Source organism: Dendropsophus ebraccatus, chromosome 3 (assembly GCF_027789765.1).
Source record: "Dendropsophus ebraccatus isolate aDenEbr1 chromosome 3, aDenEbr1.pat, whole genome shotgun sequence".
Classification (NCBI taxonomy): Eukaryota; Metazoa; Chordata; class Amphibia; order Anura; family Hylidae; genus Dendropsophus; species Dendropsophus ebraccatus.
The window spans coordinates 121,831,913-121,976,091 of NC_091456.1; the positions used below are offsets into that span (position 1 = coordinate 121,831,913).

Consider the following 144,179-nt stretch of genomic DNA (forward strand, 5'->3'; position numbering starts at 1 on the left):
AATGATAAATTCAAGGCTAAACCAACATTATAGTGTAAAAAATGTAATATTTCATTTTCACGCCACATTGTTCCACATTTGTGTCCGTCACCAGTGGGGTCCATATGCTCACTACACCCCTTGTTACATTCCTTGAGGGGTGTAGTTTCCATAATGGGGTCACTTGTGGGGGGTTTCAACTGTCTTGGCAACACAGAGGCCTTTTGAATGCAACATGGCCCCACAAAATCCATTCCATCCAAATCCAGCCTTCAAAAACGAAATGGTGCTCCTTCCCTTCGGAGGCTTACCCTGCACCCGCATGGCGCTTTATGTCCACATGTGGGGTATTTACGGACTCGGGGGAAATTGCGCTACACATTAAATGTTTTTTTTTATCTTTTAACCCCTTGTGAAAATAAAAAACCATGACAAGATTAATGATTTAGAGTAAAAATTTTACAAAAATTACACTAAATGTTGGTCTAGCCTTGATTTTTTTCCATTTCCACAAGGGGTTAAAAAAGAAAATGAACACAAAACGTGTAGGGTAGTGTCCCCTGAGTACGAAAATACCCCACATGTGGACATAATGTGCCATATGGGCACAGGGCAAGTCACCAAAGGGACAGAGCGCCATTTAGAGGCTGGAATGGAGGATGGAGGCCATGTCGCAATTACAAAGCTCCTGTGCTGCCAGGACAGTAGAAACCCCCGACAAGTGACCCCATTCTGGAAACTACACCCCATAAGGAATCTAACAAGGGGTGCAGTGAGCATATGGACCCCACTGGTGACGGGCACTTACGTAGAACATGTGCCGAGAAAATAAAAAATACAATTTTTTTCATTTTCACGTCCCAAATGTGGCCGTCACCAGGGGGCCATATCCCCGCTGCCCCCCTTCTTAGATTCCTTATGGGGTGTAGTTTCCAGAATGGGGTCACTTGTGGGGGGTTTCTACTGTCCTGGCCGCACAGAGGCTTTGTAATTGCGACATGGCATCCTCTAATGGAAATGGCGGCCATACCTACTTAGCTGGGGAAAAGGGACAATTCTAATTTATTTGGGGGTATTAGGCCAATTATTAGTTTATAAGGTTGGAAATGACAGGTGTCCATCAAATTCAACCTGTGTTGATCCAGAGGAAGGCAAAAAACCCTCTTAAGGCAGACGACAGTAGCCTCATCACAGGGGAAAAATTCCTTCCTGACTCCATAATGGCGATCAGAATAATCCCTGGATCAACGTGACCCCTGAAATAGGAATAAGGGACAGAATTTAGATAATGTAGAACCCCAATGACGTGTAGTACGCCTTGAAGCGATCCAGTATGCAGAGGCCGGGGTGATCAGGACAGGTGTCACACTGGAAAATTGTGTCCTTCCTGATCCCCCTGTTACGCCACACTCTGCACTTCTTCTGGGGTCTCCCGTTCTCCTGTGTGGGGGACGTCACCTGGAAAATGTTGCCCTGGTGCGATACGGGGTCCTTCATATCCAGAAGCGCTGGGTCCGCTCCATGGCTGCTAAATATTAGGGCGCTATTACTGCTTCTGATATGTTCGGATCGTGCCGCAAGCTACAGGGCAGCGAGAGACCAGAGGAGGGGGCGCTGGTATAAAAGTTATCCCCGTACAGGTGGTGACCTTTATCCAGCAGTGGGAAGATCAGTTCCCGGACGATCTCCCCACTAACTCCGAGGATGGGGGGGGAGGGGGCATCTGGGGGCATCTGGGGGCTGGATTCGGGTGTCCCTTCCTACATACACTCTAAGGGTACATGCACACTGCGGAATCGCGACAGATAACCCTTCGTGCATTCCACAGCTGGCACCCACCGGCGGACTGATGCAGGCGCGCGTCTCCACACGTGTCATAGATTCCATTCTATGCACGGGCGGATTCCGCTCTCCGTCCAACGTGTTCATTCTTTGGATGGACGATGGAATCCGCCCGTGCATAGAATGGATTCTATGACACGGGTGGAGACACATGCCTGCATCAGTCCTCCGGTGGGTGCCAGCTGTGGAATGCACAAAGGGTTATCCTTCGCCATTCCGCAGTGTGCACGTACCCGAAATCTGTAAGTGTACCCTAAGGCACGCTCACAGAGTTTGTAGAATTTCACACCATACCGTCATCTCTTATTGGGACGGTACTGGCGGAAAAGATGTGTCTGGGGGGCAGCGTACGCTACGCTACCCCCAGATACGTCATTGGAGGATGAGGATGATGAGGATGAATGGAGGAACGAAGGACCCCCCATTCATCCTCACTGGCTGTTTCGGTGTCGGAGGTAATAATAACGTATCCCTCTGACGCCGAAAACACCCTGGGGGCCATCTTTATACGGGGATTGGTATATGGGGTATGTAGTGGTGTAGTGTCAAACTTTATTCAATGTAGTGTGGTGTAATGTAGTGTTTTTTACGTGTTTTTTTTACAGTAAGTATAAAAAAAAAACCTACGCCAACAAAGGAGTTGCTGATAAATGCCGCACTTATGTGCGGCACTTATAAGCAGACCGTGGCAGTAGAATATAGAAAAAAAACACCCTACGCCAAAAAGGAGGAGTTGCTGATTAGCAGCGCACTTTCGTGCGATGCTGATCAACACTCAGCGGCGATAGGGTGCGGAAAATAGAAAAAAAAATTTGAAAAAAAAAAAAAAAAAAATTTCTACATTTGAACATCCCTGTAGCTGCTGATAAGTGTATTACACATATCAGCCGCTAGAGGGCAGCAGAGCGCAAAATACGGAAAGAGCCGACGCTGGAGCCGAAAATAGCCGAGAGAAGCCGAACGTGACGTCACGGAAGAAGCCGAAGACCCGAACGAAGACGAGGATGCCGCGAACCCGGAAGACGCCGATCAGGAGCCCGGGACAGGTGAGTAATGTACAAATACCTGCTCTGGACCCCTCGGCTGCCTAGCTGAGGGGTCCAGGGCAGGTATTTACTATATTGTGGGACTCTGATCGCCGTGCCACCGGCCCGATCGCCGTGAATGGCCGGCCGGTACCGGCCGGCCGTTCACGGCGATCGGGCCGGTGGCACGGCGATCACCATTACTTTTTACAGTAATGGCGGTCGGTGCCGTCCTCGGACAGCACCGACCGCCATTTTTTTCCGGGTCATCGGGTCGCCGATGACCCGGAAAGGTTCCGATCGCCGCTATTGGCTGATCTGAATTGATCAGCCTATAGCGGCGATCGTAAGCACGGGGGGTGTTAACCACCCCCCGTGCCGTGAAGCTAAGATGGCCTGCTATGATTTATAGCAGGCCATCTTCCCCGACCGCTGTGTGTGAACACGCAGCGATCGGGGAAACATCGGGCGTAAATTTACGCCCTGATGCGCCAAGTACCAGGGCGCGAGGGCGTAAGTTTACGCCCGATGTCGTTAAGGGGTTAAGTCTTTTGTTATTTACTGTATATAGGTGAAGAACATTTTTTGATTTGTTATACTTTCTGTGGCAATTCTTCTTTCTGCTGCAATTTTTGCTTCTTTTATTTGTTTTTTTTACACATTTTATTCTCCTGTCTATAGTTGCTCAATGCTTCCCCACTACCTTCTTGTTTTATTAGTCTGAATGTTTGTTTCTTATTTTTATTGCACTCTTAACAGCTGTAGTTAACCACATTGGTTTTCTCCTATCTCTACTACGCTTATTCCCATATGGTATGTGTCGTTCACATCTACCCAGGATGCTCTTAAATATGTCCTGTTTCTCTTGTGTACTATTATTTCTGAAGGCATTATCCCAGTCTATGTCCCCAAGGTCCTCTCTTAGTTTTCGGAAATTAGCCTTCCTGAAATTTTATGTTTCTGTAGCCCCTCTACTAAGCATTTTATTGAAGGATAATTGAAAACTTATTATGTTGTGGTCACTATTACCTAGGTGACCCCCCCCCCTCCAGCTCTATTTTTTATATTGTCTGAATTGCGGCCGCAGAAAACTCAGTTCACACAATGAAGCGAGTGGCTCCGGACGCTTGCTTCATTGTGTGCTATGAGGAGTTCTGATGCGGGCGCAGCGGCTGGAAAGATCATCCAGCTGGTACTGCAGTACCGGCTGGGTTGATCTTTTCAGAGACCGGCCGCTCCATGGCCGGTCTCATACGCCATGTGAACATGGCCTATATTTTGGTAGTTAGAGTCCCCCATAATATTAACTTCACTATGCTTCGATGACACATCTATTTCTCTTATAAGGAGATTTTCTGCTTCTTCCACTATACTTGGAGATTTATAACTCACTCCTATAAGAATTTTATTATTCTTTGTCCCTCCCCTTATTTCTACCCAAAGAGACCACACATTATCATCACATATATCTTCCCGCAGAATGTGCTTAAAGGGGTAGTGCGGCGCTAAACATTTATTGACAAAATAACACGATTGGCTGAGCACAGTTATGCTCAGCCAATTGCGGCTTAGCAGCTGATGATGCGGCATGAGGGACGGCTGGAGCGGCCAGCCTCCCGATGATGTCGTCATTGTCCCAAGATGGTGGCCGGGGGTCGACAGCAATGCGGTGAGTATAATACACCACACTTCCAGGGGGGGCGGAAGGGGGACATTCACTTACATAACACACATTACAAAGTTGTATAACTTTGTAATGTGTTATTTTATGAATAAATGTTTAGTGCCGCACTACCCCTTTAAGGCAGGATTTAACATATAGGCAGATCCCTGCCACTTTCTTATTTTTACGGTCATTTCTGAACAGACTATAACCCTGAAGATTAACTGCCCAGTCGTAGCTCTCATCCAGCCATTGCCACTATATCGTATTTCTTCCACCATTATAATTCCTCAGCTTTATTAGTGAGGCTTCTAGCAGTTGTATACATACATTTAACACAGTTGTCCATATTTTCTTTCCTTTTAACACTAATGACTGTTCTATCCCCTCCCCCTCTGCACCCCAGTTCCATAATCTAGCCCCAGCTCTCCATCTACTATGTCTTCACTTACTGTATTGTAGTTGCCCTCCCCCCTGGTCCCTAGTTTAAACACTCCTCCAACCTCTTAGCCACCTTCTCCCCCAGTACAGCTGCACCCTCCCTATTGAGATGCAGCCCATCCCTACCGTAGAGCCTGTAACTGACAGAGAAGTCGGCCCAGTTCTCCATGAACTCAAACCCCTCTATCCTACACCACCTCTTGAGCCACTTATTTACCTCCCTAATCTCCCGCTGTCTCTCAAGTGTGGCTCGTGGTACAGGTAATATTTCAGAAAATATCACCTTGGAGATCCTAGTCTTAATCTTCCTGCCTAAGTCCCTGAAATTGTTTTTAACCCCTAGACGACCTAGGACGTACCAGTACGTCCTGGAAGTCTGTGCCCAGACGACCCTGGAAGTACTGGTACAGGCAGTACTGCAGCATATTCACAAAAATAATGCAGTAACACAATTACATGATGCTAAATGACACAGAGGATCAGAGCCAGCACTGCCAATCCCAACTGGACAAAAAACAAGCAAACAGTATATCCCATGTAAGATAATATCGGATAAAGTCCTTATTGTGGGGCTCAACTTCAAAAATAAAAGATGCTTGATCATAATATGTGCGTGGAGATGAAAAGAAAAAAAATTTAATTAAATTTAAAAAGTTCTTTACTTTATTCCAATATCAGCAATATAGATAGAAAATGCAGTGTGCTGTGTGGGTGGGAACACAATGAAATGATAAAGTACTGCTAGTAATTCAGTAAGACAATGAAACTGCAATGTGTGAACACAGCCTAGAACACAGATTTGGGTGGGCAATGGGCAGGGTGGGTGACTGTGATGAACAGCTGAGGGAAAGCAATGCATTCTGGAACCTGTAGTACTGTGTACAACTGCTCAACCAGGAAGTACAACCACAAAATACAGGACAACCCCCCTCCCAAAAATAAATAAATAAATAAATAGATTTTGGTAGTTTCAAACTGGAATAGATAGGTAAGTAATGCTATATGCTTCTGCAGAAGTTTCCTTTATTCATTTTTACCTCTACCTGTAGTTCCCCTTTAAGGACCCTCCACCTACCTCTAACTCCATCATTGGTGCCAATGTGCACCATGACTGCTGGGTCATTGCCAGACCCTCCCAGTAATCTGCCTACCCGATCCACAATGTGACGAACTCGAGCGCCAGGTAGGCAACACACTGTTCGACGAACGCGGTCTTTGTGACAGATTTCCCTGTCTGTCCCCCTAATAATTGAGTTCCCCAGGACGAGTATCTGCCCTGAACTCCTATTTCCCACCTTACTGGAGCAGACACCCCCCTGGCTTTCAGAGGCAGTGTGCTGCTGCAGCAATGCCACCCCTGAATCAACACCCCCCTCATCCGCTAATTTGGCAAACTTGTTGGGGTGTGCCAGATCAGGACTAGCCTCCCTTGCACTCTTCTCTCTACACCGTTTTCTAATTGTCACCCAACTAGCTGCCTCTTCCTCCTGGACCTCCATGCTATCACCCTGCACCTTCATGCTATCACCACAGCACAACACTCTGCACCCTGCACAGCACAACACCTTTGCTATCATTTCTGACCTCCGAATCCAGCGTTTTAGATGCCAATACAGTCTACAAACTGTTGACCTTCATGTTTCCTCTCCATGCTCACTCATCTCCCTCTCCCCTCCATAGGATATAATGGACATAGCAGAACCCAACTTCACTTTGCTTCTCTGTAATGAAGACGGATTTGCCTGATAATGAACAGATAAGAAGTGTGTGTGTGTGTGGGGGGGGGGGGAGCTGGGAAACTTCTTTTTGGGTACAGAAAGAGGCTTTTTTGCCTAATAAAAACCATTATAGAGTTGTTTCAAATCGCTTATACTACAGATTTCTGCAAAAAAGAAAAAAATATATGACAGTTACACTTTAACCTGGCCAATTAGCATTTTTGCACTTCTGTTTTTTTCCTCCTAGAAACCCACATGAGCCCTTATTTTTTGCGCCACTAATTGTACTTTGCAATGACAGGCAGGAATTCTTTCATAAAGTACACTGCATAACCAGGAAAAAATTCAATGTGTGGTGAAATAAAAAAAAAAAACAACGCATTTTATTTTTTGGGGGGGTATTTGTTTTTACAGTCGTTTGCCCTGGGATAAAACTGACTTTGGGATTTTTTTGCGCTTATGCTGTTTACCGTGCGAGATCAGGAATGTGATAAATTAATATTTTGGGCGATTGCGCACGGTGATTCAAACTTTTATTAGGGGAGGGAGCTTTTTATTAAAGGAGACCTGTCACCCCCCGTGCCGGGGTGACAGGCTCCTGACACCCCGCTACAGCCCCCTATACTCACCTGATCCCGCCGGGTCCCGCTTTTGGATCCGGTCGGGTCACGAAGATATGAGCCTCCGAAGCCAGGCGCGCGCTCACAGGAGAGTCCGACGCTCCTAGAGAATGACGGAGCATCGGACTCCCCATTCATTCTCTATGAGCGTCGGACTCTCTTGTGAGCGCGCGCGCCGGGCTTCAGGAGCTGATATCTCTGTGACCCGACCGGATCCAAAAGCGGGACCCAGCGGGATCAGGTCAGTATAGGGGGCTGTAACGGGGGGTCTGGAGCCTGTCACCCCGGCACGGGGGGTGACAGGTCCTCTTTAATAATAACACTTTATTTTTTTTTTTTCACACATATACTAGAAGCCCCCCTGGGGGACTTCTAGTATAAGTACACTGATCTCTCATTGAGATCTATGCAGTATAGGTATACCGCATAGATCAATGAGATAGGCACTGGATTGCTTTCGGCTGCTGCAGCCAAAATCGATCGAGTGCCGAGCCGGGATGAGCGCTATTACGGCGCAGACCCTGGCCGGAGCCGGATGGAAGGATTGCCCCTCCCTGACTACGTCGCGGAGGGGGGGGGGGGGCGATCTGCCCCACTTAACACCAGGGAGTCGGCTGCAGTCAGTTTTCAGATGCAGCTGTCAACTTTGACAGCTGCATCTAAAAACTTGATTAGCAGGCATGGCGATCAGACCGTGCCCGCTAATAGCCGCGGCCCCAGGCTACACGCCCACTCGGGACCACGGCGGTTCAGAGCGGGGCCCCGCTTTGAAGTTACCTAGGCGACCTTGGGACGTACAGGTACGCCTAGGGTCGCCTAGCAGTTAATGCTTCAGATCTGCATAAGAGACACAAAACAGTGGTGACACCTAGTGGGGAAAATAAGGGACTACATCTCCCACTTCGTTAACCTGACTGACTTACTAAGGTGCATAGGACTGCACCAGTGGTGGGAAACAATTCATCATCAGATAGCAGCAGCCAGCAATGCAGGTAACCGTCCAGCCCATCACACACACCAAATGTAACACAGACAACGGCCTGGCATCACACTAAATAGAAAAGATTATTTTCACCTTCTCTTCTGTCCCCTCTGCTCTTTGGCGGTCTGGCAGTGTGTGTGCCAGCAGTGTGTGTGCAGGCCTCCATGTCATTATATGAGGCTGGGAACTTAGAACTTAGCTGTCAGGTGTCTGGCAGCGGCCCTCTTTTCAGGAGATTACCAAGCAGCGCAGTGGCGGCCGTCCACTGCCCTAGTAGTTTATGTTCATACAAAATCCAAATATGCATCCCAGCGGCCTATGGGACTGGCAATTGGGGCAGTCCACCAGGCATTTGCCAGAGTTGCCCAGATTACCAGTCCTGGCCTGCCCTTGACATCGACAGACTAGGGGATAGAGATGAGCAGGGGTTGGCTGGCAAATTTTAACCTGGTGTCTACTGGGGTGGATCGCCTGTCTGTACTAGCCGGGTGTCTGCGCCGTAATAGCGCAGATCCCGGCTCGGCACTCGATTGCTTTCGGCTGCAGCAGCCAGAAGCAATAGAGTGCCTATCTCATTGATCTATGCTGTATAACTTTACTGCATAGATCTCAATGAGAGATCAGGGGGGCTTCTAGTATAAGTGTAAAAAAAAAAAAAAAGTGTTGTTAATAAAAAGCCCCCTCCCCTAATAAAAGTTTAAATCACCTCCCTTTTCACATATTAGAAATAAAAATAAATAATCATGTTTGTTATCCGCGCGTGCGTAATCGCCAGAACTATTAGTTTCATTCCAAAGTGGAAAATTACGCATTTTTTGATCGCATTAAATCCAGAAAAAAATGTAATAAAAAGCGATCAAAAAGTTGCATATGCGCAATCAAGGTACCGATAGAAAAAACACATCATGGCGCAAATGACGCCTCACACAGCCCCATGGAGCAATTTAAAGGAACATATATTTGTAATCAATGCGGTTTGGGGGGGTCAAGATGGATGATACAGGGGGTGACTGTGGGGAGATGGAGAGACACAGGAGATGGATGATACAGGGGGTGATTGTGGGGAGATGGGGAGACACAGGAGATGGATGATATAGGGGGTAATTGTGGGGGACACAGGAGATGGATGATACAGGGGGTAATTGTGGGGAGATGGGGGAACACAGGAGATGGATGATACAGGGGGTGATTGTGGGGAGATGGGGGAGACACAGGAGATGGATGATACAGGGGGTGATTGTGGGGGGATGGGGGGACACAGGAGATGGATGATACAGGGGGTGATTGTAAGGAGATGGGGTACACAGGAGATGGATGATACAGGGGGTGATTGTGGGGAGATGGGGAGACACAGGAGATGGATGATACAGGGGGTGATTGTGGGGAGACTCAGGAGATGGGTGATACAGGGGGTAATTGTGGGTAGATGGGGGGACACAGGAGATGGATGAAACAGGGGGTGATTGTGGGGAGATGAGGGGGACACAGGAGATGGATGATACAGGGGGTAATTGTGGGGAGATGGGGAGACACAGGAGGAATATGAGGGGATGGATGATACAGGGGGTGATTGTGGGGTGATGGGGGGACACAGGAGATGGATGATACAGGGGGTGATTGTGGGGAGATGGGGAGACACAGGAGATGGATGATATGGGGGGTGATTGTGGGGAGATGGGGGGGACACAGGAGATGGATGATACAGGGGGTGATTGTGGGGAGATGGGGGGACACAGGAGATGGATGATACAGGGGGTGATTGTGGGGAGATGGGGGGACACAGGAGATGGATGATACAGGGGGTGATTGTGGGGAGATGGGGAGACACAGGAGATGGATGATATAGGGGGTAATTGTGGGGGACACAGGAGATGGATGATACAGGGGGTAATTGTGGGGAGATGGGGGAACACAGGAGATGGATGATACAGGGGGTGATTGTGGGGAGATGGGGGAGACACAGGAGATGGATGATACAGGGGGTGATTGTGGGGAGATGGGGGAGACACAGGAGATGGATGATACAGGGGGTGATTGTGGGGGGATGGGGGGACACAGGAGATGGATGATACAGGGGTGATTGTAAGGAGATGGGGTACACAGGAGATGGATGATACAGGGGGTGATTGTGGGGAGATGGGGAGACACAGGAGAGGGATGATACAGGGGGTGATTGTGGGGAGACTCAGGAGATGGGTGATACAGGGGGTAATTGTGGGTAGATGGGGGGACACAGGAGATGGATGAAACAGGGGGTGATTGTGGGGAGATGAGGGGGACACAGGAGATGGATGATACAGGGGGTAATTTTGGGGAGATGGGGAGACACAGGAGGAATATGAGGGGATGGATGATACAGGGGGTGATTGTGGGGTGATGGGGGGACACAGGAGATGGATGATACAGGGGGTGATTGTGGGGAGATGGGGAGACACAGGAGATGGATGATATAGGGGGTGATTGTGGGGAGATGGGGGGGACACAGGAGATGGATGATACAGGGGGTGATTGTGGGGAGATGGGGGGACACAGGAGATGGATGATACAGGGGGTGATTGTGGGGAGATGGGGGGACACAGGAGATGGATGATACAGGGGGTGATTGTGGGGAGATGGGGAGACACAGGAGATGGATGATATAGGGGGTAATTGTGGGGGACACAGGAGATGGATGATACAGGGGGTAATTGTGGGGAGATGGGGGAACACAGGAGATGGATGATACAGGGGGTGATTGTGGGGAGATGGGGGAGACACAGGAGATGGATGATACAGGGGGTGATTGTGGGGGGATGGGGGGACACAGGAGATGGATGATACAGGGGGTGATTGTAAGGAGATGGGGTACACAGGAGATGGATGATACAGGGGGTGATTGTGGGGAGATGGGGAGACACAGGAGATGGATGATACAGGAGGTGATTGTGGGGAGACTCAGGAGATGGATGATACAGGGGGTAATTGTGGGTAGATGGGGGGACACAGGAGATGGATGAAACAGGGGGTGATTGTGGGGAGATGAGGGGGACACAGGAGATGGATGATACAGGGGGTAATTGTGGGGAGATGGGGAGACACAGGAGGAATATGAGGGGATGGATGATACAGGGGGTGATTGTGGGGTGATGGGGGGACACAGGAGATGGATGATACAGGGGGTGATTGTGGGGAGATGGGGAGACACAGGAGATGGATGATATAGGGGGGTGATTGTGGGGAGATGGGGGGGACACAGGAGATGGATGATACAGGGGGTGATTGTGGGGAGATGGGGGGACACAGGAGATGGATGATACAGGGGGTGATTGTGGGGAGATGGGGAGACACAGGAGATGGATGATACAGGGGGTGATTGTGGGGAGATGGGGGGACACAAGAGATGGATGATACAGGGGTGATTGTGGGGAGATGGGGGACACAGGAGATGGATGATATAAGGGGTAATTGTGGGGAGACACAGGAGGAATATGAGGAGATGGATGATACAGAGGGTGATTGTGGGGAGATGGGGGGACACAAGAGATGGATGATACAGGGGGTAATTGTGGGGAGATGGGGGGACACAAGAGATGGATGATACAAGGGGTAATTGTGGGGAGACACAGGAGGAATATGAGGAGATGGATGATACAGGGGGTAATTGTGGGGAGACACAGGAGGAATTTGAGGAGATGGATGATACAGGGGGTGATTGTGGGGAGATGGGGGGACACAGGAGGAATATGAGAGGATGGATGATACAGGGGTGATTGTGGGGAGACACAGGAGGAATATGAGGAGATGGATGATACATGGGGTGATTATGGGGGGACACAGGAGGAATATGAGGAGATTGATGATACAGGGGGTGATTGGTGGGAGATGGGGAGACACAGGAGGAATATGAGGAGATGGGAGGATTATGGGGGGCACAGGAGGAATATGAGGAGATGGGAGGATTATGGGGGGCACAGGAGGAATATGAGGAGATGGGAGGATTATGGGGGGCACATGAGGAATATGAGGAGATGGGGGGATTATGGGGGACACAGGAGGAATATGAGGAGATGGTGAGACACAGGTGGGGGGGGGGGGATTATGATGAGATTGGAGGATTATGAGGAGATGGGGGACATGGGGGATTATGACTACAGGAGGAGATGGGGGGATTATAACTGCCTGGGGGGATTATGACTACATGAGGAGAATGAGGTTTATAATAGTGTGGAGATGCAGAAGGGATCTTCTAAATTGTGGAGCCTAAAATGTCTGTCCAATAGATGCTGCGGGGACAAGTCATGTCTAACAGAAGTCTTCATGATAGAGTCAGATCCGAATGGAGAAGAAAAGAGAAAGTGAACAACTCTGATGAGAGAAGACGTCACCTGTGAGTCGCTGGATGTAACTGTACCCTGATCACTATACTGTCACTGTGTGGGGGTAATGCTGGACTCTATACAGTGTTTTTTATTCAGTAGCAGTACTGGTGGTATTGATCAGTCATTAAGCAGGGGTAGTGAGTTGAGGATGTGGCGGAATTTTTCCCTTGTAGTGGTAATATTGGTGATAGTATTTAGTCACTATGGAGTGGTGATATGCAGTCATTATGTGGTGGGATTATTTGGTGTTTATATGATGTTGATATGCGTTTTTTCAGTTCTCGCCTCAGGCAGCAGAAGAGCTAGAATCGGCCCTGAGTATACCAAGACCAATAATACAAGTATAAAAGAAACAAATATCACAACCCCTTCACCACCACAATTACTAAATAACATCCACTGTACAAATACCAGTATCATCTCCATACGCTGACCCATTTAGAGGTAGACACAAATAGTACACAGGCACTTCACACCATTTAAGTGATTAAAGTGCAGTTACTAATGACTCACAGGTGACGTCTTCTCTGATTTCAGTCGCTCATTTTTTGCTTTCTTCTCTATATGGCATGGCCATCTTTTCCCAGACACAACTTGTCACCACAGAATCTGTGAGACAAACATTTTAGGGTTCTCGCTCATACAGTATAGACATCTTCTGTGCCCCCATATAGTATTTAGCCCCCCCTCTATGCATCGATTTAGTAGTTGGGCCGCCTATGTGCTCCAATAGAGTTGTTCTCCTCTGTGCCCCAATAAACTAAAGCCCATCTATGTGCATCCATATAGATGTCAGGACCCTCTGTGCCCCCAACAAAGTAGCTGGGTCCCTATTGTGCCCTAGTAGACTAGTTAGGCCCCCATCTGGGCATCCACAATAGTTATTAGGCCCTTCTGTGCTCCCATTCAGTATTAGTATGTAGTGCCCCCTCTGTTTCCCCATATAGCATTTAGCTATAGAGTCCATATATTGTAGAAGGACCCTCTGTGTAACCACATGGTAATTAGGCCTCCTCCATGCATCCAAACATTCAGTAAGACCCAAGTAGGTATTAACTCCCCTGCAACCCCCAACCCCTCTGCACCTCCCCCCTCTCTTATTCTCCCCCACTCTGTAAACTGGTGAAAAGCACCACCATTAAAAGTAAGTCCCCCCCCCATAAATGTTACCCCCTGGGAACTAGTAGAAAGCCCCCACCTTTATTATCCCTCTCCAATAAATGTTACCCCCTGGGAACTAGTGGAAAGCCCCCACCATTAATATCCCCCCCCCATAAATGTTACCCCCAGGAACTGGTGTAAAGGCCCCACCATTAATAGTAACCCCCCCCCCATTAATGTTACCCCCTGGATGGTCAGCCTCCCCACCAGTGGATAAAACTATGTCACAGGCCACCGAGTTTTAACAAAAGACTGCACTTGTGTTTCATATTTAAAGAAGAACCATATCTTGAAGGATATACAGTGGACCAAACTGTTACAGACCTTAAAGAAAAAACAAAATTGTATTTAAAAAAAAAAAAGATTCAGTGGAGAATTCATCACCCTCTGACCCTTTTCAATTAGCCCAGCTGTGCTTGTTCTCATGAAGCATAGACTTCTTTTGCAATACACTTGAGAAGTCTTTGCCCCCCTCTTCCTCTCTCACTGATGATCTGACAGACAGCAGATCCTCAGTTACTGTTGTGACCCGAAAAGGGCAGTTATTAAAGTGACACTGTCACCACCTTTTGCATTATGACTTCTGTACACAGGTGTAAATGGTACATTTTGCCATTTTCATTCCTTATCTTTATATCATACGTCATGGTGCTTGTTCCAGTAAAAAGTGGTCTTTTATCAGATTGTGGTACCTGGGAGGGGGTTTACGGGCGCAGTGCCAGTAAGCCACGCCAACATCACCACCGTAGGCCACTCCCCTCTGTGACATTATTACAGCACAGGCCCTGCCCCCCTTAACAGCCATTGGAACGGGTCTAAAGGTCTCGGTCCCACCCCCTCTAGGTCGGCCCATCTCTATGGTCGCTTCAGGGTTGGGGCCTATTCGGCGATGTCATGGAGGGGCTGGGCCTACAGTGTCGGTGTGGACAGGTATAAAAATGGCAAAATTTACCCTTTACACCTGTGTAGAAAAGCCATAATGCAAAAAGGGGGTGACAGTGTCATTTTAAAGTTTTTGGTCTAACTAGCTCTCCTCGACTGCAGCACCAACCTCTCCCTACAATAACCAGAAGCAGAATGGTAGTGGGACACCCAACCAGCGTTCTTATACACCAGGGTCACGTGTTCTACCTAACCAATCCCAGCCAGGCCCTATTGCCAGGGCAACGGTGATATGCACAGGCTTGCTATTTGGCTGACCACTCAGCAGCCTATCAACAAACTTAATTGAAGAACAACAAACAGGCATGCTAACAGACACATGACTGTTCAGGTGTCCATTTTTTTTACCCAAACACGTGGATTGTGCACAATACCCTAAAATACTTAATGACTTCATGATATCTGGCATGTTGCCAAGAGTATAATGCTACGTTTACACTGAACGATAATTGGCCTGATCGTACGATTGACAATGTCGGAGTAACGATTTTTTTTTCATAACGATCAGCGTTTAGACGGTCCGATATATCATACAGAAAAATCGTTTTACGATCGCGCGCCCGCAGCCCGGCCCGCCCGCAGCCCGGCCCCCCGCTCATCCGCAGCCCGGCCCCGCGGTCAACCGCAGCCCCCTGCACCGCCCGATCGCCACCCCTGCCGCTCCGATCGCCACCCCCGCCGCCGCTCTGATCGCCACCCCCGGCTCCCCGATTGCCACCCCTGCGCCGCTCTGATCACCACCCCCCCGCTGCCGCTCCGATCGCCACCCCCCCCCGCCGCTCCGTCCGCGAGCATACGTTATCCCTGACTCCCCTCTTCAGTGCATTGATTGGCTGAAGAGGTGAGCTGGGAATTTCAAACGGCTCCTCTTCAGTCAATCAGTGCTCCTCTTCAGCACTGATTGGCTGAAGAGGTGATCCGGGAATTTCAAACGGCTCCTCTTCAGCCAATCAGTGCTCCTCTTCAGCACTGATTGGCTGAAGAGGAGCCGTTTGAAATTCCCGGCTCCCCTCTTCAGCCAATCAATGCAAGGCAGCACTGATTGGCTGAAGAGGGGAGCCGGGAATTTCAAACGGCTCCTCTTCAGCCAATCAGTGCTGAAGAGGAGCACTGATTGGCTGAAGAAGAGCCGTTTGAAATTCCCGGCTCCTCTTTTTAGCCAATCAATGCACTGAAGAGGGGAAATCGGAGCGGCAGCGGCGCGGGGGGGTTGGGGGGCGATCGGAGCGGCGGGGGTGGCGATCAGAGCGGCGGCGGGGGTGGCGATCGAGCTGGTGCAGGGGGCTGCGGATGAGCGGAGGGCCGGGCGGCGGGCGGGGCTGCGGGCGGCTGGCGGCCGGACTATCGCGCGACACCTGTTTACACGGAACAATCGGCGAATTTTTTGCGAACGACGATTTAAGAACAGGTTAAAAGATCAAAATGAACGATTTATCGATCGTTCGCCGCGTTTACGATTATCGTTCGAATTCGTTTGTTATCGTGTAAATTCGCCCGATAATCGTTCCATGTAAACGTAGCATAAGAAATAAAAATGAAACTAATATTGTTTCTTTATGCTGCATCTGCATAAATCATTCTTCTTTAGTGCATGAACCCTGGGCTTAGTGCTTTGTTTTCTGCACAGGCTCAGAAAATCAAGTAAGTAAATGTGAAAGCATTTCTTAAAATCCAACACTAGGTTGCACCAAAGCACTATTAATAATTCTGTATGCTCTCCCTGCCCCTTCTATTACACAAGCCAATAGAGCAAAGTATACGTTGAAAGCGTCAGTAGGTGGAAAAATCTGTAGGTGGCACAAAAACACTAGTAATCATCTGTGCTCTCACTGTTTCCTTTGCTACATAAGCCAACAAAACAAAGTATATTCTGAATGCATTTCTCCTATTTAAAGGAAAAACATCTCACTTGACTGAACCAAAACTTCTCACTTGACTGAAGTGTCCACCCCGGTGACAAATCGTGGGACAATACTCTTTCCCTTTGCTGCCCTTTATTCAATGCCTCTTACTGAGATGGCAGCTTGCACACATGCATGACCCCTTCAATTGCACATGTGCTACATATGGTGTGTAAAATATGTGTGGAGCGCACAGACATCCAATCTCAGTCTCCGCAGCAGTGTCTGAACCTGGCCCTGATGGTGAAGAAATGGTTCTCTGCTGTGCAAGGATTAATTGGCCAGCCTGGCCAATGCTTGTCAGCAGTGAACCTACACAGTGTTGGACCCTGGAGTATAATTTTTGATGCCCATCCTTCAGCTACCACTACCTACTTCTTCAGCTACCACTCCAGCTACTACATAGATAAGACAATTTTTCCTGTATGATAATACTGTATACTTAAAGTGAACCAATCAGCCGAATTGGGTTGATTTGGTTCCCTGCATCACTGTATAAAGCTGCTGTGCAGCTCACAGAACGTACCAGCTGGTAGTCATCTGGGCGGCTCCCCGCCTGTGTGTAGTAACCGCTCTCTGTCTGTCAGCGCATTCTAAGAGATGATTGACAGGCAGAGAGGTCTGCTCCGGTTCTGTCTCGTCCAGATCCCTGCATGCCATTCTCTCTGGAGGTAAATGCCTCTTCTGTGGAGAACGGAGCTATTCTCAGAAACAGTAGCGGATTATAATAGGGGCGTTTCGGGCGGTAGCCCGGGGCCCTGAGCTCCTGGGGGGCCCATGACCACCCAAAAAGACTTGGTGTACTGGTGTACTGGCTACACTCCCGCCATGATTTGCAAAAAATCACAGTTTTTTTTTTATGGCAATTTTGCACAAATCAGGACATCATGACATTATCTATACTGTACTATGAACGCCAGGCTAGTGCTGCCATAGTTACAGTGGGGTGGGGGGGCCCAGGCTAGGTGAACAGCCCGGGGCCTATGGTAAAGTTAATCCGCCCCTGCTCAGAAAGACTGGCATCCTGGAGTGCCAGTGGTGGTCTTTGGCACCAAGCACCCCAACATCCAGGGGGGCCCCCACGCCCCGCTCTTGTGCTTAAGACCGCTGGACAGGGCCGCTGCCCCGCTCGCTGCTGCCATCTGAACTGTACCTATGAGCACTCGTAATGAGCGCTCATAGTTACATGCAGCAGCACTGACAGGGCGGGAGACATTGGCTCCCTTCCTGTCAGTCACTCTTGTGGCCGCAGGAAGGGTTTTCCCTGCGGTCACAAGTGGCAGCTTTGTCCTTGTGGTGCCGGCGCTCCAGTGACATCACTGGAGCATCGGCACCAGGACAAGGGGAGTGCGGCCTCTTGTGATCGCAGGGAAAACCCTTCCTGCGGCCACAAGAGTGAAGAGAAGAGGAGACACCCGGACCCAGGTGAGTATAAGTGTTTGTTTTATTGTGTTATATACTATATGGGAGGGGGAGCACACAGGGGTCTGTTTAACTGGGGGAGTGCACATCTGGGGTCTATATAAATGGGGGGAGCACACAGGAGGGATATATAACAGGGGGAGCACACAGGGGGCTATAGACTACTGGGGCTTCACAGAGGGGTCTATATACTACTGGGGGCAGCACACAGGGGGTCTATATACTACTTGGGGCAGCAGAATGGGGTCTATATACAACTTGGAGAGCACACAGGAGGTCTATATCCAAGTGGGGGAGCACACAGGGGGGCTATATACTACTGGGGGAGCACACAGGGGTCTATATACTACTGGTGGGGCACACAGGGGGTCTATATACTACTGGGGGAACATACAGGGGGTCTATATACTACTTGTGAGGCACACAGGTGGTCTATATATAACTGGGGGAGCACACAGGGGTCTGTATACTACTGGGGCAGCACACAAGGGGTCTATATAATACTGGTGGGGCACACAGGGGGTATATATACTACTGGGGGAACCACACAGGGGGTTTATATACTACTGGAGGAGCACACAGGGGTCTATATCCAAGTGATGGAGCACACAGGAGGTCTATATCCAAGTGAGGGAGCACACAGGGGGCCTATATACTAGTGGGGGAGCACACAGGGGGTATATACAACTGGGGGCGGCACACAGGGGGTCTATATACAACTGGGGCAGCACACAGGAGGTCTATATACTTCTGGGGGAGCACACGGGGGGGCTATATATAACTGAGGGAACACACAGGGGTCTATATACTACTGGGGGAAGAAAACAAGGGGTATATACTACTGGGGGCAGGACACAAGGGGTATATACTATTGGGGGCAGCACACAAGGAGTATATAATACTGGCGGTAGCGCACAAGGGGTATATACTACTGGGGGCAACACACAGCGGTCTATTGTTTTGGAATGCGTGTCGAGGGGGGACCCCAGACATAACTTCGCTTGGGGCCCCAGAAATGCCAAGACCGCCCCTGTGGAGTGCTATCAACTCTTCTACCTACCAGCATCTTAATTCCAGGCAGTCCAGGTGGTTCCTTTTCTTCTCCCTGTTCAAAGTTGTCATCCATTTCTGTTCAGCGGAGATGAATGTGAAGGCCAACCTTCTCTCACGGGCATCTGACATCCTGGGCAAGAAGATGCTCCTCACCACATCATACCACTTGAACGTTTAATATCGCCACCTCTGTTCTTAGAACCTACCCCCGGAAAGACCTATGTACGTCCTGCGCTCCAAAGAGAATTCTGAGTTGGGGTCATTCTTCCTTCATTGTTGGGCATCCCGGAGCCCATTAGACCGGGCAGCTGATCTCCTGAAGAGGATTCTTGCCACATCCCTTGCCCCCTGCCCTCCAGCTGCTGATTGACAGTTGATTGCCCATAAATCATGGATAGATAACCGGCAATCACCAGCTGGTGGGCAGAGTTTTCTGTTTCTCAAGAATAATAAGGACTACTGGGCTCATGCACAAAATAGAGAGGATTACTTATTGTCCATGTTATTTAGGAGGATATATCTGGATCAGCGGCACAGAACAATATAAGTGATACATCATTCTGTTCAGTTTCTCTGTCACTAGTTTATGCTACCCTTAGGTAGGACAGTATAAACCTACTGAGAGAGTATTTAAAGTGACTCTGTACCCACAATCTGACCCCCCCAATCCACTTGAACCTTCGGATAGCTGCTTTTAATCCAAGATCTGTCCTGGGGTCCGTTTTGCAGGTGATGCAGTTATTGTTATAAAAAACAACTTTTAAACTGGCAGCCCTGTGTATTAGATTGTGTATGCATTAGGCTGGCACAACCTCTCTGTCCCTTCTCCCCACCCTCCTCATCATTAGGAATGCTCTAGGCAGATTGCCTCCTATTCCCCACCTGTTTCAGCCCGGCACATGGGCTGGATCGTTAAGAGACCTGTGCAAATGTTCAGCATAGAGAAAATGCTCCAGTGGCATTCCTAATGATGAAGAGGGTGGTGAGGAGGGACGGAGAGGTGGTGCAAGGTTAGGGCACAGATATTCCAAGCCACGCCCGTAGGGCACAGGGCTGTAGGTTTAAAAGTTGTTTTTTAAGACAATAACTGCATCACCTGCCAAACGGGACCACAGGAAAGATCTTGGATTAAAAGCAGCTATCCGAAGGTACAAGTGGTTTTTTTTTTGGGGGGGGGGGGTCAGTTTGTGGGTACAGAGTCCCTTTAAATATGTTAAAGAACTAAATAAGGTTCATGAGGGAAATGTTTTTAGGAAAAAAACTAAATTCAAAAACAAGAGGGCACAGTGAGAGGTTAGTTGGGGGGAAAAATCAGAAGCAACATGAGAAAATATTACTTTACTGAAAGAGTAGTAGATGCTTGGAACAAACTTCCAGCAGATGTGGTTGATAAATCTACAATAATAGAATTAAATCATACCTGTGCTAAACATCTATTTATCCTAAGATAATAAGAAAGTAAATACTAAAAGGGCAGACTAGATAGACCAAGTGGTTTTTTTCTGCTGAAAATCTTCTATGTTTCTATGCTTTTTTTTGGAAGAAAGCTACCATGTTTGTTTGTTGTTTTTTTTTTTGTTTTTTTTTTAATCCTGGTTAACCCCTTAAATTTTTTACATGGTTATACATGTGAAATGTAGAAAGCCTTTAACACTGTTCTCAATCCTTATTCACTATCAGTATTGTAGCAAAATATACCCTGTATCATTCGGAAAACATTGTCTGCTGTGGTTCCCTATAGGTAACATAATCGGTTGGGGGCTCACTCAGACTCACCCACCCCCTAGGCTGAACCCCTAGCTACACTTCTGGAGAGGGGTTACCCAAGGTGTTATGTGCAGGAGTTAGATTTTGTGGTACTGCTGCAGCACTTGTCACAGGGCTCAGAGTTCTCTCCCATTTAACCCCGTCCCGCATCAGCACGTAACTGTACGTCCTGTTGTGGGTGGGGGCGTTCAGAGAGGGGTCGCACGGCGACCCCGCTCTGAACCGCCACAATCCCAGGTGATATGTGTAGCCTAGGCCTAGGACGGCTATTAGCGGGTGCGCTCCAATCGCAGCGCCTGCTAATTATACATTTAAATGCAGCTGTCAAAACTGACAGCTGTATTTAATCTCTTAAGGACATATGCCATACCCGTACGGCATATGTCCGGAAGAGGAGTTCAGAGGGGGGCCGCGCTGCGCTCCCCACTGCTATCTGCAGCATGGGACCGCGGCTATTAGGGGGAGTGGACGATTGCTGCTCCCGCTAATTAACACCGTTAGATGCAGCTGTCAAACAGGACAGCTGCATCTAACAGTGTTATTTGCAGCCCATCCCTGGTGTCTAGTGTCAGGATCCCCCCGCGATGCGATTGCGGAGGTGGGATCTCTTGGTCTTACCGAGCCAGGCCCCAGCTTTTGAATGACGCTGATTCCGTAATGCAGCAGACCATAGTAATAGAGCACCGATCTCATGGATCGGTGCTGTTTTATACAGCTTCACTGATCTCTATGACAGATCAGTGTAGTTGTATAAGAAGTCCCCTAGGGGGACTTCTAATTAATGTATAAGTAAAAAAAAAGTGTCTTTATTCATAAAAAACCCTCCCCTAATAAAAGTCTGAATCACCCCCCTTTTCCCATTTTATAAATAAAAATAAATAAATAAACATATTTGGTATCGTCGAGTGCGGAATCAAGCAAACTATTAATATATTACAATCCTGATCTTGCACGGCAAACGGGGTAAGCGCAATTACATTGTAATGAAAAGCGATCAAAAAGTCGCATATATGCAATCAAGGTACCAATAGAAAGAACACATCATGGCGCAAAAAATGAAACCTCAATCAGCCCCATAGACCAACGGATAAAAGCGTTATTAGGCTGGGAATAGAGCAATTTTAAGGAACTTTTTTTTCTGTAGGTTTTATTTTTTTAAAAGCCATCAAATAATATAAAAGTTATGCAAGTTGCATATCGTTTTAATCGTACCAACTTGAGGAACATATATAACATTTAAATTTTTCCCTAGGACAAACGACGTAAAAACGAAACCCCCCAAAGAAAAAGAATTGCAGTTTTTTTTTCAATTTCACCGCGCATATAATTTTTTCTGGTTTCGCAGCATATTGTATGCAAAAATTAAGTCTGCCATTGCAAAGTACAATTAGTGACGCAAAAAATAAGGGCTGATGTTGATTTCTAGGTGAAAAAATGCAAGTGCTATGGCTTTTTAAACACAAGGAGGAAAAAACGAAAACGCAAAAACGAAAATTGGCTCCATCCTCAAGAGGTTAAATGTATTGTCTAGTGGGGGGGATCTCCTTCTCCTTACTGAGCCAGGACTCAGCATCGCACTGCCGGTGATCCTGGCTCGGCAATCCATCTATCTGGTCTGCTGCAGACCAGAGTAATTCAGCAATGATCTGATCGATCATTGCTGTATTAAGTATACTGCAATGATCTCTATGAGATACTGAAATACTGAAAGTCCCCCAGGGGAACTAAAAGTAACAGTGTACAGTAAAAAAAAAAAAGTGTTTCGCGATTCGGCCTGGACTCCTGACTCACTCAGTGAGAAGAATCCTGCCAGAGCAAAGTTTTCATCATCCCTGAGGTCAATGAAAACGCAAGTGTATGTTCGCCTGTTTATGTGTTTGACTTGTTTTAAGTGATTGTTCTTTTACAAATTGTATGAATGAGAGTGAGTTGAATAGTGTGTGCCTGTTGAGATATGCATGGTGTGGATGATGGGAGTGTGCATTGTGTGGATGATGGGAGTGTGCACTGTGTGTGGATGATAAAGTTAGAAGGTAAAGGGTCTATTACACGGGTCGTCAGAGGAGCAAACGAGCGCTCTCATCGCTCGTTTGCTCCTCGTTCCTCGCTCGCTGCCGCCGCTATTCAACGCGGCGGCAGCGAGCGGGTGAGTGCGGGAGGGGGCGGCGGGGAGCTGCGGGGGGGCTGCCCGGGTGATCGCTAGATCGTCCGGGCAGCCCATAGGATACAGCAGCGTCTGCTGCCGATGCTCCTATTCAACGGAGCGACGGCAGCAGATCGCTGGTATATCAGTCGCTTGTTTTTCAACATGTTGAAAAACAAGCGACATGAACGATCATGAACAACATGAACGATGTTGGCTGATCGTTGAACTCTATTCCACGGGACGATTATTGTCCGTAGCGGCCGATATCGGCCGAATACGGACGATAGTCGTTCTGTGGAATAGGGCCTTAAAAAGCTTGTTCATTGGGCAGAGCCTGCTAATAGTGCCTCTTTAAACAACATGATAAGAAAAAATGTGTTCGTCCGCAGCTTCATAAAATTCAATGGCTTTATTCAACGTCACAAAACATAAATAACAAGTGGTTTAAAAACATGCCGACGCGTTGCAGGGTGAGAACCCCTTAATCATGGCAATCATAGTAAGGTTACAACTGGTTTAAATATGGATCGGATGTGACGTTAGGCTGGAATGGAACGCCCATTAAAGGCTGAATACACCTGAACATCCGTCTCAGGTAAGTCACATGACTGATTTACAACATAAATAAAGTATAAGAAAGAAACTCATTAAACAACCATAAACACAAAAATGTGAACAAACAAATTAATTCAGTAAATATAATATAAGTCAGTTCTATAATTTAACCCTTTCGGGAACCTAGTGTTGAGGTTAAGGATCCATAGCGTCTCCCTTTTCCTAACCATGCGTGTCCAGTCACCCCCGCATTTGGGTCTATTGACCCTTTCAATCGCGGAAACTTTTAGGCTACTCGTATCCCCTGCATGACACTCAACAAAGTGTCTGGCAAGGCCCGAGAGTGAGCGGGTGTTGAGGGATGAAGTGGACATTTTAATATCCGATAGGTGTTCTCCAATACGGGTTTTGAGTTTCCTGATACTGGACCCCACATACTGCAAGTCACACTTCGTGCAGTGCGCAACATACACGGTAAGGAGGAATTACAGTTAAGGAAGGATCGGATCCTGAAATCGCGACCCGTACTGGATGACACCACTGACGGCTTCTCTGTTACATAGCGGCACATACCGCATCGCGGTACCGCACATGGAAAAAAGCCCGTAGTTTTAAGCCAATTTTGTATGTATGGCTGTGGACTATTTCCAATGTCGCTTGGGGACAAAAGATTACCCAAGGTTTGACCTCTCCGTGCGACATATCTCACCCTGTTGTTCAAGATCTGTTCACACTTGGAATCGCAGAAGAGCAATGGTAAATATTTTTTTATGATGTTACGTATATCATTATATTGTGGACTATAATTCGTGGAGAAGGTGATGTCACATTTATCCTTGTCATTTTTATTTTTATCAATCTCGCCCGTGTGTGGACTATCACCTCTATCTTGTAAATGGTATTCCCTGTCCCTCTGCTCTGCTATATGGCGAGCCCTTTTAATGACATAATTTTTGTATCCCCTGGCCAGGAGTCTCGATTCCAGATGTTGGGCACCTATTAGATAAACCGCACGATCTGAACAAGTGCGGATAAGTCTAATAAATTCTCCAATTGGGAGATTCCTAGTAATGTGGGGGGGATGACTGCTACGGGCGTGCAACAAACCATTGCCCGCAGTAGGCTTGCGATACAGGTCAGTGGTAATTTTTCCATCATTAAGGTGCAATTTAACATCCAGAAAGGAAATAGACTCTGGCTCAAATTGTGCCGTGAATTTTAAATTGAGAGTGTTGGCATTAAGAAAACGCACCAAATCTGTGGCTTGACTCTCTGACCCTTGCCAAACTAGGAGGAGGTCATCAATATAGCGTCCATACCAGGTGATGGCACCTAAGTATGGGTTATGGACGCTATACAGAACGACCTCCTCCCAGTAGGCCATGTATAAATTGGCCAAGGAAGGTGAAAAACTGGCGCCCATCGGGCAGCCAAGTATCTGCAAATAAAAATCATCAAGAAACTGAAAAAAATTGTTAGTCAAAAGGAAGCGTGTGACAGTGAGGATATAATCCGATAACTCCCTGCTGTAATTGCTATACTTGCCAATATGAAAAGCTAGAGCCTGGATGGCCATATCATGTGGAATATTAGAATAAAGAGCCACTACGTCACAGGAAAGCCATGATGCGTTTTCCATAGTAGGTAGCTTATCCATACTGGCAAGTAAGCTCTTACTGTCTCTGACATATCCCATCGTTCTCACTGCAAGGGGTTGGAGAAGATCATCCAACCAGATGCATAATCTTTCCAGGAGGGAACCAATGCCAGAGACAATAGGACGTAGAGGAGGTGGAAACTGGTTTTTATGAGTTTTTGGCAAGGCATGAAAGATGGGCACCACAGGAAAGGGAGGCAATAAGTATTGTCGCTGTTTGTCATTCAGAACCCCCACCTCTACACCAGTGTCTAATATATCAATGAGGCGTAGTCTCACCGCATCAGTGGGGTCAGTGGATATGCACCTATATGTAGTGGGGTCATCTAAAATGCTTTTAACTTCCCTGATGTAAAGCTCTCTATCTAGGACAACCACTGATCCCCCTTTATCTGATTTTCTTATGATAATATAGGGGTTATATTCATATACAGAAAATTCGTTTTGCGATCGTTTAAGCCTATCTGACACATAGGTAAAATCAGTGAACGACTGTTTACACGGAACGATTGGTGAATTTTTTTGCGAACGACGAACAATGATTTAAGAACATGTTCAAAGATTAAAATGAACGATTTCTCGCTCGTCGTTCGATCGTTCGCTGCGTTTACACGTACGATTATCGTTCGAATTCGACCATTATCGTGCAAATTCGCATGATAATCGTTCCGTGTAAACGTAGCATTAGTGATGAATGAACTTGCAGACAGTTCAGATTTGCACGAACCCAAACGATTAGCCCCAGGGCCGCTTCTGCCATGAGGCTAAATAAGTTTATTGCTCAGGGCGGCAGCTTTGAAGAGCCACTGAAGGGTGGCAGAGTTTATGGAGTGGCCATAAATTATTCTTTCTACTAAACACCATTGACCCCATTCACCCCATTGAGCAAATGATAGCTGGACACAGAAGTAGAATGGAAGGAAGTCAGGACTAGGGGGGATCAGGGAATCAAATATGACAGTATAGCTCAGTAAATTTCATAAAACCATTTATTCATAAGCAGAAGATTTATACTTTATGGATTCTGTTTCTGTAGATTGCTCATCTCAAACTTAACAAGCAACAGCTTTCTCTGAATTATTCCTATATTTATGTGAATAGCAAGGGTATAAAAAAAAAAACTAAAATCTTTTAAATCTTCATTTTATTAATTTTGTATCAAAAACAGAACCATGTTTTATTTTATTTCCTATTTTTCTCATCTTAGGCAGTCATTTCTAATCTTGTATAAGAATGGATATAAAGCATTCTTGACTTCCGCCCAGTTCCAGCCTGCTTAAAATGATTTTGTTGCCTCAGATGCTGTAAAAGAAAATAGTATGAGCTGGGGCATGTACAGAATGAACAGTAAAATATAAAGATAATGCTTTTGTGTCAAAGGGTTATGTGTTTTGCTAGTTCCAGACTGGTATACAAACCATGTATTACAGTTTGTATAACAGTGCTATCAAAAATCTGCTTTAGGGTACAAACACACTGGGCTTATCCACAGCGGATTTCTCACTGCCAATTCGCAGTGAGACCCTCTGCGGATCCCTGCCCTGTACACTCTGTATGGGCAGACAAACTCGCAGGAGTTAACCCCCTGCCGCCGGAGCATATACATAACCTTCTCCATGCTCCAGCTTGCTTTGGGGGTTCCGTCAGGTCCCGCTCGCCCAATCAGTGCGCTGCCCTGCCGCATCGCACTGATTAGCCGTGCGGGGCGTGAAGACGCCGGGAGCCCCAAAGCAAGCTGGAGCGTGGAGAAGGTGTTGTTTACCCTCCGGCGGTGGGGGGCTAACGGGGCGGGCTGCTGACAAACTCGCAGCAGGATGTCCATCCTGCTGCAAGTTCGTCTGCCCATATAGAGTGTACAGGGCAAGGATCTGCAGTGGGTCTCGTTGCGAACTTGCAGGAAAAAATTTGCTGCGGATAAGCCCAGTGTGTTTGTACCTTAAGGGCAGCTTCACACACACAGTATCGCAATGGATTGGATCTAAATAACTGAACACAGCATCAAATCTGCACCCTAAAATCTGCTGCAGATCTGCTGCGGGTCCTGCTGCGGATCCTGCTGCGGATTCGTGGCAGATTTGACTAAATAAGTGAACACAACATCAAATCCGCACTGTCAAATCTGCTGCGGATCTGCTGCACCCCCTTCCCCCCTTCCATTCTTGACCTTGCTTAGAACTGAGCTTTCATCTGACTGTGAATGAAATGTTGACAGGTATGGGAGGGGGGAGCAAGGATGCATTTCAGCCTTCAACATTTCAGGAGCTTGGGAAAGCCTTCTTTGACACAGCACAGGGAAATAAAAGCATTTTCTACATTTTGGAAGCATACAATGATATATGAAAGGTACCATTTGTCTCCTTGACCTAAAAGCTATCTAACAGTGTCAGAAGTTTGGAACATGAATTGTACATGAATTACAATAGGTAAAAACTGACTATGATTGAAAGGTGTTTGCAGTGCATTACAACTTGCAAGCATAGCCCTGAGCATGAGGAAAGAACCTACATTATTTAATAAAATATCTTTAAAAAAAAAACCTGGATCATGGAACAATAAAAATGGCCTGAGCTGATTATAATGTTTTTTTTTTCTAATATGATCAGGATGGCTGGCTACATGTGTTCAAAAACAGCTGTAAAACTGCCTGTGCAGCAGGAAGGACACGCTATTGCTCTGGAAGGCTCATGATAATCCCAACTTCCAGACAGTACTTGGGGGCAAACCTCTTCCCTCCCTTGAGGATCTGCAGATGCGCGCTAGCTCCACCAAGCTCTCCTGGCTCGAATACTCTCAGCTTAGCTCTTACCTTAGCCCTCGTGGGGGCCGTAGTTCCCTGTTATCTACCCCTACCTCCTTTGAATCTCTTTTTCTCTTGGACTCTCCCCCTGAGCACTCTATCTCTGTGATAGATCGCCTCCTCCAACAGGATGGGGCGGATGACCCCCCTGGGTTCTGGTCTGCTTGGGAGAAGGACCTTGCGGCTACAATCTCCCGGAGGATAGACAGAAAGTACACATCTTCATGCATAAACTATCCACTGCTTGCTCCGCTCAGGAACAAAACTATAAGGTATTATCCCGGTGGTATCGGGTCCGGACGAAGGTGCACTCCATGTTCCCATCAGTGTCTGATCTCTGCTGGCGGTGCAACAGTGAAAGGGGCACCATGTTTCATGTATGGTGGGGGTGTGACAAGCTGACTCCGTTCTGGTCGGGTGTTTTTGACGCCTATCGGTCGATATTGGGGAAGACGGTACCTAGAACTCCTCAGGTGGCGCTCCTCTCTATACTTCCCGGTGCTATAGGCTGACAGAAAAAGAGTATCTTGCGTTTCTGCCTATCTGCAGCCCGGACAGTCATCCCTCGCCACTAGCGTTCCACTCAGGTCCCCACCATAGCGGGGTGGCAGGCCGAAATGTCACACCTCCACCGTATGGAGGAACTCTCTGCTGAGGCTTCGGGGTCCGATAAACATTATAAGACAGTATGGATGCCTTGGTTGCTCTTCCGAGAAACTCCTGACTTTCAGACTTTGTTTTTTTGATAGGATAGCCTTTAGGGCTACTCAATTACCAAATTTCCTCCCTTTTTACCAATTTGGGGCTGTTCTCCCTTGGTCAGGGCAAGTACCCCTCTTTCCCCCTGTCCCTCCCCCCTCCCATTCCTCTCCTTCTTTCTTCACCTGACTGCTCTTCTGCCCTCCTTAATTAACTTTCTCTGCTTACCTCTTCTGACCCCCTCCTGGGGGGCTACTGACTTATATATTGTTTTGATTTAGGTTGCTCAGCTGCACTTTTTTTTTCTCTGCTTTATGTTGTATTGAAGGAGGCCCACCGGACGTGGTGTAGCCCATGTTTCTTCAGTTATCAACCGACCTGGAGGGGTTCCTTAGACCCTAATAGTTGCTGTTGTTGGGTACACAAAAGGATTCCTGATCCATTTGTTGTATATTGGGTCTAGACTGGTACACCTATCCCACAGGTAAAATACTTTGCATGGACAATGGGGCTCCCCCCGGTGCTTCTTCTTTTATGTCATTGCCTGTCTGCAGCGGATCTTATGTTATTATGTGTTACAAGCCTTATGGTCCTGCGTTTGTTGTGATGGACCTTTTTTGTTTGTTGTTTGTATGTTTTCTTGCCTTTCTTAAAATACGAATAAAAACTGATTATACATAAAACTGCCTGTGCGCATAGACTCAGAGGCTTTGAAGAATTGTTGACAGAACAGAGCTGTTTGGCAGTGGCTGTCCCTAGTGGCATCAGGGCCATACTTACCACTAGGCACCCGTGGTCTGGTGCCTAGGGCAGCACCTTTCAGGGGGGCAGCAACTGGGAGCAAGGGGAAGGAAACAACTTTTTTTTGCTTTTATTTTTTGTATTCCACCTCCCATTCAGACTTGCCAGTAAATCTGGTGTCTTTTTTAAGTGGGGAGGGGGTAGGTTGGTACTGGTCAGGTCTGGTATGGGGGTGTTAATCTGGGTGTTACCAGGATTAGTGGCCGCACACCTATTGGTTACCACATGAGTGTCTGGCTTCGGCTGCATGTGGTCACGTACAGTAAATGCGGCCTGAGACTGATCAGATATCAATATGATGTTCAAAAACATGAAAATGATGATGCTAATTGGTGAGTGAAGATGGGGCGTCTTCAGGTTTAGTACTAGGGCAGCAGCAGCTGTTAATATGGCCCTAAGTGGCATAGCTATAAAGATCGCAGCTGCACTGGGCCCATAAAAAAGGGGGACCCAGAAGCTCCCCTGTCAGCAGCAGTTACAGGGACAGAGGTGTCACACAGGTTGGAGGTTAGAGAAGTAAAGTAAAAAAAAACAGGTGAATCAGGCAGAATAAGCAGGGACTTAGCCGAGCGTTCATGTGTTTGGAGAGTTTGTGTGCGTTGGGGTGGAGAAGCTGCTGCCAGACACCTCTGGCGGCAGCTTATCTCCTTATAAACACAAGAAAATTTATATAAGCCTTTGCATCAGGGCCTTTGAACTTTTAGCTACCTCCATGACTGTCCTAGACAATAGTAGACATGTGATTCTAAATGGGATTTCTACACAGGGAAGTTTTTAGGTATAAGCCCGGACAGGTGGTAATTAAAAAAATTAACCTTCACTCACCTTCCTGGCTCCGGTAACATCACAGGTGCAAAAAGTGTTATTGGCAGTGGAACAGGAGTTGTTTTTATTCACCCCCTCCCAAGCATAAAACTAAAAACTCTCCTGACCAGATAGACCCTTTAATGTTATAGCTGATTGATGTATATGTTAATATACACTTAATTTAATAAAAGCATAAAATTTCATATCTGTTTATGAGAAAAAAAACATGTAAGTTCATAGCATAATTATTAATTATTAGAAAACAAAACTACCTTGAAAGGCGGCAATTACGAGTTATTACATGGCTTCCAGTGTAGGTCAGCTCACATCGCACTGCGTTATTAGAGAAATCTGACTCCAGGACTTGGAAATTTGGGTTCACAGAGACCTGAAAAACATTCTAATATGGTATTTTGTTCCTTTTTTTTTCTTTCTCTAATCCTATTTTTATTGAAATTTTCATAACACAAGAACCATATCAATAGACATAGTGGAAAGTGGAATATCGATAAACATAGTAGAAATTGAGCATTACATACAGGTATTTGTATAAATGCTACAAAAATTAGGCAATATATTTGTATCTTTACAGCAGTTTACTTTCCTTTGCCATTAACATATAGGCTATGTTCACACAGTTTTCTGCGGACGCTATTCAGTGAATAGCGGCTGCAGAAAACGCTGTCAGTGCACACTATTGAGTGAGCGACTCCGGCCGCACGCTCCATAGTGTGCTGTGGGTAGTTCTGATGCGGGCGCACAGGGATGCGATGAGGGCGCACAGAACTCTGCGGTGCTAAAAATCATCCAGCAGGTACTGCAGTACCGACCAGGATGATCTTTTCAGAGATCGGCTGGGTCACGGAACACCTGGTCTCTTACGTAGTCTGAACATGGCCATAAACTGTAATGAATAAATAAGTCAAATACGACGAAAAGGGTAAAAGGGGTATGGGAAGAGGGGGGAAGATGATGGGGGGAGGGGTATTTTAGAACCAGTACAGCGGTGATACAATAGCAGGATTTTCTGGTCTAACTTCATAGCATAGAGTATTGTGGGTGTTAAAGGGGTTGTCCAGCGAAAATCTTTTTCTTTAAAATCAACTGATATCAGAAAGTTATATAGATTTGTCATTTACTTGTATTAAAAAATCTCAAGTCTTCCCATACATATTATCTGCTGTATGTCATGCAGGAAATGTTGTTTTATTTTCAGTCTGACACAGTGCTCTCTGCTGCCATCTCTGGCCGAGACAGGAACTGTCCAGAGCAGGAGAGGTTTTCTATGGGGATTCATATAAAACTGAGACAGAGTTCCTGTCTCGGCCAGAGATGTCAGCAGAGAGCACAGTTAGATAGGGTCAGTGCTGCACACCTCTGCCTTAGAATGTGGAAGCCGGTGCTCAGTGGTAACTGGGTTCTTCACCCATAAATCATGTATAGGAGAAAACCACGGCACTCGATATTGCAAGAATAAGTGAAAAGTTTATTTTTTAGCAAAATGATATACGGTATTTTACTCCGACCATACATAGAAAATATAAGAGCTGAGACCAGGTGCAACGTTTCGGTCCGCTATGGACCTTCCTCAGGCAATAGGGTCTCTTGGATGCTGCATGTAGGGAGAGAGGTCGGTGGAGTGTGTTATCTATATAACTTTCTGATATCAGTTGATTTGAAAGAAAAAGATTTTCACTGGACAACCCCTTTAAGCAGGTGTGGTGTAGCTCCTTTGAAGCAAAGGTTCCCAGAGAGATGCAAAGGAGGGGTGGAGATTATTAAAGCAACTTGTAATGGTCCGTTTACATGGAACGATAAGCATTAGATTTTTTGCCATAACGAGTGCATTTGAATGATAATTGGCTTGTGTAAACACAGCGAACGATCAAGCGATGAGCGAGAAATCGTTCATCGTGATCTTTCAACATGTTCTTATATCGTCGTTGGTCGTTTGCTGAAAATTCGCAGATGGCTTCATCTAAACAGGCTTTCATAGATTCATCCTAATGTGTGAGATGGGCTTAAGCGGTTTAAAAATGATTGCAATAATGATTTTTTTCTAACGATTTATCTCTTTTTCTAAACACTGATCATTATAAAAAACAAATCGTTGCTTCAAAATCATTAAACAATCGATTGGGTGAATTATTGCTCTGTGTAAACGGACCATAAGTTTTTTTAATCTACAGATCTCATTTCCCTTATGTCCTAAGCATCAGCACGAATGGGGAAGATTCTATCTCCCTGCAATTATAGGACAGATAGTAACAAGCAATTAAAGACTTAATTGAACCCTGCCTATAAGAACCTGGCCTAACCTAGGCTCCTTGTGTTTTTTTCTGTCCTCCTGTGGGACAGGTGGTAGGAGAGGGAAGCAGGCTCAGGCCTATGTTTGTGATTGGCTTTCCTTTCCAATGATTTTTCCTTTCCACATGGTCGTGTGGAGAGGGGGAGTTTATAAAATGTTGTTTTTCCTGCTCTGCTGTATCAGAGAGGAGATTATTTTTTACTTTTTTAGTAGAGTTATCGCTCAGCTTCTCTGCTGTATGAAGCCGCTGTGTGAGGGAAGCTATGAGCTGCTGCAGTAAGTATCATAGTGCTGCCAGATCTGTGTCCTCACCTGGGCGGCTGCTGATGTTTCTTGATGCTTCAGGGTATATTCACACGGGCGGGCTCGCAGCGAGATTCTTGCTGCACGGGTCCGGCGTCCTGCTCTCTCGCCCGGCCAATCAGTGGCTGCGGCTGGGCAACACACTGATTGGCCGGACAGGAGAGCAGGACGCCGGACCCGTGCTGCGAGGAGAGGTAATGTATGCTTACAGCGGGGGGCCGGGCGGGAGCAGAAGGGGTTAAGGGCGGCAGAATTACATACTCGCTGCGGTCGTTTAGACCGCAGCAAGTATGTAGTGTATGGGAACTGCCAGGACCTGCCGGGCTCGCAGCGAGAATCTCGCTGCGAGCCCGCCCGTGTGAATATACCCTCAGCAAGGTAAGATACATTATACTGCTTTTTCTTTTGAGCTGGAAGCCTGGCCGGTGTGTCAGGAGGATTATCTAGTCATATTGGATATATATATGTTGTATGAGGCTTTTACGCCTCAAGTGTTTTGTTTCAATATCTTTCACTTTTTTACATTTGTTGTGCAAGTCCTATTAGACTGCTTCACTATATGAGTGACCTATGTAACTATGGTGTGTGTGTATATGAACACAGCTTTAGAGCTGCTAGTTGTGTATTTAGTACACCTGCTGACTCATTATTTTTTCCAGTACTGCTACAATGAAGCTATGAAACTGTGTGTGTGTGTGAACACAGCCCTAGCGCTGCTAATTGTGCACACCTGTTGCCTCATTACTTTCTATAGTACTGCCATCAGATAATGCAGTGAAGGTATAAAACTGTGTGTGTGTGCACACAACCCTAGAGCTGCTAGTTGTGCATTGTGAACAACTGCTGCCTGATTACTTTCTATAGTATTGCTACCAGATGATAGTGAAGCTATGAAACTGTGTGTGTGAACACAGCCTTAGAATTGTAGTTGTGTACTGTGTATACCTGCTCTCTGATTACTTTTCCAGTATTGCTATCAGATGATACAATGAAGCTATAAAACTGTGTGTGAACACAGCCTTAAAGTTATTGTGTAGTAGATACACCTCCTGATAATAACTTTCACTAATACTACTAACAGATGGTGCAGTGGCCCTATGGAGCTTCTGTGTGCTACTCCAGTGCTGCCATTAAAGAATGCAATGAAACTACTGTGTGTGAACACGGCCTTAGAATTGTTAGTTGTATGCTATGTACACCTGCTGTCTATTTACTTTCACTATACTGCTATTAGATGATACAGTGATCATGTGGAGCTTCTGTGTGCTGCCATTTAAGAATGCAGTGAAGCTACTGTGTGTGAACACTGCCTTAGAATTGTAGTGTATTGTGTACACTTGCTGTCTGATTTTTTTCACTATACTGCTATCAGATGATGCAGTGTCCTATGAAGCTACTGTGTGTGTGTCCTATGAAGCTACTGTGTGTGTGAACACAGCTTTGGAGTCTGAAGTTGTGTACTGTGTAACACCTGCTGTCTCATTACTTCCACTAATACTGCTATCAGATGATGCAGTAGACATACAGTATAAGACTACTGTGTGTGTGAGCACATGCTTAGAGCTGCTGAATGTGTACTGGATACACCTGCTATCTGATTACTTTCCCTAAGGGTATATTCACACGGGCGGGCTCGCAGCGAGATTCTCGCTGCGAGCCCGGCAGGTCCTGTCAGTTCCCATACACTACATACTTGCTGCGGTCTAAACGACTGCAGCGAGTATGTAATTATACCGCCCTTAACCCCTTCTGCTCCCCCGCTGTAAGCATACATTACCTGTCCTTGCTGCACGGGTCCGGCGTCCTGCTCTCCCGTCCGGCCAATTAGTGTGTTGCCCAGCCGCAGCCACTGATTGGCCGGACAGGAGAGCAGGACGCTGGACCCGTGCAGCAAGGACAGGTAATGTATGCTTACAGCGGGGGAGCCCGGCGGGAGTAGAAGGGGTTAAGGGCGGTATAATTACATACTCGCTGCGGTCGTTTAGACCGCAGCAAGTATGTAGTGTATGGGAACTGCCAGGACCTGCCGGGCTCGCAGCGAGAATCTCGCTGCGAGCCCGTTCGTGTGAATATACCCTTAGGGTACAAACCCACACACCGTATACGCAGCAAATACGCAACAGATACGCAGCAAATACGCAGCAGTTTGATGGTGAAGATTTAATGCTGAGTTCAGTTATTTAGATCTAATCTGCTGCGTTTTTGTTGCGTATTTGTTGCGTTTTTGCTGCGTATTCGCTGCGTATCGCAGCAGTAAATACGCTGTGTATACGGTGTGTGGGTTTATACCCTTAGGCTACAAACACACACACCGTATACGCAGCAAATACGCAGCAGATACGCAGCAGATTAGATCTAAATAACTGAACACAGCATCAAATCTGCACCATCAAATCTGCTGCATATCTGCTGCGTATTTGTGCATATCTGCTGCGTATACAGTGTGTGTGTTTGTACCCTTATACTGCTATCAGATTATATAGTGTCCATATGGAGCTATGTGTGTGAGCACATGCTTAGAGCTGCTGGATGTGTACTGGATACACCTGCTATATGATTACTTTCCCTAAAGGTGCGTTTACACAAAACGGTAATTGGCCCGATCGTACGATTAACGATGTCGGAATAACGATTTTTTTTCATAGCGATCAGCGTTTAGACGGTACGATATATCGTACAAAAAATTGTTTTGTGATCGCTTAAGCCTATCTCACACATTGGTTAAATCGGCGAACGACTGTTCACACGGAATGATCTGCGAACTTTTTGCGAACATGTTGAAAGATCAAAATGAACGATTTCTCGTTCGTCGTTTGATCGTTCGCTGCGTTTACACGTACGATAATCGTTGTGTGTAAACGCACCTTTACTGCTATCAGATTATATAGTGTCCATATGGAGCTATGTGTGTGAGCACATGCTTAGAGCTGCTGGATGTGTACTGGATACACCTGCTATCTGATTACTTTCCCTAATACTGCCATCAGATGATGCAGTGATTCTATGAAGCCTTTGTGCGCTGCTCCAGTGCTGCTATTTAAGAATGCAGTAAAGCTACTGTGTGTGAATACGGCCTTAGGATTATAGATGTGTACTGTCTGGTTAATGTAGTACTGTTATCAGATGATGCAGTGACCTATGAAACTACATGCTTAGAGCTCCTGTATGTGTACTGTGCACACCTGCTGTCTAGTTACTCTCTGTAATACTGTGCACACCTGCTGTCTAGTTACTCTCTGTAATACTGTGGACACCTGCTATCTAATTACTCTCTGTAATACTGCTATCAGATGATGCAGGGACCCTATGGAGTTTGTGTGCGGCTGCAGTGCTGCTACTGAAGGTCGCAGTAAAGCTATGAAGCTGCTATGTGTGAACACTGCCTTAGAATTGCTGGCACTCTGCACTAGTCTGTTAGCCACCCGGTAAGTCTGGCACAATTTACATCCTTGGATTTAGCAGGATTCTGCTGACAGAACTTCTGGAGGGGAGAAAGCTTTGGTAAGGCTCAAGTCACTTGGCGTACAGATCCTGCAAGATTCCACTTTCAGATGTCAGGGAATTCATTTGTAGATTGCAACTTGTTCTCAGAAGAGACAATGACTACTTAAGATTTTACATCTGAATGATCATCTACAGCATGGGTCTCAAACTCGCGGCCCGCGGGCCAACTGCGGCCCGCGGGACACAAGTTTGCGGCCCCCACCACTTTACTGCCCGGCGGCCCCCCTCCGCCGCCCGGCCCATTGATCGATCACTCTTGTGACCGCAAGCAGTGTTTTGCTTGCGGTCACAAGAGTCTGTGTTGGACGGCCCCCGGCTGATGCTGCCTCCCTGCGGGTGTCCCCGGGATTCCCGGGCAGCACGCGCACCAGGGAGCTGCGTGCGCATCGGCTGTTGCTTCCGGGTCAGGGAGCGCTGACCCGGAAGTAACAGCCTGGCGCACACAGCTCCCTGGTGCGCGTGCTGCCCGGGAATCCCGGGGACACCCGCAGGGAGGCAGCATCAGCCGGGGGCCGTCCGTAAGAAGGGAGCTGCGACGTGGGATCGATGTGTTAGGTGAGTTGTTTTTTTGTTTTGCTCTTTATCTACTTTGCGGGGTACAAGATATGGGAACAACATCTACAAAGAGGGGGGGCATTTATTTGGGGAGAAAGATAAGGGAGGCATCTATATGGGGGAAAAGTTAAGAAGGGGGCAACATAAAAGAGGCATCTATCTGGGGGGAAGATAAGGGAGGCAACATAAAGGAGGCATCTATATGGGGGGGAGATAAGGGGGGCAACATAAAGGAGGCATCTATATGGGGGGAGATAAGGGGGGCAACATAAAGGAGGCATCTATATGGGGGGGAGATAAGGGGGGCAACATAAAGGAGGCATCTATATGGGGGGGAGATAAGGGGGCAACATAAAGGAGGCATCTATATGGGGGGAGATAAGGGGGCAACATAAAGGAGGCATCTATATGGGGGGGAGATAAGGGGGGCAATATAAAGGAGGCATCTATATGGGGGGAAATATAAGGAGGGGACTACATGGGGGCATCTACTATAGGGGGACTACACAGAGAGGGGCTCCCAAGGAGATGCACATGGGGCCATCTATATGGAAGACTGAGCAAGGGGCCATCTGTACACAGAGGGGGGCATATTCTATAAGGTGGATCAGATAGAGTCAGCCTACCTACTAAATGAGGCTGTAAAGGGGCCAATACAGATGTGCAGTTAGTAGAGAGATGAGGATGGTGCCAGTGTGAGGAGCCTAATATGTTTCTCTGGTAGATTCTGTGGATTCGTGGCTCGAAGAAGTTCTCACAATGGCCCAGGAGAGAAGGAGAAGATGATGAAAAGGGAAGAACTCCGATCAATGAAGACGTCCCCTGTGAGGCACCTGATGTAACTTTCATGTTCAGAAAGTTAAATGTTAAGGAACTGTCAATACAGACATTTGAATCTGAATAATAATAATTACATTTGATGACATTGGAATGTTTTTGTAAGACCTTTTCTTGTGGAAACCCTGATGCGGCCCAGCCTCACCCAGACTCTACCTCCAGCGGCCCCCAGATAAATTGAGTTTGAGACCCCTGATCTACAGGCTGAACTGGATGGAGTCAGAGGTCATGGCTCCTTCAGATGAACAAAGACCTTGTTCAAAGTTTTTTCTAAGTATTAAAAAAAAAAAAAGTGTCTATTACTATAGCTGAGCAGTATAGTTGGCTGCTCGATCCCCACAGTTTGGAGACTGGTCCTTCGTTGAAAGGGGGCAGATGTTCACTCCAATATAAAGATGGTTGGATCTGTATTGGACATTCTCATGAAAGTCCTTTTTCATATGATCAGGTCCATTATCTGCCCCAGTCTAATAAGAAAAAAAAAAGGGAATTCTAGTACGGAAGGTAAAGGAAAGAATCCTGCACAAGAAGGACCAGACGTCTCGGAGGCCTTGGGGATGGGGACAAGAACTTGTGACTACGTCTTTTCTGACAATTTTCTTCCATAATGAGAGAGGTCTGTACCAGTGTTATATGATAGGAAAGGCTACCATATTCAATTTCACAATCTGAGGAAGGTGCGGTATGTGGGATCTATGATCTGTAGGTCCCTCCTAGAAAAAGGATGTTATCTGACCATGTATACCTGCATAAACCTGTCTGCAGACAAAAGCTGCATATTCCTTTACATCAAGACCTTTGTACGAGGTAAGTGGCATCCTTTTCAATTTACAGCCTTTCTGTTTGGAATCATCTCGGCTCCATCTACAGTCACCAAGGTGATGTCCATTGTACTTTGACTGAGAAAATTGAAGCTCATCATTGTTTCTGTCATGGGACAATTCCTAGGGAGGAGAATAGATACCCAGTCTGTGATATTCTCTCTTCCTCCAGAGAGATTACAGAAGTTGACACAAGTCTGGGTTCTCGGAACTTCCCAGTTGCTGTCACTTCATCTGATACCCTTGGGTCTTATGTCTACCCTGGAAATAACACCCAGAGACAAGAATAGCTTTTGCTGATCATTGGCAACAGTCTCCCAATGAAGTGGGTAGAGAAAACCATTGATGTATCAAGCAGTGGGGCGCTTGTATGCAGGAGCAACGGGCAAAGGAGCCTTAGTCCCCATCAGAGATGTTGCTGGCATCCTACATATGAAGGGAATACTAGTTCACTCCAGCACATCAATGTATGGAAAGCTATCAGTATAAGATCAAACCGCATCTAGGATGGCGCTTATCGATCGGAGGCAGAGGCATTTTGTTTGCAGACAAGATATACTGCGATTTCACCCTGTCAGAGGAAGGGTCTCTGGACCAGAAGCTTTCTGGTAAATCGTATGGAGGATAGACGGCCTATTCTTCCTATTGAAGGTTCAAATTGGGAAACCTTTTTTCCTCACTCCTATAAAGCCCAGAGTCTTGCAGAATCTGAGACAAGGTTGGGCCTTGGTCAGCCTAATTTGCCCCTATTGACCCAAGAGGGCATGGTTCACAATGGTGAGCCCCCTGCCTAAGAATCTTCTGGGAACTCCCCCAGTCTCCTCAGCTACTGACTCAGAGTAGCAGAGATTACTCCCAGCATCCCTGCCAGGTGTGGGCAGAGTCTAAAAATCTTGCAAGTAGCAAGTCTCTGGTTTCATGATGGCCTTTTATTATCTAAAAGCATGGCGTTCTCTCCTGATGCTAATTCCATAGGAATAATCTGGAGGCTTCTGTATACCCTCAGTTAATAACTCAAGAGGGCAGGCTTGTCCCGAAGCTTGACTGCCGTCAACAAGATAAAAAATGATATGCTGTCAAAGTGGTGACCACTCTTTTGCTGTCCAGAGCCACAACTCTCTACAGAAACTACCTGAAGGTAAAGAAGAAGTTTGAAGCCTGGTGGGTGAAAGTCTCTTCCACATTTCCATTGTTACAATCTATTTCTTCAGAATAGTTTAAAGAAGAGATTAAACATCAGAGTTTACATCTCTGTGATCCTAGACAGAAGATTATTGCATGATGGGCTGATGCAGAGATTTATCAGGGTCACCCAGAGAATTGGGCCTACTATCTTAGACACATCCCCAGCTGGGATTTGGAACTCTTAGTGGATCAGCTCTGTGAGACTTTGCCAGTTGACTTCTTGTCTCAGAAACTCTGCTTTCTGTCCGTTGTTACCTCAGCAAATCGGGTAAGTAAAATTCCAGCACTGGGGCATCAGAGCCCTGCCTTATTTTTCTGTTGGATTGGGTGTTGGTGAGAATTTTACCCAAAGGTTGCATCTTTAATTTAAAACAAATCGACAGATTGAGTTGCCTTTGTTCCTGCTGAAACCCTTCAATGAAGAAGAGTTGAAAAAAAGCAAGAATCTGCAAATCCTTTAAGTCTAAGTGGATAATACAGCCCACTCTGTATTCTACCAGGAAGGCAGGTTTAAAGTACCTCAGCCTATTAGAGCACCCTTTACAAGGGCAATGTCCACGAATTCTGTATTTGACAAAATCTGCATGACTGCTTCTAGCTTATAGACTGGACATTAGGTCATACGAACAACCTTCAGAAGAAGGGTGGTTATGGCAAATAAATGTCCCCTCCCCTTCTTATGTGGCTTGCTACATCCCCATTCGTGCTGATGCTTAGGACGTAAGGGAAAGGGTAATTTTTTACTTACCATAAATTCTTTCCTGTAGTCCTAAGCAGCAGCACGGACTACCCTCCCAAATGTTTTCTTAAGTATTGTCGTTAGAATTACACAAGGAGCCTAGGTTAGGCCAGGTTCTTATAGGCGGGGTTCAATTAAGTCTTTAATTGCTTGTTACCATCTGTCCTTACCATCTGTCCTATCATTGCAGGGAAATGGAATCTTCCCCATTCGTGCTGCTGCTTAGGACTACAGGAAAGATAATTTACGGTAAGTAAAAAATTACCCTTTATCTTGGCTATTCATTGTTGGCATGAAGGTTGTTCAAACAGGGAGTTGTTTCAACCAGTTTGGGTATCAGGAGTTTGGCAGACGTTAGTAAGTGTGTAAAAAATACATTTTTCGTTGGTCGGTAGTCTTTTGTAGGGATTGCTTGCGCTATAAATTTAAAGTGACACTGTCACCTCCTTTTTTTTCAAGTGGGCGGTGCCTCGCGCCACTTAGCCCCACCCACCGCCACCATTGGCCCTGCCCTCTCGTCGGCCATTGGAACAGGCTGGCCTAAAGGTCTAGGCCCCACCCCCTCTAGGTCGGCCCACCAATGGGCGTCAAGGGGGCGGGGCCAACATTGGTGCGGTGGGCGGGGTTAAGTGGCGCTATTGCCGCGAGGCCCCGCCCACTTAACACAGTCTGCAGTTGATAAAAGACCACTTTTTACTTGAGCAAGCACCACGACGTATGATATAAAATAAGGTATGAAAAACGCTTAATTTACCCTTTACACCTGTGTAGAGATGTCAGAATTCACAAAGGGGGTGACAGTGTCACTTTAAGCAATTGTTTAATTCTTGAGTTACAGATTCCATTCACGAGGGATTCAACTTTCTGCCATAAAAAGCAAAGTACAGGACAGTCCCACCATATATAGGGGATAGTGACTATTAATTGCTCACATCTCCAGCAATTATTAGTTATGGAGAGACCAATAAGAAAGAATCAAGTCTACCAGCATGTAAGCCATTTTGTAATGGTTTTCCTGCTTTTTAATGCTTCTTGAGAAACAATGTGAATTTTGTAGCTCGATGTTTTGTTCTGTCTGTGAGAGGTCTGCCAATGTTCTGACCACAAGGTATTTTGTTTCTGAAAACCACTTTATTTTGGCAGATTAATGTTTTAATGTTTTTGTTTGGCCCACAAAAAAACAAATCTGGAGCATCTTTTCTCATAACTGTTTTGCAATTCCACAGTTATTCCTTTTAAAAATATATAAATACATTATTAACCAGTGATATCATGCAATATAAAGTCTGTCAGCAATAATTGCTGGCACTTTGGTAACAGTCAGTTATCAATGTATTCATTCATTTCTATGAGTCCCCAAAGAACCCCAAAGTTAAGAAAAAATCCTTTAGGGTGGGTTTACACACACCGTATCCAGTCGCTACAACGCTGCGCGTTCGCAGCGAAAACAGTTGCAGATACCTTCCCTGTCAATTTCAATGAGATTACTTACTTACAGCGGGATTGTCACCCCGCTGCGGGGATGCAAATTTCGGCCCCCATACTTTACCTGATGCACGCTCCGACTGCATCCGAGGCTCCCAATCCCCGTAGGTTCCACTTGGCCAATCCATGCACAACCCTGCGGCAGTCACTGATTGGCTGGGCGTGGCCTCCGGGAACCTCAGATGCAGGAATCAGGTAAAGTATGCTCTGGGCTTGTTTAAGGGAGCTGGCATTTACATACTCACAGTGGGATGACAGGGAAGGTATCCGCAGCAGATACGGTATGTGTGTTCACTCACTTCCTTTAGGTTTTTGGGCCTAGTCCCATGGAAAGTGAATGTAGTATAGGTCTGGACACTAGAGGGAGTGTGTGTGTGCACCCTTCTCATAGTTAAAGGGGTATTTCCCCCCCCCCCCCAAAATTATTTTTGCATTAATACGTTGCCCACCTGTAGCTTTCCATCTTTCCAAAATAAAGTTATTACGGATTCTGCACAGTTTTGCTGTTATCCAGCTGCATTCACCTCCATGGAATGCATAGAATCATCATACCTCAGTCCACACCGACACGTTCCCTGCTCCTGGTCCCCACCCTCCGTGTCGGCATCACGTGTCCTCAGTCCCAGCACAGTGAAGTGACTGAGAACACTGATACCCCGGCTGCTGTTAGAGAGGGAGACAGTGATCAGCGCAGCTGTGACTGTCTCCCTCTCTAACAGCAGCCACCCAGTCACCCCCAGCCCAGAGCTCACCCTGTGTCCAGAGCCTCCCGGCAGCACTCACCCACAGCACACAGCCCCCTGGCCCACAACCAATCACCCATGGCATCCTTCACTCACCCGAGGCATAGCCGCTGCACTCACCCACGATCGCCCGCTGCAAAGCTCCGCCCCCCGCGAGCGGCCTCGGCAAGCTCCGCCCCCACGATCGACGGCTGCAAGCTCCGCCCCCCGCGATCGCCTGCGGCAAGCTCCGTCCCCGTCGCCTGCGGCAAGCTCCGCCCCCCCATCGTCCGCAGCTCTGCTACACCGTCACCGCCAACTCGGCTCTGCTACACCGTCACCGCCAACTCGGCTCTGCTACACCGTCACCGCCAACTCAGCTCTGCTACACCGTCACCGCCAACTCAGCTCTGCTACATTGTCATCCCAAACTCAGCTCTGCTACATTGTCATCCCCAACTCAGCTCTGCAACAATGTCACCCCCAACTCAGCTTTGCTACGCTGTCCTCCCCAACTCAGCTCTGCTACAACGTCTCTTCCAACTCAGCTTTGCTACACCGACACCGCCATCTCAGCTCTGCTACACTGTCATCATCTCCTTCATTGTCTCAGCTCTGCTACTTCACCATCAGGCAGAAGCATTGCATGATGGGAAATGTAGTTTCCTATGTTGGATATAGATCGGCTTTTAGAAAAACTTGTAACTTGGAACGGCAGCAGCTAGAAAGATGGGAGATGGCTGGGAGCATTTCATTTTTTTAGCTCTTGGGGGGAGTACCCCTTTAAGGCTCAGTGCCTTATTTATTCCGTACCTGTGGCTTGGGTATTTAAGGAGGCTTCCTGCACATGTGCTTTGACTGTGTGTTGAGGTCCTATGGTCCTGCAAAGGTGTTTCTGCATTTGCCAAGCAAAAGCATTCATTACTTCCCTTCCTGGTGTTCCTGTATTCCCTGTGCTACTGCTGTGGTGTCCTAGTGTTCCTGCTGTCTAAATCAGTACTCCTAGTTGCTTCCTGACCCAATCTGTGTTTACACCTGCTTACGTTCCTGCATCAAGTTGCCCGCTTTGTGTGAATTGCACCGTGTGTCCTGCGCCTGTGTGTTTGTTCCCAGCATCTGTCACCTGCATCCACTACTTTCACCTGATCCTGTGTCTGCATAATTGTCTGTACTGTCAGTTTGGCAATGCGGGTGGTTCCAACCTTGCAATTTGATCTGCCCAGATCAGCTGTCACATGCTTTGTTTGTCTCAAGAGGTAGCTGCCTGGAGTATGCTCTGGGAAAGTCTATCTCCATCATCAGGATATGCTTAGACAACACCCTTAGGGATAGACGAGCACGTGACACAGTGGGCTCACATCCACTGACCCTGACAGCCTGTTTTACACAAGCATAATATGAGGGCTTTTCTAAAGGTCCTATTATAAGGCCTTATTGTTTTAGATATAATTATTGGGGGAAACTTATCAAAGGCTTTGTGCCTATTTTTAGGTAAATAATTGGATTAGACTCATTTTTTGTCTGTTTTTGAACCAGTATTCGAAGGGTGAATATTTTTTAAATGCATTTCTTTCACTTTTGAGCATTCACCCAAAAATCTGGGATTTGCACCCAATTATTTTTTACGCATTTTAATTTTTTTTTTCCAAAATCGTACAAACTAGTACAGCTGGTCAGTACCAGTTGAATTTGTTTGTGTAGTTTTTGTGAATATTCTGTGAATTTCCTGTTCCCAAATTTATGAATTTTTGTTAAATCGCATGTTTTAGATTCAATAGTAAATGTCCCCCATTGTAATTAAAATACCAATTTAAGGTTGACCTTTCAGAAATTAATTATTTGTTTTAATTCGGGATGAGCGAACTTTTGAAAAGTTCGGCTTAATCGGGCGAACTTTCGTGAAGTTCGGATTCGTACGAACCGAACCTAAAACGAACCTTGCTATAACAGCTGAATAATTGCAGCTACAATAGGGGGGTCTGATAGGGTATAGTTTTGTTTAGTTGCAGTTGCTATTACAATGAAAAAAGTGGATAAAATCAAAGTGCAAAAATAGTGAAAAAAAAATTGCCGCCAATAATACCGCACCAAGTAATGGTAATATTTAATTAATAAAACTAATTTTTTTTATAAAAAAAGCTATTTTCCTTGTTCAATAGCTTAATTAAAACGAATCAATGTTTTTGCAATTAAATATACTGTTAATAAAAAAATAAATAAATGTGTAAAATAAGTAGGCTCTCTAGAAGTTGGTGGAATAGTGTGAATGTAGTTCTTATATAGTCAAACAGATAATGTGGAATACAATTGATTATTTAATGTATAGCTAAATACCAGAAAAATAAAAACACATGTAAAAACATATTAACAATAAAACAATTTCATATATTGCAACCATTCGTAGCAGATGGAACTCGCATATATATAGAGCCAGATTGTGCTGGCTGTGCCCGGCCCTTTGCACAGATATCCGATAAAATAGGATGTATGGATATCCCATTTTCATATAGCTGATATTTTGCTCGTATTTGGTAGATATTGTATATCTATGAAAGCAGAAAAAAAAGTGTGAATTCTGCTGCCTATGACTAGTCGAGGTTAACCTTTAACCCCAAGGGTGAAAATATGAAGAGGACCTTTACTTGTTTTTTCTTTGTTCATATTTTCACCCTTGGGGTATAGGGTATGAAGGTTAACCTCGACTAGTTATAGGCAGTAGAACTCACACTACTCTTTTTTTTTCTGCTTTCATAGATAGCTGATATTTTGCTCATATTTGGTAGATATTGTATATCTATGAAAGCAGAAAAAAGAGTAGTGTGAGTTCTACTGCCTATAACTAGTCGAGGTTAACCTTGATACCCTATACCCCAAGGGTGAAAATATGAACAAAGAAAAAACAAGTAAGGTCCTCTTCATATTTTCACCCTTGGGGTTAAAGGGTATCAAGGTTAACCTCGACTAGTCATAGGCAGCAGAATTCACACTTTTTTTTCTGCTTTCATAGATATACAATATCTACCAAATACGAGCAAAATATCAGCTATATGAACTTAGATAACCATACATCCTATTTTATCGGATATCTGTGCAAAGGGCTGGGCACAGCCAGCACAATTTGGCTCTAAATATATGCGAGTTCCATCTGCTACGAATGGTTGCATTATATGAACCTATATATAAGGGTCCGTTTACACAGAAAGATTATCTGACAGATTATCTGCCAAAGATTTAAAGCCAAAGCCAGAAATAGATTTAAAAAGTGGAGAAATCTCAGGCTTTCCTTCATTACCTGATCTCTGTTTATAGTCCATTCCTGGATTTGGCTTCAAATCTTTGGCAGATAATCTGTCAGATAATCTTTCTGTGTAAATTGACCCTTAGCCAGTTCTATTTGCCGCAAATGTTTGCAATATATGAAATTAGCAATTTTAGACATTGTTTTATTGTTATGTTCTTAATTGTGTTTTTACTAGGAATGGTCCGAACCCGCCGAGGTTCGGGTTCGGATGAACCCGAACGCTCGGCATCTGATTCCCGCTGTCTGCCCGCTCCGTGCAGCGGGCGGATACAGCGGGAGGACCGCCTCGAAAACTGGGATTATGGCTATGGCTGTATCCCAGTTTTCCAGGCGGTCCTCCCGATGGATCCGCCCCCTGCACGGAGCGGGCAGACAGCGGGAATCATTACCGAGGGTTCGGGTTCGTACGAACCCGAACCGAACTCTGTTCGTACCATCCCTAGTTTTTACTCTTCTGGTATTTACCTATATATTAAATAATCAATTGTATTCCACATTATCTGTCTGACTATATAAGAACTACAAAATTCTAAATGTGCCAGTCCTCAAAGCAAAATCTGATAATGTGTCAATTTATTGTAATAAAATGTAATAAAAATATATAATAAAAAAATATATAATAAAAAAAAAAAAATCTTAAACCTGAAGTGTCTTTCTGTCTAGTCCAGGATAAAATACTCATAAACACATTAAAAGCATAAACCATACAAATACTTAAGCCCCGGGGCCCTTATAGTACAATAGATGAACACAGAGGGTTAGGGAATGCGGTACAAAAGCATATGAAAACAAATGGAAGAAAAAAGAAAACACAACAAAACAAAACATAAAGGTGTAAAAGTGTATAAAACAACTAGAAACTCCTATAAATAGCCATATAGTCGTTGTACTGCAATGCTTCAAATATATAATCAGCACAAAAAGTGGTAGAACTGGTCTTTTGGTTCAGACCAAGAGGGGGATTCCCATCATCCTCTCACTGACTTGCAGTAGAATCACACAGTGAAAGCAGGCAGATGGGGGTAGTAGTCCTGGCTCACTGGACTGATCCCACTTTGTTGTTAAAATTCAAAAGTCAGTTCGTTTGTAGATTACGATCCAAAGTAAATGAACTCCTTGTGTGGAGTGTATAGTTATTAGACCAGTATAATAGATATCACTGATCCCTGGTGTTCTGTCTGAGATGTACTGGATCTCTCTGGATCTCTCTGGCTCTATCACTGTTTGTTGTCATAGGGGAGGATTCATACACATTCACATAGTTTGGTGCATGTGCACCACTCACCTATACAGGATCTGCGTCTTCTCCGGGGTCACCGGCGTCCCGGTCTGCCCACGGTGAATACGGTGACGTCACCAGTCTTGTTCCTGGTCTGTGTCAAAGCGTGGCTCTGCTGCCAGTAGTGCAGTAGAACAAAGTCACTGTTGAGCGAGCTCCTCCCAGACTTAGAGAGATGGGGAATAGATCCAGGGGTATGTTCAGGTGACTGTTAGGGGTGTAGGCCAATGTTAGGTGGCTTCCAGACGCGTTTCGAAGCTGCTAGCTTCTTCCTCAGTGGCTGTGAAATGGTGTGAGCTATTGCATTAGTCTCAGCTCTCTCTTAAAAAGTCTTGTGGGATGCTGGGTAGCCTCCGGATTGGCTGCCAGCAGTGGCTACACAATTGTTAACTCCTTCCCTGCTGGGCAAATCTGTTACACTCTGCATAAAGGTGTTGTACCTCTCTATTCCATAAGTTGGTGGGGTACTTTTAACGTACTGAAAGTTCAACGTAAATGTCTTAATAAATATAAATACAAATGAGTGGATATGAACCAATAATAGTGTTCATATCCACTCATTTGTATTTATATTTATTAAGACATTTACGTTGAACTTTCAGTACGTTAAAAGTACCCCACCAACCTATGGAATAGAGAGGTACAACACCTTTATGCAGGGTGTAACAGATTTGCCCAGATTTTTTATTTAGAGCGCTTACTGTGTACTCAGGCTCAGTCACATGACCACTCTGCCTGTGTTTCTCTCCTCACCTTCACGACGGCACCATAGGAGGATGGGTTGTACCCTAGGGACAGGAAAAAGCACGAGAGGTTAAAAGCCCCTCCCCTTCCTCCCAACACCAGTGCTTTTTCCTGTCCCACTAGGGCAGGCACGACAGGGAGGGGATCCGCGTGAAGGCGAGGAGAGATCCCCTCTACTACGATACTACTACTACTTTCTAAGGTATGACAGCAAGCGGCAGAACAGAAGCGGCTCCGTCGTTCCCCGGAACCTCGTACCGCTTCTAGAGAGGCCGTGTACAAGACTCCACTGCTGGGAAGGGTAAGTGGACGTCTTCTGACACATTGGGCCGGGGACCACGTCCAGGAGTCTGGCGTCCATACGGAGTGACGCACTTCCGGTCTGCGTAGTCACGCCGGAAGTGACATCAGACGCCGCGCGTACCGGAAGTCGCGCGCCGAGGACCGCGCGCTTCATTCAAAACTGGAGGGCCACTTGAGCGATAAATGTCCAAGACAGAAAATAATAGATTCCCTACCTCTGCTAAAGGATGCTGCGGCCATCCTGGCTGACGCCACAGCAGAATCTATTTGATTTTCTGCTAAGGATGGCGCCCTTACTAATGCAGCTAGACAAGCACTCTGGCTAAAGAATTGGACAGGGAACAATACCGCAAAGTCCAATCTATGCGGTATACCATTATCGAGAAGACAGCGGATAAAAAGAAAAGAGCACAGTTAAGAAACAACAATACAAACGTCCTAAATTTCAAGAGCGCTACCGAGGCAAAGGCAAAACAGGCCGTTGGAGCTATTCGAAAGGAGGCAAGGGGAGGAATATTTTTTTGAACCCCAAAGCCTCTCAGGACAAACAGTAACGTTTGTCCCGTGGGGGGAAGACTGCAGGGCTTTTCAGGAGCGTGGGGCTCTATTACCGAGAACACCTGGGTAATAGGTATCATCAAGAAGGGATATCAAATAGAATTCAGTCACCCCCCCCCCCCCCACGAAGATTCACCATATCCAGGCAGTCTTCAAGTCCCCTACAAAAAGAGCTGGTAGAGAGTGTACGGAAGTTACATCTTATGGAAGTCATCTCTCCAGTACCATTAAAAGAAAGAAGATCGGGTCACTACTCGAATCTATTTCTTGTAAAAAAACCAAACGGATCTTTTCGCCTAATTATAAACTTGAAACCCCTAAATCAATTCGTGTAGTATGCAAGATTCAAGATGGAGTCTATAAAATCCACCACCACTCTGATGGCATCAAACGCGTGGATGGCCTCGATAGACCTCAAAGACGCGTATTATCACGTCCCAATTCATCCTCAGTCCCAGAAATTTCTGAGATTTGCCGTACAAATAGACAAAAGAATTTGCCAATACCAGTTCAGGGCTCTCCCGTTCGGGATTTCATCTGCTCCACGTATATTCACCAACGTGATGTCAGAGGTTGTTTCTTCTCTACACCTACAGGGAATAAATATAGTGGCCTACCTGGACGACCTCCTGATAATTGCAAACTCTCAGAGGAAGCTCCATCAGGATCTACAAACAAACCGCAGTCTTCTATCTTCATTGGGTTGGATCATCGAGAACAAATCGGACTTAGTCCCATCTCCCAGGAAAGTGTTCTTAGGAATCCTCCTAGACTCCAAACTCCAGATGTCCTTTCTCCCGGAGGAAAAGATTGTAAAATTCCTCACGAAAATCAGGGAATTCAAGAACACCCCGCTTCCGTCAATAAGGGAATCCATGTCGGTACTAGGATCGATGACATCATGTATACCGGCTGTTCCATGGAGCCAGGCTCATTCCCGAGTCCTACAAGCCCAGATTCTAAAGGTATGGAACAAAAAACCATCAGGGCTGGACAAAAAGATAATCCTCACACCTCAGGTAAAAAAATCACTGAACTGGTGGCTGAACCGCGTAAACCTCGAGAAGGGAGTACAGTGGAATCCGCATCCCAAGTCAATTCTGAAAACAGATGCAAGCCAGACAGGTTGGGGTGCCCAAACAGGGACTCACTTCTTCCAGGGAGTCTGAAATCCAGACGAGGGGAAAGACTCCTCAAACCTCAGGGAGCTGAGAGCAGTTCAATATTCCCTTCGAGCAGCTCAGGACATTCTAGACGGAGTACATGTTCACATACTGTCAGACAATATCACGACAGTAGCCCACCTAAAACATTAGGGGAGTGCAAAACGCAACCGTCTGTGGTCGATTTCCCAACAGATCTTCTCTTGGGCAGAGTCACATCTTCTGTCCTTATCTGCAACTCACTTAAAAGGGACAGAAAACACTGAGGCGGATTTTCTCAGCCGCCACCAGATACATCGGGGGAGTGGTGTCTAAAGGATCAAGTATTCCATCAACTAGTGGATCGCTGGGGATTCCCCGAGATCGATCTATTTGCTACAAAAAAGAACAGGAAGGTAAAAAACTTTTACTCCTTGAATCCAGCCGACCATCCTATGGCACTAGACGCTCTAACTCAGACTCGGCAAACAAAGTTAGCATACGCATTTCCTCTGATACCAAGAGGACTTCAGAAGGTCAGAGACCAAAGGTCAAAAGTCATCCTCATTGTCCCGTACTGGCCAAAGAGAAGCTGGTTCGGGCTTCTAAAGACCTTGGCCCTAGAGGATCCAATCCTCCTTCCACATCAAACAGATCTGCTCTTTCAGGGCCCAATTATCCATCCGGATCCAGCGAAAGTACATCTCTCAGCATGGATCCTGAGCGGGCAATGCTAAGACATCAAGGTCTTTCAGAAAGCGTAATCTCAACACTAATGAAAAGCAGGAAAAAGGTAACAACTTCCATCTATTTAAAGGTCTGGAAAGTTTTTTTTCTTCCTGGTGCAAAATTCCTCTGCCTTTTCCTGCTGAACCCAATATATCTCAAATATTAGATTTTTTACAAGCTGGACTAACCAAGGGTCTCAAGCCTGCTACCTTAAAAGTATAGGTTTCAGCCCTATCAGCCATATACGACAAAAATCTAGCAGACCACAGATGGATAAAGAGGTTTATCAGGGCAGCCTCCAGAATTAATCCCAGAACCCAGATTACTCATCCAGCATGGGATCTAAACGTGGTCCTAGAGGGCTTAACAAGCCCCATTTTTGAGCCTATCTCAGAAATTAACAATAGACTTCTCTCCTACAAAACAGTCTTCCTAGTGGCTATTTGCTCCGCAAGAAGGGTGAGCGAAATTCAAGCCCTCACTATCCGTAAGCCCTACTGTACAATATCTGAGGATCGTATAGTCTTAAGAACAGACCCCTCATTCCTACCTAAGGTAGTTACGGAATTCCACAAGTCCCAGGACATTGTCCTGCCTTCTTTTTGTCCAGACCCCAAAAATGATCTGGAGAAGAAATTCCATTTGTTGGATGTGAGAAGAGCAGTTCTCCAATACATTGAAACTACAGCACCTTGGAGAATAGACCAAAGTTTATTTATTCAGTTTCAGGGCAAAAATAAGGGCAAGAAAGTGTCAAAAAGTACCATTGCCAGATGGATAAGGAATACTATAGCAGAGTTTTATAAAGCTCAGAACCTTCCATCTCCAATCAATATTCAGGGCACACTCTACAAGAGCAGTCTCTTTGTATTTGGGGATACAACCAACATAAGTGAAACCCAAGGAATTGATAATTTAGGGGACTCGAATGAGAGGAGCTTGCAAATAGTTAATTTGTCCTCATATCCTCTCAGTAAAGATGAGATCACCTTACTAAGTAGAGGTTTGTCCTTCACTCCGACACCGGGATTCCAGTCGTTGGACTGGGTGAAGGACATAAATCTATTCGCGCGTAAGTTGGCGCTACATAAGTGGCATCTACAGCGTGAGATTCATCTGAGAGGTATCCAACAAAGAGAAGAGGAGGGCATTAGGGCATTGACTGATCTATTACAGGAGAATGAAGGAGGGGATGTGAACCTACAAGCACCATTTACTAACTTTAAACCCAGATCAACACTGACACCATCTTTTGGACAATATACGTATATAGGTGCCTTTGTAAAACTTGTGAGTAGGGATATTGCCGGTATCCACTGGAGCAGAGATGTGATACATTCTAATATCACACCGGCAGAACAACAGGCCTTGACTAGATTGAAGGCGAATGAGGAGATCATAATTAAACCCTCCGATAAGGGGGGGAATATTGTTTTGATGGATCGTGAGGATTATGTGAAGATGGTATTGGTATTGCTGAATGATGATACCAAATATGAAAAACTGGGCTCTGATCCCACACCCTGTTACCTCGTAGAGTATAAGTCCATATTAATGGCAGCAAGAGAGCAGGGTCTGGTATCAGAAGAGGAAAAGAAATATTTGTTTGACCCACATCCTACATCTCGACCTTTTACGCGCTACCCAAAACTCATAAGTCTACTACCCCTATTAGGGGCAGACCTATTGTGTCTGGAAACAACTGTTTGACACAAGGAGCGAGTAAATATGTCGATGAAATCCTCGCACCTCTGGTCTCTGCATTACCCTCATATATAAAAGATACGAAGGATATGGTTTGCGAAACTTATGGATCTGACAGTAAATGAGAACACTGTACTTGCCAGTCTGGATGTGGAGAGTCTATACAGCAACATTAGACACGACTTAGGTCTTCATGCCACTTCTTTCTTTTTGAGCATCAAGAGTAGGCACTTTCAAGCACATAATGATTTTGTTGTTGATTTGTTAAAATTAATTTTGACACACAACTATTTTCTGTTTAATGGACAATTTTATCACCAAACACAGGGCACCGCTATGGGGTCTTCTTGTGCACCAAATTATGCAAATTTATTTTTGGGGTGGTGGGAGCACATAATTGTTTTTGGAGATGAGACTTTGAGTTGTTTTACATCACATATCTTACTTTGGGCACGTTATATCGACGACATCCTCATCCTTTGGGATGGGGATGCGTCCTTATTACAGGAATTTGTTGACACATTAAACACAAATCACATTGGTATGCTTTTCACATATGAATTTGGTGGTCGTACTATTAATTTTTTAGATTTACAAATATATATTGATGATGACCTCCAGATCCAGACTGACATTTATCGTAAACCTACGTCGACGAATTCCCTGCTTCAGTGGCAAAGTTGGCACCCGAACTCCTTACGACGCAGTATTCCGACTGGCCAGTATCTCAGGGCCCGTCATAATTGTTCTGAGGAATCTAAATTCCAGTTGGAATGTAAGAATTTGTATAGGAGATTTAAAAATAGGGGTTACCCCAGCAAACATCTGCGAAGGGCATACCGTAGAGCATGTGACGGTGATAGGACCCATCTCCTACACAATACTCGACCTATGACCAACAAGAAAGTGATAAGATGCATTGGCAATTACGATGGACATGCTGATCAAGTAATGGCAATTTTGAGACGTCACTGGCATTTATTGGAGGCAGATTCGGATTTGGCCCCAGTGATAAGTAGACATCCCAGTGTGACATTTCGTAGGGGTCCCAACCTTAGGGATATGTTGGTACACAGCCATCTGCAGACGCCACCTGTCCCTAGGACTTGGCTAACAAGTGAAGTAAAAGGCTTTTTTCCATGTGGCCATTGTGGTCTATGCAAATACATGACTAAGGTTAAAACATTTAATAATCCAGTGGACCATAAAGTTTATGGAGTTAGACAATTTTTGAACTGCAGTAGCAGTAATATTATTTACATAGCGCACGATTGTATGTGGGCAAGACGACCCAGGAATTACGGCGTAGAGTTTCCAAACACATTAGTACCATCAGAACTGAATCGGACATGCCCTTGGCCAGACATATCCGCCACCGACACAGTGGGAGGATTGAGGACATTAAATTTTGGGGCCTATGCCAGGTAAAATTAGGACCGAGAAAAGGTGACATTGACAGATTACTGTTAAAAGAGGAGGCGAGATGGATTTTTCGCCTCCAGAGTCAAGTACCTCTTAGATTAAATGAGGGCTTTTCATTTGCTGCTTTCCTCTAAGTGTGCTATAGACTTAATATTTCTAAATAATAATGATGAACGATAATGTGACTACTGGTTGGTTAAGATATATGGATTTTGCAGACCCTAGAATGAGTATTCGTCTTGTATTCATTATTTGATACTTACCTTTATACACACATCCATAGATATCATTAGTGTTGTAGATTACTGTGATTACTGTAATTTAGTTTTGTGTACCACATTCTTATGGACATAGATTTATAATACTATACGAATCCCCTAACTCTGTTAGTATCACAGGTTCTGAATATAGTTGACCTAACTATCATTGTAATCATTATTGGACCAATATTGGGGTAGGTAGGTAATAGATTATATGCATCATGAGATGGTGATTACTGTAATTACATGCTTGGCACTAAGTGCTTTGACATATACAATACGGAATGATCAATTGATTCTGCGGCTAAGTCAGTTGTCATGCGCATTGACTATGAAGTCCAAGTTGGTACTAAGTCAGCTGTCACGCGCACTGGGGTAAAAGTGAATTGATACAGGCTAAGTGCAGTGACATGCGCGATGACACGCTGTAATCACATGACACTGCGAACCCGGAAATGATCCCGCGAGAGTAGCGGGTCGTGTGATCGGAACTGATCACGTGACGCCGGAACACAGATGATGCATGGTGTCGTCATGAGCAGATCTCGAATGCTGCGATTACAATGATAGGAGGGTGAGTAGGTGGGCGTGTGAGTTCACTTGCGGCCTACCAATCTGACAGAGGGGGTTAGTTTCTCCATAATAAAGAGAGACCTCATTGGTGTACTATAAGGAGTGTTTGGGGCGGGACTATGACATCAGTTAATTGAATGTGGATATAAATATCGGCCAGTACCAGTAGCAAGTGTTGCCTAATTTTTCTCCTGATGACGTTGCTGTGGCAACGAAACATGTAGAGAGGGGGCACTATTTGTGGTTTTAAAATAGCAGACATCCAGTATCTCCTAGATACTTTCTATACAGTACTGCAGACTGTGATAGTGATTGAGATAGTTAGGAGGATAGTTATATCCCTATATATCATCTAGCATTGGCTAGTGATAGGAGTACTGGGTGTGTTGTGTTTTTTAAACAAGTTCACATATATATTTTAATACACGTAATAAAAGTTAATTTTTATTAAGGGGGGTGATTAATTAAAGGGGTTTTGTACCCCGGGCTACGGCCTGTGGGTTTGGAGTTTATTTGAATTAAGGGACCCCTGACCCTCCTGAGAGGGCTCAAGTGTGTGTATACAATCAATATCAGGGCACACTCTACAAGAGCAGTCTCCAATTCATGGGCAGAGAGAGCCTCTGCCACCCTGGAACAAATCTGCAGGGCAGCGACTTGGTCGTCTCCCCACACGTTCATTAAACATTATAGGATACTACTGCAGTCAAGTGAAGACCTGACCTTCCTCAGGAAAGTTCTTCAGGCTGTGGTCCCTCCCTAAGATTAATGGTTGGTATTACTCCTATGGTGCCGTCGTGAAGGTGAGGAGAGAAAATAGGATTAGTCCTTACCGGTAAGCCGGTTTCTTCGAACCTTCACGACGGCACCAATATCCCTCCCTAGTATTGTATGTAAATATGATACTCATGTGGTGCTAATTGACTGTTATAAAGGCACTGGTGTTGGGAGGAAGGGGAGGGGCTTTTAACCTCTCGTGCTTTTTCCTGTCCCTAGGGTACAACCCATCCTCCTATGGTGCAGTCGGTTCGAAGAAACCGGCTTACCGGTAAGGACTAATCCTATTTTTCTTTATTTCCTGTGATATTCTGTTTCCTGTTCCTGTCAGTGAGGGAACAGAGTCATCAGATGGGCGGGGTTATACAGCCACATTTCTTTAGCCACACCCCTAACATCTAACTGACATCTAAGGCCAGAAGAAACTGCAGCAATAGGGAAAGCATGACAGACTACAAGCTCTGTACAGCACTGCAGCATAGGTTGAAGCTATAAACAGTAAATAAAGGAACTAATGGGTGTGATTTATCAAAACTTTTGCAGAGGAACAGGAAAGCAGTTGTCCATAGCAACCTGTCAGGTTCTAGGTTTCATTTTCCAAGGCCTTTTTTAAAAATGAAAGCAATCTGGTTGCTATTGGTAACTGCTCCCCTGCACAGGCTTTGCTAAATCTTCCCCTATATTGTTACTACTGTAGTGTAAAGATGTACAGTGTTAGGGCAGAGTTGCTGCTGTGTGTAATATGGAGAGGAAAGAGGATACATCACCTCATTCTATTTCTTGCTGAGGTAAACTTGCAGCAGAATCCTGGCTTATTGAGACCCTGCCCACCTGTAGGATGGCTACTGTAGTGTATATATAATCCAGGACTACAACTCCTAACATGTACATGTGTGCTAGGGTTTGTAGTCCTACAACAGATAAGTGTGAAAAAACTAGTTGATTTGATAACATAACTAAGTGGCAGACACTGAGCCACCATGCTGCTCAAAATAATATCTAATACAGATATTTCCTGCCTATAGGTAGAGTGGGCGGAGCTATATTCAGAGAGGAGGGGTGGAGCAATAGGCTTGCAGAGCTGTGATGTCACTGCTGACCCCTGTGACCTGGAAGTTCTTTATGTAAACAAACACAAAAAGCAGCATTAGAGGATGCCCAGGGACAAAGAGGTGAAAAAAGGTTAGAGAAAACCACTAAGGGAAAGGGACAGATTACAAATTATTTACATTTTCAATAATAAAAAATGTTGGACAACCTCTTTAAGCTATTGAACAACGAAAATAGCTTTTTTAGAACGAAAATTTGTTTTATTAATTAAATATTAACCATTTCTTGGTGGGTTTTATTGTCGGGGATCGCTAACCCCGGTAATACCGTGCCCTGTAATACTGCTTCCCTGCCTTTCCAGATGCATTCCAGAGGTGTTTGCATCACTTTATAAAGATGTCTTGGACTTGTCTGATTTTCTTTGTTATTTTAACAAGATTCGTTATGAACTTCTCAAAGGTCGGTTCGGTGACGAACCGATTTTTTTTTGCAAAGTTCATAACAAATCTGGTTCGTTACGGTTCAGTTCGCTCATCTCTAGTTTCAATGCAGTTTTCCAACCAACGCCTCATCAGACTTTTCCTCAAAGCCAATATAAATCTTATGTCCTCGAGTTCATTTGCAGACATTTGTTTGTGCAGTCTATTAACTTCATTATAGTCACCCACATATCTTCCAGATGATTTTAATGCATTTAGATGTATTTAGCTGACGAACATGAGATTTCTCATTCATCAGCCAATTATTAATAGTGAGGGTTCCTGCCTGCTGATAATCAGCCCATGTAAAAGGACCCTTACTGTACATTCTAGTTGTAGAATGCCTGGTCCCTCCTCCCTTTGAGCCACTAGCGGAAGCTATGATTAGTTTCCTGATCTTATTCTTAGCCTATTTGAGCATCTCCAAGGGTTCACCCAGGAGAAATTGCATCTAATGGACATTATGAGATAAGTCCTCATCTATGTGAAACACTTCAAGGAATCTTATTTCAGATTCATAGATGTTCCCGCTGTACGGCCTCCGCTTGAAGTTCCATCCATTCCATAAACTCAATGATATTTTGTCATTAAGTAAATTCTTTAGGCGGACTGCGTAATTCTCTGGCAAATATCATTGAGAAACATAACATACCCTAACAGAGACAAGGATGAGGCTAAGGCGTCACTGTAAACAGATTTAATGTCAAAGTATTTGACGCAATTTACCTCTACCTCATGGGCCCAGCTAGCACACATACAGTATAATGGAAGTCTGCAGGGCAGAGTTTTATGGAGTCCTGTTCATTTCCTGTGCTGCCTATGGACTTACAGAAACTAATATGTAAGTACGTAAACTATAATAGGTCAGGAGAGAAGACAACTCCTTTTTAAAATCAACTACAGTATAATCACCTTCAGAATGTATTTTCCTGGGGGAACATCAGTAATATCAATCCACTGACAATCAATGTTTGCATGATAAGTATCATAACAGCCTGGGCTCAGTCCCTGAAACAAAAAAGTACTATGGTATTATTATTGTTCTTAAAATAAATTCCATATATCAATATGAACCAGTAGAATCACGTGTTATCAGTGTGTCAGTTTATCATCTAATAAAGCCTTTTGTTGCATAGACAACTATGTAGTCTACCATGTTCTAATCCCTGGAAATTATACCACAGTAAAACAGACCAAATGTAGTTACAATACTTTCATTATGTTCATCACCATGAGCCTCATAAAACGTCAGCATATTGCTGGTTTTCCAACATAGCACAGTGTATGGCAATTTACTGATGTTAACTATTCCTAAAATAATACATGTGGCATTAACTAAGGTATTGATAATGTATCACCTGGGTATGTGCTGTACAGGCATAGCGCCTCCTTACACCTAAATCACAAGAGGTGTCCTCCAGGCAGAAGCTGGCCTTGTGACCTTCTGCCACCTTTCGATGGGTCGTTGAGTCCAGGAGGTCGTAATGGCTGAAGGAATCCATACTGTGATAATGCCTTTTAATGAGTAAGACAGTGATACAAATTTAATAAAACAAAACAGCACTAGAGTAAATTTCAAAAGCAATTGGTACTCACTGGTGACAGCTGTGCCATTCCCATGTATGTCGTGGTTTCACTGGTAAGAAGTCAGCTGTACCTCGATTTTTAACTCTTTGAGGAAAACGGAGTAAAACTCTTGAACTTATTTCTGAAATACCTGGTGAGTAGGCCGATCTGGAAAATAAATGCAATAAAATGTTTTATGCAAATGTAATGAAGGAAATGAATCCTAATAAAAACATTGTTAATGAGACGAACAAGGTGCAGTTGCAAAGGCTGTGCAGCTTCGTAGCAAAATTGCAGTTCCCTGTCAGTTAGGTTTATAGTTGCACTTCACCCACATTTCAGCCACACCATAAGAGTCCAATGTATGAACAGGGGCTTAACTTTCACCGTAGCAGCCATTGCGGCCACTATGGAGACCACTGCATCAGAGATCCCCGTGGTCCGCTCCTGCAATACACTGTTATCATTTGCAGCACCCTTTGGCTGAGCGGGCCTCTTGGGTGATGCAAATGTCCCTTCAATTGCAAGCACTCTTGATGAGCACTTACAGTTTGAGGCTGGGTTCACACTACGTATATTTCAGTCAGTATATTTCAGTCAGTATTGCAACCAAAACCAGGAGTGGATTAAAAACACAGAAAGGATCTGTTCACACAATGTTGAAATTGAGTAGATGGCCGCCATATAACAGTAAATAATGGCCATTATTTTAATACCAAAGCTGTTGTTTTAAAATAACAGCAAATATTTGCCATTAAATGGCGGCCATCCACTCAATTTCATCATTGTGTAAACAGATCCTTTCTGTGTTTTTAATCCACTCCTGGTTTTGGTTGCAATACTGACTGAAATATACTGACTGAAACATACGTAGTGTGAACATAGCCTTAGGCTGGGTTCACACTACGTATATTTCAGTTAGTATTGTGGTCCTCATATTGCAACCAAAACCAGGAGTGGATTGAAAACACAGAAAGGCTCTCTCCACACAATGTTGACATTGAGTGGATGGCCGCCATTTAATGGAAAATATTTGCTGTTATTTTAGAACAATGGCTGTTGTATTGAAATAATGGCCGTTATTTACTGTTATATGGCGGCCGTCCACTCAATTTCAACATTGTGTGAACAGATCCTTTCTGTGTTTTTAATCCACTCCTGGTTTTGGTTGCAATATGAGGACCACAATACTGACTGAAATATATGTAGTGTGAACCCAGCCTCAAGGGGAACTCCAGGTAGAGGTAAATAAATATAAACCTGCTGCAGAAGAATATAGCATTGCTTACCTGTCTAATCCAGTTTTGAAACTACCAAAATCCATTTGCCTTGGGGGGGGGGGGGGGGGGGGGGCTTTGTTCTGTATTTTGTGGCTGTACTTCCTGGTTTAGCAGTTGTACACAGTACTACAGATTCCAGAATGTATTGCTTTCCCTCAGCTGCTCATCTTAGTCTTCCACCCTGCCTTTTCCCTGCCCAAATCTGTTGCAGAACATCTAGGCTGTGTTCACACATTGCAGTTTCATTGTGTTACTGAATTCATTGCAGTACTTTATCATTTCATTGTGGTCCCACCCACACAGCACGCTGTATTCTCTACCTGTAACACCACACAGCGCTGTATTCTCTACCTGTAACACCACACAGCACGCTGTATTCTCTACCTGTAACACCACACAGCGCTGTATTCTCTACCTGTAACACCACACAGCACACTGTTATTACCTGTAACACCCATAATGGAATAAAGTAAAGAACTTTTTGAATTTAATTTAAAATTTTGTTTTTCTTCTCATCTCCACGCACATCTTATGATCAAGCATTCAGTGGCTGTGGCAGGGCAGCGCACTGATTGGCTGAGCATGAGGAGCAGACCCTGGGAACCCCCGAAGCAAGCTGGAGCGTGGAGCAGGTAATGTATGCTCTGGCTGGCAGGGGGTTAACTTGCATAGATGCAGCGGTATGTCAATCCCGCTGCGAGTATAAATTCTCATTGGGATAAGCGGGCACTGGATCTGCAGCGGATTTCGCTGCAAATTCGTATCGTGAAATCCGCTTCAGATCCGCCGTGTGTGAAGGCACCCTAATAAGGATCTACTTTAACCCTTTATATATATTATTGTTGCTTAGACATGGAGATGTGTGCATCCCTCCCAACATTTTGGATGGCCAAAGAGGGACACTTGTGGGTGAGTCTAGGAAAATTTTACAGACTTTACAGACATTTCTATACTTTTTAATTCAAGGATGCAGCCACAAATACAGGATCTGCTGCAGATTGATGCCTGTCCGCTCTCCGCTCAAAGAATGAACACTTCCATTCGCTCAAAGCAGCACACTGAGCACGGCGGGATTCCGCGGCGAAGAGCTCCACTGCGGAATTGCGCTGTGTTTGCTCAGTGTGAACCGGCCCTAAGAAAGCAAATGCTTTCTAGAGCAAGATAGAAAGTTTATTAATGCCAATCTAATTTCTCGGTCAAAAAAAGGGACACGTAAGGGGAAAAGAGGGACATGGGTTAAAAGTAGGGACTGTCCCTTCAAAAGAGAGACACTTGGGAGGTATGTGTGCGTCTGGTAACAATGCATTTAAATGGCTGCACAGATGATCCAGCAATCATTTGGGCAGCCCGGTCACGCAATTAATTGACCCCCATAATGGCACTGCAAACAAGAGCAGATCTTGGTGAACAGGGCTTGTTTGTTGACTCCCATTGGATCACAATGGCGGTTTGTGCACATTATGGTCTTGGCGTGGTCATATTTATGTAGACCCGAACTTTCAGCCACAGAGGAATTCACTGCCGATCAAGTCAGCGAATGTGCTGACAGGTACTCTTTATCTGAATTTATAGGGGTTGTGTAGGCTTGCAAAGTAGGTCTGCTACAGTACAATTCACGTCTTAAACAAATTGTGCCACAATTTTTCAGTAGTTCAGCAGCACAACCTCCAGCTCTATAGATTTATTGCAGATTTTGACCCCCCCTATTGCAATAAAATATATCCACAACATAATTAACATGCGCAAATTTAAAATTTAGGTGTATTTTGACACACATTTTATGCAGGTTGTATTATTCTGTGTGAAGGAGCTTCCTAAATACTGTATAATTCAGTATAAAAAAAAGGTCCACTTGGGTAGTCATACCCGTTAAAGAAGCCAATCAAGAAAAAGCTAGATTTTTCTTAAAATACTATTCCAATCTCCACTTGGTTAAACTTGTAGTTAAAAAGTAAAACATTCATTTAGTAAACATGCCTCTTTTTCATATGCCCACTTGTTCCCTTTTGTTGACAGCTCTTTAGCTAGGTTATACGAAATAGTTATTGGAAAGTGGTCAACTCCTACTCCTTAACAACCAGGAGCATTCATTTATGGCACTGACGCCTTGCTTTATTGCATAGTGCTTTAAATGTACACTCTCCTTCGCTATAAAATTGTAAAGCAAGCTCAGGAGCTAAGCTCGCTTCATAGATGGTGAGTACCGACTGCTATTAACAGCTGGGTACTCACGGTCACAATTACACTGCCATCCACCATTAACCCCTTAAAGTGTAACTGTTTTCAGATGACTTTTCAGGATAAACTGATCTGTGCATGTATATGATGAGCAGGACTAGATGGCCATTCTATCACTAGCATATAACCCCCCCCCCCCCCCCCCCCCCCCCCCGGTTACCAACCTGCAAACTCAATCCTTGTGTCCTCTTTTCCTATAGTCAGCTGCAGTGTTCATTCAGACTAGCCTTTGTGCTACCTCCTATACAATAGTTACTAACAAAAAGCATCCTGCAATCCTTACTGTGGCAAACCTTCAGAAGTTCCCAGACCAGCACTGAGCAGTCAATCATGTGAATCCAGCACTTTCTGTCACCACAAAAATTTGCACATTGCGCAGGCTGCTTCTCTCCTCTTCCTGCTCACTTATCTCCCTCAGCTCCTCCCCCTTCCATAGGTTAAAATGGGCAGTGTAAACCCATCTTCAACCTGCTTCTCTTTGCGAAAAGTTTGTCTCACAAACAGATTTTTTTGTTTTTGGCTCGTATAAACCCGGTCCAAAATGCTACACCATATGCTAAACCATAAGCCCTGGTGCAAGGGGTTATCCATAATCTCTTGCAGCTGGGCAATCAGCTACAAGGCATCCCCCCCCCCTGCTCGCCTGAACTGAACACATATATTTACACTAGCCAGAGAGAGATAGGTAAAGGCAGGGTTAGAGAGAGTTATAGAAGGTTGATTAGGTATCAGGGACAGAAAAAGGATAGTGTGACATAGTAGTGTAAGCTGTGTAGCTGTGAAATTGTTCCTTTCCTGTCATTTTGTGTCAGTACACACTGCCCACTGCTCTCCTGAGTGAAGTTAACCCAGTGAGTCACCTGTCAAGTTACTTCAGCTGGCCTGTCCTAAAACCATGTATGGCAGCAAAATAAGTGTCATCGACAATGACTGCTGCTAGACATGGTTTTACAACAGACCACATGATTCTACTTACTAGGTGACTGACAGAATGGATTTCACCCAGGAGACCTGTGGTCGTTGGTGGATCACTAATGTACAATAAGTCATTGTATTGTAGTCATCCATTACAGTCCAAAGGAGAGTATTGGACATTGTGGTGTTGTGGATGCTGGTGGATCACTGACATACAATGAGTCAGCTCTCCTGGATGAAGTTTACCCTGTTAATAAGGAGAGGGAACGTTGAAACAATAATTGTTGTCATAGGTTGTTTTGTATCACTGTCTCTCCTGAGGAGAACTGCCACAAAGGTTGAAGGGGATTACAGTTACTACAGCTAGGTGTTGGTGATATTGATGGATTTTGTAGTTTCCCACTAGGCCAAGTCCCTAACACTGTTGTCTGAGGTGATCACAGGAACACCCTTGGTGCAGTAGAAATCAGCCAAGGTATTATGGTTCAACTGTGACATTACTCGAACATCAGGTACAACGGTTTAAAGTCTTTTAAAGGCATCTGCGGAATACCTAAATTAAATGGCTGCACACCAGAGATGGGTCACTTAAGATGGATTAATGCGACATGGAGAGAAAGGAGCTGTTGCACATCACTCCTGTGGCTGACACTAATGCCACTTGGCTATGTTTAAAACCAATGCCAGGATGTTGGTATATAATTTGATCAAACCATATTGCCCCATGTCCCACGTGCCGGTCTCCTGGTTCACATGGGTCCCTACACCAACGCCACACTGTGTCGGTCAGCGACTGCCAACCCCGCAAATCATGCAAAAAAGGTCCTTTAACCCCAATGTCACTGGACCAAACCCAAAGTGCCCCCCCAGCCCAGCAGGCACCACCGGCAGAGAAGGCTGCCGCCAAAAACATAGGTGTGGATATGGTCTTGTACTCACCATTACTGTTGCAGGTAGAATGGGAAAAATAGGAGGTTCTGACATGTGAGCACAGGTGTATCCTGCTAATTTGGGTCATGTGGGTCTTACAAAGAGGAGTGCCAACTGCTCAGAAAAGGGAGAAAAATAAAATGCAACATGGAGAGAAAGGAGCTGTTGCACATCACACCTATGGATGACACTAATGCCACTCGGCTATGTTTAAAAACCAACGCCAGGATGTTGCTATATAAATTGATCAAACCATATTGCCCCATGTACCACGTGCCGGTCTCCTGGTTCACTTGAAGTAAGCAGCAATGCATACTATGTACGCATTGCCACTCACTACAGTACAGGAGGAGGGTGATCCCTGCACCTGTATGTACAATTCGTAGTTTACTACGTAATGTGTGTACAGAAGCAGGGACTACCTGCTCCTGAACAGAAGAATGGTGCACGTCCTCTCCTGCACGCCGTGCGTGATGACGTAATTTCATCACACGCTGCCTGGAGAAGGCCTGCAAGCCGCATAGACTACAGGAGGATGAGGCCGAGCAGTGTTGGAATGGAGGACAGATGAGTGGGATTTTGTTTTTTAAACTTGGACTTTGCACGGGGGGGGGGAGTCATTTAATATACATAAAAGGGGGAGAAGGGAGAGCTGTACTGGGGGCATCCAAGGGGGAGGGGGAAGAGCTATACTGGGGGCATCCAAGGGGGAGGGGGGAGAGCTATACTGGTGGCATCCATGAGGGAGAGGGGAGAGTTATACTGGGGGGTATCCATGAGGGAGGGAGAGAGAGAGTTATACTGGGGGGCATCCATGAGGGAGGGAGAGAGAGAGTTATACTGGGGGGCATCCATGAGGGAGGGAGAGAGAGAGAGTTATACTGGGGGGCATCCATGAGGGAGGGAGAGAGAGAGTTATACTGGGGGGCATCCATGAGGGAGGGAGAGAGAGAGTTATACTGGGGGGCATCCATGAGGGAGGGAGAGAGTTATACTGGGGGGCATCCATGAGGGAGGGAGAGAGTTATACTGGGGGGCATCCATGAGGGAGGGAGAGAGAGAGTTATACTGGGGGGCATCCATGAGGGAGGGAGAGAGAGAGTTATACTGGGGGGCATCCATGAGGGAGGGAGAGAGAGAGTTATACTGGGGGGCATCCATGAGGGAGGGAGAGAGAGAGTTATACTGGGGGGCATCCATGAGGGAGGGAGAGAGAGAGTTATACTGGGGGGCATCCATGAGGGAGGGAGAGAGAGAGTTATACTGGGGGGCATCCATGAGGGAGGGAGAGAGAGAGTTATACTGGGGGGCATCCATGAGGGAGGGAGAGAGAGAGTTATACTGGGGGGCATCCATGAGGGAGGGAGAGAGAGAGTTATACTGGGGGGCATCCATGAGGGAGGGAGAGAGAGAGTTATACTGGGGGGCATCCATGAGGGAGGGAGAGAGAGAGTTATACTGGGGGGCATCCATGAGGGAGGGAGAGAGAGAGTTATACTGGGGGGCATCCATGAGGGAGGGAGAGAGAGAGAGTTATACTGGGGGGCATCCATGAGGGAGGGAGAGAGAGAGTTATACTGGGGGGCATCCATGAGGGAGGGAGGGGGGAGAGTTATACTGGGGGCATCCATGAGGGAGGGGGGAGAGTTATACTGGGGGCATCCACGAGGGGACAGAGGTTATATACATTAGTAGGGGCATCCTAGATAGGGGAGAGGTTAACTACAATCCTAAGGGCATCCTAGATGGGGCCTTAAAACTATACAGGGGCACAAAGGGGCTTAACTACTATATGCGCTGGAGCAAGGAACCTGAAATGTTTCTCTCACAGATTCTGGAGGAGGATTTGGGGCCAGGAGAAGTCTTCAAGACAATCCGGCCTGGTTGGAAAGGAAAAATGAGTGACTGATCAGAGAAGATGCCCCACGTAAGTCACTGGATGTAAGTGCACTGATCTGATGCTGTGTAAACCAATATATCTAAATACAGGGGCACAAAGGGGCTTAACTACTATATGCGCTGGAGCAAGGAACCTGAAATGTTTCTCTCACAGATTCTGGAGGAGGATTTGGGGCCAGGAGAAGTCTTCAAGACAATCCGGCCTGGTTGGAAAGGAAAAATGAGGGACTGATCAGAGAAGACGCCCCATGTGAGTCACTGGATGTAAATGCACTGATATGATGCTGTGTAAACCAATATATCTAAATTTCTAACTATTGCATCAAATCTGTAACTGATATCCATATGAATGTACACCGACTGTTTCAGTAGAGTTAATTTGCTATCTTACATTAGACTAAGGTACCGACGTTCCTATGTTAGGTTTTTGGTTTGCCCAACTTTGCTTGAACATTGCTCAGCTCACTTGCCATTCCGCTCAGCAGTGGCTGAAGCTTAGAGGGAACATTGGTAGTAGCATGTTTTTAACACACTAAACCCCAATGAAACTACCCCCCCCCCCCATAACAATAGGCAGTTTTACCAGGCACAACCTGTGGATGGAGACGTTACAGCTGTCATGGTGGAAAATACCCTCTCATGGTCCGGGGGAACAACTGCCACTATGGGAGGTGATGAAGTCTCCGTCACTGGAGAAACTCCTTTGCTTGTAGGAGGAGTTGATGAGGTGGGGATGGTTTCTGCTCCTGGGACTTGGATTGCTAATAGTGGTCTCAGACACAGGCCCTCAGGCATGTCAACCAGGGATTAAGATGACTGCTAGGGATCATCTTGCCACTCCTCTGACTCCAGGGGTGGACAGTGGAAGGTTCTGCTGTCAATACACCTGGCCAGGTGATTGCAGCAGCCCACCATCCATGCGTCCCTGCCATAAGGGTAAGTTTCACGTCCTCACCAGGCTGTAGGTTATGAAGGGCCAGGAAAAGAAGTTTTGGTGCCCTAGGCAGAGAAGGCAAATGGCGCCCCCCCCCCCCACAAGCTGCCCCCACATAGTTTATAGTCTCAACACATCCCCACATAGTGTAGCCCCCACAGTGTATAGCCCCCATATACAGTACAAACTCCTGGCAGTCCCCACGGTGTAAAGTTGTATAGTCTCCACACACCCCCACATAGTGTAGCCTCCTGGCTGCCCCCACATAGTGTATAGCAGGGGTCCCTAAACTTTTTACACTGGGGGCCAGTTCACTGTCCCTCAGAGTGGTGGAGGGGTGGACTATGTGCTGCTGCTATATCTGGTCCGTTGCCGCTGGAGGATTACACTGTCCATGAGGAGGAGGTGGAGGATCATACTGCTTATCTGTCTCTGGTCCGGGAGAGGAGCATTGGGGGTGGCTTAGGATGTTGGAGTTGTAGTTCTACCACAGCCACACAGGAGCATGCTAGGAGCTGTAGTTCTACGGACATATACTAGGTCTCTCAGAAAACCATACTGTTTAACTTTGTTAAACTCCTGGACAATTGCCTTTTTCCACTAAAGGCACCCTTCACCCTGGGTGCTCCAGCCTTCTTTTGATGTTCCACTCCTGCTCCTTCTTCTCTCCAAATCATCTGTGAAAGAATAGGGGTCGAGTAGAAGGATTCTTGTCTATCTGCACTGTTTTGCCTAAATCTAAATCTCCTAAAGTGCGATTCCTTCTATTTGTAACCAATGGTTTTGGTCTTGCAATGTTTTTTAGTACCTGATCGCTCTCTTGAATGTACCAGTATGTATTAAGCGCTTGTCTAATTGTTTAATTTATAGGAATGTTTCTGAATGAAAAACAGAATTTCCTTTATCTGTACAGATGTGCTTTTTCTGGATTCAACAGTTTAATTCTATCTTGTGTTTGATCTTTAGAACAAGCTTTTTAAGAAGAGTTCTAGAATATTCTTTCTCTCACAGCCTAGCCGTAATTTTGTCTGCCTGTTGCTGGAAAACCTCAGGTTAACTGTTAATACATTTTAGTCTTAGAAGCTGTTCACATGGGATTGCTTCATTCACAGTTCTGGGATGCAAACTTTTAGGCTATGTTTACACAGTGTATTTATTTATTTTTCCGAAAATGGCCTTGATAGTGATTTAAACAACTTCCGTTCCTTAGTAAAAAAAAATAATTCACTGTGTGAAAAATAATTCACTGTGTAAAATCCTATGAGGAACAGCTGTTCCTCTGCGGCCGTGGAAATAATTGACCTGTCAGCCATTGTTCAGTCTGTTCTCAAAATGTATGTCCATGCTCACAGCTGTACATTGTATTAGTTGGATTGCAGGCCCACTCAAATGTGCCCGCAATCCAAATGAAATAAAATTGTGTTCCTCTTCCTCTGCAGTATCAGCCGGGTGAACACCTAAGACTGTGGCTGTCTAAAAATTCTATATATCTTACCTTGTCCAAAATTACCATTGGAGTGCATGTTCATAGTGCTGGTGGGATTCAGATAATATAAAAAAAAATTGAAGTCTGTCTTTGTTCCATCCCGCACTATTAACACTTCATCCATGAATCGATGGAACACCTTTTTTTCAAAGACTGCAGGAAATTTGTATACGAGCAGGTGTGCCTATAGTCATACCAACCTGCTGCTGACACCACACATTGTTAAAGTTAAACACATTATTAGAAAGGATGAACAACAGCGATTCCTTAAAGGGAACCAATCAGCCCAATTGGGCTGATATGGTTCCCAAGAGCGCTGTATAAAGCTCCTGCAGCAGCCACGGCACGTGCCGGCTGTGGCTGCTGCAGATGCTTTATACCAGAGGAAAAGGAGTTTTATTCCCCCCGCGCATGACAGGCAGAGGCGGGGCGGTAGTCATCTGGGCCGCTCCCCGCCTGTGTCTAGTCAAGGTGACTAGACACGGACAGGGAGACGCCCAGATGACTACCTCCCCGCCTCTGCCAGTCACGCGTGCGGCTGCTGCAGGAGCTTTATACAGCACTCCTGGGAACTATATCAGCACAATGGGGCTGATTGGTTCCCTTTAATGGGGTTTTCTGATTAAAACTGTCTTGTCCCCTGTCCACTAGATAGAGGATAAGTAAGAGATCACAAGTAAGAGATACCCCCCTGGCGATCTCCAGATCAGCCCCGACTCCTTTGTTTTGCATAGAGCCATAGGTTGGCACATGAAAGCCATAGGTTGGCACATGAAATGTGGCTCTATTCATTCTTTATGCAGCTACCAGAGAAAGCCGAGCTGATGCAATCGCTTACTTTTCCTCTATCCTGTGGATAGGGGATAAGTTAGTTTTGGTCAGAGAACTTCTTTAACAAAGGTTCTAAACAACAATGATTTCTCAGTGTTCAAGAGCAATTCATCAATTGCCTGTACACCCCCATACATCATGTCGGACGTCAATGAAAGTTGGAAGCCCTCTTGCCAATGTATAGTATCAAGGGCATGCAAAAATTTGTTCGTGTTTTTGAGGTACAAGAGAATCTCAGGCAGCAAAAGAGGGAGAAGACGATCTATATACCGTGGTAACTTGGATTACGAGCATCATTTGTTCCGGGACCGTGCTTGTAATTCAAATCCACTCCTAAACAAAAGCAAATTTGATAATAAGAAATTATAGAAATGCAGACAACTGGTTCCACACTCCAAAAATAATAATTTATTATTCTGAATAACATGTAAAACAAATGAAACAAACATTCAGAAACAGCAGAATATATAAGGAATGGAGAGGACGGGAAACACAAGGGCTGACAGAGACTGCAGGGAACATAAAGGAGTGAGCAGGGCATATGTGGGCACATACATGCAGCACTCTCTGTCCGGGGAGAGAGGGGTTACAGCTATGAAGAGATAACCCCCACAGTCCTGTGCCCTAATGCAAGCCCCAGTCTGAAGTGGATCTGCTATGATTTGGAAGGTGAGGGAGACTTCCTGGGTCAGAGTTCAGTGCTGTAGACCACCCTGTGCAAACCATGTCTCTCTCTACTCTCTTCCCACCCAGTACAGTGAGCTCTTAAACCAAAATGCTCTTAAACCAAGTTACTCTTAAACCAAGGTACCACTGTATATATATATTTTTTTTATAAGGCTTTAGTTGCTGAGGCAATCCCTGCAATGATTGGACGTCCCGAGGGATTGCTCAGCGACTTTTTGCATGTTGTGGCATTAGTGTTTCTGCTGCTTTTCCACATTATTTTAGGGCTGGGATCTGCACCCAGTTTATATGTTTTGGAATCGTTTAATTGCCTTTCATAATAGGCTTTAGACATTACCACAGTACTCCCTTTCTTTTATTACTCACTTAGTAAACAACTCTCTGGCACCTCCTGGTTCTATTGGGGGGGTTAAATGATCTATTGCCTCCCCAAAAATATATGATACCTTCACATTTTTTCTGGACTCACTGTGGTCATTACCTCTGGGTCCCCCAATTCACTTAGTATTTGCAGGCATTCTCTTTCTGTTTGATTTACACAACCCATTACACAAAGCCCAACGGACCTATCGCCTATCATTCCTATGAATTATACAATTAGACAGGCGCATAATAAACACTGGTACTAAAGAGTGATCTGGTACAAAAAAAAAACATTGCGAGCCAAGACCCTTTGGTCACATATAGTATGCTTATTATTATTTTTTTATTTATTTTAAAAATAGGAACCGGGGTGATTTAAACTTTTGTTATGGGATATATGTATCTTTATAAAAAAAAATGTAAAAGGGGACTCAGAAATTGATTCAGCCTGTGTCCAGCATGCCAAGGTTATGGATATACTGTATGTACTGCATTGATCTCTATGAGCAATTAAGGTATTATATACTCATATATAATTCACAGCAGGGGGAAGATTTCAAGATGGCCCACGCTGGATAGAGTGAAAGAAAAGGTTATAGATCAGAGAAGACTCCCCCTGTGAGTAAATGGATGTAACTGCACTATCTTCAAAAGGTTATAAGGTAACTACCATATGTATTGGGGCTCTTAATACAGTGTGGGGGCACTTTCAGGGCATTATACTGAGTGTGGAGCTCCAATTTTGATAACATGGGGGGGGGGGGCTATTTAAAAAGGGAAGGGGGGGCCCACTCTAGGGCTGAGCACCGGGCCCATCGATGTATTAAAATGGCCCTGGCAACAAAACATTTCAGAAGTAATGGTATTTGATGCTAGAAAGTTTTGGAGACAAAATATTTTGCTGTGTAAATTTTATACATGCAACTGCAGTATAAAAAATCATGGCATGCATCATTGGATGAACACAAACCTCAATGGAGACATAAAAAGCCTTCATATGAATACTGTTTGTGTTTGTAAACAATATGTACATAAATAAGATACAGTAAATACACATAGATTATAATGTGAAAAATTATTATATTGTTTGAATTTAAGCAATAATCTTTCCATGTGTATGCAGGCAACGACTGAACGAGTGTCATTGATCGCATCTTTTGAGCAATCAAAAATTGTTCGCAAATCTTACGGTGTATGTATACATGTTCGTTCATTCGCCGGGATCAGAAGGGGTACACTGTTTATGAAAATTTCGATCAAAACTAATGTCTATCGTTCTGTATATTATAGTGAACAATTTTTAGTTGTTTGCAAAAGCACTTTGCAGTTTGGGGCTATGTTCACACTACGTATATTTTGATAAAACTATGGCTGTTTTTGCAAATTTTTATGAAAATATACGTTACCTTGCCGTCTATGGGATCCCGGACGGAGCGTATACATACAGTTTATGCTCCGGCCGGAATCCTTAGCGGTGCCGGAAACAACTGACATGTCAGTTTTCTGCGGCTGCTATTCATTAAATAGCGGCCGCAGAAAACCCTGTCAGTGCCCACTATGGAGCGGGCGGCTCCGGCCACTCCCTCCATAGTGTGCTGTGGGGAGTTCTGATGCGGAAGCGCACGGATGCACCCGCATCAGAACTCTGCGGGGCTAAAGATCATCTTTTCAGATGATCTTTTCAGAGACCGGCCGATCCGTGACCAAACGCAGTCTAAACATAGCCTGAGAAAACAAAAAATTGCTTTGTGTAATAGGACCGTAAGATTGGAAAAAGCACTGTTCATGTTCAGCCCACCAGCAAATCTGCAGAGCACTTTGGAATTGCTGACCATCCTTGTTTCCAAACTGCCAGCACATGACCAACAAAGCCATTTCGTGGCCTCAGCAGTCAGATGCCAAACTATCACTGAGTGGTGAGGCCATTAGTAAAGCAAATGACAGCTGGGGCAAATATTTGGTTGCAATGGTCACATACTGGCTTATTGTGAAGAAAGACCAGTAACTGCACCAGAGCATCTATGTTGAATTGCTTTGTGCTTGTGAGTTTTTTTTTTTTTTAATAACCCCTTTAGGGTAGCTTAACACGTACTGGATCCGCAGCGGATTACACGCTGCGATTTGCAGAGAAATCCGCTGTAGATCCTGGTATAGTGAAATTCTATGGGGTCACATACCCGCAGTGGAATTTTCATTCCGCCGCAGATTTGTGACCCGGCCCCTTTAACCCACAGCCCCCGCCCGGAGCATACATTACCTGCTCGGTGCCGTGGCTGTGTGAAGCTCCCGGCTCCCCTCGCTCCTCATCAGCCAATCAGTGCTGCCGTGCACTGATTGGCTGATGGGAGGCGAGGGGATCCGGGAGCCTCACACACAGCCACGGCTCTGAGCAGGTAATGTATGCTCCGGGCAGGGTCTGCGTATCTGAATATCTGTGACCCCATAGAACTTCACTATACCAGGATCCACAGCAGATTTCGCTGCAAACTCGCAGCGTGAAATCCGCTGCGGATCTGGTATATATGAATATAGGTCTAATAGACCTAGTACCTTTTGTAATCAGCAATCTTTATTTTCCTACAGTTGGGGACGATTCTAGGTAAAAGCTAAAAATGGAGCCCCCTCCTCCAACAGTGCTGACACCTTCCCATCTCCCCCTCCCCCCCCCCCCCAAGCCTATTAAAAATCATAAGTAAATAAGGCATTTGTGCAGAAAATCTCATCTGCACCTTATAATAAGTGCAAACAAACAACCCAGCTCCACCATAAATTACCCTGTTCAAGCACTACCTTCCCTCCTTGGTGAGGAAAAAACTAAAAAAAAAAAGTTTCCTATTCCGCAAGTGTGTATACAATTCTTCCATCTTTATTGCTTCTCTAAGAGTAAAAGCACCTGATATATACAAGAGTCAATGCATTTTGACAACTTATGGTGATCTTATTCATGCTCATACTACCATAGCACCTTGTGTTCTGTTAAACCCCTTGATGACCCATGACGTAAGCATACGTCATGGGGCCTCCAGGAGGATTCTGAGAGGGATCAGGCCATGACCCTGCTCTGAATCCTGTGTCTCCCGGCTGCTATCAGCAGTCGGCAACCACAACCACCACGAAATGCATAAAAATTGTATTAAAACATGATCAAAAAGTCACATATAATTAGCCAAAAAATAACACCGCAAATAGCCCCATAGAAAAAAGGTTTAAATTTTTTAAAAGCAGTCAAATAAAATAAAAGTTTTGCCTATTATTGTAATTGTACTGTCCTGAGGAACATAGATAACATGTCAGTTTTACCATAGGGTAAACAGCGTAAACATGACCCCCCCCCCCCTGAAATGATAAAAATTGTGTTTCTTGTTTCAATTTTTTTTTTAAAACGATATTTTATTAGTGGCTTATGTAATATTTGAACATACATATTGAAAATTCATTACATATTCAAAAAGAAAGTCGCTCACAGGCAACAAAGGATTGTATGTCTACAATATCATACAGATACAATGAGCCTTTGTAATAATCTTAAAAGACATATTATCATATACAATACAACGTAGTCTTACCAAAAACATAAGTAGAAAAACAGTAATTTATAATTTCACCTTAAAACATGGTATAGATGTCAGATATTCAAATATGCTACCAATAGAATGGAGAGAATTGTCTTTAACAGAGAAAGGGAAAAGCTTAAGATATTTGGAGTGCTCCCAGAGTTCCCTTTTGGGCGGCCATGCAATACCAATCAGTGTCCTTAAATTGATTAATGACAGAGTCTCTCTCTTCTATAGTAAAATCATGAATTAGAAATTGTGTCCATTTGGACATAAATGTTTTTGTTGATTTTTCTTTGGTGCGCAATACATCCAAAAGTTCCCAATGAAAGATCTCCTTCAGAGCGGAGATTACCTCAGAAATGTCTGGTAGAGTATCCAGTATCCAGTGTCTTAATAAACATTTCAGGGAAACTAATAGAGTTAAATGAATTCCTTTAGAAGTAAGTAATTTAGGAGAGGGAGTAGTAGAGTCTATATCAATAAAATGAAAAAGATAACTAAGAGGGAGAAGTGGTATGGCATGGTCCCAAGTGGACAAAAGATAGAGCCGCACAGAGTCCCAAAATTCCTGCACTCGCGTGCAGGCCCAGGCACGATGAAACAAGTCTGCTTTAGGAAGTGAACATTTCGGGCAACTGTTTATGTGAGAAGTGTGGGAGTTGGAAAAAGGAATATTAAAGGCATATATAGCCTTGTGTATAAAGCGGAAATGTATTTCACGTAGAACCACATTGGGAGTGGCAGAATGCACTAGTTGAGATCCTCGCAATATTTGTTGGGTCAGATCCTCTGAAAAAATTACGGAGGACCATTTTTTGAAAAAAATTTGTCTAGATAAATTCTTTTGAGAGCGTGATCTAAGTTCTCCATATGTATGTGATAAAGAATTATGAACCGGTGGTGTTGGGAATAGATTATCAAATTCTATATCACTTTCTGCTTCTGCTATGTCCCGTACTCTGGAAGTAAGAAATTCAATTATAGAATTGTATTGAGGTAAATTAAATGAAGACAATTTAAATCGTGTTCTGACGATATCCCATGATAAGAAAGTGTTGGAATTAGTATCCAGCAGATCCCAAACAGAAGAAACATGTGCACTCTGCCACTCTGAGTAGTCCAATTTGTCTGAGTCAGGTGGGTAAAGTGGTGAATGCCACAGAGGAAATCTTTTCGATAGGCAAAAGGGTAAACCATATAATTTTCGTATCGCCTTCCATGTGCCAATGGTGTCTTTAAAGATAACACTTCTCTTAATTTCTGGGGGGAGTTCTGGTAATTTAGCATGTAGCAGGGTGGGTAAAGGCCAAGGTGCTGCTAAAGCTTTCTCAATTAAAATATTGGAGAAATATGACGTGTCCATAATCCAATCTTTAGTATGGCGAAAGAGAGCGGCTAAATTATATAATCTAATATCTGGGCATTGAGCGCCACCTCAAGTAGGGAGACAGAGAGTGGAATAGGCAATACGAGGTCTCTTTGATTGCCAAATAAATTTAGTGAAATATGATTGGAGTAGGGAAACGTCAGAATGTTTGAGTAAAAGGGGTATTGTTTGCATTGGATATAACAGTTTTCCAAAACACATCATTTTGATTAAGTGGGTACGTCCTAGAATTGACAATGGTAGAGATTCCCATCTCTGGAGATCTTGTTTTATTCTCTTAATTATAGGGCGATAGTTCAGGGAATATAGTGAGGAGGGAGTTCTGCCAATCTGGATTCCAAGATAAGTAATATAGGATTTAGCGATGGAGACCCCCGCAGGACCCGAAGTAGACCTCTTATGTTGAGTTAGGTAAAGAAGTTGACTTTTATGTATATTGATTCTATACCCAGAGAAGGAACCAAAAAATTTTAAGGCATCTAATACTGCCGGAACATGTAGATCTGGGTTATCTAAATATATTAAAGTATCATCAGCAAAGCATGTAACTTTGATGATTTGGGAACCAACCCGTATGCCTGAGAAAAAGTCAGAAGAAATAAGATATCTAGCAAGAGGCTCCATCCCCAAATTGAACAATAGAGGGGATAGGGGGCAACCCTGTCTGGTACCTTTTTGTAAGGAAACCCGGGGTATGAATTCTAGCTTTCGGAGATGTGTATATTGTGGAAATAAAATCTTTGAATTGACCTGTGATACCAAATTTTGTTAAGGTCATGTCCAGCCACTCCCAGCTGATATTATCAAAAGCCTTTTCGGCGTCAATTGCTAACAGACCTGGAGAGTGGCTGGAACGACCCCCAGATTGGACACCAGACTGGGCTGCTAGTACCGTTCTTATATTAGTGACACCAGAACGTCCTTTTATAAAGCCAACTTGATGGCTGCCTATTAGTGATGGTAGGATGTCTGCCAACCTATTGGTCATAATCTTTGCCAACAATTTTAGGTCTACATTTATTAAAGAGATTGGCCTGTACGAATTAGGAGATGTCGGATCCTTCCCCTGTTTATGTAGTATTTTGATATATGCAGTATCTCCCGAGGGGAGCATGTGATGGTCAGTCAGAATAGTTTGGAAAGTAGAAAGAAGAGTGGGGGAGATGACAGAAGACATAGATTTATAAAATTCCGCACTATAGCCATCAGGGCCTGGAGCTTTGTTATTTTTAAGTGTAGAGATAGTGGCAGTAATTTCCTCCAATGTGACTGGGGCGTTGAGAGAATCAAGAGAAGGTGTATCAAGAGACTCTAGAAAGTTCTTACCAGCAGCTAGATCAAGCCTATCTTTGGAATATAGTGAGCGGTAAAATTGTTGTAAAAGTTGTGATATGACTTTAGGATCTTTTTGTACATTACCCGCTGTATCTTTGAGAGCAGGGATATGTGTAGTAGGTCTACGTCCTTTAGCAAGGTTGGCTAACATTTTCCCTGATTTATTACCATAGCGGAATAAACGGGATATGTATTGATCTCTATATATAGCATTGAGTTTTTCCTGTGCAATTTCGAAAGCTTGTCTAGCTGCTGTCCATTTAGATTTATTGTCATCTGTAGGGGAAGACAGGAAAAGAGTGTATGTAGAGCGCAGATCTTGGGAAAGTTGAAGATAGTTTTTACGTGCTTCACGTTTCTGGGCAGCCACATAAGAAATTATTTGGCCCCTTAGAACTGCTTTTGCAGTCTCCCAGAAAAGTATTGGGGATTGTGTATGTTCAGCATTGTTAGAATAAAAGTCTGACCACCATTTTTTTAATAGTTTGATAAATGATTCATCATTAGCTAAATGAGAAGGAAATCTCCAAATAATATCGGATCCCTTCTGAAAAATATCTCTTAATTGTAAACTAACAGGGGAGTGATCCGAAATTACTATATCATGAATTTCAGAGTCTTCTACTCTGCCAAGAGAGTCCGGTGACACTAAACAGTAGTCTATTCTTGACCAGGCAGTTTGGGAGTGAGAGTAAAAAGAGTATTCTCTACCATCTGGGTGTAGATGACGCCAAGAATCAGATAGGGAGGTAGAATTAAGGAAGTTGGATAAAATATTATCTGATGAAGTATATACAGTAGGGGTCTTAGTTCTTTTTCTATCTTCAGTTGTATTAAGAACAGTATTTAGGTCTCCACCAACTATTTTAAGATTATTGTCATCTTGCAGAATGAGGTTTTCCAATTTAAAAAAAAATCAGGTCTCTGAGTGTTGGGACCATAAACGTTATATATGCTATATTTGCCCGCTGGAGTGTCAATAAGAAGATGACATATCCTGCCTTCATCATCTTGATATTGAGATAATACCGTACAGGCTAAATTTTTATGTGTAAGAATAACTACCCCGCCTTTACGGTTAATAGCTGGTGAACCATAAACTGCACCCACCCAAAAAACGTTTGAGTCTGAAATAATCCGATTCAGTTAAATGTGTTTCTTGCAATAATACTATATCGGCCCTAAATCTCTTAAGGTGTTTCAGTATAGAAGTCCTCTTAGATGGGGAACGTAGTCCCTTAACATTCCAAGTGATTAATTTCATACAATATTAATAGAAGAGGAGGTGTTAAGAAGAGACCCTGGAAGCACAATAACATAGTGGGTAACCCTTTCAGGCAGAAAAAGAGGATAGCATGTAGCATTTTCAGACAAACTAAAGGTGATATACCTAAGAATAAAACAGTTAACAATATAAACTAAGCGAATAAAGTGAGATGTGGACTTCACTTTTTTCGTATTGTCCAATGTTCGGAGCATTCGCAAACTCCGCATTATGGGGAAGAAATAAAGAGAAAGAAATAACTGGTGGAGAGGTCACATCAACCTCCGCTCCACTAAATGAGTATATATTAAAATTAAAGACATACACATCCCTACCCTCCTGAGAAATGCGTGAGTTGTCACAGGGAAGCAAATAAATAAAATAAAATAAAATAAAAGGGAGAGCCAGTATATAATGATTAGTACTTAAAGAAGTTGTACTTAAACCTAAAACCATACAAGGTGGAATTATACATATACATACATATACATGCACACACACACACACACATATACATACATAAATACATACTTACACATAGACACACACACCACCAAATACATTACTACCTAGACTAAAGAAAATAATAATGTAGTAACAAGGTGTCCCTAATATAGTATTTAGTCAACATATATAGGGCTAAATAGAGAAAAAATACTCAGTTTTAATGAGCAGCATAGCGTCCAACAGAATAAAGATGGCGTTCATAATCATTCCATTTTTTCTACCGTATCAGTAGGACTATCCAAACGTTGTCTCTTGTGCTTGTCTTGAATAGGTGGAGTGAGACCCTTTACATCTTTAAGGAAAGAAATGGCTTCCTCAGGAGAACTGTAAAGAGAGGCTGAACCATCCGATTTGAAAACTTTCAGTATGGCAGGATAAAGAAGAGCAAATCGTATTTGATTTTTTACCAATGTCGAGCAAATGTGTGTGAAAGCTTTACGTTTTTGAACCACTGCTGCGGAGTAGTCATTAAACATGAGGATTTTGTGGCCACGAATTGCAACATCAACTGTAGATTTTTTAAAGCTTTGTAAAATGTTATTTTTATCATTATAATTCAGATGCTTGACAATCACTTGTCTGGGTTTCTGTTCTTTTTTATTTGCATCTTGCTTTTGTTTCGCTGGTGGGGGTCCCACACGGTGCGCTCTTTCCACAGTAATGTGACCTGGGATACCCAAGGCTTGGGGAATTTCTAGAGAACATATAGCATGTAATTGCATGGCTGGAATGGATTCAGGTAAACCTATAATACGTAAATTGTTGCGCCTAGAGCGGTTCTCTAGATCATCAGTCTTTGTTTGCAATGAAGCTGTGACATTCATATTCTGTTGTAGTTTTATTTTTGTAGAATGTATTTCATCTTCTAACATGCTGACTCTCCTGAAGTTCAGTAATCTGTGAGGTGTGCGTTGCTATATCTCCCTGTATGGTTGCTAGGGAGGAAACTATAGTGGCCTCAAGAGAGGATTTTATGTCATTTAATATCATCTTGGACACTTGAATTGCCAGTGCCTTGCAAGACATATTTAGTCCTGGTATTATGGTGTCACAGAGGTCCGGCACTGGGGTTTGTGAGGTATGTGTTTCCTCTGTGTGTGCCTCAGCAGCAGCACCTCGTGTCGGCGCCATCTTAGGTGTCCCTGTGACAGAGCTGTGAGGTAAATCAAGGAGGGCTTATGGGGAGGTGTATAACTGGTTCCCCGCTTAATGAAGTGGTGCCTCCGACTCCTCGGCACTTAGAGAAGTCAGAGATGTGGTCCGGCAGGGCCAGTAATGTCAGGAGTCAGAGCGGGGAGCGATATTATGAGCGGAGGGTGGAGGAGCTCACTCACACTGCTGCCATCCCATACGCGCCGGAACCGGAAGTCCTCTTGTTTCAATTTTATCGCAGAATTTTTTTCTGGGTTCACACTATGTATATTTGAGGCTGTATTTGGTCCTCATGTCAGGTCCTCATAGCAACCAAAACCAGGAGTGGATTGAAAACACAGAAAGGCTCTGTCCACACAATGTTGAAATTGAGTGGATGGCCGCCATATAACAGTAAATAACTTCCATTATTTCAATACAACAGCCGTTGTTTTAAAATAACAGCACATATTTGCCATTAAATGACTGCCATCCACTCAATTACAACATTATGTGAACAGAGCCTTTGTGTTTTCAATCCACTCCTTGTTTTGGTTGCTATACAGTCTCAAATATACGTAGTGTGAACATAGCCTTAGAGCGCATCTACCTTATCAGGTATTCCCTTGAATGCGCCATACAGGGCCGTTTCTAGGGGCGGGCGGGCCAGGCGACCGCACGGGGCGCCGACAGCTTGGGGGCGCTGGTGGCACCCCCAGGACATCACTTATCGGCACGCACCGTCGGCCGTCAGTCCGCCCGCCCCATCACCTGGCCTGACCTCCCCTCCCCATCAGCTGCCCCGAATGCCCGACCGCCCGCCGGACCGAAGCTCCGCCTCTCTCGGACCGAGCTCTGCTCGGCCGAGCCGGGCGCTCATCACCTGGCCGGCGACTGCTGCTCCCTCACACATCATCTTCCTCAAGTAGGCGCAGTGACGTCATATTACTGCGCCTGGAGGAAGAGGATGTGTGTGGGGGCTGCAGCGGCCTGCCTGCTCCTCGCAGGCTGGAGGAGGAGAGGAGACAGGGACACGATCTATGTATTAAGGTGAGTATAAGGTTGTTGTTTTTTTTGTGTGTGTGTGTGTTTGGTAATTGGGGGGGCGGGGGGGGTTAGAGCACAGGGGGAGATTATTACTATTATTACTATGGGGCAGACCACGGGGGGGGTATTAATATGAGGACAGCATGGGGGGGATTTTTACTATGGGGAGCAGAGCAGGGAGGGGATTATTACTGGGGGGGAGCAGACACAGGGGGGATTATTACCGGGGGGGGGGGCAGGCACAGGGGGGATTATTACTGTGTGTAGAGCGCACAGCGGGGATTATTACTGGGGGGAGAGCACATGGGGGATTATTACTGGGGGGAGAGCACAGGGTGGATTATTACTGTGGGAACAGAGCACAGGGGGGATTATTACTGTGGGAACAGAGCACGGGGGGATTATTACTGGGGGGGGCGAGCACAGGGGGGATTATTACTGTGGGGACAGAGCACAGGGGGGTTTATTACTGGGGGGGCAAGCACAGGGGGGATTATTACTGTGGGGACAGAGCACAGGGGGGATTATTACTGTGGGGACAGAGCACAGGGGGGATTATTACTGTGGGGACAGAGCACAGCGGGGATTATTACTGTGGAAACAGAGCACAGGGGGGATTATTACTGTGGGGACAGAGCACAGGGGGGATTATTACTGTGGGGACAGAGCACAGGGGGGATTATTACTGTGGGGACAGAGCACAAGGGGGATTATTACTGTGGGGACAGAGCACAGGGGGGATTATTACTGTGGGGACAGAGCACAGGGTGGATTATTACTGAGGGGGCGAGCAGAGGGGGGATTATTACTGTGGGGACAGAGCACAGGGGGGTTTATTACTGTGGAGACAGCACAGGGGGGATTATTACTATATGGAGGCAAAGCAGGTAGCAGGGGATGCTACATACAGGGGGCAACCCACATAGCTACTGACTTTACTGCACATGACACAAAAAAGTAAAGTAAAGTTGTAAAAGTGCGGAGCCTAAAATGTTTGTCTGGCAGGTTCAGAAGAGACGAATTGTAGCTGCAAGAAATCATCATTGTGGTCTGGGCTGGATGGAGAGGGAAAGGAAAGTGACACCTCAGAAGAAGACGTCACCTGTGAGTCACTGAATGACTTTTTTTTGCCCCAAATTGAAAAGGATTGAATAACACTGCTCTATGCCATAATACACACACTGTTTCTTCCTAGTAACAAACCCCCCCAACATCACTTTGGGGGGGGGGGGGGCGCTTTTAGCAAGATTCGCCCTGTAGCTCAAATTACCTAGAAACGGCCCTGGCGCCATACAACAATTTGTGTTCAGTGTTGTCCTATCTTCATGCGCACCTTGCTTTGCACACATACGTCAGTTTGAACCAATCTCTACTAACTCTACGAACCAATGAGTGCCCGCGTTATACAAAGTATCTGAATGATACATTGTTACAAAGTAACACATTGGTTGACTACATTTCCACAAGTCAAAAACTGAGATTATTTAACCAGCATTACCGAAGCCAGTGCCCGTGGACCTTTTGACAAAGGCACTTTGTGTGCCCAAACATGTCGAGGGGGCCTTTCTTTTAGATTTTAGATTAATCGGGATGGTAGAATGTGATTTGTATTAGCTCCAACTACAGTGGAGCCGGCAGGCATATAAGTTTACCCTGGCTTATGGTTGACCACATATGTAGCTGAATGCCACCCCTACAGTCCATGTCCCTGAGACCAACAGGCACTGCAGTGCTCTAGTTCAGTGATTTTCAACCAGTGTGCCGTGACACATGGTCGGGTGTGCCGCGGGGAAAGTTCCCCAAACTATGGTGCCCCTGTGAAACAGGAGAAAACAATGGGGGAGAGAAACCTGGGGATGGGGGAGAAACAGGGGAGAGAAGCAGGGGGGAGAGAAGTTTGGTGGAGAGAAGCACAGGAGAGAAGCAGGGGGAGAAGTATGGTGGAGAGAAGCACAGGAGAGAAGTAGGGGGGAGAAGTATGGTGGAGAGAAGCACAGGGGAGAGAAGCATGGGGGAGAGAAGCACAGGAGAGAAGCAGGGGGGGGGAAGTATGGTGGAGAGGAGCACAGGGGGGAGAAGAAAACAGGCCTAGGTTTCACACTTAGTTAGTATAAATACATTTAGAATCTATATTATTAACTATATGTATAATATGTACTGTTTTAGTGTCATTTTGTGCCATTTTGATTGGTGGTGTGCCCCGGGATTTTTTAAGTATAAAAAGTGTGCCGCGGCTCAAAAATGGTTGAAAATCACTGCTCTAGTTGATGTTCATTTTGTACAGGAGACCAGAGCTCTATTGGGGATTAGGCATTAGTATTGATACTTTAACCCCTTAACGACATCGGGCGTACACTTACGCCCCCGTTGCCTGGGCTTTAACGCAACAGGGCGTAAATGTACGCCTGCGGTTTCCCCGATCGCTGTGTGTTCACACACAGCGATCGGGGAAGATGGCCTGCTATAAATCATAGCAGGCCATCTTAGCTTTTCGGCACGGGGCGTGGTTAACACCCCCCGTGCTGACGATCGCTGCTATCGGCTGATCAATTCAGATCAGCCAATAACGGCGATCATTACCTTTCCGGGTCATCAGTGAAAAGTAATGGTGGTCACGGTGCCACCGGCCCGATCGCCGTCAACGGCGATCGGGCCGGTGCCACGGCGATCAAAGTCCCCAAATGTAATAAATACCTGCTCTGCTACCTAGCTGAGGGGTCCAGAGCAGGTATTTGTACATTACTCACCTGTCCCGGGGCCCTGATCGGTGTCTTCCGGGTTCAGGGCGTCCTCTTCTTCTCGTCGGGTCTTCAGCTTCTTCCGTGCGGTCCCGTTCGGCTTTTTTCGGCTCCAGCGTCGTCTTTTTCCGGATTTTGCGCTCTGCTGCCCTCTAGCGGCTGATATGTGTAATACACTTATCAGCAGCTATAGGGATGTTCAGAATGTAGTAAAAGTTTTTTTTGTTTTTTTTTTTCCAATTTTTTTTTTTCTAATTTCCTCACCCTATCGCCACTGAGTGTTGATCAGCATCGCACGAAAGTGCACTGCTAATCAGCAACTCCTCCTTTTTGGCATAGGGTGTTTTTTTTTCTATATCCTACTGCCACGGTCTGCTGATAAGTGCCGCACATAAGTGCGGCATTTATCGGCAACACCATTTTTGGCGTAGGTTTTTTTTTATACTTGCTGTAAAAAAAAAAACACGTAAAAAACACTACATTACACCACACTACACTACATTGAATAAAGTTTGACACTACACGACTACATACCCCATATACCAATCCCCATATAAAAGTGGCCCCCTGGCGTGTTTTCGGTATCAGACGCATACGCTATTATTGCCTCGGACACCGAAACAGCCAGTACGGATGAATGGGGGGATCCTTTTTTCCCCCCATTCATCCTCATCCTCATTATCCAGTGATGTGTCTGGGGGTAGCGTAGCGTACGCTCCCCCACAGACACGTCTTTTCCACCAGTACAGTCCCAATAAGAGATCACGGTATGGCGTGAAATTCTTCAAACTCTGTGAGCGTACCTCAGGGTACACTTACAGATTTAGGGTACGTGTACACTGCGGAATGGCGAAGGATAACCCTTTGTGCATTCCGCAGCTGGCACCCGCCGGCGGACTGATGCGGGCGCGTGTCTCCACCCGTGTCATAGACCATTCTATGCACGGGCGGATTCCATCGTCCATCCAAAGAATGAATACGTTGGACGGAGAGCGGAATCCGCCCGTGCATATAATGGAGTCTATGACACATGTAGAGACACGCGCCTGCATCAGTCTGCCGGTGGGTGCCAGCTGCGGAATGCGTGAAGGGTTATCTGTCGCGATTCCGCAGTGTGCACATACCCTTAGAGTGTATGTAGGAAGGTACACCCGAATCCAGCCCCCAGATGCCCCCCCCCATCCTCGGAGTTAGTGGGAAGATCGTTTGGGAACTGATCTTCCCACTGCTGCATAAAGGTTACCACCTGTACGGGGATAATTTTTAAACCAGCACCCCCTCTTCTGGTCCATCGCTGCCCGAGCTACTGTAGCTTGCGGCACGATCAAAAAATATCAGAAGCAGTAATAGAGCCCTAATATTTAGCAGCCATGGAGCAGACCCAGTGCTTCTGGATATGAAGGACACCGTATCGCCCCCGGGCAACATTTTCCAGGTGTCGTCCCCCACACTGGAGAAGGGGAGACCCCAGAAGAAGTGCAGAGTGTGGTGTAACAGGGGGATCAGGAAGGACACCATTTTACAGTGTGACACCTGTCCTGATCACCCCGGCCTCTGCATACTGGATCGCTTCAAGGCGTACCACACGTAATTGGAGTTCTACATTTTCTAAATTCTGTCCCTTATTCCTATTCCAGGGGTCACGTTGATCCAGGGATTATTCTGATTGCGATTATGGAGTCGGGAAGGAATTTTTCCCCTGTGATGAGGCTACTGTCGTCTGCCTCACGAGGGTTTTTTCCTTCCTCTGGATCAACACAGGTTGAATTTGATAGACACCTGTCATTTTCAACCTTATAAACTAATAATTGGCGTAATACCCTCAAATAAATTAGAATTGTCCCTTTTCCCCAGCTAAATAGGTATGGCCGCCATTCCCATTAGCAGGCATGTCCAAACTTTTTTCGAAGAGTGCCAAATTTGATGAAGTGAACATGTGCGAGGGCCGACCATTTTACATGCTACATGCTATATGCTTTATAACACAGGCAGATAATAGCAAGCTGGATACCTGGGGGGCCGTAAAAGTTCGGAACGCGGGCCGCAAATGGCCCTCCGGCCGGACTTTGGACATGCCTGCATTAGAGGATGCCATGATGCAATTACAAAGCCTCTGTGCGGCCAGGACAGTAGAAACCCCCCACAAGTGACCCCATTCTGGAAACTACACCCCATAAGGAATCTAACAAGGGGGCATTGGCGATATGGCCCGCTGGTGACGGCCACATTTGGGACGTGAAAATGAAAAAAATTGTATTTTTTATTTTCACACCACATGTTCTACATAAGTGCCCGTCACCAGTGGGGTCCATATACTCACTGCACCCCTTGTTAGATTCCTTATTGGGTGTAGTTTCCATAATGGGGTCACTTGTGGGGGGTTTCTACTGTCCTGGCCGCACAGGAGCTTTGTAATTGTGACATGGCCTCCATCCTCCATTCCAGCCTCTAAATGGCGCTCTGTCCCTTTGGTGGCTTGCCCTGTGCCCATATGGCACATTATGTCCACATGTGGGGTATTTTCGTACTCAGGGGCAATTACCCTACACGTTTTGCATTTATTTTTCTTTTTTAACCCCTTGTGGAAATGGAAAAAATCAAGGCTAGACCAACATTTAGTTAATTTTTTTAAAATTTTTACTCCAAATCATTGATCTTGTCATGATTTTTTCATTTTCACAAGGGGCTAAAAGATAAAAAAAAACACAAAATGTGTAGAGCAATTTCCCCTGAGTACGGAAATACCCCACATGTGGACATAAAGCGCCATGCGGGTGCAGGGTAAGCCTCCAAAGGGAAGGAGCGCCATTTGGATTTTGGAGGTTGGATTTGGCTAGAATGGATGATGAACGCCATGTCGCATTTACAGAGCCCTCATGCTGCCAAAACACTGTAAACCCCCCACAAGTGACCCCATTCTGGAAACTACACCCCTCAAGGAATCTAACAAGGGGTGCAATGAGGATATGGACCCCTTGATGACGGGCACATTGTGCCATGAAAGTGAAAAATTAAAAATTTTCACTTTCACGTCACATTATTCCACATTTGTGCCCATCACCAGTGGGGTCCATATGCTCACTGCCCCCCTTGTTAGATTCCTTGAGGGGTGTAGTTTCCAGAATGGGGTCACTTGTGGGGGGTTTCCAGTGTTTTGGCAGCACGAGGGCTCTGTAAATGCGACATGGCCCTTGAAATCCATTCCAGTGAAATCCAAAAGCCAATTGGCGCTCCTTCCCTTTGGAGGCTCGTGCTGCGCCCGCTTGGCACTTAATGTCCACATGTGGGGTATTTCTGTACTCGGGAGAAACTGCGCTACACGTTTTGTGTTTTTTTTTCTTCTTCTTTTATCCCTTTGTGAAAATGAAAAATTGAAGGCTAGAACGTTTTAGTGTAAAAAATAAATTTTTCTTTTTTCACGCCATATTGTTCGGAAAATCTGTGAAGCACCTGTGGGGTCCAGATGCTCACCGCTCACCTTGTTACATTCCTTGAGGGGTGTAGTTTTCTAAATGGTGTCCCTTTTAGGGGTGTTTTTTATGTTTTGGCACCCCAGAGCCTCTGCCAACCTGAAGTGGTACAGTCAAAAATGACCAAGTATAACAGAGGCGTTGAAATTCACTAGGTGATCCTTTGTATCTGAGGCTTGTGGTTGTGTCAAATAGCGCAATAGGGCCACATATGGGGTACTTCTATAAACTGCAGAAACGGGGCAATAATTATTGGGGTGCATTTCTCTGGTAATAGGTTTATAATTATGAAAAATATTGGATTACAATAAAATCTCTGCACAGAAAATTAAAATTTTCAAATTTCTTACACACTTAGCTTTTATTTCTGTGACTCTCCTAAAGGGTTAAAACACTTTCTGGGTGTGCTTTTGCAGAGTTTGGGGGGTGCAGTTTCTGAAATGGGGTGCTTTGTGGGGATTTCTAACATACAGTCCCCTCAAATACACTTTCAACCTGAACAGGTCCCTAAAAATATCTGATTTTGAAATTTTACTGAAAATTTTGAAATTTGCTGCCTATGTTTTAAGCTTTCTATTGTCTAAAAAAAAATGAAAGATAGTTTAATAAATGCCGCCAACATAAAGTAGACATGTTGTTAAGGCTATTTAATATATAATTTATGTGGCTGAAACTTTTTTGCTTGTTTCAAAGTTGGAAAAATGCCTTTTTTCAAAATTTTTCACGTTATTTTGGTTTTTTTCATAAAGATTTGTTATAAGTATCGACTCCAATTTACCAGAAATGTAAAGTACAATATGTCAAGAGAAAACAATCTCAGAATCAGCCAGATAGGTAAAAGCATCCCGAAGTTATTAATGAATAAAGTGACACTGGTCAAATTCATAAAATTTGTCTCTGTCCTCAAGGCCATTTCAGGCTCTGTCCTTAAGGGGTTAAAGGACAACTCCGGGCAAAATGTATTTTTTAATATGTTATCACATAAGGAAAGTTAGGCAGATTTCTAATATACACTTATTTTAGGAAATGCACATAAAGCGCTATTTCCCTCAATTTAGTAGATCAGGCAGACTTCAATTTTTCTAAAAACCAGTGACACCACGAACCAGAGCAGGGCTGGGTGTAATTCCTATGAAGCGTCCAGCAGGGGCGCAGTGTATGAAGAAATTACATATCACAAGTGCCAGCAGCCCCATCCACGGCACATAGGTGGCACTTGTGGTGCAGCTGCCCCTGTGCCAGCAGCCCCCATGTGAAGACCCCAACCTCCTAAAGACCCCCAAAACTACCCCTATCAGAATTGCCATCAGCCCCGTCGCGCTTAGGACGAGGCTGGTGGCACTTGTATTGCGTCTGCCCCCTGTCTTCCCCCCCCCCCCCCCCGCACTCTCCGACACAGTAGACCTCAGGCCAGCCGCGCCCCCCCCTAAAACCCCCAAACTTCCCTCCTCAGGAGTGCCAGCAGCCCCGTCCACGGCGCATAGGATGGGGCTGCTGACACTTGTAGTGCGGCTGACATCCGCCCCCACGCGCGCGACAGCAGACCTCAGACCACCGACACTCCCCCCCCACCCAAGTACCCCATAGCTTACCCCCAAACATCCTCTTCCTCAAGGTGCCCCCGGATATGCACAGAAGGGAGATACACATCCTCCTGTGCTGCGGCGTGTCCCCGCTCTGTCTCTTCTTCCGCTGCTGCTGTACGGGAGAAGAGACGGAGCGGGGAGACGCTGCAGCATAGGAGAATATGCATCTCCTCTGTGTGCGGTTCAGGGGGCACCTGGGGGAAGGGGGTGTGCTGGGGTAAGTTATGGGGTCCTTGGGGGATCACTGGTCTGAGGTCTGCTTGTCCAGCGGGCAAGAGAGGGGCAGCCGCACTACAAGAGCCAGCAGCCCCCCCTCCCCCCGCTGGTCAAGTTCCAAAAGTCATAGCTCTAATCCAGCCATGTCTCACTTATCCCTACTATATCATATTCCTCTTCCACCATTATCAGTTCTAATTCCTCAGCTTTATTAGTGAGGCTTCTAGCATTTGTATACACACCACTAATATGTTTGTCCATATTTCCTTTCCTGTTATCACTAGGGACAGTTCTATCCCCTCCCACTGCTCCATCCCCGGTTCCATAATCTAGCCCCAGCTCTCTGTCTTCACCTTCTAGGTTGTAGTTGCCCCCCTCCGCCCCCCCCCCCCCCCCAGTTGGTAGTTTAACCACTCCTCCAACCTCTTAGCCATCTTCTCCCCTAGCACAGCTGCACCCTCCCCATTGAGATGAGAAGTTGACCCAGTTCTCCATGAGCCCAGACCCCTCTACCCTACACCAGCTTTTAAGCCACTTATTTACCTCCCTAATCTCCCACGGTCTCTCTGGTGTGGCACATGGTACAGGTAATATTTCAGAAAATATTCTAAGTCCCTGAAATCATTTTTAAGGACCCTCCACCTGCCTCCAACTTTCTCATTGGTGCCAATGTGCACCGTGACAGCTGGGTCTTCGCCAGCCCCACCCAGTAATCAGTCAGCCTGCTCCGCAATGTGACGAACTTCAGAGCCAGGTAGGCAACACACGGTTCGATGATCCCGGTCTTCGTGACAGATTGCCCTAATGATTAAGTTCCCCACTACCAGCACCTATCTGGCCTGCCCTGCACTCCTATTCCCCCCCCCCCCCCCTTTACTGTAGAAGAGTCCTGCTGCAATGCCATCCCTGAAGGAACATCCCTCTCATTCGCCAACTTGGCAAACTTGTTAGGGTGTGCCAAATCAGGACTAGCCTCCCTTGCACTTTTCTCTCTACCCCGTCTTCTAGCTGTCACCCCTACAGCACCTGTGCAGGTTAAGCATGCAGGACTCTGAGCCACAACTCCTCTTTGACTCTTTTTTACTATAAGAAAATAAAGATTGTGCTAAATCTCCTCCATGGACAGATATACAAAAGGTACTACTATGTCTACTGGGGCACTGTCATCTGTATCACACTGTCAGCACCTTGGGTTGAGTTCAAGTGCTGACATATTCCCTTTAAATGTCTTCACAGTCTGCTTTCATACATTTACAATGCCATATAGAAACATACTGTATGTTAGGCCTTACTTTTTACTTACACCACCAAAGACAATGTTAAATAAATCATTGTGCATGAATTTTCTCTTACCTCGCTAAACAGTTTTCTTCTGCTGCACACTGGAGACTGTACAAAGGAACCCTCTGGATATATGTGGCAGTTTGGATGAAAAGAGCATCAGGAATCAGATCAGGAAGTCCTATAAATGCAGAAATAGATTTGAAGCAAAAGACACAGTAATTATTTAAAACATGGCTTTTAGTAGAAGTAATGTAATTGATACATTATTACATTATTCTTCAACAGCATTGTTTAGTTATCTTTCATTTACCTGTGCATTTTTAAAAATTCTTTTAAACCCTAAACCCACCTAAATTAAATAATTCAATGCAGGATTTTAAGTCAGAACGGTGTCTACAATCAACAGGGAAAAGATATAACTAGAAAAAAAAGTGTAAAAACTGGACCAAAACAGTGGTAATCAGGGCAAACTTAATTAACTACAAAAATAGCACAGCTGGAAACATGCACTCCATCTAAATGTTGCCTTTTTATGACTCATGATGCCTTTTGCCCGCCAAATATTACAATTTTCCTGCCTATAGAAGTTCTTTTCTGACCTGGATTTAGGTGGCCTCTGTGGGGCAAAGATTCTGACACAATACCAGGACCCTGCTACAACAGGGTTCACAAGGTCTAGCAGAAGATTTCAAAACATAATTTGTAAGGCAAAATAGCTGTATAGAACAATTATAGCATAGTGTATTAGTGTTATGTGTAGCTCTGCCTCCATATCACTCCATAAGTAGTGTACTGTTCTGTTTTATGGCATTGCGGTCTATTGGACCTCTGCTTTCCATATACTATTGTATATATTGCAGTGTATTGAACCTCTGTTCCTCATATACAGTACATATAGCTACTGCCTTGCAACACTAATATTCATAATTTTTTTATGCTTCAATAAACAGGTAAATGTCTTATCTTACCATACTGATAGAGTCTTGTTCCGGGTCGCCTACCAATTGGGACCATATTTGACTGTACCAAATTCCTGTTCCTGTAAGGGCTTCTGGGATCATCTCCTGCCATTCTTTGTATAGCTGGTGGAGACCCTAGTGGCCGAATAGGTGCCACTATTTCACTTGAAATGTCATTTGAATTCACAGCGGTTACATCTCTCTGATTGGAAGTTGTTTCTGGAATAGACTCGCTACTAGTGTCATCATTCTTGTAAGTAAGAGTCCTCTGAGCCAAAGTACTTCTCTGGAGAGCGTCATTCACCTGAGGAGTAAGCCTGTGACTAACTGTATTAGGTCTCGCTGGCGTTATGTAATTTCTCTGTAAATTAGTCCACGGAGCATCTTCAAATGTTTGTACTAGACTTCCCTTTGTTACAGCATTTCTTGGTGTAACCATGTTCTCTCTAGCATCAGTCCTTTGTGTAGATAGTCTGTGTTTTGCTTCATTTCTCTGTGTACTTGTTGCTTCTGTGACCCCAACCTGGTAAGTAGAGGGATGCACTTCCCCTTTGACTTTTGTTGTATATACTCGTGTGTCATTATTTTTCTGGACTGCCTCCCTCTGAGTGACTTCATTTCTTTGTGTGGTAGAAACTCTATGTGTTTCCGCAATTGTAGAAGTTCTCACTGTTGCGTCATTCCTTTGAGTGGGAATCTGAGATGTGAATTGATGTTGATAAAAAAACCCTTGTCGTCTACTACTGCTACTACTTAGATTGCCTTGTTGTGACCCCAGATACCTTCTTGGGTTAGCATGATTTCGAATCTCAGAGATGTAGAAAGTACCAACTTTATGGGCAGAGCCTGAACTTTGGAGGCTAAAAACTCTCCCATTAGTCTCCCAGCGAAATCTGCGACGCCAGGAACTTCTTGGTCCATCCTGATGTGCTCCGCGAGAGCAGAGCAGTAGAAGCAATGGAATGAATAAGAAAGGAGGCATAACTTAAAAGTAGAAGCAGCAGATTGCGTTCTTGATATAAACAAAACTTCCTTGAGGCTACACTGGTCATCTAGTAACTTTTTTGATATTGTAGTTGGACTTCCTCTCCGTTGCTGGTTCCTTTCCACTGTACTTGTGAAGGTTATTCTGAATCATAGGATTGCCATTCCTCAAATATATCCAGCTGTAAAGGGCAGTGATTCTTTCTTCTTCCACATCATACTGTCTTGCCATCTGAGAATGTAAAACCCTCTTAACTCACAAGTCCACAACCTCCTCCCTCTACACATAACACCTCCTTCTCTAATGTGCTTATGTGGCTTCCTCCCATGCCTTCTCTGTACACACAACACCTCTACAATAAAATTTTGCACTTACGTTTTAGAGGGTTGCTAACGTAAAACACACAGGAATCCAATTTAAAAAGGTATCGCTTAACATAAACGATAATACATGTCCTGTCACATTGACCAAAGATAATATTATAACACATTATTTAGATGGGTTCTGTCATCTCTTCAGACCTTCATGAGATGTACAAAATGCTATTTTCCAAATGTGGAATGTATTATCGCAGTTTTTATTTGACAAATATATCAAAATCCAATGTAATATTTAATTGCAATTTAACTGAAATGTAATCGAAATGTCCAATGTGCAAATTAGCAAACAATTTTTCAAACCAGTGGTGGGTAAATTCATACCAACTGATTTTTACAAATCATATATTGTACTGTTAGGTAGTGATCAAATTATTATCGAAATTACAGTGGTGTCTTGGATGACGAGCATAATTCGTTCCGGGACCATGCTTGTAATCCAAATCCACTCTTAAACCAAAGCAAATTTTCCCATAAGAAATCATAGAAATGCAGACAATTGGTTCCACACACTAAAAATAATTATTTATTATTCTGAATAAGATGTAAAACAGATGAAACAAACATTTAGAAACAGCAGAATCTGTGATATTATAAGTTACTGTACAGTAATGGAGAAGATGGGAAACACAAGGGCTGACAGAGACTGCAGGGAGCATGAAAGAATGAGCAGGGCAGGTGTGGGCACATACATGCAGCACTCTTTTCGGGGAGAGAGGGGTTACAGCTATGAAGAGATTACCTCAACAGTCCTGTCCTCTGATGCAAGCCCCAGCCTGAAGTGGATCTGCTATGATTTGGAAGGTGAGGGAGACTTCCTGGGTCAGAGTACAGAGCTGTAGACCCCGCTATCCAGACCATGCCCCTCCTCCACTCGCACTCCCACCCAGTGCAGGGAGCTCTTAAACCAAAGCAATGCTCTTAAACCAAATCAAAATTTTGAAAAACTGTGAGCTCTTAAACCAAAACGCTCTTAAACCAAGTTACTCTTAAACCAAGGTACCACTGTATAAGCGTAGGCTTCAAATGTAAAGTCTATCAAACCCATTTGTGGCATGCTGAAAAGTTCTTAAACTGAAAAGTTTTGACCAGTGTTTGACTTTGTTAATCCAGGTCCTTTCTCACACCTCCACAATAAAGGATTTATAGTAACAGCAAGACATTTAATTTTTATCAAAGTTTTATTTATTTTATTTATTAGCATCATAGGTGCTAAGTCTACAGTTTCCTTTTCTATATACCAAGTCTTCTCCCTTTAGAGACATTACTCTCATAGTAGATTGATGGTGTTTAAAATATTGCTCTGTAACCTACTTTAGATTTTTTACCTTTTTTACATCATTGTATTCTCATGGTTAAATTTAAATCATAGTGAGGTTAACATTCAAGAGGGAAGTGACAACTATAAATTATAGAAAGTGTTTTTACTTTTAAAAAGTTACTTTTTCACATGGTTGATAGGATTATTTGATAACTTTGTTCTTTAACCGCTTCAAGATTAAGCCTATTTGGGCCTTAATGACAAGGCTCATTTTTCAAAATCTGACCTGTCTCACTTTATGCGCTTATTGCTCAGTGATGCTTTAACGTATGCTAGCGATTCTGAGATTGTTTTTTCGTCACATATGGCACTTTTTATTAGTGGCAAAATTTCGTCACTACTTTGTGTTTTTTTTGTGAAAAACATCAAAATATCATGAAAAATTTGAAAAATTTGCATTTTATATACTTTGAAATTCTCTGCTTCTAAAAAAAGAAAGTCGTATCACATAAATTAGTAACTAAGTCACATTACCAATATGTCCTCTTTATTCTGGCTTCATTTCATAAACATATTTTACTTTTTTAGGGTGTTACAAGGCTTAGAAGTTTATCAGCAAATTATCACATTTTCATGAAAGTTTCCAAAACTGATTTTTTTTAAGGACCAGTTCTTTTTTTTAAGTTGATTTAGGAGGCTTGTATACTGGAAACCCCCACAAGTGACCCTTTTGGAAACTACACACCTTAAAGAATTAATCTTAGGGTATAATGAGCATTTTAACCCTACAGGGGCTGGAGGAAAGTATTCACCATTAGGCTAGGTTCACACTATGTAACTGTGCGGCTGTATTTTTTATGCGGCTGTAAATGTGCGGATGAAACTACGGCCGTGGGAAAAAATAGACATGCGGCTCAAAACATACGGTCATTTACTTGGAAATCTGGTTCAACTAAAAATAACAAATAAAATCTTAAGAAAGTGATGCAAACACCTCTGGATGCATCTGGGAAAGCAGGGAACACAGTTTACATGAATTGCTATTACCGGGGTTTGCGATCCTCTGCACTAATGCCGATGTCTCTCATGGTTAATCTATTAAAATATTAAAACACATTTTCGTTGTAATAAAGTGCCTTTCGTTGTTCAATAATTAAATTTAAACGAATCCATCATTTTGCAATTAAATATACTGTTAAAATAAATAGATATATAAATAAATGTATATTTATATATATATTTTTTGACAGTATATTTAATTGCACAATGATGGATTCGTTAGAATTAAATTATTGAACAACGAAACTGAATTTATTTCATCGAAAATGTGTTTTATTAATTAAATATTAATTAGTACAGGAAGCTCCATAAGCCGTTAATTCATATTGCCGGCAAAAGAGCATTCTGTACTAATCATCACTTTACTTTAATGAAAACATCAAATGTTTCTTCTAATTATGTTATGACAATAGCATTATTAGAAGAAACATTTAGAATTATATGTGCGCTCAGCTGATTGGCTGATCGGCTGAGCGCACATATAATGAGCCGGTCCGCAGTACAGTGACTTCATTGTGCTGCGAACCAGCGAAGAGACAACATCGGGGTGAGTATACAGCTCTCCCCACCCCCTCCCCAGCACTGCACCTCTCCCAGCAAGGAAGGGGGGGTCAGTTAACCCCTTCCTTGCTGGGATGGGTGCAGTCTGACATCAGTCTGGCCCCCAAGGGGTTAAGGGGGATGCAATACATCCTCCCTTAACCCCTTGGGGGCCAGACTGTAAGCAGCGATCTGTAAAGATGCTGCATACTGTAAGGTGCACAACACCGCTCACAATGATGGGTGTTGTGCTCCTGTTTGTGTGTTTTTTGTGTGTTTCTCCCTTTTTGTTTTTCAGATATCGGTATCCTGGGGATTACGTGGACTACGTCGATGACCAGCGTTTTTTTTATTTTATTTTTTTAATAAAATGGTCAATGAGGGGTGTGGGGGTGTTTTTATTTGAATAAAAAAAAATTTTAACTTGTGTCTTGTCTTTATTTCTTTACTTTATAGACTTAGTAGTGGAAGCCGTCTAATAGACGGAATCCATTACTAAGTTGGGGCCTAGTGTTAGCTGGTATAAAATGGCTAACACTAACCCCCTATTATTACCCCAGTACCCAATGCCACCAGGGGTACTGGGAAGAGCCGGGTGCCAGTGGTCCCGGAGCGTCAAAATTGGCGCTCCTGGACCGGGCGGCAGCAGGCTGGTAAGATTTAGGCTGGGGAGGGCCTAAACCAATGGCTCTTCCCACCCTCGTGTTACCAGGCTGCTGTCGTTTGGTTTTTAACCCGGCTGGTTATAAAAATAGGGGGGACCCTATGCGTTTTTTTTTAATTATTTATTTATTTAAAAAAAAAAAACGCATAGGGTCCCCCTAGCCAATCAGCTGAGCGCACATATAATTCTAAATGTTTCTTCTAATAATGCTATTGTGATAACATAATTAGAAGAAACATTTGATGTTTTCATTAACCCCTTAGTGACCGCCGATACGGCTTTCTACGGCGGTCACTAATGGGCCTTATTCTGCTGCCATCAGCTTTTTACGGCGATGGCAGAGAATAAGGCTGCGGGGCCGGGACGGCCCCCACCCCATCCCCCCGGCTACCGGAGGTAGCTGAGGGGTTGGGGCAGTGTGTGGGGTCCGTCCCGGCCCCCCCCCTTACCGACGATCGCCGCTATTAACGTTATAGCGGCGGCCGTCGGTAAAGGGGATTACCGGTGCCGCCGCCGCCTTTCATCTCCCCCCGCCGTGAATCTACGGCGGGGGGAGATGAAATAAGTGTATATCAGACCCCAGATCAGACCCCCCTAGTGCCCCGATAACTAACCCCCCTCCCCCGGCGGCCATCATTTCCAAGATGGCCGCCGCCATCGCTGTGAACCGACTAACGTCGGTTCACAGCGATTAAAAAGTTAAAATGAATGAAAGCCCCATGCTCTCCGCCACCGGAGGTAGCGGAGAGCATGGGGCAGTCATCGGGGACCCCCCTGTGGGGTCCCGGTACAACCGATCAGCGGTATATACTATATACCGCTGATCGCTTGCACCATGTGCTCCCGGCACTTTTTATCCCCTGTCACCATAAATGATTGGTGACAGGGGATAAAAAGTGATGTCCCCCCACCCCCCAAGTCGCCCCCCACCCCCCCTGTCACCCCCGTCCCCCAGTCACCCCCCCCCTTCCCCATATACTCACCGGATCCACGGAGCTCCTTCCTCCCCGACGTCCTGGCTGGTTATGAAGTGCGCATGCGCTTCACAACCAGCCAAGCTCTGAAAATTTAAAGTGACAGAGACCAATTTGGTCTCTGTCACTGAACTATGATTACTGTGATAGAAAATATCACAGTAATCATAGTAATACAGTGAAAATGAATATGTAAAGTACAAAAAGTGACAAACATACAAAAAAATAAAACACACTTTTTATTATAGTAATAATTGCAGTTTACTCCCAAATTACCCCTAACCCCTCCCCAGATTACCCGTAACCACCGCACGTTGCCCGTAACCACCGCACGTTGCCCGTAACCACCGCACGTTGCCCATAACCACCGCACGTTGCCCGTAACCACCGCACGTTGCCCATAACCACCGCACGTTGCCCGTAACCACCGCACGTTGTCCGTAACCACCGCACGTTGCCCGTAACCACCGCACGTTGCCCGTAACCCCCTCCAGATTGCCCGTAACCACCCCAAATTACATGTACCCACCCCAGATTACCTATAAGCACTTCAGTTTATCAGTAACAATCCCAGATTGTCTGTAACCCTTCCAGGTTGCACATAACCCCCCCAGGTTCCCCGTAATCATGCCAGATTACATGTAACCCCCCCAGATTGCACGTAACCACTGCGCGTTGCCTCTGACCACGCCACGATGCCTCTGACCACGCCACGATGCCTCTGACCACGCCACGATGCCTCTGACCACCGCACGTCGCCTCTGACCACCGCACGTCGCCTCTGACCACCGCACGTCGCCTCTGACCACCGCACGTCGCCTCTGACCACCACACGTCGCCTCTGACCACCACACGTCGCCTCTGACCACCCCAAATTGCCAATGACCCCCTCCAGATTGCGGTGCCCATGTCAGATTACAGGTACCCACCCCAGATTGCCTATAAGAACTTCAGTTTATCCGTAACCACCCCACATTGCCCGTAACCACCCCACGTTGCCCGTAAGCACCCCAGATTGTCAGTAAGCACTGCAGGTTGCGCGTAACCACCCCACGTTGCCCGTATTCACCTCAGATTGTCTGTAAGCACTGCAGGTTGCCCGTAACCAGCCAACGTTGCCTGTAACCACCCCAGATTGTCTGTAAGCATTGCAGGTTGCCCGTAACCACCCCACGTTGCCCGTATCCACCCCAGATTGTCTGTAAGCACTGCAGGTTGCCCGTAACCACCCCACGTTTCCCGTAACCATCCCAGATTGTCTGTAAGCACAGCAGGTTGCCCGTAACCAGCCCACGTTGCCCGTTACCAGCCCACGTTGCCTGTAACCAGCCCACGTTGCCTGTAACCAGCCCACGTTGCCGTAACCACAGCAGGTTGCCCGTGACCACCACACGTTGCCCATAACCACCACACGTTGCCCATAACCACCCAGCGTTGCCTGTAACCACCCCACGTTGCCTGTAACCACAGCAGGTTGCCCGTGACCACCCCATGTTGTCCGTAACCACCCCAGATTACCTGTAACCACCTCAGGTTGCCCGTAACCACCCCTGGTTGCCCGTAACCACCCCACATTACCTGTAATCTAATTTTTTTTATTTTATTTTAGTAACTGCGCTATTCTAATAACCATTACTAGCTGCGGTTTTGCTCCTGTAAATTGGCGCTCCTTCCCTTCTGAGCCCTGATGTGTGCCCGTACAGTGGTTTATGCCCACATATGAGGTACCGTTTTATTCAGGAGAACCTGCGTTACAGATTTTGGGGTACGTTTTCTCTCCTGTTCCTCGTCAAATTGAGAAATTTCAAACTAAACCAACATATTATTGGAAAAATTCGAGTTTTTCATTTTTATTGGCCAATTTTGAATACTTTCCTCTAATACCTGTGGGGTAAAAATGGTCACCACACACCAAGATGAATTCTTTGAGGGGTGCTCTTTCCAAAATGTGGTGACTTTTGGGGGGAATCTATTCTGCTGACACTACAGGGGCTCAGCAAACGCACCTGGCGCTCAGAAACTTCTTCAGAAAAATCTGCACTGAAAATGCTAATTGGCGCTCCTTCCCTTCTGAGCCCGGCTGTGTGCCCATGCAGTGGTTTATGCCCACATATGGGGTACCGTTCTACTCAGGAGAACCTGCTTTACATATATTGGGGTGACATTTCTCTCCTGTTCCTCGTGAAATTGAGAAATTTCAAACTAAAGGAACATATTATTGGAAAAATTCGAGTTTTTCATTTTTACTGTCTACTTTTGAATACTTTCCTCAATACCTGTGGGGTCAAAATGCTCACCACACCCCAAAATAAATTCTATGAGGGGTGCACTTTCCAAAATGGAGTGACTTATTGGGAGATTTTACTCTGCGGACACTACAGGGGCTCTGCAAATGCACCTGGCACTCGGAAACTTCTTCAGCAAAATCTGCATTGAAAAAGCTAATTGGCGCTCCTTCCCTTTTGAGCCCTCCTGTGTGCCCATACAGTGGTTTACGCCAACATATGGGGTACCATTGTACTCAGGAGAACCTGCGTTACAAATTTTGTGGTACTTTTTTCCTCTTTTTCCTCGTGAAATTGAGAAATTTCAAACTAAAAGAACATAATATTGGAAAAATTTGAGTTTTTCATTTTTACTGTCTACTTTTGAATACTTTCCTCTAATACCTGTGGGGTCAAAATGGTCACCACACACCAAGATGAATACTTTGAGGGGTGCACTTTCCAAAATGGAGTGACTTATGGCGAGATTTTACTCCGCTGGCACTACAGGGGCACTGCAAACGCACCTGGCGCTCGGAAACTTCTGCAGCAAAATCTGCATTGAAAAAGCTAATTGGCGCTCCTTCCCTTCTGAGCCCTCCTGTGTGCCCATGCAGTGGTTTATGCCCACATATGGGGTACCATTGTACTCAGGAGAACCTGCGTTACAAATTTGGGGTACTTTTTTCCTCTTGTTCCTCGTGAAATTGAGAAATTTCAAACTAAACGAACATATTATTGGAAGAATTCGAGTTTTTCATTTTTACTGTCTTCTTTTGAATACTTTCCTGTAATACCTGTGGGGTCAAAATGGTCACCACACACCAAGATGAATTCTTTGAGGGGTGTACTTTCCAAAATTGGGTGACTTATGGGGGGTTTTCTCTCTGCTGACACTACAGGGGCACTACAAACGCACCTGGCGCTCAGAAACTTCTTCAGCAAAATCTGCATTGGAAAAGCTAATTGGCGCTCCCTTCCTTCTGAGCCCTGCTGTGTGCCCATACAGTGGTTTACGCCCACATATGGGGTACCGTTGTACTCAAAAGAACCTGCATTACAAATTTTGGGGTGCTTTTTGTCTCATATTCCTTTTGAAAATGAGAAACTTTAATCTAAACGTATATATTATTGGAAAATTAAAATTTTCCATTTTTTTACTGCCTAATTGTGAATACTTTCCTCCAGCCCCTGTAGGGTTAAAATGCTCATTATACCCCTAGATTAATTCTTTAAGGTGTGTAGTTTCCAAAATGGGGTCACTTATGGGGGTTTTCAGGATACCAGACTTCTAAATCCATTTAAAAAAAGAACTGGTCCCTAAAAAAATCAGTTTCACGAAAATGTGATAATTTGCTGATAAATTTCTAAGCCCCATAACACCCTAAAAAAGTAAAATATGTTTACCAAATTATGCCAGAATAAAGAAGACATATTGGTAATGTGACTTAGTAACTAATTTATGTGCTACGACTTTCTTTTTTTGGAAGCAGAGAATTTCAAAGTTCATAAAATGCAAATTTTTTTAATTTTTCATGATATTTTGATGTTTTTCACAAAAAACACACAAAGTAGTGACCAAATTTTGCCACTAACATAAAGTGCCATATGTCACGAAAAAACAATCTCAGAATCGCTAGCATACGTTAAAGCATCACTGAGCTATAAGAGCATAAATTGAGACAGGTCAGATTTTGAAAAATTAGCCTGGTCATTAAGGCCCAAACTAGCTGCAGCACGAAGGGGTTAAAGTAAAGTGATGATTAGTACAGAATGCTCTATTGCCGGCAATATGAATTAACGGCTTATGGAGCTTCCTGTACTAATTAATATTCAATTAATAAAACACATTTTCGATGAAATAAATTCAGTTTCGTTGTTCAATAATTTAATTCTAACGAATCCATCATTGTGCAATTAAATATACTGTCAAAAAATAAATATATATATAAATATACATTTATTTATATATCTATTTATTTTAACAGTATATTTAATTGCAAAATGATGGATTCGTTAGAATTAAATTATTGACCAACGAAAGGCACTTTATTACAAAGAAAATGTGTTTTATTAATTTAATATATTAACTATTAGAGGCATCGGCATTCGGCATCATTGCCAGCTATTTTTGAAGTACTCCGTACGGACCGCCTGTCAATCCACGGCCGCATGTCCAGCCGCAAACAATGGTCTTGTTCATTTTTTACGGGTCCGTTTACGATCGGGCCGTAGATTCATACATAGTGTGCACTGTGCAGCCGTATATCGTATACTTTCCAGCGTACGCATGAACCACCAAAAATACCGCCGCACAATTACAGCCGCAAATACAGCCGCACAGTTACATAGTCTGAACCTGGCTTTAGGCCGTAAAAAAAATGTAAAATTAAAATTTTCCAATAATATATACATTTAGATTAAAGTTTTTCATTTTCAAAAGGAACATGAGAGAAAAAGCACCTCAAAATTTGTAACGCAGGTTCTCTTGAGTACAACAGTACCCCATATGTGGGCATAAACCACTGTATGGGCACACATCTGGGCTCAGAAGGAAGGGAGCGCCAATTAGCCTTTTCAATACAGATTTTGCTGAAGAAGTTTCTGAGCACCAGGTGTGTTTGCAGTGCCCCTGTAGTGCCAGTGGAGTAAAATCTCCCCATAAGTCACTCCATTTTGGAAAGTGCACCCCTCAGAGAATTCATCTTGGGGTGTAGTGAGCATTTTGACCCCACAGGTATTAGAGGAAAGTATTCAAAATTGGCCAGTAAAAATGAAAAACTCGAATTTTTCCAATAATATGTTGGTTTATTTTGAAATTTCTAAATTTCACAAGGAACAGGAAAGAAAACGTACCCAAAAATCTGTAACGCAGGTTCTCCTGAGTAGAAAGGTACCCCATATATGGGCATAAACCACTGTATGGGCACACAGCTGGGCTCAGAAGGGAAGGAGTGCCAATTTGCTGGAGCAAAACCGCAGCTAGTAATAGTTATAAGAATAGCGCAGTTACTAAAATAAAATAAAAAAAATGAGATTACAGGTAATGCGGGGTGGTTACGGACAGTCTGGGGTGGTTCCGGGTAACCTGGCGTGGTTATGGGTAATCTGAGGTGGTTACGGGTAATCTGAGGTGGTTACAGGCAACCTGGGGTGGTTACGGGCAACCTGGGGTGGTTACTGACAACCTGGGGTGGTTACGGACAATCTGGGGTGGTTACGGATAAACAGAAGCCTTAATAGGTAATCTGAGGTGAGTACCTGTTTGGCAATTTGGGGTGGTCAGAGACAACGTGCGGTGGTCAAAGACAACGTGCGGTGGTCAGGGGCAACCTGCGGTGGTCAGTGGCGACGCGCAGTGCTCAGAGGCAACTTGCGGTGGTCAGAGGCAACCTACGGTGGTCAGTGGCAAGGTGCGGTTGTCAGAGGCGACGTGCGGTGGTTAGAGGCAACCTGTGGTGGTTGCGTGCAACCTGCGGTGGTTATGGGCAACCTGGGGGGGTTACAGACAATCTGGGATTGTTACGGATAAACTGAAGTGCTTATAGGTAATCTGGGGTGGGTACATGTAATTTGGGGTGGTTACAGGCAATCTGGGATGATTACGGACAATCTGGAGGGGGTCGCTGGCAAAGTGCGGTGGTTAGAGGCAACGTGGGGTGGTTAAGGGCAACGTGCAGTGGTTACGTGTAATCTAGGGGTGTTACATGCAATCTGGCGTGATTATGGACAACCTTCGGCGGTTACGGGCAACCTGCGGGGGTTACAGGTAATCTGGGGGAGGTTAGGGGTAATTTAAGAGTAAACTGCAATTATTACTATAATAAAAAGTGTGTGTTTTATTTTTTTTGTTTTTTCACTTTTTGTACTTTTACACAGTCATTTTCACTGTATTACTATGATTACTGTGATATTTTCTATCACAGTAATCATAGTTCAGTGACAGAGACCAAATTGGTCTCTGTCACTTAAAATTTTCAGAGTTGGCTGCTTCTGGAGTGCATGCGCTCTTCAGAAGCAGCCTGGACGCCGAGGAGGAAGGACCTCCCTGAATCAGGTAAGTATAATGGGTAGGGGGGTAACTGGGGGAGGGGGGGTGGGGGGCGACTTGGGGGACGGACACTATCACTTTTTATCACCTGTCACCAATCATTTATGGTGACGGGGGATAAAAAGTACTGGGCAGCACATGGCACAAGCGATCAGCGGTATATAGTATATACCGCTGGTCGCTTGTAAGGGGACCCCACAGGGGGCTTTGATTGTTTATTTATTTTCCATCGCGGTGAACAGACATAGTCCGCAGCTCCTGCGCCCCTGTCATCCCGAGGACGTGCCGGCACGTCCATCTGCAGGAACTGCATGCAGATTTGGACTTGCCGGTACGTCTTTATGCGGCAAGGGGTTAAAAAACAAAAGCAGTGATAGAGTAGTTTTTTAGATTGTATTTCACACCAAACATCTATGACAGTCTACAACATAATACATGTTAATGAGGTTTTCAAAACCCTAACTACACTTTGCCTTGCTGTGGATAATGTTGCAGAATTGCAGAAGGACAAAGTTAGAGGTAGGTGGAGGGTCCTTAATAGTGATGAGCGAGCATGCTCATCCGAGCTTGGTACTCGTTCGAGCATTAGGGTACTCGTTACTCGGACGAGCATCTCGCGATACTCGAAAATCTCATAATCCGTTTCCTCTAAGTTTGGGCGCTATTTCTCAGCCAGTAAACATGCAAGAGACTCTTTGGTACATCATGTGATCACGTAGGACCCATACACGTCGATAGCAGCGATTAGTTGGCCAAATCAGATGACCCTGCCATATAAAAAGTGTGGCTGGCAAGGCTTGGTTCACATGTATGCTGGAAGAGATCAGGGACAGAGCTGCTGCTGGTCAGGGAGAGCGTTAGGGAGGGAATTTGCGTTCCAGTAGGCAGGGAATACTAGCGAAACAACCAAACAGCCCTAGTTTTTAAATTGTATTACTACAGACTTGCAGTGCAGTTACCAAAATTTCTTCAGCACACTGTGGTGATCGGCTGCTGTCAGAAAGGGGTCATTAGGTGTTGCATACAGACCCCTAAGAAGTGCTTTTTTTATGATTTTGTGGCTGGTGGTGCTGCTGTAGTACATTTTATGGCTGTGATTTTGTAGTACACCTGCATAGAACTTCACTGCTCATTGTAAGAGGGTGTCACAGAGTGTATTGGTGTAGCCACCACCAGATTGTATCTTACAGCCCCCCAAAAACTATTGGGACCACTAGTATATTTCCAGATTTCTGTCTTTCTTACTCAAGCCATATTTAAGTTTACTACTGCTTGCACAGTGTAAAGGGGGTGTCACAGAGTGTATTGGTGCAGCCACCACTAGCTTGTATCCCACAGCCCCCCAAAAACTATTCTGGGCAGGGTGACACAGCAGCACCTGTTGAGGAGGGAGCAGTGGCACACCGCAGACATTCAATCCCTAGCTTCTTCTCGCAACTTACGGGGTCTTAGGGTACACCACTATTAAAACCGCAGCAGCGTAAACAGGTGCTGACATGGATAGTGGATAATGTGTCCAGTAACTTATCCACCACCCAGTCTTCCACACAGTCCACCCACGCTACCCAAGGGAGTGGAACCCTTGCTCCAGCAGCTCAACCTCCTTCCCCACAGCCTGGCCCCTCCAGGGAAAGAATGGATACAGATCCTCCACCACCATGCTTTTTAAGAACTCTTTTCTCAACCCTTCCCTGAGTCTGAGCACATTTATTACAAACTTATTACAAATTTATTACAAAATCGTAACAAAGACTGCACAGTGTTTTGCTCATTCTAGAAAGATGATGCTCAGTGATACACAACTCTGGAAATTATCCAAAGGTTGCGGCAATATCTTTCTCCTTAAAGGGGTTGTGCGGCGCAAAAAAATTATTCACAGAATAACAAACATTACGAAGTTATACAACTTTGTAATGTATGTTATGTCTGTGAATGGCCCCCTTCCCTGTGTCCCACCACCCCCACCCGTGTACCCGGAAGTGTGGTGCGCTATACTCACCTGTCACGTGCCGACCACCGTCTCCGATCCTCAGCAGTGACGTCTTCTTCGGGCGGCCGGCGGATCTTCCCGAGTGCCGGCCGCCCTCTGCAGCATCATCCGAAGGTCGGCCACGATTGGCTGAGCATAACTGTGCTCAGCCAATCGCGGCTGATGACACGGCCACGTCATCAGCTGCTCAGATGCGATTGGCTGAGCACAGTTATGCTCAGCCAATCGCGGCTGAGCATCGGATGCCACTGCAGAGGGCGGCCGGCACTCGGGAAGATCCGCCGGCCGCCCGAAGAAGATGTCACTGCTGAGGATCGGAGACGGTGGTCGGCATGTGACAGGTGAGTATAGCGCACCACACTTCCGGGTACACGTGCAGGGGTGGTGGGACACAGGGAAGGGGGCCATTCACAGACATAACATACATTACAAAGTTGTATAACTTTGTAATGTGTGTTATTCTGTGAATAATTTTTTAGCGCCGCACTACCCCTTTAAGAGGGAATTATTGGTTTTGTTTGCCCATTCACTGCCACAGGGGCCTACAGATCCTTGCACTGCAAGGAGATACATACTCCTCTGGCTGTGAAGGGGCAGAACATGGCAGAAAATTGCCTTTCAAAAACGGGAAATAAAATGAAGGAAGCTGATCTTGCCCATATTTCCAAATGAAATACGAGAAGGATCTTCAAAAATGCACAAACATGTGTTTCTTTTATTACCAAATAGTGCTACAATGAACAGTGCAAACTTTGCTGTCTAATTCTGTGTTTGTCTCTCTCTCTTTTTTTTCTTACAATTTGGAAACCGAGTAAACGTTGTCAGTATTCTGTTCTTAAGTGTGTGTCTGTATACAGACCTGTGTGTGTCTGTATACAGACCTGTGTCTGTCTGCTGGCATAAAATGATAACAAAACAAAAGAGGAAAAAGGGGAAAAAAAATCAGACCCTGCTCAAACTAAAACAAATGAAAATTCTAGTTGTTGGGCAGCACATAATTAGTAAGGCAGGACCTCAAGTGATGATCCCTTTGCATGAGACAAATGGCAGATCCTCAAGGTATTAAAACCAGGATGCCTGAGCCACATCAGTTCTGCAGTTATGTTGAGTATTGTTCTGGGACAGCCATACCCCATGAACATCACATGATGCAGGGAATGTTACTCCAACTACTACAATCAAAGTCAAATTCAAAATCAAAACAGCAGTGGGGGGAGAGTTGGTGAGTCACATGATGCAGGAAATGTTACCCCAACTGCTACAGTCAAATTCAAAGTCAAATCCAATTTAGCATCCTTGTCTTGTCCATTTCGAACCATATTTTCTGTGGATGTCATCTTACTGGTGTCCTCTGCCGTCCTTTCCCTATTACCTTCTACCTTCTTTGGATGTTGCTATGTTGTGTCAGGCAAAGTTTTTGGGTGGTTCATCATGTGCTACCTCTGTTTGAATGAATGGTTCCCTGTGTTCTCACTGCCATGCTGTGTCAGGCTAAATTTTGAGGTGGTTCATATGCTACCTCTGTTTTAATCCTTCACTGTGTGATCACTGCCATACTGTTGCCCACAATTTGGCGTATTAGTGCGATTAGGCAGCCTCAGAGGCATCCATGCTTGCTGCCCCTGCTGTTTCCTGTCCATTGGAGGTTGACAGGTTTTCACACGACCTGTGAAAACCTGGGGTACTGGGCCCCTTTGAGGAGTCAACACAGATGGTCAGCGGCGATGCCGCCATCATCAGCCTCACCATCCCGCTGCTGTGTCTGGTTCAAACCTCCCTGAAGACTGACGTCAGTTTCTCACCACGGAGTAGAGGATGAGGAGGATGAAGAAGAGGAGAAAGAGGAGCAGACTGCTGCTGCGACTTAAAAGGGTACCCATGCTCCATCCTTAGTTGTTGAGCATGTATGGCCTGAAGAGGAGGAATTGGTGGAGGAGGAGGAAATTGAGCCTATTGAGGAGAAGGGGTTCTTGACGACACCGATTACTGGGTTCACCCTCCTGGGCCCTCCGTACAAACAGAACTTTTTCACTCTCATTCCTGCCAAGGAACGCAGTATGAGAGTGAATAAATATCCTCCTCCTCTTCTTCCTCCTTCAATTCTCAGCCAACAGCCAAGTCTTCTTCTGCCATGCTTTGTCTGGCCTAATTATTGGGAGGCTCATTTGCTTCCTCACTCACTACTTTTGGTTCTGTGTCCTCACTGCCATGCTCTGACGTCACTACGTCTGCGGAGGAGCGGGACTGGCAACCAGCCAGCTGTTATCTTTTTTTTTGTGTAGCCGTGGCCAGGGCCTCACCACCCCCGGTCGATCGGCATCAGGTGTACCCTTGATGGTGACTGACAGCTGGTCTAGCCAGTTAGCTGTCAGCACCTAGGTTCGTTTCCACTATAAATCCCAGCCCCTGGCCTCACTCTATTTTTTTGGGAGGCTCACTTGCTTCCTCACTCACTTTTAATGGTTCTCTGTGTCCTCACTGCCATGCTGTGCCTGTATTAATTTTTGGGAGGCTCACTGGCTATCGCTTCTACCTTGTTCACTCTTTCCTGACCGCCATGCTGGGTCAGGCTAAATTTTGGGGTGGTTCATATGCTACCTCATGTAAAAAGCAATAGCACTTGCATTTTTGAGCCTCCTCCTTCTTGGCTCTTTTGAAAAAAATGCCTAATGCCGGACTTTACCCTCAATCCCATAGGATATGTGTCATTCACAAGATCTATTTAACATGTTATTAAAAAGGTCCCACTTACCTTGTGTACTTTAATTTCTGAGGGAGCCTTCCTAAAGTTTAATGTTTTTGTAGCCTTCGTAGTAAGCAATGTATTAGATAAAATATAAGGTGTATAAGATAAAATATTCACTATTAACTAGGTGAATAGGTGGTTTGTAATCCCCCTGGAAACTTTAATGAACAATACACTGATTTCTAAGAGATCAACACAGTACATATGTACTGCATTTATAGTCTCTGAAGTCATTACGAAGGGCTGCTGGAGCCAATTGTAAAGAATTGCAAAGCTGGGATCTGTGTCATTACATCGCTGAGCCCCAGCCTGGCAAGTAGGAAGGATTGAAGGATTTCCCCCTTCTGATCGCATCACAGGGGAACTGGGGCAATCCCACTAGACCACAATTGATGGGTTTTTAATTACTAGAGATGAGCGAACCTCGAGCATGCTCGAATCGATCCGAACTTGAACTTTCAGCAATTGATTAGCGGCGGCTGCTGGACTTGATTAAAGCCCTAAGGCTATGTGGAAATCATGGATATAGTCATTGGCTGTATCCATGTTTTCCAGACAACCTTAGAGCTTTATCCAAGTGCAGAAGCCCCCGCTAATCAAATGCCGAACGTTCGGGTTCGGATTGACTCGAACCCGAACCCGGTTCACTCATCTCTATTAATTACATTTAAATGCCACCGTCAGTTTTGAAGGTGGCATTTAAATAGTTAATTAGCTGTGCACGGTGATTGGCTTGCGCAAGAGTCACAATGCGACAACTCCCTGAACCCCCCTAGTATCGCAATGACATAAGGTTACTTCTTGGGTCGTGAAAGGGTTCATAATGTATTCAGGGGCTTAGGAGGTAAGCTTAGGACTAGGGATGAGCAAACTTTTGAAAAGTTTGGTTCGATTCGATTCGGCGAACTTTCGTGAAGTTCGGATTCGTACGAACCGAACCTAAAACGAACCTTGCAATAACAGCTGAATAATTGCAGCTACAATAGTGGGGGTCTGATAGGGTATAGTTTTGTTTAGTTGCAGTTGCTATTACAGTGAAAAAAGTGGAAAAAATCAAAGTGCAAAAATAGTGAAAAAAATTAGCAGAGGTGTAAGTGATTACACGGGACATAGGACACAAAGTTCCTTGGACCCAGTAGGGTGGAAAACAGACATTTGACAGTGGAACCAGCAGCAGTAATAGTACTGTATTGGACCCAGTGTGGTGGAGAACAGACAATTGACGGAGGAGGAGGCAGTAGCACTTGATTGCACCCAGCCCAGTATGATTGAGAACAAACTATTTAAGGAGGAGGAGGAGGCAATACCTCATTGCACCCAAGACAGTATGATTGAGAACAGACTATTCATGGAGGAGGAGGATGTTCAGCCTTAGAGTGGTGGCCTGGGAATCCTCGCTGATGATGTTGTTCACCGCACTTTCAAGAACATGGATGAGTGGGATGGTGTCGTTGATGCCTGCTCACAGAGTCACGTCCTCAAAAGGGATCAACAATTGGCAGGACATGTTAGAAGAAACCTGTGCATTATGAGATTTATCACATGTGCCATACAAGGTGTATGACACAGCCCTCCCTGCTGCACTGCAGAGAAAAGGTTCTTCCCTTTGTGGGCTACAACACTTCCCACCGTTAATTGACCTTGGGTCAGCCATTCATATATCTCCTCCCTGATGGTCCAGAGGAGCTCCTGCCCACTGTGGCTCTGTTCACCCAGGCTCACAAAATGGAGGACAGCCTGAGAGCACCGGGACTGACATTGTTGGTAAGACACCGGGGCAGGTTGGACTGCAGTCAAAGCGGTGGATGATTGCAAGTTGGTGGAGGCAGAACTTTTGCAGAACTGGCCCCCTAAAGCACTGGGGAGGTGACAGTGGCAAGAATGGGCTAACTTTCTGGTGGTCTTCTGGGGGAATGTTGACTCAATGGGCACTAACAGACATGTACTGCACTTGCCCATAATTAAAGGACCAGATATCAGCACTGGGGTGCACGGTCTTGGACACCAAGAATCCCAATGAGTCGCTAACATTTTTCTACACAACTGTGCAGTAATGGGACAACCGATGGGATACCCAATGGGATTTTTTTTTTCTTGGACAGTGATGGGACTTTTTTTTTTCTTAACTTTTTGTTGTTGCGGCTAAACGGGGTTCTCCTATTTTTTGAACCTTTATTGTAACGATATGAACTGATTTTCCCTAATAAATTTGATAAGCTTGAACACTGAAGTTGCTTTCATGTGTCTTGGTTAATACTCAGACAGCTGTCACATTACATTTTTGATTAGGCAGCACCCAGGTATATCTGAGGAGACTAACTTAAGGTCTCACCCTAACAGGGGTGACGTCACACATCTTGATATTCACAGAAAACCAGGATACAGGGGATTATAGGAGTAATAATCCCTTGTATCCTGGTCTATTCTGTGTACAATTTTGCGTCGCCGTTGTTGTTTTTACCAGATTCGTAACAAACTTTCTCAAAGTTCGTAACAAATCTGGTTTGTTACGGTTTGGTTCGCTCATCCCTACTTAGGACCTTCAAGGTAATATTTTCTGAAATATTACCTATATCATGTGCCACAGAAGAGAGACAGCTGGAGATCAGGGAGGCAAAAAAGTGGCTTAAGAGCTGGTGTAGTAAGGGGATTTGGGTTCAAGGAGCAAACTTCTCTATCCATTAAAGACTAAAGTAGGGATGGACTGCACCCAAATAGGAAGGATGCAGTTGTGCTGGGGGAGAAGATGGCTAAAAGGTCGGAAGAGAGTTTAAACTCTGTATCGGCACATGACCCAGAACTTTCCCGGAATACCCCTTTCAGCCCATTCTGTGTTAGGATCTACGTGACAAAAATGGGATGGGGGGTGATAAGATACTAGTAGAGGTTTGTTTTAAGTCTTCAAGTAATAGAAGCAGCAGGAAACCTCCTAATAAGACAAACAAGGAGGGGGAGGGTTCTAGAGCTCATTTTAACCAACGGGCCAGACAGAATCGTCTAAGTAGAGGGGTAGGCAGGATCACCTAGGTAATAGTGAATAGTTTAATACACTGCTTACTAGGAGGGCTCCAAACACATAAAAGACTCACTGTTGTTATAACTTTCAAAATCTAAATAAACAGTAGATGTGATTTTGTTATCATAAAAAACATGGCACTTCCTGTTTTCTGACTTATTTATTATTATTTTTTTTTTCAAAGAGTCTAAACACAGGAAGTCCTGTGTATCCCAGGCCAACTGAGAACTCACAGAGAGAAGGCAGTCATGTGATTGATGGACACATTGAGCTGTGACACTCTATACTGGCCAGACTTCCTGTGTTTAGTCTGTTTAGTCTAAAAATCTGCCTTCAGGACACTTGACCTGGATTTCTGAAGTTCAGCTTTGTTTTTTACATGATACCAACAAAAAAAATAATATTCAGATGAAAGGATATGGCACAGCACTCATCCATCATTGCACAAATAATCCTTTATTCTTGCTTACATGCTCGTGAGTACAAACAAAACAGCAGGCTACGATCGTTTCACGCCAAATCTGGCGCTTCCTCTCAGCCTCAGAGACCCCAAGCAGAGCACCATCGGAAAGGGTCCAGGTGAGCGGACTGATTCCTCCTAATTGTCTGACTGAGCAACCCGTTGTGCAGAGTGCCAGTAGAAGGGAAGGTGCCGAGGTATTAGTGACTATTAACTGTACAAAAAAAAATAATGAAAATATATAGCAAACTTCAATTATTTCACATGTACTGTTGATTTAGATTTTGAAAGTTACAACAACGGTGACACTTAGAACTTCAGGAAGGCCAATTTTCACAATTTTTTAAGCAAGGGCATATGAGACATAAACTAGGACAGTTCCCTCAGAAATTATACAAGGTAAATGGGACCTTTTTAATAGCATGCTAAATAAATCTTGTGAATGACACATATCCTATGGGCTTAAAAGGAAAGTCCAACGTGGGCCATTTTTTTCAAAAGAGCCGGGTAGTTGGTGGCTGAACATAACATTCATATACCTCCTTGGCTCTGGGATCTGCTGTCCCCCAGCCACTTCCTGGTCTGGCCTTGGCCGCTGACTGGCTGTGTAGGGCTTACATATCACAACCAGGGTCCCCGCTTAGACCAGGAAGTGGCCAGAGGACGGGGAACAGTGGACCCCCATGTCGGAACTGGGGAGGAGGTGGCTAAATGTAACAGTATGCAGTATTCCCTACAGAATTAAGTACTGTGCTAGGAAGACCCTTATTCCTTTTTAAGAGTCTATATTGACAGGAATTGTTTCATTGGACTGGTGCTTAGCAAAAGTGGGGCCAATATTTAAGAAGGGGTCAAAATGTGATCGTGGAAACTATAGGGGGTAAAGTATTTGAGGATTTTATAAAAGATGCTATACTAGAATATGGATTTATGAGGAATCTGTCCTGTCTGACTAATCTGATCAGCTTCTATGAGAAGGTCAGTTACAGACTGGACCCAAGGGAGGCTGCGGATGTTGTGTATCTGGACTTTTCAAAGGCATTTCATACGGTGCTATATCAACAGTTGGTCCATAAAATAAGGGACGCTAGGGCTAGGGAAAAATATATGTAAATGGGTAAGTAACTGGCTGAGTAATAGGAAACAATAGGGGGATTTTGATGGAACATACTCCATTTGGGTCACAGTTAAAAATGGGGTGCCATGGGGGTCTTTATTCAGTCCACTGCTTTTTAAAATGTTTATTAATAACCTTGTTGAGGAGCTACAAAGTAGACTTTCAATATTTGCAGATGGCACTAAAAATGGCAAATAAAATTTTATGTGGCTAAATGTAAAGTTGTGCACTTGGGCTGTAAATATAATATGTACAATTATCTGCTAAAAAACAAAACACTTAGTAAAACTGCAAAAAAAACTATTGGTGGACAGTTAACTGTCTAGGCCTTGGGTCTCGAAACTGCGGCCCTCCAGCTGTTGCGAAACCACAATTCGCATCATGCCCGGACAGCTAAAGCTTTGGATTTGGCTGCCCAGGTGTGATGGGAATTGTAGTATTGCAACAGCTGGAGGGCCACAGTTTGGAGACCCATGGTCTTGGCTGAGAAAATTTAAAAAGATATAGCGATATAGGTGCTAAAGATAAGTTGTGCCTCTATAGAAACCACTGGTCAGAAAACATATGGAAACTGTGTACAGTGTTTGGCATCTGTATAATGAGAATGACATAGTTGAACTGGAGCCGATTCACAGGAGGGCGACCAAGGTTGACCGGGGAAGGCATCTTGAGGGCAATCTGATTGCAATGTACAAATATATTAATGGACAGTACAGGGACTGACTCAATAAAGTTTAATAGTTTTAAAAGATTCTTAAATAGATTCTTTAAAAAACTATTTTTTTTAATTTAGTGTTTCATGAGGATATTTCCTCCCTTTGGATCAACACAGTAGCATTATAGGTTTGAACTTTCTTCAACGACAAAAAAATGATTTAGCGGGGTCACTTAAGTGTACATAAACTTTTATTCAACTTCTCACATGTCATAGTGGCATGCCAGAAGTTGTGAGCGCCTTGGTAACCTTGTTCTAGTTATCAGTGGGAGTCTCAGCAGCCAAACCCCCGCCAAACACAAATTCTCCTATGACATGTCAAAAGTTGAATAAAAGTTCAAGTACACGTAAACCTTTGTTGATATTGTCGGGGCCAGTGGCTCTGTTGGGACTTCTGTTCTGCCACTTTTGATTGTAAGAAAAACACAACATGCAGAATAATTCCTGCTGTCAAGGTAGTGGAAACCTCAGTGAGACATCAACCCCTTATAAGTCCATGGTGTCCCTTTGGCAATATATGGATCTGGCACAACATCAAAAGATCAGAAACATTCAATATAATTAGGAAATATAAATGCTGCAGCACTCCATTGCAGTCTCCAATAGAAAACAGTCTAGTACATTGTGTTATACACATTATGCATTTTAAGACCATGTATACTGAATGGAATAATCTTATTCTATGTTTACCAACCTTTCCACAATGTTTGTTCACACTTCACTATACACACAATTCTTTTCTCCAAGAATTCCCTTTCCTCCCCCAGTCACTTTCTCACCACCATGCTAACTTTTTCAGCCTACATAGACTTTGAAAAAGGGAATTGTAGAGGTGTTCATATGTCTGCAGCCATTAGTGTGATGTTACATGTCATTTCCAGATGCTCACTTTTTTGCAGAGAATTTCCATAGTTTTATTTTTTGTATGTACAGATCCATATATTTTTTATTTAGTGACACCAATCGTACTTTGAAAAGGCACACTTTTTTCATAAAATACGCGGCAAAACCAAATAAAAAATAATTTGCAATGTAAAATTGAGTAAATTTAATTTTACTGGGGGTGGCGAGAGGTGGTGTTTCGTCTTTACTCCATTTACCATGTGGTAAAACTGACATGTTATCTATGGTCTTCAAGTCAGTACAATTACAATGAAAATAAATTTATATAGATTTTATTATTATTACTATTATTTTTTATTATTTTACTACTTTAAAAAAGTAAATTTTTTGAACATTAATAAATGTGTTTAACCATATAAAAATAAATAAACATATTTGATATTGTAGTGTGTGATTGCCCAATCTAGTAAAATAAATCTAGTAATATAGTGTTCCGAACGTAAATGAAAAGAGGAGAAAATAAACACCAGGATTGCTGATTTTTTTGTCATATCAGAATTTTTTTTTATATATAGAGATTTCTATAGAGAGACTAAGAAATATAGAAATATATAGAGATTTCTATAGAGAGATATAGAAATTCCCATTTACACAAGTATGACACCAATAAAAACTAGAGATCGCAGCGGAAAAAATTACTCCCCAACGAGTCATTTAGGTGCAAAAATAAAAGCGCAATGGCTCTTGGAACACGAGGGAGAAAACCGAAAATGCTAAAATGAAAAATGGCTCTGTCCTTAACGCCATAATCCACTATGTTCTTCAAAGGTTACGATTGCTGTATTCAGATCCTTATAACTCTTTTAGTTTTTGGTCTATGGCAGTTTCCCCGGGGGAACGTCTTAAATCCCATAATCCCGCCACTAGACCATCATGTATGGGGATTTTAGGCGATTTAAATGCTTCTGTCGGTTATGACAGCAGCATTTTAAATGGTTATTTAGCCTGCATGGAAAATTGGCTGTGCAGACTAACAGCCGGGAGCCATGCATCTTAACCCTGCTCTGAAGGTGGAGACTACGCCATGTTGTATATTAATGTACAGTACGTGACTGCGCTCCAGTGCTGGTCCCCGCTGCAATGCTGCAGCGATGAAGGCAGGTTGACAGTCCCATACCCTCCCTGCCAGCTGATGCTGCAGATAAGCAGTCTATCAGCAGCTGGGGGCAGGAGCACACTTACTGGGCCAATTCATACGGGATACAAATGAATACAAGAACAGTCACGTGTCTGTTGTTTTGCAATAAACTTTGTTGAAAGGCTGCTTACCTGACTAATCTGTACCCATCCACAGGAAACATGGTAGCGAAGAGGCCAGTTGACTACAGACCAGTTTAAATAGAACTTTGGGAAATTGGAGAGGGAACATGATAAAGAAGCTATGCTTACCCATTTCTGTGCCCCTGCAGAGAAGCGTCACTAGCACACTGACAGCCTCTGATCTCCTGTTTTTCCTGCATCGTCATAGTCTGGCAGGAAATACCCACTCAGCCATTCAGTGACTGCAGCGGTGTCCCGCCTGATTCACTGACTGGCTGAGCGGGCATTTCTGAACCGGGACGTAACGTTGCAGGACCAGGATGCTAGGACTGGTTGCTCAGACTGACAAGATGGTGGACACAGACAGTGGACCTTAAGATGAACCCCGCCCACTGTCCCTGCCTACTTGCCTCAATCTGTCCTAGGTGACAGCGAGCAACTGGGCGGCAACCCTAGCACTGACTAGGTGGAACACAAAACAAGACAAGACAAACAAACACAATAAAGAAGAGTCGACAGTCTGGGTCACAACAATCGAGCAGCGCAGAACAAATCACAATCCAAGAAGCGAAATCAATAAACAGGCAATATGGTCAGGGGCAGGCAGCTAGCAGGGATGGTCAGAATACAAGGCAGAAGGGTCAGAATAAACCAGGGGTGGGGAACCTCCGGCCCGTGGGCCGCATCCGGCCCCTGAGACCTCCCGATGCGGCCCGCGGCCCGCAGCTCCCCTGTGATGCGCGCCGCTCTGGAGGAGGAAGGAGCCGGCATACACAGCATCCTCTGGTGTCTGTGACAGCTGCCGGACACAGGAGGATGCTGTCTATGCCGGCTTCTTCCCCAGCAGAGCGGCGCGTGGGTGGGTTTTCTCTGCCGGCTTAAGAGATACACATGAAACTAAAGCCGATCCTGGGTCCCCAGGGTGCCTGTCATCCAATCCGCACTGAATTTCATTTCTAGCACATAGCCAAAAAATCGCCCCATTGACTTACATTGGAGTGCAGAAAAGGTCATTTTTTCTCGGTCCCTTTAAGAGGTAGGAGTTAAGGAAGCTTAGGTCTGCAGTGCCCAGGGGGGACCCCATCCAGCCCGCACTGAGTTTCATTCCTACCACCTTAGGAAAAAAAGTCATTATTTCGAGGCTTAGAAGTCATTTCTGCGGGGGGGGCGGAGCTAGCTGCCGAGGAGAGAGGACGTGTCGGACCTGAGCTCCTGCTGCATCGGCCTTTCAGCGACATTTAACCCGCTTCTTCACCAATTTTAATCGTTGTCCGGGTAAGCCTGACTCCCGGTGCCGTCCCTGATGTCAAGGCAGACATCAAAGAAAGCATCTGCGGCCGCCCGGAGGCGGCAACAGGCCTCCCGACAACCTACGCCATCGCTTCACCATGGCGCCGGCTCCCGCACGGACCCTTTCCTGGATTACATGCTGGCAGCTGCCGGGGACGGGTGGCAGACTCCTCCGGTAGGCAACGACTCATTAGCGGACGGCCGGGGGGGGACACCGGAGGTTCCTCCTCGAGGTCCGGCTTCTCAGCAGCCAGGAAGGGGGGATTCTGGAGGGGACGGCCCCATTCCTAATCGGCACCGCACCAGGCTTTCTCCTTCGGCCCCGGACTTCATTCAGCGACAGGGACAGCAGCCGCAGACTCCACGATCTCCCGTGACGGCTGCATCCCGGCTTTCTACAACGTCTTCTCCATCGCATCTTACCAGGAACACCGCTGGCATCTCTGGAGGTACGAAACAAGCTTTGTGTGCTGGCATGCCCAGTGGCGGTGATGCCCCTGTCTTTGGCGACACAATTGGATTAGACGAGTTAATTGACTCCTCATCGCCATTAACCATTCCATCACTGAAGTCTATCTTGTTAAAAATGCAGCGTTTCATGCAGGAGGGATTTCAGCACACCATTGCAGCCATTAAAGACTCTGTCGCTGTTATGGAAAAGAGAGTGCACAAGCTGGAAGGGGCAATGGCTGAATTTATTACTAACTACAACTCTCTGATTGACTCGCATTGGACTTTACATGAGGAAGTGGACCATCTTCGCACTGCCTTGGCAGTTGTTGACGACCGCTCTCGGGTACATAATGTAAAAATAAGGGGCATCCCCGAAGCTATCCTAGCTCCAGATCTCTCACAATTTGTTCAGAGCCTCGTGGATGATCATACCCCGCATTACGCCTCCAAGGATTCTAACATTGACTGGGTACGACGGGTACCTCGGCCCAAAAATTTGCTTACTGAGGTTCCTCGGGATACCATTGTCCGTATTCAACAGCTCCGCACGAAGACTGCTTTCCTTGCCGCAACTAAACAGAGCAAGGGATTAGTTCACAGGAACGTGGCGATATCTGTGTATCCGGACCTTTCATCCACTACTTTAAATTTCCGCAGATCTCTGGTCCCGTTTACTTCTGAGCTGAGAAAACATGCTATTCTTTATAAGTGGAGCTCCCCGTCGACTCTGAATGTGTCTAGAGGTGTTGAGACTTTCACGGTCCAAGATTTGGACGAAGGAATGCAGCTTTTGAGAGACTGGAATATAATGCCGGACGGTTGTGGAACTACCCTTCCTCCTGATCCTGGAGGAGTTGAGCACACTGCATGAGGACTTTATGCTTCGCCGCTGAGGTTTTGGCCACACAAGCCCCAGGTCTCTGCAGCCCACTCTGCCTTATCTGGCTTAGATATCTCTCCCTGCGGCTTGACCGTTCGGCCTCGCAGCTATGGTTAAGCAAATTTGTTAGCCTACACGTCCTTCTACTCCTTGGCTGTCGCTGGACTCAGTGCCCCCTACATCCCCGTAGCTCTTTCCATCTGGAGCTACCTTACACACCCTAGTATAATACTTCTAGGCGACTGTGTATCTGTTTCTTGTTCATTGGTTGTCGATGTCTCTTGTCCGTTACTTGTAGTTTGCCTGTCGGTCCTGTATGTTTTTCGTGATGTCTCCCACCTTCCCCTTTTCCTCTCCCTTGGTTTGCATGGCTTCCCTTGCCTGTATCCGTACTAGCGTTTTGTGTTGCATCTGTTATGCATTCTTGTTCTTGTTGTTTCACTCTTTATTATCTTCAATGATGATTTAAAGCGGTTCTGTTTTCTTTGAACATGTGCAGCTCTAATTGCGACTTTAATACCCTTCTTTTGCAGTCGTTTTGCATGTTATTGTTCATCATTACTATTGTTCAGTACTGCTCCTTGGATTATACTGTTAGCATGTGGGTTGCTTGCATCCCTCCCTTCGTTAGGGAACGTAATTCATGGTTTTTTCACTGCGTTTCTCTGTTTTCCTACCCTTCTTCCCCCCGTCTTTACCCCCCGATCCCATCACCCCTTCCCCCCCCTCCCCCTTCCCCTCCCTCCCCTCCCTCACACCCTCCTTTGTCTCTCTGTCCTTCCGTGTCTCGTGGCGACTATAATTTTGCATTTTCCTATGCTACCTATTTTGCTCCGTACTTGCATTTATTATGCTTACTGTATTGCTTACCTTTGTTATGGTATCATCTTATTGCATTTCTTTCGTGTTTGAAAAATTTGAAAAATACTTTTCTTCAATAAAAATTTATTGAACCAGAAGTCATTTCTGCAATTCCCATAGAAAATCAACGGCGTCTCTATTCAATTGTGTGGAGCGCATATCAGGTGGGTTTTCTCTGCCGGCTTAAGAGATACACATGAAACTAAAGCCGATCCTGGGTCCCCAGGGTGCCTGTCATCCAATCCGCACTGAATTTCATTTCTAGCACATAGCCAAAAAATCGCCCCATTGACTTACATTGGAGTGCAGAAAAGGTCATTTTTTCTCGGTCCCTTTAAGAGGTAGGAGTTAAACAAGCTTAGGTCTGCGGTGCCCAGGGGGGAACCCATCCAGCCCGCACTGAGTTTCATTCCTACCACCTTAGGAAAAAAAGTCATTATTTCGAGGCTTAGAAGTCATTTCTGCAATTCCCATAGAAAATCAACGGCGTCTCTATTCAATTGTGTGGAGCGCATATCAGGTGGGTTTTCTCTGCCGGCTTAAGAGATACACATGAAACTAAAGCCGATCCTGGGTCCCCAGGGTGCCTGTCATCCAATCCGCACTGAATTTCATTTCTAGCACATAGCCAAAAAATCGCCCCATTGACTTACATTGGAGTGCAGAAAAGGTCATTTTTTCTCGGTCCCTTTAAGAGGTAGGAGTTAAACAACCTGCAGGAGAAGACCGGCACAGAGGACCTGGGACAGAAGAGGACCTGGGCAGCGTGGGAGCGGAGGTAAGGTGAATGGGATGTTTATTTTTTTTATTTGGGGGTTAACATGGGGACATGCCTGATGAGGGTTAACTAGGCCACCAGGGACATGCCTGATGGGGGTTAACTAGGCCACCAGGGATATGCCTGATGGGGGTTAACTAGGCCACCAGGGATATGCCTGATGGAGGATTAAATAGGCCACCATGGACATGCCTGATGGGGGTTAACTAGGCCACCAGGGACATGCCTGATGGGGGTTAACTAGGCCACCTGGGACATGCCTGATGGGGGTTAACTAGGCCACCAGGGATATGCCTGATGGGGTTAACTAGGCCACCAGGGACATGCCTGATGGGGGTTAACTAGGCCACCAGGGACATGCCTGATGGGGGTTAACTAGGCCACCAGGGACATGCCTGATGGGGGTTAACTAGGCCACCAGGGACATGCCTGATGGGGGTTAACTAGGCCACCAGGGACATGCCTGATGGGGGTTAACTAGGCCACCTGGGACATGCCTGATGGGGGTTAACTAGGCCACCAGGGACATGCCTGATGGGGGTTAACTAGGCCACCAGGGACATGCCTGATGGGGGTTAACTAGGCCACCTGGGACATGCCTGATGGGGGTTAACTAGGCCACCTGGGACATGACTGATGGGGGTTAACTAGGCCACCTGGGACATGACTGATGGGGGTTAACTAGGCTACCAGGGACATGACTGATGGGGGTTAACTAGGCCTACCAGAGGCATCACTGGGGGGGGTTAACTAGGCTACCAGGGACATGACTTGGGGGTTAACTAGACTACAAGGGGCATCACTGGGGGGGTTAACTACAATAGCAGGGGAACTAGGGGAACAATACTTTGCCTTGCCCTGGGTGCTGCAAACCCACGCTACTAACTGCCGCACACGGTATGCGGCCCTCGAATGATTTTATTAATGCCCGACCGGCCCTCGACATGGAAAAGGTTCCCCACCCCTGGAATAAACACAGGGAGAAAAGCAGAAACAGAAGCAGGCTGAGGCAAGCTCAATATCCGGCAGTGAGAGGCAGGCTGGCACACACTGTATAAGAGATCAGTGTAGATCAATCCAGTGCAGAAGCCGATTGGACCAGACCCCTAATCCCCTCAGAACTCCTGGGGCAAGAGCAACTTGACTGGCAGGGAGAACAGTCTGTTAGACTAGCTAACCAGCATCAGAGTTAACTCCTGAGTAGCCAGAAGTAACTCTGGCAAAGCGGGTGTGGCTGAAGAAACCCAGAAGGAGATAGAGCAGTATTCAGACAGGGTTCAGGACACTGCACCAACATATAAGAATACTGAATATTAGTGCCATCTCGGCCACACAGCATGAACCGCTGGGCGCACGGAACTCAGCATAGGCACATTCATGCCAGTACCCCCCCTCCCCTTTTATGAGGGGCCATTGGACCCTCTCTTGATAAATTAGAAGTAGGCAGAAAATGATCTCTTACCACACAAGTTTCACTGTCACTATCAATGTCGCTATCGGTCTCCCACTCATCAGCAGTGGACTCCGGGTTACAGACAGATGAGTTATCATCACAACAATTTACATTCGCATTAGGCACAGGTATGGCAGGTTTATCAGTGGAACAATGTATGCCAATTTCACCAATGATTACCTGTGTGCCCAAATGACCTTCCTGGGAGTCATCTGGACTCTGATGATGATGTTTTGATGGGGCAATGGCTGATGTAGTGACCACTGTTCCCGCAATACAAACACAGGCCATTATGTGTCCAAAATTCTTGTCTTGTCCTGAAGTTCAATACTCTGAGATGCATAGGTTCCTCCTCAGAGACAACAGGAGGGGGGAAGGTTTTTGAACAGGAGAAGAACTGGAAGATTTGAAGAGGTCAGAGTTTGCTTTCACCCTCTCTTTGTCACATAGTCTGTGGTCAATACTAATGGCCAAGGCTATGGTCTCTTTAAGGGTTGGAGGATCTGGGTGACCTCCGGATAAGAAAAACCTGTTTTCTATTAGTACATTAAAAGTTATATAGATGTGTTTTTACAGTGTATTACCGTATCTGTGCGGTTCTGCCACACTGGTAGCTGAAAGAAATGCAGGAAGTGGAAAAAAAAGGCCCATGTGCCAATTCACATTGTCTCCTGCTCTCACTGCTCTCCCCCCTTAGGAGACAAATCTTCCATGCCTCTGTCTCACATTGTGTGTGTTTGCTGAGGACAGCCTGATGATGCAGACATGGGGCAGGGCGTGATGTCACAGAAGGCTTGGCTGGATCCCCCAATCCCCTGAGTGATTCACCATCTCTAGGTGCAGCACTAATTTTACTGATTGTGATGGGTGACTGTGATGATCAGCTGAGAGAAAACATTGCATTCTGGGAACTGCTCAACCAGAAGGAAAGAAACACAATACAGAACGAAAAAAAACAAAAAAAAAAAACAAATGGATTTTTGGTAGTTTCAAAACTGGGATAGACAGGTAAGTAATGCTATATGCTTCTGCAGAAGTTTCATTTTTTTTAACCTCTACCTGGAGTTCCCCTTTTAAATAAAGCCTTTAAAGCCAGTTAACACCAAGCGGTCCACACACAAAAATGTCTAAACTCAGAGCAATAATCCTCTGCTGGTCGCTTACCCTAATCTGGTCGAGCATACATAGTATCCAGGGACAAAAAGAATTTCTCCAAGCTACTCCATTCCTCAGCCTCAGGAGGAATTTTGAGAGCCCAAGCCTGAGGATCTCCCTGAAGTAGTGAGACCACAATATCAACCTTCTCCTGCTCAGAAGGGAAGTGATTGATCTGAAAAAACAACATGCAAGCACCCCTAAAGGACTCAGTGAGACAGAAGGGGAGATGAAGAATGTTAGCAGATTCAGACCTCTGTTCACACTAAGGAAAGGTGCTGATTCAGGCAGGGAAAGTTTTGTCATATAGTGAGCGGGTCAGGTGTTGTTTGCCTGTGTCAGCTCAGCCTGTGGTGTTAATGTTGTGATGCCAGTGCTTGTCCAGCACACAGGTGTGATGTTCATACCTGCTTTGTTGTATGGCTGGCTGTATTCCCCAAATGGTCGGTGACCTGCCGGGTTGTAGTTGGTCCTTTGGGCTCCATTCACGGTAGTAGTCCTGAGTGGCAACTGACCCACCCGGACTATCAGTACTGCCACCCACAGAAGGGGAAAAAATAGCCCAAAGGGTACAGTACTGTGTGTATAGGTGCTAGTGCGTATAGAATATGACCCAGTGTCCCTGTGATGTAAAAATAGAACAGCTTTACTGTCATGTTCTTCAGTATAACAATACAGATAAATCTTCACATTGACTTCTAGTAGTTAAGTTTGTTGTGCTTGAGAAGGTGCTTGAGAGTAGAGAAGAGCTAGTTGTAGCGGTGCTTACGTGATGCCACATATAAGGGCACATAGCCCGAAACATGTAGGTGTTACAAGGACTATGGAGTGTTTTTAATTGTGTCTTAAATAAACTTTGTTAAATGAGCAACTGGATGTGGAGCTGGACATCCCTCTTTTCCTAGCAGTGCTTAAGGGTAGAGGAGAGGATAATAATAATAATATTTATTTGTATAGCGCCAACAGATTCCACAGCAGTTTTTTAAAAATATTTATGTACAATACAGGTTATATTTATATTACATTATACAATAAATAAATAAATTTAAATAAAAACGACACAAAGAGAGACCTGATCACGAGAACTTACAGACTAGGATAAATGGGGATGACACAAGAGGCAACAAGTGCTTTATTTGCCAGTGTTCCAGTCATTGTACATAGTCATAAAGTGCATATAGGTGATTGGGCAAGCCTGTCAAACGCCATTATCTGGGTTCAGGTAGAAAGTACATGGCACCAAAAAGATTAGAGAGTAGATTGAGAAAGGATAGCAGAGAGGGAGATGAGATTACGGAATGTTATAAGCGCACCTGAAGAGATGAGTCTTCAGGGCACGCTTGAAACTGGGGGTGTTGGAAATAAGTCTGAGGTCTTTTGGTAAAGCATTCCAGAGAACAGGTGCAGCACGAGAGAATTCTTGGAAGCGGGAGTGGGAGGTTCTGATTATGGAAGAAGTTAGAGTAAGGTCACTTGCGGAACGCAGAGCACAGGAAGGATGATAGGTGGAGATGAGGGAGGAGATGTATGGAGGGGTGGAATTGTGGAGAGCTTCATGGGTGAGGGTGAGGAGTTTGTAACAGCTGGACAGGAAGATGAGCCTGGCTGCGGAGTTAAAGATAGACTGGAGAGGGGAGAGCTTAGAGAAAGGAAGACCGATTAGTAGGGAGTTACATTAGTCAAGATGGAAATGGATCAGGGCCACTGTAAGAGTATAAGCTGTGTCAGTTGTGAGAAATGGGTGGATTCTGAAGATGTTTTTGAGATGTGGATGACAGGAGCGTGCAAGAGCTTGGATATAGGGAGTGAAGGATAGATCAGATTCTAGCATAACCCCCAGTAATGAAGCTTAATGCACAGGAGTGATGCTAGTACAACCAACTGAGAGTGAGATGTTGGGTTTAGGTTGGTTAAGATGGAGGGAATGCAAGAAGTTCAGTTTTAGAGAGATTAAGTTTGAGAAAGAGAGGTCATAGTGTTAGAGACAGCGGATAGACAGTCACTAGTATTTTGTAGGAATGCAGGGGTGATGTCATGGGAGGAGATATATAGCTTGGTTTCATCGGCATAGAGATGGTATTGAAGGCCAAACTTGCTGATGGTCTTTCCGATGGGGGCTATATAGAGGGAGAAGAGGAGAGTACCCAGGACTGACCACTGGGAAACCCCAGCAGAAAGAGGTAAGGTAAAAGAAGTAGAGCCAGAGAAGGATACACGGAAGGAGCGGTCAGAGAGGTAGGAAGAAAACCAGGAGATAGCAGAATCCTTAAGACCAAGAGAGCAGAGCATGGAGAGGAGCTGGTGGTCAACAGTGTCAAACGCTGCTGAGAGATCCAGGAAAATCAGCAAGGAGTAGTTTCTTTGTCATGTGGCCTTCAGGAGAGCAGTTTTAGTGGAGTGAAGGGATCGGAAGCCGGACTGTTGGACTGTAGAGGGTCGAGAAGAGAGTTATTGGAGAGATAGTGGGTTAGGTAAGAATAGACCAGACGTTCCAGGAGTTTAGAGATGAAAGGCAGATTAGAGACGTCGATAGTTGGCTGCACAGGAGAGGTCTGCAGAAGTTTTTTTAGTAGTGCGGTTATAACAGAGTGTTTGAATGAGGAGGGAAAGATACCAGAGGGAGAGGTTGAATGTTTTAGTGAGATGAGTTGTGACCAGTGGCGGATTATAATGTGGGTGGTTTGGACGGCCGCCCGGGGCCCGAAGCTCCGGGGTGCCTATGCCGCACCGCCCACATTAGGATGTTACAGAGCAGCACATCACTTTCGGGGCCCAGTAATGTTCTGCTGTGGCGCGCTGTCCTTGGAGTCCGCTGCGGCGCCGCCCCCTCTCTCCGATAGTCCGATTCCCTGCCTGGTTTGCTGAATTATGGGAACTCCCCCTCCATCCCGGGCGGCACTTTGCTCTCTGACCCCTGCGTGCTTACGCTGCGGCTGTACGCTACTCCAGGTGGGCGGGACACTGGTCGCAGTTGAGAGGAAGGAGCTGGCGTCTGGCGATGCTGTATGAAGTCAGCTGAGCCTGAGCTGACTTGCAGTGCACCGCCGCCCATGCTGAAGAGGAGCAGCTAAGAGGGTGCCCAGCGGTGCCCGACACAGCCCAGCTCCTGCCCTGACCATTTAATCGGCGCCCCCTCTACCCCCCCTCCTCTACAGACCTCACTGATCTCCTCTGCGCTGACGGCGGCAGCCTCCTCTCCCCCTGTGCGGATCTGCATCTCTCTCAGACAGATCCTCTAGCGGGCCAGTGATGACGTCATCGGGCCTGCTGGAGGATCTGTGCGGCAGCTGACAGTCTGGAGAGCAGAGGAAAGAGGAAGACCGGGGCCAGGATTAGGTGAGTATATTGTTTTGTTTTGTTTTCTTTTGTGTTCAGGCAATGCAGGTGGACTATGGGGGTAATGCAGGGTGTCCCCTATAGTGTGCCCCTGTCCCCTGTATTATCCTTGGTATTACATAGGACTACAGGTGACCTCTACTCCATTATCTGTACTCAGAGATATCACTGTGTTATCTGTGGTATTACATAGGACTACAGGTGACATCTACTCCATTATCTGTACTCAGAGATATCCCTGTGCTATCTGTGGTGTTACATGAGACTGCAGGTGACAGCTACTACATTATCTGTACTCAGAGATATCACTGTGTTATCTGTGCTGTTACATAGGACTGCAGGGACATCTACTACATTATCTGTACTCAGAGATATCACTGTGTTATCTGTGCTGTTACATAGGACTGCAGGTGACTACTACATTATCTGTACTCAGAGATATCACTGTGTTATCTGTGGTGTTACATAGGACTGCAGGTGACTACTACATTATCTGTACTCAGAGATATCACTGTGTTATCTGTGCTGTTACATAGGACTGCAGGTGACTACTACATTATCTGTACTCAGAGATATCACTGTGTTATCTGTGGTGTTACAGAGGACTGCAGGTGACTACTACATTATCTGTACTCAGAGATATCACTGTGTTATCTGTTGTGTTACATAGGACTGCAGGGACATCTCCTACATTATATGTACTCAGGGAATTAAGTGCGGAGCCTAAGATGTTTGTCTGGCAGGTTCTGATGAGACGAACTGTAGCTGCAAGAAATCATCACAGTGGTCTGGGCCAGAGGAAAAGGAAAGTGATGTCTCAGATCAAAGGAAAGGTCACCTGCAAGTTACATTTTTGTATTCAGTAGAACATTATATGGTAGGGGTGCAACACTGCTCTATGCCGTAATACTTGCACTTCTTCTTCCTAGTAACCCAAGTAACCCCCCTCCCTTCCCCACTTCATCCACCACTTAAGTTGAGAGAAAAAAGGCTTTTTGACAGGTACACAGGCGTCAGCCCAGGGTACATTTAATCCGCCACTGGTTGTGAGAGTGACTGGAGGAGGTGTGAGAGAATAGGGTCACTAGGGCAGGTAGTAGGACGAGAGGAGGAAAGGAGCTTGGCGACTTCTTCCTCTGTCAATGACTGATGTCAGAATGGATAATGCATACCTCCCAACTTTTGAGCAGAGGAAAGAGGGACAGTAACGGCAATGTGCCACGCCCACCGTAGCCACGCCCCTCATAACCGCATCACCTGTTACCATTACATAAGAAATGGTATCACCAGATCTTCACCACATAGTGACTTATCCCCCCATTATACCATTACTACATAACATCCAGTATACAAAGAGCAGTACTCTCCCTCAGCATTGACCATATAGCGGTAGATGAGACTGTACAAGGGCTCTGCAGACCTTATAGGTGATTGTATTGCCGGTATTCAGTGACTCACAGGGGACGTCTTCTCTGCTTCAATTTTGTGTTTCTTGCCATCTTTCCTCTCCCCCTGTGCAGCAGTCCCCATAGAGTATAGCCCTCCCCCGTAGCAGCCCCTATATAGTATAGGACCCATTCCTGTGCAGGAGCCCCCAAAAAGCACATAGTATAGCCCCCTTTGTAGCCCCCACATAATATAACCCCTCTATTTTAGCCCCCACATGGCATATAGCATGCCCCTATGTTGTATGCCTTTTAGTATCCCTTAGTACTCTCTTAGATTGCCTCTTAGTATCCTCTTAGTACCCCCTTAGTATGCCCCTTAGTACCCCCTTAGTACCTTCTTAGTACCCCCTTAGTACCCTCTTAGTATGCCCCTTAGTACCCCCTTAGTATGCCCCTTAGTATGCCCTTTAGTAACCCCTTAGTATGCCCTTTAGTACCCCCTTAGTATGCCTCTTAGTACCCCCTTAGTATGCCCCTTATTATGCCCCTTAGTACCCCCTTAGTATGCCCTTTAGTACCCCCTTAGTATGCCCCTTAGTATGCCCTTTAGTACCCCCTTAGTATGCCTTTTAGTACCTTCTTAATACCCCCTTAGTATGCCCCTTAGTTCCTTCTTAGTATGCCCCTTAGTACCCCCTTAGTATGCCCCTTAGTACCCCTTTAGTACCTTCTTAGTATGCCCCTTAGTATGCCCCTTAGTACTCAATCTCGTGGAGCTTCTGGTGCAGGCTTCCATAGTTGCAAATAGTATGACCCGGTAAGCCCCGCCTCCATCGAGCTAAGCCCCGCCCCCGACGCCCACCGCAGCGCTAACTAACCAGCAGAGTACGCCGGGCCAGAGGAGGAGAGACGCCTTGGACAACTAGAAATATGGTAAGAGACTCACCCATTATGCAGTGTCCCAGAACATGCAGACTACTACTCCTATTATGGCCATTTCTGTTTCTGTGTCAATGCCTGTTCTGGTAAGTGTTTGCACTGCAACTGTTGCTGGTTTTCCCCTAGTATTCTCTAGTAATGTACATTCTCATGTGTATTCTCATGTATTCCTGTGTATTATTGCATTGTACAGTGGTATGCAAGGCTGTTGATCACGTGACCTGTAACCATGGTTCCTCCAATGGCCGACTAGCTCTGGCCAGGAGCAACCATGTGACCTCCCACTTCCTGCTGACAAGTCAGTTCAGCCCCTGCTTTCAAGCAAGGAGGTTGTGTTGTTCTGTCCTCTCCTTCAGAAGAGTGACTGAGTCTGCTGCTGTATTCAAGTCTTCGGCTGTATCTGCCTGCTCAAGTGACCGGATTCTTCTCTCTCATCTGGGTGTCATTCTGTTATCTCTCCTCATCGCTGCAAGGATTCACAGCAAGTATTATTCTCAAGCTAATCCACCCAGCAACGCTATTTCTTTCATACTCCTACTCCCATCATCCGGCACGTATTCTCACAGCCTATGCAGCACCACTCCTGCCTTATTTGTCAAAGCCTGCTATATACCTGGTTGCATCCGGACAGAACTGTTGCTACTAGTTACCTCATCTATAATAAAACCGCTGTTACTGAACCCTGGCATTGGTGTCCACTAACTGGTGCCCTGACTAGGTGCAGCGAAGAATCGCATGCCCATCATCACCCGCAGATTCCACAGACCGTCCCTACAGCTGTGCTGCCCTCAGGCCTATACCGTGACAAGTATAACCAGCACTGCGGAAGTGGCCCCCAGGGGCCAGGGCATCGCAATTATACTTACCATATTTCCTGTTTGTCACCCTCGTGTACCCTGCCACTGTCTCCCCCTCGTGTACCCTGCCGCTGCGTCCCCCTCGTGTACCCTGCCGCTGCGTCCCCCTCGTGTACCCTGCCGCTGCGTCCCCCTCGTGTACCCTGCCGCTGCGTCCCCCTCGTGTACCCTGCCACTGCGTCCCCCTCGTGTACCCTACCATCGTCACCCCTCGTGTAACTTGTCACTGTCTCCCCCCTCAGCAGGACATGATGGGAGTAGTAGTTCTGCAACCTTAATGGCCACATGTTGGAGAACTAAAACTCCCATCAAGGACTGTCAGCAGGATATGATGAGAGTAGTAGTTCTGCAACCTGAATGGCCACAGGCTGAATAACTACAGCTCCCATCAACTTCTGGTTAATCTCACCTGCCGAGATTGTCAACAAGGAGGACAGTGTGGTGCAAGGCCCGATCGCCAGTCGTTTCCAGTTGCCGGGTGGTCAGTGCAGTCGGTGGCAGACGATGGCAGCGGCAGGAGTGAGTTCCGTAGTTCCGTGTTAGGGGGTACTGGGGTGGGCAGGGGCCCGTCCAGGTGTAGATGCGGGCATTCGGGGGGGGGGGGGTGTTTGGTGGATGATGTGCGGCAGGCCAGCGGCTGCTGAAGTCCGGGGGTTGGGCACCGAAGTGTCGGGGGGGGGGGGGGTTAGTCCGGCGGCAGGAGCTGAGGTCCGGGAGGTCGGGCGGCGCTGCTGAGGTCGGGGAGGGGGGGGGGGAGCAAGCCAGATTAACCCCGTTCCAGATTATACCCGGGAATAAAATAGCCTAGGCCAGAGTATACCTTGGGGTATAAAATAGCCTAGGCCAAACTATACCCCTCCAGGCCAAAATATACCCTGGGGTATAAAATAGCCTAGGCCAGAGTATACCCCGGGGTATAAAATAGCCTAGGCCAAACTCTACCCGGTGTGTAAAATAGCCTAGACCAAACTATACCCCGGGGTGTAACATAGCCTAGGCCAGAGTATACCCATCCAGGCCAGAATATATCAATCTAATGTCAAACCAGGCCACAGTATACCCCGGGGGATAAACTCTATACCTGGGGGTGTAAAACAGCCGAGGCCATGCTATATCTCTCCGGGTCATACTGTTATTACTTCACATGTTTTCTCACCTCTGGCAACAGTATACAACAGGGCATATATTTTTATACCCAGGGGTGTAATATAGCCTAGGCTATACTGTAAACCTGGGGACAGTCTAGCCCAGGCCACAATATACCCCGCCGGACTTTATCCCTCCAAGTTATCATGTCACAGTTTTTCTTAGTTCTGACCCAGGCTACAGTATACCCCAGGGGATATATTCTACACCAGGGGGTGTAAAATAGCCTAAGCCAGAATATATCCCTACAGGTCATAATGTTATCACTTCACAGGTTTTTTCACTTTATCTCTAATTTGTTGAAAAGTGCACAGATTTTTTTAATTTATTAATTTATTTTTTTATATCAAACTGACACACAGCTGCTTCCTCTTGTTGAGAAATACAGTACAGCGCTTACATTGAGCTGACAGTAGGTGGCGCGGTCCCATCACTGCATAATCTGCACTATTTAAAGGGAACCTGTCACCCCCTGTGCCGGGGTGACAGGCTCCCTCCCCTGCTGGAGCACCCTATACTCACCTGATCCCGCCGGGTCCCGCTTCCTGAGCCGGTTGGGTGACTGAGATATCAGCGCCCGAAGCCCGGCGCGCCGCTCCTCAGATGAGTCCAACGCTCATAGAGAATGACGGAGCGAGCGAGCGTGCCGGGCTTCAGGCACTGATATCTCAGTCACCTGACCGGCTCAGGAAGCGGGACCCGGCAGGATCAGGTGAGTATAGGGTGCTCCAGTGGGGGGTCGGGAGCCTGTCACCCCGTTTCCGGGGGTGACAGGTCCTCTTTCAGCAGGTGGAGGTTTTTATGAGCAGTGCAAAATTTTACGGTTGTTGCGCAAAAATCATCATTAGACACAAGTGCCTTGATACATCTTGCAAACTTTATTGCACAATTTATGCGTTTTTTGCAGTCCGTTTTTCTTCATCCTTTTTTGCAACAAAAAAAATGGATTGAAAAACGGATCAAACCACAAGTGTACACAAAAATGTGTTCAACCACAGTATTTGTGTACTTTAAAAAAAAGGATGCATTTTTATCTGTTTTTTAATATTGAATGGAAAAACTGATCATTTGAAAAACTGATCAAAATGGAGGCACACAAATGCTTCTTTTTTTTCTCATCCATTTTGCAAAAACCTAATGGGAAAAAAAATGGACTGCAATAACACAGTGTGAACCCAGTCTAAAACAGCTTGGCTACAAAGCTATGCTAGGGTAGGATTTTGCGCAAAAAAAATGAAAATTTGCACTTGACAAATCTAATGAAAACTAGTTAAAAGAACACCCCCCCTCCCCCTTGCATACATTAAAAAAAGGTGCAGGCATTGAAAACTGGTGTAAAATAGCGCAAATCCCTTAATAAGTCTTGGACAGGTATTTATGAAGTGCACAAAATCTCCTTATTAGCCAAAAAAACTCAAAACATAATGATAAATTTCCTCTATGGTCCCGTTTATACTGAGCAAGAATGTTGGAATTCCGCGGCGGAGCGCTCCGCTACGGAATCCCGCCGTGTTCAGTGTCTCACTGTGAGTGAAGGAGAGGGCGCCATAGGGGACATTTATCATTATGGGTTTTTTTTGTTTTTTTTTAGCTAGTAAGGAAATTCCGACGTTCTTGTTCAGTGTGAACGGGGCCTATGGGGGAGGCAACCAATCAGATTCCACCTTTCCTTCCTCACAGACTCTTTGGAAAATGAAAGGTGAACTGGTTGCTAGGGGCAACTGAGCAAGTTTCACTTTACACCATGTTTGATAAATCTTCCCCATGTTTGATAAATCTCCTCCTATGTGTTTAAATTTTTAAGATTTCCATCAGCAGCTTCTTACTTAACTCAGCAGACAAAGCCGAATCCCCAATAAAATGTTGAAAAATTAAGTATTTCTTGTGTATATCACTCAGTGCTACTGATTTCATGGGGGTATAAAATGGCCTGAGGGGGTATGAATTGGCCTAGGCCGAAATATACCACGGGGTATAAAATATCCTCGGCCAAAATATACCCGGGGTATAATCTAGCCTAGGCCATTTTAACCCCGGGTATAGTCTGGGCTTGGCGTATACTCTGGCCTGTTACATCGGGGTATATTCTGGCCTGGAGAGGTATGGTTTGGCCTAGGCTATTTTATACCCTGGGGTATACTCTGGCCTAGGCTATTTTATACCCCGGGGTATACTCTGGCCTAGGCCATTTTATACCCAGGTATAATCTGGACGGGGGTTAATCTGGCCTGCTACACCGGACCACCATGATGATTTCTTGCAGCTACAATTCTTCTCTTCAGAACCTGCAAGACAATCATTTCAGGCTCCACACTTTTCCTTTAACTTCCTTCCCTTTCTCCTACCTATAGGCTCCTAAACTGTAGGAATTCTGCTGCTTGGTGTCATGTGCAGTAAAGTCAGTAGGTATGTGGGTTACCCCCTGTATGTAGGATCCCCTGCTATGTCCTCCATATAGTAATATAGTATATACCCCTGCTCTGATATGCCCCCATAGTATATACCCCTGCTCTGAGATATGCCCCTATAGTATATACCTCTGCTCTGATATATGCTCTCATAGCATATATCCCTGCTCTGATATATGCCCCTATAGTATATACCCCTGCTCTGATATATGCCCCCATAGTATATACCCCTGCTCTGATATATGCCCCCATAGTATATACCCCTGCTCTGATATATGCCCCCATAGTATATACCCCTGCTCTGATATATGCCCCCATCAGGGCCGGCCTTTGGGGTGTGCGACCTGTGCGCTTGCACAGGGCGCATCACTCCCGTCTAGCTGGGGGGGCGCTGAGGCAGAGAGACAGCTGTCTTTCTGCCCGAGCGCTCCTCTAGCTGGCCGCCCGGCGCCCCCCTCCTGTGGTGGCTTCCCCCAGCCTCCCCTCCCCACGGGCGCCGCCTACTGTGTCCTATCAATCTTGTGACTGCTTGCGGTCACAAGATTGATAGGACAGTACGCCCCTGGCTGATGCGTGCTCCCTGGGAATTCCCCAGCAGAGCACGCATCAGTGACCTCTGCGTAAGCCGTTCCTGCACAGGGAGGAAGTACCGGCCCCAGCGTGCGCTGAAGTCACTGGTGTGTGCGGTGCCAGAGAGCGCGCATCGGCCGGGACGAGACGAGAGCCGCGGCGGGGGAACGAGGAATAGGTGAGTTGTGTGTGTGTGTGTGTGGGGTGGGGGTCAATCTATAAGGGGGTACACAAGGTGGAAATCTATAGGGGGAGACAGCAAGGGGTCAATCTATAAGGGAGTACACAAGGGGGCAATCTATAGGGCAAACAGCAAGGGGTCAATCTATAAGGGGGTACACAAGGGGGCAATCTATAGGGGGAGACAAGGGGTCAATCTATAAGGGGGTACACAAGGGGGCAATCTATAAGGGGGTACACAAGGGGGCAATCTATAGGGGGAGACAACAAGGGGGCAATCTATAAGGGGGTACACAAGGGGGCAATCTATAGGGGAGACAACAAGGGTGCAATCTATAAGGGGGTACACAAGGGGGCAATCTATAAGGGGGAGACAACAAGGGGGCAATCTATAGGGGAGGCATCTATAAGGGGGGGAGACAACAAGGGGGCAATATATAGGGGGGAATTTATAAGGGGGTAGACAACAAGGGGGCAATCTATAGGGGGTAGACAACAAGGGGGCAATCTATAGGGGAGACAACAAGGGGGCAATCTATAAGGGGGTACACAAGGGGGCAATCTATAGGGGGAGACAAGGGGGCAATCTATAAAGGGGTACACAAGGGGGCAATCTATAGGGGGAGACAACAAGGGGGCAGTCTATAAGGGGGTACACAAGGGGGCAGTCTATAAGGGGGTACACAAGGGGGCAATCTATAGGGGGAGACAACAAGGGGGCAATCTATAAGGGGGTACACAAGGGGGCAATCTATAAGGGGGTACACAACAAGGGGGCAATCTATAGGGAGGCATCTATAAGGGGGAGACAACAAGGGGGCAATCTATAGGGGAGGCATCTATAAGGGGGGGAGACAACAAGGGGGCAATATATAGGGGGGAATTTATAAGGGGGTAGACAACAAGGGGGCAATCTATAGGGGGTAGACAACAAGGGGGCAATCTATATGGGGGATCTATAAGGGGGTAGACAACAAGGGGGAAATCTATTGGGGAGGCATCTGTAAGGGGGTAGACAACATAAGGGGGCAATCAATAGGGGAGGCATCTATAAGGGGGGAGACAACATAAGGGGGCAATCAATAGGGGAGGCATCTATAAGGGGGGAGACAACATAAGGGGGCAATCAATAGGGGAGGTATCTATAAGGGGGGAGACAACATTAGGGGGCAATCTGTAAGGGGACAATCTATAAGAGGGGACAACATAAGGGGGCAAGCTATAAGGGGGGACAACATAAGGGGGCTATCTATAAAGGGGACAACAAGGGGGGCGATCTATAAGGGGGCAATCTATAAGAAGATACAACATAAGGGGGCCATCTGTAAGGGGGATGGACAACACAGGGGGGCCATCTATAAGGGTGACAATACGGGGGCCATCTATAAGGGGATGGACAACACGGGGCCATTTATAAGGGGTACAACATAGAGGGGCCATCTGTAAGAGGGGCAGAGGGGACAACATGGGGGGAATCTGTAAGAGGGGCAGAGGGGACAACATGGGGGCCATCTGTAAGAGGGGCAGAGGGGACAACATGGGGGCCATCTGTAAGAGGGGCAGAGGGGACAACATGGGGGGGCATCTGTAAGGGAGACTACAAAGAGGGGGCCATTTATAAGGGAGGGCTACAGAGAGGGGGGCCATATACCATAAGGGGACTACACAGAGGGTGGTTCTTATGGAGATCCACTTAGGGCCATATATAGGGAAGTCTAAACAAGGGGCCATCTATAAGGAGGCTACACAGGGGGGGGATATACTATAAGGGGGTCACATAGAGTCAGCCTACCCACTAACTGAGGGTGTAAAGGGGCCAATACAGATGTGCAGTTAGTATAGAGATGAGGATGATGCCAGAGTGAGGAGTCTAATATGTCTGTCTGGCAGATTCTGTGGATTTGTGGCTCGGAGAAGTTCTCATGATGGCCCAGGGCAGATGGAGAAGAAGATGAAAAGGGAAGAACTCCGATCAGAGAAGACGTCTCCTGTGAGTCACTGGATATAACTTCACTGTAATGTATATGGTGTACAGAGCTGTGTAGGGCTGGCTCTACCTCTATAGTGATCTGTGTACAGAGGATTTTATTCAGTAGTGGCGGTGGTTTTAGTCAGTATGTGGTAGTGTTATTCAGTAGCAGCAGTGGTATTAGTCAGTATGTGGTGGTGTTATTCAGTATCAGTGGTGGTGTTAGTCAGTAGCAGCTGCGGTGTTAGTCAGTATGTGGTGTGTTAGTTAGTTAGTATGTGGTGGTAGTCAGTATGCGGTGGTATTAGTCAGTATGCGGTGGTAATATTTGTTACTTGTAGTCTGGTACTTTGTTTTATTGGATTTAGTATACTGATTTGGTCAGTAACAATATGATAGTGATGGTAGTGGTTGTGGTGTGGCAGTAATGTTTGGGAGGGTCGGGTGATGGGTGCTGGATATTGTCTGGAGGAGTAGGAGCTTTATAACACCTTGAGGGGGTCTCAGCAGACCCGTGTGTGTGTGTGTGGGGGGGGGGGGGGCGCCGAAAAAAAGTTTCGCACAGGGCGCCAATTACCTTAAGGCCGGCCCTGGCCCCCATAGTATATACCCCTGCTCTGATGTGCCAATACAAAACAAAACCTCAAACTCACCTGCTCTGGGCAGGGGATGGCTCTTCTCTCTTCTGGCTCTTCTCTGTTCCTTCAGCCTGTCAGCCGCTGTGACAGATCCTCCAGCAGGCACCATGATGTCACATCCCTTAGAGAGATCAGGTTTCCTTGCTGAGGTCCTGCGCTGTCCTCTCCTCAGTGAGGCAGGGTAGGGGAAGGGGGGAGTGAGGACCTCGGCAGGAGACAGGCACTCGGAAGCTTGACAGGAAGAATCCATTCAAAGACCCACCAGGGGGAAGTCTGAGCCTGCCGGGAGGGAGATGCTAACACAGGATTAACCCTACACCTCCCTCCCTACCTCCCTGGACAGCATGCAGTGTGGCCAGTGATGTGTCCAGGTAGGGTTTCCACATGCTTTTTGCATGTGGGACTGGCTCCCTGACGCCACTTCCGGTTTTGGGCTGGTTTAGGCACCCCAGTGGTGGAGGCCCCTAGGCATGTGCCTCGTTTGCCCTCCCTTTAATCCGGACCTGTGTGTGTATATATATATATATATATATATATATATATATATATATATATATATACAATGGTACCTTGGTTTAAGAGTAACTTGGTTTAAGAGCGTTTTGGTTTAAGAGCTCACAGTTTTTCAAAATTGTGACTTGGTTTAAGAGCATTGCTTTGGTTTAAGAGCTCCATGTTCTGGGTGGGAGCGCCAGTGGAGGAGGGGCATGGTCTGCATAGCGGGGTCTACAGCACTGTACTCTGACCCAGGAAGTCTCCCTCACCTTTCAAATCATAGCAGATCCACTTCAGGCTGTGGCTTACATCAGGGGACAGGACTGTGGGGGTAATCTCTCCATAGCTGTAACCCCTCTCTCCCCGGACAGAGAACGCTGCATGTATGTGCCCACATCTGCCCTGCTCATTCCTTCATGCTCCCTGCAGTCTCTCTCAGCTCTTGTGTTTTCCATCCTCTCCATTACTGTACAGTAACTTATAACATCACATATTCTGCTGTTTCTTAATCTTTGTTTCATCTGTTTTACATAAAGAAAAAAAAATATATATTATTTTTGGGGTGTGGAACCAATTGTCTGCACTCCTATGATTTCTTATGGGAAACTTTGCTTTGGTTTAAGAGCAGATTTGGATTACAAGCACGGTCCCGGAACGAATTATGCTCATAATCCAAGGCACTACTGTATATATGTACATATATATATATATATATATATATATATATATATATATATACACTACCGTTCAAAAGTTTGGGGTCACATTGAAATGTCCTTATTTTTGAAGGAAAAGCACTGTACTTTTCAATGAAGATAACTTTAAACTAGTCCTAACTTTAAACAAATACACTCTATACATTGCTAATGTGGTAAATGACTATTCTAGCTGCAAATGTCTGGTTTTTGGTGCAATATCTACATAGGTGTATAGAGACCCATTTCCAGCAACTATCACTCCAGTGTTCTAACGGTACAATGTGTTTGCTCATTGGCTCAGAAGGCTAATTGATGATTAGAAAACCCTTGTGCAATCATGTTCACACATCTGAAAACAGTCTATCTCTTTACAGAAGCTACAAAACTGACCTTCCTTTGAGCAGATTGTGTTTCTGGAGCATCACATTTGTGGGGTCAATTAAACGCTCAAAATGGCCAGAAAAAAGAGAACTTTCATCTGAAACTCGTCAGTCTATTCTTGTTCTTAGAAATGAAGGCTATTCCATGCGAGAAATTGCTAAGAAATTGAAGATTTCCTACAACGGTGTGTACTACTCCCTTCAGAGGACAGCACAAACAGGCTCTAACCAGAGTAGAAAAAGAAGTGGGAGGCCGCGTTGCACAACTAAGCAAGAAGATAAGCACATTAGAGTCTCTAGTTTGAGAAACAGACGCCTCACAGGTCCCCAACTGGCATCTTCGTTAAATAGTACCCGCAAAACACCAGTGTCAACATCTACAGTGAAGAGGCGGCTGCAGGATTTTGGGCTTTAGGGCAGAGTGGCAAAAAAATAGCCATATCTGAGAGTGGCCAAAAAAAGAAAAAGATTAAGATGGGCAAAAGAACTCAGACATTGGACAGAGGAAGACTGGAAAAAGGTGTTGTGGACGGATGAATCCAAGTTTGAGGTGTTTGGATCACAAAGAAGGTTTGTGAGACGCAGAACAAATAAAAAGATGCTGGAAGAATGCCTGACGCCATCTGTTAAGCATGGTGGAGGTAATGTGATGGTCTGGGGTTGCTTTGGTGCTGGTAAGGTAGGAGATTTGTACAGGGTAAAAGGGATTCTGAATAAGGAAGGCTATCACTCAATTTTGCAACGCCATGCCATACCCAGTGGACAGCGCTTGATTGGAGCCAATTTCATCCTATAACAGGACAATGACCCTAAACACACCTCCAAATTGTGCAAGAACTATTTACAGCAGAAGCAGGCAGCTGGTATTCTATCGGTAATGGAGTGGCCAGCGCAGTCACCAGATCACCACCCCATTGAGCTGTTGTGGGAGCAGCTTGACCGTATGGTACGCCAGAAGTGCCCATCAAACCAATCCAACTTGTGGGAGCTGCTTCTAGAAGCGTGGGGTGCAATTTCTCCAGCTTACCTCAACAGATTAATAGCTAGAATGCGAAAGGTGTGCAATGCTGTAACTGCTGCAAAAGGTGGATTCTTTGACGATAGCAAGGTTTGATGTAAAAACAATGTTATTTCAAATACAAATAATTATTTCTAACCTTGTCAATGTCTTGACTCTATTTTCTATTCATTTCACAACGTATGGTGGTGAATAAGTGGGATTTTTCATGGAAAACAGAAAATTGTTTGGGTGACCCCAAACTTTTGAACGGTAGTGTATATATACCAATAGCATGCGCTTGGTCGAGGAAGGGGAGGGCCAAGTTGACAGTCTGCAGCCCTCAGGATATGCTAGGAGTTGTAGTACAGTAGTACAATCCTCTGATTACTGCCGCTGTGGACAGATGTTTTTTTGCTGGACCTTCAGGGCAGATGGTTGTGACCCACAGATTGCAGCCACCAGGAGACTCTGCATACAGTGGTTTATTAAAAGGTGGTGCCCTCAGAAACTACAACTCCCAGCATACCCTGATAGCTTTATAAATGTAGGGTGTTCCGAAAGTTTTAGTTCGACTGAAAATTTTTCAAAGATACAGATGAATCCAGGAAAGGAGCGGGTCAGCATGTCGTGTCTCACAGGTTCTTTATTGGTGGGCCCCAAGGATCATTTCCTCTGGTGGGCCCCAGGTACCCCAGTCCGACACTGCATAAAGGCCCGATTGCATCTCAGTCTACCTTGGACAAACCTTATCTTTTGCATACTTCACAAATAACTTCTACTCTCTCAAACTTTTCTTTTGGGTGCCGTCACACCTACCGGATCCACAGCGGATCTCACTTCTGCGGATTCGAAGCGAGAACCGCTGCGGATCCGATACCATTCACCCCTATGATAACACATCTTTGCAGCGAGATTAACATCCCGCTGTGAATGTGCTTTAACCCCTCGCTGTCCGCAGCCCCGCCGCCGCATTAGCCCATCCTCGGCCGCATCCCCTATCCCCAGCCGCATCCTGCAGCGGCCGGGGATAGGGGATGCGGCCGAGGATGGGCTAATGCGGCTGCAGACAGCGAGGGGTTAAAGCACATATTCACAGCGGGATGTTAATCCCGCTGCGAATATGTGCTATCATAGGGGTGAATGGTACCGGATCCGCAGCGGTTCTCGCTTCGAATCCGCAGAAGTGAGATCCAGATGGATCCGATAGGTGTGAAGGCACCCTTAAACAGAAAACTCATACAGGGGAAAACCAACTCATTATACATTTGCATTTTACAGCTAATTATTGCATTCAGAAAAACTTTACTTTACATTAGTGAGCATACATTGCCACCTACTGGTTAAACACTCAGTGGCATTGGAAGATTTTGTATGTAACCTAATTGCTATCTCTGAACTTTGTACAAACACCCAGTCTCTTAACAGATTTCTTTTTTCTCTTTTGACTTCTGAGTGCATACTGGGACTATATTTCTCTTGCCACACTCCCCTAGTGCCTCTACCCCCTGGCATACTGGTGGCTGACAACCAGTCTCTTACTGCTCCTGCTTTAGACCTCCATACATTTAGGAATTACCTTGTGGCACCTTAGTGGCTCCTTAAGGGTGACTAGAGCTCTGCATTAACCGCACTCGATCCAGGAATTACCAGAGGCGGGACACACAACGTGGCCGCATTTTACTCAGTCCTAACCTATCATTCCACCAGCTTTTCTGGGAAACGTATTCCCACATTTTGCTGCAAGGACTGCCTTCGGGGACTTGCTGCCCACTAAACCTAAATTACCCAAGCTGACTTGGTTTCCCCTGTCAAGTGCCTGCTTATACTCCTTGTCTGCGATTATTAATCCTCCTGACCTGCAGCTTGACAAGAGCTCATCCTCATCCCAGGAAAATAGCCCTCATGGGCCTGAAGCCTCACATGCAACCTCAGTGGCCCAGGAGGTTTTATGTCTCCTGATACCCCTCTATGACAAATGCCTGGACCTTCTGCATAATTCGATCAACTCAGTTCTCTCACAAATCACAAATCTATCTCAAAAAGTGGGAGATCTGAAAGTATGCACAATCCAACATGAGCAGGGCCGTTTCTGCCATGAGGCAGAATGAGGATGCCGCCTCAGGCGGCAGATTTTGGGAGCCTGCAGGGGGCGGCAGAATCTTCCCTGCTGCTGTTATTTGCAGCCCAGACCTCCTAACAGTGTGCTGTGTCTCTGTGCTCTGTCTTAGCTTCCCCAAGCAGTGTACGACATCTGCGTAATCTGTGGCAGAGAAGCAGATAGCATTTTGCCTCAGACAAGGCTCCTCCCTGCCTGCAGGGGGCAGTAGTCTGAAAGCGGACAGCTGCTCATACAGGCCATCGATCTGTTCCTGGCATGCAGCACTGGTGGGCAAAGTTAAAAGCTAAGGCGAGTGTAATCCCTGACACTCATCTATGTTACAGGGCAACCAGGAGATAAATCATGCAGAGAGCAGGAAAGCATGGGCAGTAGAGATCCAGCTGCTCTGCACTACTGTTCTTTGTTGTGTCAGTGTCATCCAAGGGTTAACCCCCCCTCCCTTCTACCTAGTTGTATAGAAGGGCTCTGCTTCTCTCATGCAGTTACATACCTCCCAACCGTCCCAGATCCCCCTCCCCGGCCCGGCGTTCGCACTGGCAGCTGCAGCTCTTACACTGTGAGCGCTCCTAATAAGCGTTCACAGCGACACCTACTGGCCGGGCGTATGTCCCTCCTGACGCCGCTCCCGACGCTGAGAAGGCCAAGGAGGTGATGCACAGGCTTCTGGTGCAGGCTTCCTCCTCCAGCCCCGCGGCGCCCGCACTCTTCTCCTGATTGGCACAGATGATGTGAGAAGAGTGCAGGCGCCATGGAGCTGGAAAAGGAAGCCCATAGTTACCAACAGTATGACCCGGTAAACCCCGCCCCCATCACGGTAAGCCCCGCCCCCTGCACCCACCGCGGGACTAACTAACCAGCAGAGTACACAGGGAGAGAGGAAGAGAGACGCCATGGACAACTAGAAATATCGTAAGAGACTGACCCATTATACTTACCATATTTCCTGTTGTCCATGGCGTCTCTTCTCCTCTCTCCCTGTATACTCTGCTGGATAGCCGGGGGCAGGGCTTACCGGGTCATACTGTTGGCAACTACGGAAGCCTGCACCAGAAGCTCCACAAGATTGGGTACTAAGGGGTATACTAAGGGGCATACTAAGAAGGTACTAAGGGGCATGCTAGGGGCATACTAAGGGGGTACTAAGGGGCATACTGAGAAGGTACTAAGGGGCATACTAAGGGGAATACTAAGAAGGTACTAAGGGGGTACTAAGGGGCATACTAAGAAGGTACTAAGGGGGTACAAAGGGGCATACTGAGAAGGTACTAAGGTGCATACTAGGGGCATACTAAGGGGAATACTAAGAAGGTACTAAGGGGCATACTTAGGGGGTTCTAAGGGGGTACTAAGGGGCATACTAAGAAGGTACTAAGGGGGCATACTAAGGGGGTACTAAGGGGCATACTAAGGGGGTACTAAGGGGCATACTAAGGGGGTAGTAAGGGGCATAATAAGGGGGTACTAAGGGGCATACTGAGAAGGTACTAAGGGGCATACTAGGGGCATACTAAGGGGAATACTAAGAAGGTACTAAGGGGCATACTTAGGGGGTTCTAAGGGGGTACTAAGGGGCATACTAAGAAGGTACTAAGGGGCATACTAAGGGGGTACTAAGGGGCATACTAAGGGGGTACTAAGGGGCATACTAAGAAGGTACTAAGGGGCATAATAAGGGGGTACTAAGGGGCATACTGAGAAGGTACTAAGGGGCATACTAGGGGCATACTAAGGGGAATACTAAGAAGGTACTAAGGGACATACTAAGGGGGTACTAAGGGGCATACTGAGAAGGTACTAAGGGGCATACTAGGGGCATACTAAGGGGCATACTAAGGGGAATACTAAGAAGGTACTAAGGGGGTACTAAGGGGCATACTAAGAAGGTACTAAGGGGGTACTAAGAGTCATACTAAGAAGGTACTAAGGGGGTACTAAGGGGCATACTAAGAAGGTACTAAGGGGCATACTAAGAAGGTACTAAGGGGGTACTAAGGGGCATACTAAGAAGGTACTAAGGGGCATACTAAGAAGGTACTAAGGGGGTACTAAGGGGCATACTAAGAAGGTACTAAGGGGGTACTAAGAAGGTACTAAGGGGCATACTAAGAAGGTACTAAGGGGCATACTAAGGGGGTACTAAGAATGTACTAAGGGGCATACTAAGGGGGTACTAAGGGGCATACTAAGAAGGTACTAAGGGGCATACTAAGGGGGTACTAAGAAGGTACTAAGGGGCATACTAAGGGGGTACTAAGGGGCATACTAAGGGGGTACTAAGAAGGTACTAAGGGGCATACTAAGGGGCAATAAAGGTACTAAGGGGGTACTAAGGGGCATACTGAGAAGGTACTAAGGGGCATACTAAGGGGGCAATAAGAAGGTACTAAGGGGCATACTAAGAGGGTACTAAAGGGCATACTAAGGGGGTACTAAGAAAGTAAAAAGGGGGGTACTAAAGGGCATACTGAGGGGGTACTAAGAAGATAGTAAGGGGTGTACTAAGGGGCATACTAAAGGGATACTAAGAGGCATACAACATAGGGGCATACTATATAACATGTGGGGGCTAAAAAGGAGGGGTTATATTATGTGGGGGCTACAAAGGGGGCTATACTATGTGCTTTTGGGGGTCTCCTGCACAGGAATGGGGCCTTTACTATATAGGGGCTGCTACGGGAGAGGGCTATACTCTATGGGACTGCTGCACAGGGGGAGGGGAAAGATGGCAAGAAACACAAAACTGAAGCAGAGAAGACGTCCCCTGTGAGTCACCGAATACCTGCAATATAATCACCTATAAGGTCTGCAGGTGTACAGCCTCATCTACCGCTATATGGTGACTGCTGAGGGAGAGTACTGCTCTGTGTATAGTGGATGTTATGTAGTAATCGTATAAGGGGGGGATAATGTGGTGAAGATCTGGTGATAATATTTCTTTCTTATGTAATGGTAACAGGTAGGGATGGTCCGAACTGAGTTCGGTTGGGGTTCGTATGAACCTGAATGCTCGGCAATGATTCCCGCTGTCTGCCCTCTCCGTGGAGAGGGTGAATACAGCGGGAGGACCGCCTGGAAAACTGGGATACAGCCATAGCCATAGGCTGTATCCCAATTTTCCAGGCGGTCCTCCCGCTGTATCCACCCGCTGCATGGAGCGGGCAGACAGCGGGAATCTGATGCCGAGCGTTCGGGTTCATACGAACCCGAACCTCGGCAGTTTCGGACCATCCCTAGTAACAGGTGATGCGGTTATGAGGGTCGTGTCTGTGGGGAGAGTCTGTCCATAGTGACAGGCTGCTCAGTTCAGGGCAGACAGAAAACACAGGCTTAGGCCCATAACAACCTGTAAGTCCTGTCCTGAACCTCTCAGAAGATCTCCAGCACTTCCCTCACTGCTCCCCTGATTTGTACACAGACCCTACACCATGGCAGAGACCTCATATGTACAGTGTGTATACAAGTGCATGCACACAAGCTTCAGCTGCTCTATATTTAATATTTGCTGCAGTTTTCTAAAAGTATTTTTTTGCTGTAAACTTGCAGTTGTCCTGCTGTATCCAGAGGGCCAGGCTGCCACTTCATGCACAGCAGGAAGCACTGATGTGCACAGCCTCATCATTTATTATGTCAGAATCCAGTTCTCAGCTCCTCTGTGCTGTATGCTGCAACTTGTAGTACAACACTTACAGCTAAAAGATGATTCTGGTTCTTTAAAGTAAGAGACCTATGAGATTCTGCGGCATCTGAGGTGTATGATAAGGTTCTGCAGCAGCCGAGGTGTATTACAATAATCTAAGTGCATTATGATATCTGTATAGCACTGCTCACCTTTAAAAGTAATGGCCTCTTACTTTATAAAGACATTATCTTTTAGCTGCAATTGTTGTACTACAAGTGCCAGCATATAGCACAGCTGCTGCAGAACATCATAATACAGCACAACAACTACAGACCGTCATAATACAAAATGACAAAATAATAAGTTTATTGATAGCTGGGGTAATGTTGGAATAGTTGCTACACAATTTAATCTAGCATCAAGAGTCGGGCAGCAGGCAGCAGACAAGCTAGAATCGGC

The 144,179-nt window shown here is 45.5% G+C and overlaps 1 protein-coding gene and 1 long non-coding RNA gene across 2 annotated transcripts; one reads left to right on the plus strand and one right to left on the minus strand.

The window, feature by feature from the left end:
* Positions 1–26,320: 26,320 nt before the first annotated feature.
* On the minus strand, positions 26,321–91,165 carry LOC138786540 (protein-lysine 6-oxidase-like). Its single transcript, XM_069963522.1, has 7 exons — positions 90,736–91,165; positions 89,837–89,945; positions 58,713–58,850; positions 58,475–58,631; positions 58,029–58,124; positions 30,609–30,724; positions 26,321–26,534 (listed from the first exon to the last, which is right to left on the minus strand). Exons 1-7 carry the CDS (start codon positions 91,163–91,165, stop codon positions 26,528–26,530), a joined length of 1,053 nt encoding a protein of 350 aa, XP_069819623.1. The 3' UTR covers positions 26,321–26,527.
* Positions 66,126–78,675, plus strand: LOC138787312 (uncharacterized). Its single transcript, XR_011362342.1, has 3 exons — positions 66,126–66,194; positions 70,789–70,907; positions 78,567–78,675. It is a non-coding gene; the product is annotated as an uncharacterized lncRNA (long non-coding RNA).
* Positions 91,166–144,179: the final 53,014 nt, after the last annotated feature.

What these genes read in the sequence shown, in the direction of transcription:
- LOC138786540 (XM_069963522.1), bottom strand. Translation starts at nt 91,165, where the DNA reads ATGGTTACACCAAGAAATGCTGTAACAAAGGGAAGTCTAGTACAAACA. An exon ending in GAATGGCACAGCTGTCACCA is followed by an intron (nt 58,632 to 58,712) that starts GTGAGTACCAAT and finishes ACTCATTAAAAG; the next exon opens with GCATTATCACAGTATGGATT. An exon ending in CAGGAAAATACATTCTGAAG is followed by an intron (nt 30,725 to 58,028) that starts GTGATTATACTG and finishes AATGTTTTTCAG; the next exon opens with GTCTCTGTGAACCCAAATTT.